The following is a 131,079-nucleotide window of genomic DNA, read 5'->3' on the forward strand; positions in this document are numbered from 1 at the left end:
GAGATCGCGCCACTGCACTCCAGCCTGGAGGGCAGACTCCATCTCAAAAAAAAAAAGAAGAAGAAATACCACTGCTCTATTAGTTCATTTAATCCCCTCAATGACTTTGAGAGGTACACACTTTTTTTCTTTTTTTTTGAGACAGGTTCTCACTCTGTCACCCAAGCTGGAGTGCAGTGTTGCAATCATGGCTCACTGTAGCTTCTACCTCCTGGGCTTAGGTGATCCTCTTATCTCAGCCTCCCCAGTAGTTGGGATTACAAGTGTGTGCCACCACACCTGGCTAATTTTTGTATTTTTTGTAGCCATGGGGATTCGCCATGTTGCACAACCTGGTCTTGAACTCCTGAGTCCAAGCAATCCTCTCACCTCAGCCTCCCAAAGTGCTGGGATTACACATGTGAGCTACCACGCCCGGGAGTATGTACCTTTTTTTTTTTTTGAGATGACGTCTCACTCCGTCACCCAGGCTGGAGTGCAGTGGCGCAATCTCAGTTCACTGCAACCTCCCCCTCCCGGGTTCAAGCGATCCTCCTGCCTCAGCCTCCCGAGTAGCTGGGATTACAGGTGCCTGCCACCACACCCAGCTAATTTTTGTATTTTTAGTAGAGATGGGGTTTCACCGTGTTGGCCAGGCTGGTCTTGAACTCTTGACCTCAGGTGATCTGCCTGCCTCGGCCTCCCAAAACGCTGGGATTACAGGCATGAGCCACTGCACTCAGCCACTCAGCCCTTTTTTTTTTTTTTTTTTTTTGAGACATAGTCTCACTCTGTTGCCCTGGCTGGAGTGCAGTGGCATGATCTCAGCTCACTGCAACCTCTGCCACCTGGGTTCAAGCGATTCTCATGCCTCAGCCTCCTGAGTAGCTGGGATTACAGGCTTGTATTTTTAGTAGAGACAGGGATTCACCATGTCGGCCAAGCTGGTCTCGAACTCCTGACCTCAGGTGATCCGCCCACCTCGGCTTCCCAAAGTGCTGGAATTACAGGTGTGAGCCACCATGCCTGGCCAATATGTACTATTAATATGCCCATTTATGATATGACCATTTGATATGCCCAGATGAAGAGATTAAGGCCCAGAGGGGTTAAGTAATTTGCCAAAGGTCTCACAACTAGTAAATAACAGGGCCAGGATATGATGCAGACAGTTTGGATCCAGCATTCAGCTACCTAGGCTGCAAGGCTCTCTGCTTCTCAGTGTACAGTTAAGCTTAGTTAGAGTAGGATCTGGCATGGGGAGTTGCTCAATAAGCAACTGAAGGCAGGGGCTTTTTATTTATTTTTCTACTTCTTTCAGACATTTAACTCTCCAAATCTTACAGTCCAACCCCCCAAGCCAAGCCAACAACCCTTCCTATACCATCTTGCCAGAGCCCAGGGTCCCTCACTCCATCTTCTCATGCCTTCCTGGCCCATAAAAAGGATTCAATAATTTGTAGTAATTAGCTGGGCATGTTGGCATGTGCCTGTAGTCCCAGCTCCTCAGAAGGCTGAGGCAGGAGGATCGCCGAGGCTAGGAGTTTGAGGCCACAGTGTGCTACGATTGCACCTGTGAATAGCCACTGCACTCCAGCCTGGGCAACACAGCAAGACCCCATCTCTAAAAAAACAAAACACAGGAAACCTGTATTGTAGACCAGCTTATTAAAACAGAAAGAAAATAACCAGGTGTGGTGGCACATGCCTGTAATCCCAGCTACTCGGGAGGCTGAGACAGGAGAATCTCTTGAACCTGTGAGGCAGGGGTTGCAGTGAGCCGAGATCGTGCCATTGCACTCTAGCCTGGGCAACAGAGTAAGACTCTGTCTCAAAAAAAAAAAAAAAGGAAAAAATATGAATAATAAAAAATTGCAGCAATTATCACTAGGGCTTCTCAGTGAGAATCAGTGAGAAACTCCAAAGGTTCTGAGGCTGTAAAGTATATTCCCAACCACCTTTAGGGTCAAAGTTGGGACAAGATGAACTAACTGTAAATAAGGCTTGTTGAGTGAGAGGACTTCTCAACCAGTCCAACCCAGGATCTACCAGACAAGCACTTCCTGAAGGTAATGTGGTTCAGGGGTGATCTCCTGGGTCAGGCAGATCTGGGTCTGAATTCCAGCTTTGGTTACTGGGAGTAACCGAAGCTGGATCCGCCCGCCTTGGCCTCCCAAAGTGCTGGGATTACCGGTGTGAGCCATCAAGCACCCAGCCGGTTTTTTTTTTTTTTTTTGAGATGGAGTCTTGCTGTGTCTCCCAGGCTGGAGTGCAGTGGCGCAATCTCAGTTCACTGCAACCTCTGCCTCCTGGGTTCAAGCGATTCTCCTACCTCAGCCTCCTGAGTAGCTGGGATTATAGGCATGCGCCACCATGCCCAGATAACTTTCGTATTTTTGGTAAAGATGGGGTTTCACCACGTTGGTCAGGCTGGTCTCGAACTCCTGACCTTATGACCCACCCGCCTTGGCCTCCCAAAGTGATTGGATTACAGGTGTGAGCCACCATGCCTGGCCTCGTTTCTTCATCTTTCAAATAGGAAAAACACAGTGTGAGGTGTGATGAAGAACTCAGGCTTGGATTCAGGTCTTGTATCATTCTACTCCTTGCTCAGCCATGGACTAGCTGTGTGAGCTGAGATGAGGAGCTTCACCTCTGTGAGCCTTGGCTGCCTATTCCAATGCGTGTTGGCGTCATTCTGTTTCCTATGGTGGCTGGGGATTCCCTGGGACCATGTGTGTCTGCACTGTGGTCACTGTAGTTGGCAGGATGGAGGCAGTGTATAAAAATGTTTAGGAGCTTAGGCTCTGGAGTCAGACTGCAACAGGCCTAGTTCAAATTCCAGCTCTGACAATTACTCCCAGTGAGATCTTAGGAAAATCAGTTTCTTCTCTGAACCTGTTTTTGTTTTTTTGTTTTGTTTTGTTTGAGACGGAGTCTTGCTCTGTTGCCCAGGCTTGAGTGCAGTGGCGCGATCTCGGCTCACTGCAACCTCTGCCAGGTTCAAGTGATTCTCCTGCCTCAGCCTCCCCAGTAGCTGGGATCACAGGCATGTGCCACCATGCCCAGCTAATTTTTTTTGTATTTTCAGTAGAGACGGGGTTTCACCATGTTGGCCAGGCTGGTCTCGAACTCCTGGCCTCAAAGGATCCACCCGCCTTATCCTCCCAAAGTGCTGGGATTACAGGCATGAGCCACTGTGCCAGGCCAAACCTCAGTTTTTGTATCTGTCAAATGAGAATAATAACAGTAAATATCCGATAGAGTTTACTATGAAGAGTCAATCTGATGATGTAGGTAAAGCACTTAAAACTGGTCTGGGGCCTGGCACAGTGGCTCGTGCCTGTAATCCCAGTACTTTGGGAGTCCAAAGCAGGAGGATCCCTTGAGCCCGGGAGTTTAAGTCCAGCCTGAGCAACATAGTGAGACCATCTCTACAAAATAATAATAATAATAAATTAATTAACTAATTAGTGAGGCATGGTGTTGTGCACCTGTAGTCCCAGCGATTTGGGAGGCTAATGTGGGAGGATCCTTTGACCCCAGGAGGTCAAGGCTGCAGTGAGCCACGATCCTGCCACTGTGCTCTAGCCTGGGCAAGAGAGCAAGACCCTATCTCAAAAAAAAAAAAAAAAGCAAAGATATTATGAGACTGATTTTTTAAATACCTTTCTCTAGGCCGGGTGCAGTAGCTCACGCCTGTAATCCCAGCACTATGTGAGGCCGAGGCAGGAGGATCACTTGAAGTCAGGAGTTCGAGACCAGCCTGGCCAACATGGTGAAACCCCGTCTCTACTAAAAATACAAAAATTAGCCAGGCATGGTGGCAGGTGGCTGTAATCCCAGCTACTCGGGAGGCTGAGGCAGGAGGATGGCTTGAACCCCGGGAGGTGGAGGTTGCAGAGAGCTGAGATCGCACAACTGCACTCCAGCCTGGGCGACAGAGCAAGACTCTGTCTCAAAAATAAATAAATAAATAAATAAATAAATAAATAAATACCTTTTTTTACATGTCAGTCCATTTTCCCAAAACCAGGGCCAATGTGACCAGACCCCATCCCCATCTACAAAATCAATCCTACTTAATCATAGTGTAGCTTGAAGGTTGGGCTCTCACCACAGCAGGGTTCGAGTTCCAGCAATGCCCGTAACTGCTGTGGGACCCTAAATAAACGACTTCACCTCTTTGACCCTCAGAGGTTAACCTGGCATAGTAATCGCCTCCCTCACGGGGTTATTTAGGTTTCAACGAGTTGATGCACAAGCGTGGTACATGGAAAGGGCTCGGTAAACACGAGGTGCTATTACTCCCACCACAGTGCCAGTCCTTCTCCCTTTTTTACTTTATTTTTTATTTTTATTTTTTGAGATGGAGTCTTGCTCTGTCGCCCAGGCTGGAGCGTAGTGGCGCCATCTCCGCTCACTGTAACTTCCGCCTCTCGGGTTCAAGCAATTCACCTGCCTGGGCCTCCCGAGTAGCTGGGGTTACAGGCATCCCCCACCACGCCCGGCTAATTTTTGTATTTTTAGTAGAGACGGGGTTTCACCATATTGGTCAGGCTGGTCTCGAACTCCTGACCTCAGGTGATCTGCCCGCCTTAGCCTCCCAAAGTGCTGGGATTACAGGCGTGAGCCACCACGCCCGGCCCCTTCCCCCATTTTAGCGGTTTCGCTCCCTATCGGGGCCAGGGACGCCTCAGGCTGTCTCGGTCAGGACCTACAGCTCCGGTTGTTGTCCCAGGCTCTTCCGCGAGGTGCTCTCCTGTCTCCTGACCACCCCCATTCCTCCCCACTCCAGCTCCTCAGCGAGCGGCTGCGAAGGACGCGCACAACACTCCGCGCAGCGGGAAGGTACCGAACTCGCATCACAGCCTGAAACTGCTCAACTAAGCTCCCGCCCCGCTGCTCTCTGGTCAATCTAAAGCGAAGACGAGCCTTAGGGCCAATCAGAAGCGACAGCGGTGGAGTCATGCCCGCCTGCTTGAGGCGCCCTGGCGTCTTATTGGCTATGCTTGAGAACGAATCCCAGGCTAAGCCACTTAGAAAGGAGCGGAGCCAGCCAATCAGCGGTGCAACCGCCGCGGGGGCCGGGCCAGAAGCCCCGCAGACAAGCACCTCGGGAGACTGGCGAGGGGCGAGCTCGCAGCTTGTCAGCCCCGAAGCCCTGCCCAGGGGGAAACCCTGCTGGAGGGAGTCTAACCCCCGGGCCAGTTAATGTTGGGGCAGCGCAATCGGCCGTTCCCTCTGCGGTATGGTTGGGGGTGGGAGTGCTGACACGTCCGCGCGCAGTTACTCCTGGCTGAGCATACAGTCGAGGTGGCAGTGGGAATTGGAAGTGCAAGTGTCACGCTGCCAATCACGGGGCAAGGCACTGCCCCCCTCTTGTGTCTTTTCTGTCCCTGTACACTTCCAGGCTTCCAGGCGAGGCAGAGTGAGCTGTGCCAGCAATCGTGGTGGAGTGGGACAAGAGAGAAAAGGGAGCTGTCCACAGGCACCGAAACCTGGCTGGCTCTTTTTTTTTTGAGACGCCGTCTCGCTCTGTCTCCCAGGCTGGAGTGCAGTGGCGCGATATAGGCTCCCTGCAATCTCCGCCTCCCGGGGTTCAAGCGATTCCCCTGCCTCAGCCTGCCGAGTAGCTGGAATTACAGGCGCCCGCCACCACGCTCAGCTAATTTTTGTATTTTTAGTAGAGACGGGGTTTCACCATGTTGGTCATGCTGATCTCGAACTCCTGATCCCAGGTGATCCGCCCTCCTCGGCCTCCCAAAGTGCTGGGTTTTCAGGCGTGAGCCACCGTGCCCTGCCTGGCTGGCTCTTTTATTTTATTTTTATTTATTTATTAGAGACAGGGCCTCACTGTGTCGCCCAGGCTGCAGTGCAGTGGTGTGATCATAGCTCACTGCAGCCTCGACCTCCTGGGCTCAAGCGATCCTACTACCACCTGGACCTCTCAAAGCCCTGGGATTACGGGCATGAGCCACCTTGCCTGGCCTTGGCTTGCTTTTACGGGCCTCCCAGCCAATCAGGTGTGGCGGCAGCCTACACACCCCCTACACACTTCACAGATGGTAAAGGGTTGAGAGAAAGGTGACAGGGTTTGCAAATGGGAGCTACTTAGGGTGGCAAAATAGAAGCAAGAAAGGCAGGTCAGGCACAGTGTCTCACGGCTGTAGTCCCAGAATTTTGGGAGGCCCAGGTGGAAGGATTGCTTGAGCCCAGGAGTTCGAGGCTGCAGTGAGCTATGATTGCACCATTGCCCCCCAGCACCGGCAACAGAGGGAGACCCTGTTCATAAAATAAAAATGAAATAATAATTTTTTAAAAAGCCGGGCGTGGTGGCTCACGCCTGTAATCCCAGCACTTTGGGAGGCCGAGGCGAGTGGATCACGAGGTCAGGAGATCGAGACCATCCTGGCTAACATGGTGAAACCCCATCTCTACTAAATGTACAAAAAATTAGCCGGGCGTGATGGCGGGCGCCTGTAGTCCCAGCTACTTGGGAGGCTAAGGCAGGAGAATGGTGTGAGCCCGGGAGACGGAGCTTGCAGTGAGCAGAGATCGCGCCACTGCACTCCAGCCTGGGCGACAGAGCGAGACTCTGTCTCAAAAAAAAAAAAAAAAAGGACAGTAGTACTCCTGAGCACTTGCTGAGGGAGCCTCCAGGGCTGTTCAGGTGAAGGAGAATCAGGGTCCAGTCTCTTCGTGGAGAGAGTGGGAAAAGGCAGACTCCACAGCAGATCAACGCTGGGGCCCGGCTGGAAATCAATGAAATCTCAGCCTAAGAGGCCTGAAGTCTATGGACCAATGAGACTCAAGGCTCTGCCCCTTCACAGCCAATCAGCTGCGGGTCCGAGGCAGACGCGCGGGAGTGGCGCTGTCCTAGGTGCCTCCCAGGCTGCCCAGCGTGCTCAGCTGGCCTGAGCGGGAGAATGCGGCCCGCGCTGCAGCCAATCAGCGTCCGCCTCAGGATCCAGGGGTGACCACGTGCGGGAGCGTTGCGTCCCTGGCCTCGCTCCATTCCCCACTTTTAACGGTCACTCGGCCTTAAGCCGTCCTGGGTGTATGTGAGGCTGAAAGGGAAGGAGGAACAGGGTCTGGGCCGGTGAGTGCCATAGTTTTTCTTACTTTACTTTCTTGGGCTTGGGCCCGGCCCAGGCAAATCTGGGGTATGGGGGCTTGACTGGACCTCGTTGATGATTGGGAAGTGCGGGTTGAGGGCTTTAGCCCTTGGGGCTTTCCTCTGCCTTTGAGAGGCTGGAAATGCAGCCTCCTGGCCACCTTTAGGCCTAGGTTTGGCAGAGGCTAAGCCAGCTTGCTCTCTGAGTTGGTCCACAGCCCCCGAGGCCAGCCTGAGTGGGAAGGGTGTTGTGGGGAAGTTGGAGGTCCTTAACTCTGCATGAGGTATGGCCTCCGGACAATGAGAGCTTATCAGGGGTCTCTGGACTGAGCCTGGATCCGGTGACTGAAAGGAGAGGCCTGTGGATCTCCAAAGATTATGCAGGGGCTGGGCGCAGTGGCTCACGCCTGTAATCCCAGCACTTTGGGAGGCTGAGGCAGGTGGATCATTTGAGGTCAGGAGTTTGAGACCAGCCTGGCCAACATGGAGAAACCCTGTCTCTACGGGGTTTCTAAAAAAAATTACCTGGGCGTGGTGGCACACATCCGTAATCCCAGCTACTCAGAAAGCTGAGGCAGGAGAATCGCTTGAACTCATTGAACTCAGGAGATGAAGGTTGCAGTGAGCTGAGATCACGCCATTGCACTCCAGCCTAGGCGACAGAATGAGACCCTGTCTCAAGAAAAAAAATGAAAAAAAAAGTTATGTAGGAAGTCACTGGCCAAGAGATGAAACTAGTGTGCACATGAAGGTTTCCTGGGGTCTTTGGAGCCAGCCTGGGCTGGCAGTGAATGTTCTGGACTCCAGGTTGAGATGTTCTTGGCAGATTTCCCAGTATGGAGTCCAGGTTGGATGATGTGGCCAAGAGGTTAGGCCAGTAATCCTCTGGAGATTCTAGGGAGAAGGGTTCTGAATCCCAGCCGAGCTGTTTGCGCTGGATGAAGTATTATTGCCTTGTGGTGGCTCTGTACAGAACTGGGATTGGGTGGCCAGGCGTGGTGGCTCACACCTGTAATCCCAGCACTTTGGGAGGCTGAGGTGGGTGGATCACCAGGTCAGGAGCTCGAGACCAGCCTGACCAACATGGTGAAACCCTGTCTCTACTAAAAATACAAAAATTAGCCAGGTGTGGTGGCAGGTGCCTGTAATCCCAGCTACTCAGGAGTCTGAGGCAGGAGAATCCCTTGAACCCACGAGGCGGAGGTTGCAGTGAGCAGAGATCGCACCACTGCACTCCAGCCTGGGCAACAGAGCAATGCTCTGTCTCAAAAAAAAAAATTAATTAAAAAAAAAAAAAAAGCAGGGCCAGGCGTGGGGGCTCACATCTATAATCCCAGCACTTTGAGAGGCCAAGGCGGGCGGATTACCTGAGATAAGAAGTTTGAGACCAGCATGACCAACATGGAGAAACCCCATCTCTACTAAAAATACAAAATTAGCTGGGCGTGGTGGCACATGCCTGTAATCCCAGCTACTAGGGAGGCTGAGGCAGGAGAATCGCTTGTACCTGGGAGGCGGAGGTTGCGGTGAGCCAAGATCGTGCCATTGCACTCCAGCCTGGGCAACAAGAGCGAAACTCCATCTCAAAAAAAAAAAAAAAAAAAAAAAAAAAACTGGGATTGGGTCATGTCTGGAGCTTTTCATTCTCCCTGTCCCACTCTTTCCCATGCCTGTTCTGATCATTCCTAGAAGATGAAGATATCAGGCTGTAGGTGCGGGGCAGGTGCATGGGGAGGATGAACATCGTAGTGGAGCACAGGAAGAGGTGTGTGAGATATTCTCCTCTTTAGGAAATCACCCAGGTTTTGGCAGGGCGTGGTGGCTCACACCTGTAATCCTAGCACTTTGGGAGGCCGAGGCACGTGGATCACCTGAGGTCAGGAGTTCAAGACCAGCCTGGCCAACGTGGTGAAACCCCATCTCCACTAAAAATGCAAAAAATTAGCCGGGCATGGTAGATGCCTGTAATCCCAGCTACTTAGGAGCCTGAGGTAGGAGAATCACTTGAACCCAGGAGGCAGAGGTTGCAGTGAGCCGAGATCGCGCCACTGCACTCCAGCCTGGGCAACAAGGGCAAAACTCTGTCTCAAAAATAAATAAGTAAATAACATAAAGGAAATCACCCAGGTTGTCTTTACTGATGATCTTTTTATACTCATGGGGCAGGGTGTTGATACCTAGTTTCATTCAGCTGTTTAGTGGTATTTATGCTTTCGGAGTGCCTTCAGTACACCCAGAGTTCTTTAACCAGGGGTGAGGGTGCAAGGAGTGGCTTATGAGTGGACTTCAAGGAAGTCTAACCCCGAAACCAGTTAATATTGGGGCAGCTCAATTGGCCATTCCCTCTATGGTGTGGTGGGGGCCCGGGGTGCTGGCACGTGAAGTGTGCAGTTAATCCCAGCTCGGCAGACAGCCACCAAGCATGATGGCACATGCCTGTAATCCCAGCTACTCAGGAGGCTGAGATGGGGGGATGACTTGAGCCCAGGATGTCAAGACTGCAGTGAGCCATGATTGTGCCACTGCACTCCAGGCTGGGTGACAGAGCAAGACTGTGTCTCTAAAAAAAAAAAAAAAAAAAAAGAACAATTAATGGTATGCGTGTATATTATGAGGAGGGGAGGGTAAAGAATAAGCTAGATGATAGTTAACCTGTCCAGCCATGAGGCTCAGAGTAATCTGTCAATCTCTTGTCATGCATTCATATGCCAAGTGGTATAAGTGTCTACCATTTTCTTTTTTTTTTTTTTTTCGAGACGGAGTCTTGGCTCTGTTACCAGGCTGGAGTGCAGTGGTGTGATCTTGGCTCACTGCAACCTCCGCCTCCCGGGTTTAAGCAATTCTCCTGCCTCAGCCTCCCAAGTAGCTGGGATTACAGGCACGTGCCACCACGCCCAGCTAATTTTTGTATTTTTAGTAGAGACGGCATTTCACCATGTTGGCCAGGACGGTCTCTATCTCTTCACCTTGTGATCTGCCCACCTCGGCCTCCCAAAGTGCTGGGATTACAGGCATGAGCCACCGCACCCGGCCTGTGTCTACCATTTTCTAATGTCAACAATTGGTCCCAGCCTGGGTGGCTCACACTTGTAATCCCTGCACTCTGGGAGGCTGAGGCGGGTGGATCACTTGAGGTCAGAAGTTTGAGACCAGCCTGGCCAACATGGTAAAACCTCATCTCTACTAAAAATACAAAAATTAGCCGGGCGTCGTGGTGCGTGCCTGTAGTCCCAGCTACTCAGGAGGCTGAGGCAGGAGAATCTCTTGAACCTGGGAGGCAGAGGTTGCACTGAGCCAAGATCGTGCCACTGCACTCCAGTCTGGGTGACAGAAGGAGACTCTGTCTCAATAAAAAAGAAGAGTTAGTCCCATGGGTGACATTCTGAACCTGATGGTGACTCCCTAAGAGATTTAGAACCATTGGAATAAAGTAGGTTCCTATATTATTTATGGGGCCTGGGCAAGATGACAGAGACTCCCTCGTTTCTTCCCATGCCTGGTGTTGGCCCATACTTCAAGGTGTCTCACATTCTAGCCTGCACATCCAAGCTCAGTCTACAAATCCCTTACACAAAATCAGGGTCTAGTGTGTGTGTACATCAGTCAGAGTCCACTCTCATGAATACAGGCCTGGGGTTGAGTCCTGTGTAGGGGGCCTCAGAGTCATTTGGTCCAGGAAATCCAGGGTGCTGAGTTCTCAGAGCATGGTCCAGAAGTGAGGTGGGAGCTCACAGTTCCGGGTAGGCACTTTCTAGATGCCTTTTGACTCAGCCTATGCGAAGGGATACAGCCAGAGGAGGTCCAAATGGGACCCTTTGCCCAGGTTTAAGTCAACACTAGTATTCTGTACTGGTCTTGAAACAGCCCCTGTGAGGAAATTGAGGGTCTTGGAAGACTTAGCTCCATATGAGTGCTGAAGAGAAGGGCCATTCACTGTGAATGGATGCAGTGAAACCTGTTTTCCAACTTCTAGTCTAGTTCTTTTTCCAGTTAATCCACAAAGTGTGTGCTATGAAGGGGCTAGATTCAGCTCACCTGGGTATGACTATAGCTGGTTCTTGGATCATATAGAGCACAAATTTAAGGGAAAAAGGGAACTAATTCACTCCTTGTGGTGACTCTTTTCTGGAAGTCTTGGATGTACTTAACCAGAAAGACGGAACATCTTTTTTTTTTTTTTTTTTTTGAGACAGAGTTTCGCTCTTGTTGCTCAGGCTAGAGTGCAATGGCGCGATCTCGGCTCACCGCAACCTCCACCTCCCGGGTTGAAGCGATTCTCCTGCCTCAGCCTCTCGAGTAGCTGGAATTACAGGCATGTGCCACCACGCCCAGCTAATTTTTTTTATTTTTTGTAGAGACAGGGTTTCTCCGTGTTGGTCAGGCTGGTCTTGAACTCCCGACCTCAGGTGATCTGCCTGCCTCCACCTCCCAGAGTGCTGGGATTACAGGTGTCAGCCACTGCGCCTGGCGAAAGAGTAAACATACTTAAAGTTCATGTAAGATTTGGATAATCACTCTTAATCTATATAAAATGCTGTGGGGAATTTAACCACCTTCATTTGTGGAAAGAGATGGGTTCACGGGAAGAGTGGCGAGTTCACAGAATTTTTCTAAATTGAATCTTGTTCAACTTGGCTTGGGAAGAGGGCTTGATATTTAAAATAAGTGAAATAGAGGGAGAACTTTTTCACAAAACAAATGATCATCCCTCCCATTGGTCTATTCTGATGGTTTGATTTTAATTATAATATTTAAGGAGAATTGGTATTTGTGTTGCTGTGTTGACATTGTTACATCAAGCTGGGTTGTGCCTCAAGAAGTTCATGATACAAGGATTTCTGGAAAGCTCTGACTTTGCAGCCAGGGTGTGCCCCGAGCCCCTTGCACATTTTTCCCTTAGTGTCCCATTGGTCAAGTCTATCAGTAAGAATAAGAACTATCAGATTGCAGGCCAGGCGTGGTGCCTCACGCCTGTATCACAGCATTTTGGGATGCCAAGGGGGCAGATCATGAGGTCAGGAGTTCGAGACCAGCCTGGCCAACATGGTGAAACCCTGTCTCTACTAAAAATACAAAAAATTAGCCGGGTTTGGTGATGCACACCTGTGATCCCAGCTATTCGGGAGGCTGAGGCAGGAGAATCACTTGAATCCAGGAGGCGGAGGTTACAGTGAGCCGAGATTGCGCCACTGCACTCCAACCTGGGCAATAGAGCAAGACTCTGTCTCAAAAAAAAAAAATCAGATTTCAAATTTTATTCAGTAATACGAGTATTAGGCCGGGCATGTAGGCTCACGCCTGTAATCCCAGCACTTTGTGAAGCCGAGGTGGGTGGATCACCTGACATCAAGAATTTGAGACCAGCCTGGCCAACATGGTGAAACACCATCTCTAATAAAAATACAAAAAATTAGTCAGGCATGGTAGCAGTTGCCTGTAATCCCAGCTACTTGGGAGGCTGAGGCAGGAGAATTGCTTGAACCGGGAGGCGGAGGTTGCAGTGAGCCGAGATAGCGCCATTGTACTCCAGCCTGGGCAACAAGAGTGAAACTCTGTCTCAAAAAAAAAAAAGAAAGTAATATAAGTATTAAAAAGGACTGAGAGGCTGATATCATATTGCCTTTTATCACATACTCCCCTTCCAATCATGCCCTACCTAATCTCTCTACCTGCTCTACCCTCTGGCAGGACACAGGCTTGTGTCTGCATAACCTGTTGTTTCCTTGCTCTTTCCAGAGAGACAACTGCAGATGATTCCTACCGAGTCAGCCCAGGAAGAGGAAGGGGGGGCAAGGTTTTTGAGTCTAGGGAGGGGGAGTACTTTTAAGAACAGCAACAGACCAGGCATGGTGGCTCACACCTGTAATCCCAGCAGTGGATCACCTGAGGTTAGGAGTTTGAGACCAGCCTGGCTAACATGGTGAAACCCCATCTCTACTAAAAATACAAAAAAATTAGCCGGGTGTGATGGTGCATGCCCGTAACCCCAGATACTTGGAAGGCTGAGGCACAAGAGTCGCTTGAACCCAGAGGCAGAGGTTGCAGTGAGCCGAGATGGCGCCACTGCACTCCAGCTTGGGTGACAGAACAAGACTCTGTCTCAAAATAAAAACAAAACAGCACCAGCAGTGTCCCTACTCTTCCAAGTCAAAGTGCTGTCTGCTTCTGCCATCTGTGCTCAGGGCAGGATGGCTTGGGTTGCACTGTCAAGAATGTAGGAAGAGGCTAGAGAAGTGCTCAGGGTGTCATCAGCATAAGGGTTGCAGTGCAAAGGGCCCTGGAGATAATTCTAGGAGGCGGTCTCTAAGGGGATATCCTTAGGTGGGGTTCCCCATTCTTGGGGGCTTTTGTTCACTGAAAGGGGAGTTCCCTTGCCCCTCCTCCCTTTTAGGTTCCCCGAAAGCCCACTGATGCTCCCTGTCAACTATATTTGGCTTACACAGAATGCTGCCCTTTGAGCAGTCTCCAACTCTCTCGATCATCAATGAGCAAACCAGCGGGGGAGCTGAGTCACAAGCACATGATGTGGGGCTGGAAAGCGAGGGGGCCACACTCAGAGGGGTGACCATGTAATCGTCTGGACCCCTGTACCTTTCCTCATCCCTGGGGCTAGTCCCTCAGGGCTTTCCGCACTCCTTCCTTGTCTTGAGGGACTCTGTATTTCTGTGTTGGAGGAAGGGTGTTTCCCTCTGCGTACATACATATCAGAGGGACTGATGCTTTATGTGTCTTTTATATGGGTGTGGTGGTGTGAGGAATTAGAAAGCTCAGAGATGGAAAATAGTTAACGTTCAGAGTAGCAGATGAACACAGCTCTCACATTTGCATTTTCCCTTTCGTTCTGACTCATCTTCCCCTCTCCCCACCCTGTTGCCCCTCCACCAGCCTCACCCATTGACACACCCTGTCTGATCTAGGAAGGGTTAACATGTGCCCGCACCCATGTGGAGGGAAGGCGTGGTAGGCCTGGAAAGAGAGAGTGGGAGGCTGGTCTGAACATTTGAGGGTCCTGGAGCCAAAGGGAGAAACGGGAGCTTAGGGACAGTATTTGCATCTAGGAGGGGACCAGGACTCTTAGATCCTTCCCCCTTAAGAGAAGCCTATGGGAGGCCAGGCGCAATCCCAGCACTTTGGGAGGCCGAGGTGGGTGGATCACTTGACATCAGGAATTCGAGACCAGCCTGGCCAACATGGCGAAACCCTGTCACTACTAAAAATACAAAAATTAGCCGGGCGTGGTGGCGGGCGCCTGTAATCCCAGCTACTCGGGAGGCTGAGGCAGGAGAATTGCTTGAACCTGGGAGGCAGAGATCGCAGTGAGCTGAGATTGCGCCACTGCACTCCAGTCTGGGAGACAGAGCGAGACTGCATCTCAAAAAAAAAAAAAAAAAAAAAAAAAAGAGAAGCCTATGGGGAAGCCGACTGTGCCTTGTCACCAGAGCAGCTTACCAGTACCTGACTTGTTTATCTTCCAGTCATTTACTGTGTATCTAATATACGCCAGGCACATATCATAAATGCTTTATCAGCTGGGCGCAGTGGCTCACGCCTATAATCCCAGCACTTCGGGAGGCCAAGGCAGGCGGATCATTTGAGCCCAAGAGTTCAAGACCAGCCTGGGTAACATAGTGAGACCCCCGTCTCTACCAAAAATTAAAAATTAGCTAGGCATGGTGGCTCGAACCTGTAGTCCCAGCTACTCAACAGGCTGAGGTGGGAGGATCATGTGAGCCCAGGAAGCTAAGGCTGCAGTGAGCCGTGATCGTACCACTGGGCAACACAGCAAGACCCCATCTCAAAATAAACATGTCATCAAAATTTGTTGGATAAATGAAAATTTTGCTATAGGATCAGGGATAAGAGAATAATAAGAAACAGAAAAAGAAAGTTGAGCCTCTAAGACCCCATCCCTTCCCCAGATTAAAGAGTTCTGAAGTGTGAAAAGAGGGGAAACCTCCGGGGACCTTGACCCCTTGGGCAGGAAGTGAAAGAAACCCAAGTCCTGATTTCAGAGAAATGTCATTTGTCATCAGCCCAAGAAAAGGAGATTTTTCTCTTCGAAGACCACCACACGTCTTTCCTGGGGTTGCCCCTTTCAGAGCTTGATGGGAGGATCTGAGTCACTCACACACCCACCCCCAGGTCATTCCCAGGCAGCAAATGAGGCTTCCCAGTACCAAGTCAGGGAGAGGGAGGAGGCCGGCTTCTGGCTCCTCCACCCTATTCTTGGGATCCAAATGTTTCAATCCTTTTTACTTCTGCAGCTGTGTGCTCTGCCGTCATCTCTAAGAAACAACCATACCACTGAATGCTACTGTGTACTTACAAACCACACTCATATTCGTCACGTCATTTCATCTTCACCCCCACCTCCAAATGAGGTAAGCAGATATTATCCCTATTTCATGAATGAGGTTACTGAGGCCCAGAGAAGTGACTTGCCCAAGATGACTCAAATAGTAAATGGCAGAGATGAAACTCAAAGGCAGGGCTGATTATTCCAAGGTCCTTGCTGCCACAGATACACTTCTTTGACTCTAGGAGTTCACAAACGAAGTGAGGAGACAGGAGGCTAGGGGCAGAATGTGTGCATTCTGGAGGTAGAGGGGGTGGTCTCTCCTGCAGGCAGAAGGCAGAGGCAGGGTTAGAAAACCACACCCCTTCGGGGGGACTGTGGCAGACTGATACTTGGGACATCCAATGGAGGCCTGTGAGGTCAGGGGCGGGGCTAGCTCCAGGGTGGGCCCCAGGAGCCCCAACAGTAGTTCAGAGCATGCGGTGTCCTGGAAGAAGCTACAAGCGGTGAGTGATAGCCTCTCCCCAGCTGAGGCCTTCTTCCCATCACAACTCTGTCTGTCTCCTCCCTGCCAACCTAGAGCCCTCTCCCTGAGGTGTCCAAGTGCAGCCCTCCCTGCCCCAAGGGCCCTTGCTCACAGGGAACCTGCACCTAGGACTCTGCCTGCTGGGTGCTAAGACACTGAGGTTCTGGTTCTCTTCATATCTGGGTTCCCAGCTCTCTTCTTAAAAGCCAATGTGGTGGTTTTGATGTGTGAGAAACTCCTGCCTGGTTGGGTGCTGTCTTTCTATTCTTCACTTTTTGTCTTATGAAAAACAAATTAAACCATCTCCTTACCCGAATCTTGAGAGGAAACAGCCTCCCTGTCTCCAGTCCCCATGTCCTTTCCTCCCATCTCCTCAGGGGTCCATTCTCCAAAAGGTCTCTCCATCATTGGGTCAGGAGCCTCCTCTCCTGTGGCTTCTGCACCTGCTCTCCTCGTTCTCTGGATGGGAATGTCTGGTTCCTTCCCTGAGGATGTGTTCTAGAAGCTTCAGCTTCACAGTGATGACTGCCGGATGCCTTAGCGCCTGCGCTCCTGCAGCCAGGATCCCTATCATGCTGCCCTCTCTGCCTTTCAGGAGCGATGGGCTTTTGGGGGAGGACCCACTAGCTTTCTAAGCTCTCCCGTGAAACTGTGTCATGCTCCATCCCTTAGTGCCGGCGTTGACTGGGTTTTGTGGTGATCCTTGTCTGGAATGAAGAAAGCCTGGCTTGCGCAGAGGTGTTTCCCTGCAGAGGGGCTTGGAGAAGCAGAAGTGGCAGTATCTGCTATCTTTTACGTCAGAGACTGCCAACTGGCAGACTTTCCGCACGCCTGTCTTAAACCCACTACTAGATATTTCTGTTAACTGACTGGCCCTTGCTCTTTAAGTCCTGAATTTGGTCTGATTTCCATTCTCTGGCCACCATGCCTACCTGCTATGATTCTGGATAAGCTCCAATCCTCTCTTGGGTTACTTTATTTGCTCACTCAGGACAGAGGGCTCTGATCTAGGACCAGCAACTCACACCCTCTCCCCTCACATCCACAGGCTTGAAATGAGATGAGATGTTCCTCCCTCCCCTTTCAACCATGGACCTCACACTGTGGACTTCCTCTTAGAGCCTCTGAGTTAGGTACCCAAGCCAAGGCACAATGTCCCTGCCCCCCATAAGACTGCCCAGCCCCTATGGCTCTGATCGGCTGGTACAGCTAGCAGCCAGGCTCCGGCCAGCACTCTGTGATACTCTGATCACCGTAGGGGGCCAGGAGTTCCCCGCCCACAGCCTGGTGCTAGCAGGTGTCAGCCAGCAGCTGGGCCGCAGGGGCCAGTGGGCTCTGGGAGAAGGCATCAGCCCTTCTACCTTTGCCCAGCTCCTGAACTTTGTGTATGGGGAGAGTGTAGAGCTGCAGCCTAGGGAGCTAAGGCCCCTTCAGGAGGCGGCCAGGGCCTTGGGAGTGCAGTCCCTGGAAGAGGCATGCTGGAGGGCTCGAGGGGACAGGGCTAAAAAGCCAGATCCAGGCCTGAAGAAACATCAGGAGGAGCCAGAGAAACCCTCAAGGAATGCTGAGAGAGAACTGGGGGACCCTGGAGAGAAGCAGAAACCAGAGCAGGTTTCTAGAACTGGTGGGAGAGAACAGGAGATGTTGCACAAGCACTCGCCACCAAGAGGCAGCCCCGAGATGGCAGGAGCAACGCAGGAGGCTCAGCAGGAACAGACCAGGTCAAAGGAGAAACACCTCCAAGCCCCTGTTGGCCAAAGGGGAGCAGATGGGAAGCATGGAGTGCTCATGTGGTTGAGGGAAAATCCAGGGGGCTCTGAGGAAAGTCTGCGCAAGCTCCCTGGCCCCCTTCCCCCAGCAGGCTCCCTGCAAACCAGCGTCACCCCTAGGCCCTCGTGGGCTGAGGCCCCTTGGTTGGTGGGGGGCCAGCCTGCCCTGTGGAGCATCCTGCTGATGCCGCCCAGATATGGCATTCCCTTCTACCATAGCACCCCCACCACTGGAGCCTGGCAGGAGGTCTGGCGGGAACACAGGTGAGTGGCGGGGTCTAGTGCTCTGCCTCCAGGCTGGGAGGGCATGGCCCAGGAGGGGCAGCCCTGCTGGGTGGAAGGGCACCGCATCTGTACTGCACAGTTCCTGAGCTGGGGAAGAGACAAGAAGCTGCTGCCACAGGGCACGCCAAAGCCCAGCCCCCGGGGGAGGACTTGGGATACCCCCTCTTCACGAAGGGGCCAGGCTCCCAGGTTTAGCCAAGGCTGTAACTCTTCCCCACCCCATCCCAGGATCCCACTGTCCCTAAATGCCCCCAAAGGGCTCTGGAGCCAGAACCAGTTGGCCTCCTCCAGCCCCACCCCAGGTAAGCCCCTCACTGTCCTGCATACACCTGTAACATGGTGTCTTCTCTGGGGTGGGGCTCGAGGAGTCCAGCCTGAGCAGGGCCCCTACCTCCCACTGTTCCTTCCAGGTTCCCTCCCCCAGGGCCCCGCACAGCTCAGCCCTGGGGAGATGGAAGAGTCTGATCAGGGGCACACAGGTGAGTCGGGCGGGGGCACTCGTGCCTCAGCCCCACTGTAGCCCTTTATTTCTTGCCTGAATGGTACAGTGAGTTGGCGCTGGGATTCCTGGCCCTGCCCTCCTTTGCCTTCTCTGTCCCCACAGGCGCACTGGCAACCTGTGCCGGTCATGAGGACAAGGCAGGCTGCCCACCTCGCCCGCACCCTCCCCCGGCCCCTCCTGCTCGGTCTCGGCCCTATGCGTGCTCTGTCTGTGGAAAGAGGTTTTCACTCAAGCATCAGATGGAGACGCACTACCGAGTCCACACAGGTATGGGCGCCCTGCCCTGTGTGAACTGTCGGCTTTCTTCCCAACTCCGCTCGTGAGTCTCCACCTGCGTGCCCGGTTCCCGCGCAATCCTCTAGCCCCGTGGCCCGATCCACCCCTAACTTGGCCAGCTTTCGCCCCCTTCTTCCTTCCTTCACCGGCCTCCCCTTCCGACTGCTCTAGGAGAGAAGCCCTTCTCCTGTAGCCTTTGTCCTCAGCGCTCCCGGGACTTCTCGGCCATGACCAAGCACCTGCGGACACACGGGGCCGCTCCGTACCGCTGCTCCCTGTGCGGGGCCGGCTGTCCCAGCCTGGCCTCCATGCAGGCGCACATGCGCGGTCACTCGCCCAGCCAACTCCCGCCCGGATGGACCATCCGCTCCACCTTCCTCTACTCCTCCTCGAGGCCGTCTCGGCCCTCGACCTCTCCCTGTTGTCCTTCTTCCTCCACCACCTGACGGGGTGTCGGTAGCGTCTTAGCCAAGAGTCCAATTAAAGAACGAAAAGCGGGCCGGCTCGGCTTCTGACCTGGCACCGCTGCTACGGCGGCCTAGCAAATTCCGCCCCAGAAGCGCCCCAGGAAGGGCGCCGAGTGCCCTCTCCTGGACGATCGCGGGTCGCAGAAGCCCAGGCCAGCGAGCCCTACAGAGTGAGGACACTGAATGTGCAGGAGCGAAGGTTAACAGTAGGGGAGATTGTCGATCTCATCACCATAATAAAGAGTTTCCTGTGGCCTCCCTTCAGGACTAGAAAGCCGAGTTTAGTCTGTGCACACCCCCGCCCACGCCCCTTGTCCTGTAGCGGCCCCTGGTGGCCCTGCGTCCGCCGTCCAGCGGGATGGACACTTCTTCCACCCCCGAGGCGCCCCGTCCTCCCCAGGAGGCAGCCGGCCCCGAGGACTCGGTGTCCGGGCACACCTTGCGGCATGCCGGTCCTGGACTGGTGGGGGCTGTGCGACCGCAAGTCACTCGCCCCTTCCACTGCAATCCACGGCGCGCGGAGTCTGATCTGGGAACGCTCGGCCCGGGAGAGAGAGGAACGCGTGCTCCGACCCTGCTTTCGGCCACCCGCCTCCTCTCCGGGAGCACACGGACCCCGAGACCGCGGCCTCTCCGGCGTCTTCCCTCCACACCGTGCCAAGCCGCCGCCAGGTCGCGCCTGGAACGGAGACTGACTATGCTTTCCACCGCTCCTTCTCCAGCCCACGCCTCCTGCAGCCGCGAACTGCATTTCCCAGGGCCTCGGGGGTCCCGAGGCCCGAGCCCGCGGCACCCTGGGAGTGGTAGTCCACGCGGGCCGCCGGCCTAGCCAAGAACAATGGGAGGAGCCTGGGGCTAGGACCACACCTCCCGGAGACCCGGCAACCCGCTTTCCGGGTCCTGGCCGGGAACCCCGCCGTCCTGGCCCTCGCGCCCTGGCTGCCGGCGGAAGAAGCGAGGGGTCCGGACTACATTTCCCGGAGGCCCCCGCGGCTCGCCCCTCTGCGGCCGCGACGCGGTGTCTGTGCTCCCCAGGTGCGGTCCGAGGGCGCCGGCCGGCCGCGGACTCCCTCTCCCGTGGTGCCCTGCGCGTGGCCGGCCCGACCCCGGCCTCCCGCGGCGGCGCTGGTTGTTGTCGTGCGCCGCGGCCGCCCCGCCCCGCCCCCGCTCTCTCCCCTCCCCCCGGCCCTGCGCACGGGCCGCCCCTCCCCCCGCCTCCCCGGCCCCTCTCACGGTGCCAAGATGGCGGCGGCGGCGGGCGGCGGCAGTTGCCCCGGGCCTGGCTCCGCGCGGGGCCGCTTCCCGGGCCGGCCGCGGGGCGCCGGCGGGGGCGGGGGCCGCGGCGGACGGGGCAACGGGGCCGAAAGAGTGCGGGTAGCTCTGCGGCGCGGCGGTGGCGCGACGGGGCCGGGCGGAGCCGAGCCCGGGGAGGACACGGCCCTGCTCCGTTTGCTGGGGCTCCGCCGGGGCCTGCGCCGGCTCCGCCGCATGTGGGCCGGCCCGCGGGTCCAGCGGGGCCGGGGCCGGGGTCGGGGCCGGGGCTGGGGCCCGAGTCGAGGCTGCGTGCCGGAGGAGGAGAGCAGTGACGGGGAATCCGACGAGGAGGTGAGGCGGTCGGAGGCGTCCCCGGCGCCGGGTGGGGCGGAGGCCGGGGCTTCCAGGGGTCTGGGTTGTCCCGGGGGCGGCGTGGGCAGGCCGGGTCCTCAGGGTTCCTTCGGAGAGACGGGGCACGGAGGGAGGGCGGCTGCATGCAGCTTCCGGGGGAAAGGGCCTCTGGAAGTGGGTAGAGAAGCCCCGGTTGCAGCCGGGCACTCGCGCCCGATGTCGGTCCCGCTGAAGTGTCTTGGGCCGATCCTTTTCGGCAGCTGGCAAAGCTAGGGCGGTGGAGGTTTGGGCGAGGAGGCAGTGGGGACTGCATGTCCAGCCAGTCGTGGTTGACAGCGGCAGCGTGGCCTTGGCAGACAGGTTGGAGCTGTCTGGGCTCTTACCTGTGGGCCGCCCCGCCGGGCCTCGCAACCTCCTGGTTTCTCCAGGGCCCCAGTTTCTCTTGGCATCTCAGGTAGAGTGGTGGAGGGCTTCCTCTTGGGGCTCGGGTTGAACAGGAGTGGGATGAAGGCCGGGACTGGGCACTCTAGCAGGTCAGAGCTCAGCTCAGGATTTCTCCCCCAGCCTTTCAGAACAGGCAGGAAGGTGTGGGTTGCGTTGCCCTGGACGGTTAATAACAACCTGAGGGCTCGCAGTGGAGCCTGTACGAAAGCCCTCCCCGCCCCTCCACTTGCGGGCCCCTGTTCCCAACTTAATTCAGAAATAAATTGTGGCCCGAAAGGGTGTCAGTGGAGGTCCCACTTTGGTCTGAATTGGACTCTGAAGGAATCTGAGTATGGGGCCTGCTGCCTTTCCTGAGGAGACCCTGTCGTCTTCTCTCTTGGGCCAGTGAACCATGGCTTTGGCTGTGCTGGTGTGGTCCGGCACTGGGGATCGGAGTTCGAAATACCTGGCGCCTCCATCCCTAGGGAGAGACCCTCTCTTCCACTACCCGCGACCTTTGAGTCTTTTTCGTTCTTTTTAAATAGGCAGGGGTATGCTAAGTGGGAACTGGGGATATTCCTCGATACCTCAGATGGAACGAGGGCTTTGGCACTGACTGCTGTTTCTCCCCTCCACCCCGGTCCCCTAAATCAGGAGTTTCAGGGTTTTCATTCAGATGAAGATGTGGCCCCCAGTTCCCTGCGCTCTGCGCTCCGATCCCAGCGAGGTGAGTGACGGGGGAACTCCACCTCTTTAGCGTCACAGGAATTTATCCTCGCCCTTCGTGTCAGCTCTTCCCTGTTCAACTAGCCTCTGTCAGTTGCCGAATGTGTTCTGTGTTCAGAGTCCAAGCTAGTCTGGGCAGCGGGGGAAACACACAAGCAAGACTTAGTCCCTGCCCTCCTGGAGCGCCTTCCTCTGTGTGCAGGGCTGGCTTGATCCATCTCCCCACAACTATTCTCCTTTTAGGTCGAGCGCCCCGAGGTCGGGGTCGCAAGCATAAGACGACCCCCCTTCCTCCTCCTCGCCTAGCAGATGTGGCTCCTACCCCCCCAAAGACCCCTGCCCGGAAACGGGGTGAGGAAGGCACAGAACGGATGGTGCAGGCACTGACTGAACTTCTCCGGCGGGCCCAGGCACCCCAAGCACCCCGGAGCCGGGCATGTGAGCCCTCCACCCCCCGGCGGTCTCGGGGACGGCCCCCAGGACGGCCAGCAGGCCCCTGCAGGAGGAAGCAGCAAGCAGTAGTGGTGGCAGAAGCAGCTGTGACAATCCCCAAACCTGAGCCCCCACCTCCTGTGGTTCCAGTGAAACATCAGACTGGCAGCTGGAAATGCAAGGAGGGGCCCGGTCCAGGACCTGGGACCCCCAGGCGTGGAGGACAGTCAAGCCGTGGAGGCCGTGGAGGCAGGGGCCGCGGCCGAGGTGGTGGGCTCCCCTTTGTGATCAAGTTTGTTTCAAGGGCCAAAAAAGTAAAGATGGGACAATTGTCCTTGGGACTCGAATCAGGTCAAGGTCAACATGAGGAAAGTTGGCAGGATGCCCCCCAAAGAAGAGTTGGATCTGGACAGGGAGGGAGCCCTTGCTGGAAAAAGCAGGAACAGAAGCTGGATGACGAGGAAGAAGAGAAGAAAGAAGAAGAAGAAAAAGACAAGGAGGAGGGAGAAGAGAAGGAAGAAAGAGCTGTAGCAGAGGAGATGATGCCAGCTGCGGAAAAGGAAGAGGCAAAGCTGCCACCACCGCCTCTGACTCCTCCAGCCCCTTCACCTCCTCCACCCCTCCCACCCCCTTCGACATCTCCTCCACCCCCACTCTGCCCTCCACCACCACCCCCAGTGTCCCCACCACCTCTACCATCCCCTCCACCGCCTCCTGCCCAAGAGGAGCAGGAAGAATCCCCTCCTCCTGTGGTCCCAGCTACGTGCTCCAGGAAGAGGGGCCGGCCTCCCCTGACTCCCAGCCAGCGGGCGGAGCGGGAAGCTGCTCGGGCAGGGCCAGAGGGCACCTCTCCTCCCACTCCAACCCCCAGCACCGCCACGGGAGGCCCTCCGGAAGACAGTCCCACCATGGCCCCCAAAAGCACCACCTTCCTGAAGAATATCCGGCAGTTTATTATGCCTGTGGTGAGTGCCCGCTCCTCCCGTGTCATCAAGACACCCCGGCGATTTATGGATGAAGACCCCCCCAAACCCCCAAAGGTGGAGGTCTCACCTGTCCTGCGACCTCCCATTACCACCTCCCCACCTGTTCCCCAGGAGCCAGCACCAGTCCCCTCTCCACCACATGCCCCAACTCCTCCATCTACCCCAGTTCCACTCCCTGAGAAGAGACGGTCCATCCTAAGGGAACCCACATTTCGCTGGACCTCACTGACCCGGGAGCTGCCCCCTCCTCCCCCAGCCCCTCCACCTCCCCCGGCCCCCTCCCCACCCCCTGCTCCTGCCACCTCCTCCCGGAGGCCCCTACTCCTTCGGGCCCCTCAGTTTACCCCAAGCGAAGCCCACCTGAAGATCTACGAATCGGTGCTTACTCCTCCTCCTCTTGGGGCTCCTGAAGCCCCTGAGCCAGAGCCTCCTCCTGCCGATGACTCTCCAGCTGAGCCTGAGCCTCGGGCAGTGGGCCGCACCAACCACCTCAGCCTGCCTCGATTCGCCCCTGTGGTCACCACTCCTGTTAAGGCCGAGGTGTCCCCTCACGGGGCTCCAGCTCTGAGCAACGGGCCACAGACACAGGCTCAGCTACTGCAGCCCCTGCAGGCCTTGCAAACCCAGCTCCTGCCCCAGGCACTACCGCCACCACAGCCACAGCTGCAGCCACCGCCGTCACCACAGCAGATGCCTCCCCTGGAAAAAGCCCGGATTGCGGGCGTGGGTTCCTTGCCGCTGTCTGGGGTAGAGGAGAAGATGTTCAGCCTCCTCAAGAGAGCCAAAGTGCAGCTATTCAAGATCGATCAGCAGCAGCAGCAGAAGGTGGCAGCTTCCATGCCGGTGAGCGTGGTCCCTGGGCCCAGTGGCACACCCAGCCATCCAGCCTCCATTCTTTGCAACCCCCTAACCTTCCGCCTCCTTGGACACTTTCCAGCATTGCGGGGAACCCTCAGAACCTGCCTTTCTGTGATCCCCCACCTTCCTTTGTTCCTCCCCAGACCTGGCCCTTCTGTGTGCTAGTTCCCTGTCCCTATCTTCCTTTTTTTTTTTTATTTTTGAGACCGAGTCTCACTTTGTCCAGGCTGGAGTGCAGTGGCGTGATCTCGGCTCACTGCAGCCTTTGCCTCCCGGGTTCAAGAGATTCTCCTGCCTCAGTCTCTCGAGTAGCTGGGACTACAGGTGCCCATCACCACGCCTGGCTAATTTTTGTATTTTTAGTAGAGACAGGGTTTCACCACATTGGCCAGGCTGGTCTTGAACTCCTGACCTCGTGATCTGCCCGTCTCGGCCTCCCAAAGTGCTGGGATTACAGGCATCAGCCACCACACCCAGCTCCCTGTCCCTATCTTTCCTCACTGTCCAGCCCCTGACCCTGTTTATTCCCTGCCAGCTGAGCCCTGGAGGGCAGATGGAGGAGGTGGCCGGGGCTGTCAAGCAGATCTCCGACAGAGGCCCTGTCCGGTCTGAAGATGAGTCGGTGGAAGCTAAGAGAGAGCGGCCCTCAGTATGCATCAGGAGGAGGGCCCTGAAGAAGACTGGCGGGAGGAGCGGGGCTGCGGGAGCGCAAGCTGCCCACACACACTCCAATTTCTCCCCCAGGGTCCCGAGTCCCCTGTGCAAGGTCCCCGCATCAAACATGTCTGCCGTCATGCTGCTGTGGCCCTGGGTCAGGCCCGGGCCATGGTGCCTGAAGATGTCCCTCGCCTCAGTGCCCTCCCTCTCCGGGATCGGCAGGACCTCGCCACAGAGGGTAGGTGGGGAGACTGGACAGCCATGTCAGGTTTGGGGATGACCCCACACTTGGGTGACATGCACCAAGAGCCTAGGTGAGAGGGAGCCAAGTCAGGTGCTCGGGTTAGGTGGCAAGTGGGCTGGAGTGCTAGGTCCTAGAGCAACTTCATTTGGGGGCACCAGGAACCTGGCTCTGTGAGAAAGCGAGAGCCAGGTTGTGGGAAAGCAGGGAAGTGAGGTAGAAGCCTGGTGGCTTTGTGGCTCCATCCCCTCCTCCCTGCCTGCTGCAATAGATACATCATCGGCGTCCGAGACTGAGAGTGTCCCGTCACGGTCCCGGCGGGGAAAGGTGGAGGCAGCAGGCCCTGGGGGAGAATCAGAGCCCACAGGTTCTGGAGGGACCCTGGCCCACACACCCCGGCGCTCACTGCCCTCCCATCACGGCAAGAAGATGCGCATGGCTCGATGTGGACACTGTCGGGGCTGCCTACGTGTGCAGGACTGTGGGTCCTGTGTCAACTGCCTAGACAAGCCCAAGTTTGGGGGCCCTAACACCAAGAAGCAGTGCTGTGTGTGAGTAGCTGGGGCGTGGCCTCATTCCCGTGGTTGTTGGTCCCCTAGGCTTCCTACCTCGCTCCTCTTCTGCCTGGCCAGAGCAGTGGGGTTGGCATTCTTGTGGAGAGCTTCCTCTCTTCCCCCAGACCACCAGTCCCCTACCCTGGTGACGTGCTGCTCCCCTCCCCAGATACCGGAAGTGTGACAAAATAGAGGCTCGGAAGATGGAACGACTGGCTAAAAAAGGTGACGAGCTTTAAGGAGCATTTTTTCTCAAAACTGTGTTAGAGTTTGTGCTGTGGAGGGAGCTGTTTTTCTTTGCTCTCCTCCCTTGCAGCTCACCCTCTCCATCTTCTCCGTTGTGTGCTTTCATAGCTCCTGCGTTCATTCCCTGCCCCGCTTCTTTCTGGCTTCTCTCCCAGTGTCCCGTGTCCCTGGCTGAGCTCAAATCCTACTAAGTCCCCTGTTCCCGCAGGCCGGACGATAGTGAAGACGCTGTTGCCCTGGGATTCCGATGAATCTCCTGAGGCCTCCCCTGGTCCTCCAGGCCCACGCCGGGGGGCGGGAGCTGGGGGGCCCCGGGAGGAGGTGGTGGCCCCCCCAGGGCCCGAGGAGCAGGACTCCCTCCTGCAGCGCAAGTCAGCTCGGCGCTGCGTCAAACAGCGACCCTCCTATGATATCTTCGAGGATTCGGATGACTCGGAGCCCGGGGGCCCCCCTGCTCCTCGGCGTCGGACCCCCCGAGAAAATGGTGCGAACTGCTTAATGCTTTCTCTGTTGATCATTTATTTGGTCTTGTGTCTTTTGTGTAGGAGGGACAAGGCACCCAGACCCAGGGCTCTGTCAGTCTGATAGAGAAGGTGGCTGAGGGTGGAGGAGGAGGCAGTTTTTAGGTGGATGTACAGAACTGGCCTATGAGGTTCTCAGTGAGCCTAATGAGTGAGACTTAAGGGTCATCCTAGGCCTGGTGCAGTGGCTCACACTTGTAATCCCAGCACTTTTGGGAGGCCGAGGTGGGAGGATCACTTGAGCCCAGGAGTTCAAGACCAGCCTGGGCAACATAGTGGGACCCCATCCCTATAAAAGCAAAAGTTAGTTGTATGTGGTGGCACGCATCTGTGGTCTCAGCTGCTCAGGAGGCTGAGGCAGGAGGATCATCTGAGCCTGGGAGTTCAAGGCTGCGGTGGGCTATGGGTCACGCCACTGCATTCCAGTCTGGGCAACAGAGCGAGACCCTGCCTCAAAAAACAAGAAAAAGAATCGTCCTGGCGGGTCTTGGTTAGTTAAAGAAGGCCCTGGGAATCCAGGTAACATTTGGGGTTGTAGAAGAAGAGGGGCGTGGAAGGGGAGTGACCTCACTGCTCATTGTGTCCTGCCTAGAGCTGCCACTGCCAGAACCTGAGGAGCAGAGCCGGCCCCGCAAACCCACCCTGCAGCCTGTGTTGCAGCTCAAGGCCCGAAGGCGCCTGGACAAGGTCAGCACGGCCCGCTCCGAGAGCCCCTTCCCTCCAGGAGCTACCTGGCAAGTCAGAGTGACAGACACACCTGAGTGTCGTGGTGTGTCCACATGAGAGGACAGGCCCTGAGGGATGAGGCGGGCCTTGCCTGTCTGGAAAGCAAAGGGGTCTGGATCAGGGTCTGGGTCCAGTAGGCTGGGGGAAGGGCGGTGAGGAGAGGAGTCTGCATCACGGCCAGGCTGGCAGCTCTGAACTCCCCCACCTTCCCTCCCCAGGATGCTTTGGCCCCTGGCCCCTTTGCTTCTTTTCCCAATGGCTGGACTGGAAAGCAGAAGTCTCCCGATGGTGTGCACCGCGTCCGTGTGGATTTTAAGGTATGGCATTGAGTGGGGCGAGTCACAGAGCCTCTGGTTGGAAGAACCTCGATGACTGTGTCATCGAGAAGCCAGGTGGGTCTGCCTTGTATGCCTGGCGGCCCTCTGATCCTGCATCCTCTCTTCCCCCAGGAGGATTGTGATTTAGAGAACGTGTGGCTGATGGGGGGCCTGAGTGTGCTCACCTCTGTGCCAGGGGGCCCCCCGATGGTGTGCTTGCTGTGTGCCAGCAAAGGACTCCACGAGGTTAGATCTCCGCCTTTCTTCACAGACCCCCAGATCTCTGTCGGTCCTCACGGCCTGATTCCTTGGGCCCTCTCAGCTGGGTCTCATCCCTTGGCCCTCTGGCCTCATGCTATGCCCATCACTCACTCCTTTACCCTGTCCCCAGCTGGTGTTCTGTCAAGTCTGCTGTGACCCATTCCACCCATTCTGCCTGGAGGAGGCTGAGCGGCCCCTGCCCCAGCATCACGACACCTGGTGCTGCCGTCGCTGCAAATTCTGCCACGTCTGTGGACGCAAAGGTCGTGGATCCAAGGTTTGGGCCCAAGGGCTGGCCAGGGTGGGTGGAGGCCTGAAGGTGAGGACATCCCTGTGCCAGCAGGTTTCGCCATCTCTGTCTCCACATCCAACAGCACCTCCTGGAGTGCGAGCGCTGCCGCCATGCATACCACCCGGCCTGTCTGGGGCCCAGCTATCCAACCCGGGCCACGCGCAAACGGCGCCACTGGGTGAGAGATGAGGTTCACCCACTTGCTTTGTCTCTAATGAATATCACCACCACCCCCAAACTTGCTCTAGGCTGGGGCTCTCAGGAGGAGCAGGGGTTGGGGATCCTCTTAGGAATTGATTAGTAATGTTTTCTCTTCAAAAATTTCACATAGGTCAGATTTATATTCAGAATTTGCATGGAGTGGTTTTAGGGGCTTATGAATCTCACATTCCGTGGGCTCAGAATCCCCTGCTATAGCCTGATGTCCTTTCCTGCCCTCCTCATGTTCCTCCTCCGTGTCTGTCCTGCGTGTTTTCTCCTCTTACCCGTCCCTCCTTGCCTGCTTCCTGCATATCCCCAATTCCTCCTCGCCCGTCTCCCGCTCATGTTGCTCCAGTCCAGTGCCTGGTTTTCCCCTAACATCGCCCTGCTCCCCCAGATCTGTTCAGCCTGTGTGCGCTGTAAGAGCTGTGGGGCAACTCCAGGCAAGAACTGGGACGTCGAGTGGTCTGGAGATTACAGCCTCTGCCCCAGGTGCACCCAGCTATATGAGAAAGGTGGGGACCGGGCAGGGGAACTGGATGCTGGGGGCCACGGGGGAATGGCCAGGCTCTTTTACAGGCTTTAGCACAGACCCTCTTTTCTCATGGCTTTCCACCTTGTAGCTATGGGACTATCTCTTCAACTCAGGGAACTCTTCCACAGGAGTCCATCCAGTATGTAAAACAGGGACACATAGCTCCTCTGAGGGTGGTGGGAGTGGAAGGCCTGGGACCCCACTGTCTTGGTGGCTGAGGTACTTCCTGGAACCTCACGTCTCCATTGAGCGGTTTGGAAGCCTTATTCAGGCAGTACATTAGCAAGGCCCTATGTTCTGCAGAGTCTGAAAAGAGGCCTCATCCTAAGGCCAAGCACAGTGGCTCACGCCTGTAATCCTAACACTTCGGAAGGCTGAGGCAGGTGGATCACCTGAGGTGAGGAGTTTGAGATCAGCCTGGCCAACATGGTGAAACCCCATCTGTACTACAAATACAAAAATTAGCCGGGCATGATGGCGGGCACCTGTAATCTCAGCTACTCAGGAGGCTGAGGCAGGAGAATCGCTTGAACCCGGGAGGCGGAGGTTGCAGTGAGCGGAGATCTTGCCACTGCACTCTAGCCTGGGTGACAGAGCAAGACTCTGTCTCAAAAAAAAAAAAAAAAAAGCCTCATCCTCAAGGAGCTTTTAGGGACTAGTAGGGGCCCAAAACAGGGGCATAATGGAGGCAGCTAAGGTACTGCTAATCCTTGAACAGAGACACTCAGGGCTGAGTGGGAACTCCAGCACCTCTGACTCCTTCTCTTCCCTTCCTCTAGGAAACTACTGCCCGATCTGTACACGCTGCTATGAAGACAACGACTATGAGAGCAAGATGATGCAGTGCGCACAGTGCGATCACTGGGTGCATGCCAAGTGCGAGGGGCTCTCAGGTGAGTCAGTGGAGGACCTGGGCTGCAGCCTCAACCCTGTGGGGACCCCTGCCCCCACCACAGGCCCCAAGAGGACTGGTGGGCTAAGGGTCCTTGCTGGCCTAGGGGCTGCTGGGAGCCCTCACATCCTCTGAAACCACTTTTCCCTTTCCCACTTGGCTATCCTAGATGAAGACTACGAGATCCTTTCAGGACTGCCAGACTCGGTGCTGTACACCTGCGGACCGTGTGCTGGGGCAGCGCAGCCCCGCTGGCGAGAGGCCCTGAGCGGGGCCCTCCAGGGGGGCCTGCGCCAGGTGCTCCAGGGCCTGCTGAGCTCCAAGGTGGTGGGCCCACTGCTGCTCTGCACCCAGGTCTGGAGGGCCCTGGAGGCAGGATGGGCCGGGGCCAGGCCCACCCCCAGCCCTGCTAACTTCCCCGCTTTGCAGTGTGGGCCAGATGGGAAGCAACTGCACCCAGGACCCTGCGGCCTGCAAGCTGTGAGTCAGCGCTTCGAGGATGGCCACTACAAGTCTGTGGTGAGTGGTACACCAGGAGGAGCAGGTGGGTGGCAGGAGGAGAGGGCTGGAATTGTGCAGAGGGGACTCAGTCTCTGACAAACCTCCCTTACAGCACAGCTTCATGGAGGACATGGTGGGCATCCTCATGCGGCACTCGGAGGAGGGAGAGACTCCGGAGCGCCGGGCTGGAGGCCAGATGAAGGGGCTCCTGCTGAAGGTGAGCTCTTCCAGGGATGCTTGTGGGGTGGGGGAGTGGGACCTTCAGACCCTGCCCCTGCCAGCTCTCCTGGGGAAGCTGGCTCTTCTCATCCTGTTAACCCACTCCCCAGCTGCTAGAATCTGCGTTCGGCTGGTTCGACGCCCACGACCCCAAGTACTGGCGACGGAGTACCCGGCTGCCAAAGTGAGCAAGGCTGGGTAGCAGAAGGGAAGCCGGGGAGTGAGGGCAAGGCCAGGGCATGCAGGGGCCACGCTGGGCTGAGAAGAGATGAGCAGAGGTAGGGTCTGGAGCAGAGCTGGAGAGGAGGGTGGTGGAACCCGGGTGAGATTCCCTGGTGGTTCTAGACTAGCAAAGCTTTGTTTCTGCTTTGTGCAGGGTAATGCTGGGGACAAAGCAGTGAGCGAATCAGATTGGGCTCTGCTTAAAGAGCTCATTGTGGAGCCGGGCAGGCACTGAAGACCCAGATGGTCAGGGCAGTGATGGAGAATACCAGGGGGCGGTGGGGGCCCGGAGGGGGTACCTGCTGGAGCCGAGGTGTCAGGGAAGGCTTCCTGAAAGAGATGGCATTGGAGCAGAGCTGGGGAGGAAGAGTATTGCAGGCATGAGGAGCAGCATTTCATATGTCCAAGCTGGCACAAGAGGGCCTGGCTTATTTGGTGGACTGAGAGAAATTCCACATAGAGAGGGAGTAGCGGGTGTCATGGCGAGTTCAGGCTGGTTTGTGGATGGGCCCCTGTTCAGCTGCCCTTGTTGGGCACATCAGCTGCTAACCCTGCCTGTCCACAGCGGAGTCCTTCCCAATGCGGTGTTGCCCCCATCCCTGGATCATGTCTATGCGCAGTGGAGACAGCAGGAACCAGAGACCCCAGAATTAGGGCAGCCTCCAGGGGATCCCTCAGCAGGTACTGGGAAGTGGGGGGCCAGAAGCCAGGGCCCTGTGTTGGTAGCCTGGCTCCGGGTCCTGATTCTTAGACCTCCCTTCACATTTCCTCTTCAGCATTCCAGGGCAAGGATCCAGCTGCCTTCTCACACCTGGAGGACCCCCGTCAGTGCGCACTCTGCCTCAAATACGGGGATGCAGACTCCAAGGTGAGGGCTGCTCTGTGACGCACCAGGTTGTGGGGCCTGTTCCCTGGCCCCCCCACATCATGCCTCTCCTCTTCTGCCCCAGGAGGCGGGGCGGCTCTTGTACATCGGGCAGAACGAGTGGACACACGTCAACTGTGCCATCTGGTCGGCGGAAGTCTTTGAGGAGAACGACGGCTCCCTCAAGAATGTGCATGCTGCTGTGGCCCGAGGGAGGCAGATGGTGAGGGCGCGGGTGCAGAGAGGTGGACAGCTCTCTGGCTCTTGGGGAGGCCTCCTCTGGTGCAAACAGCTCTTACTTCACATTCCCTACCTGGCATCCTTTCACTGCCAGGCCGAGGTCTCTTGGTTGCCCTGGGACGTTGGTGCTGATGGCAGCTTTTTCCTATGTGGGCCCTCTGGCTGTAATCTGGGCCTGAAGTGTGGGAGTCTAAAAGTGAGAAGAGTGCCCATTGATTGAACCTGGGCTGCACGCTTTCCATGCTGGGTGGCGTTGAGCTCTCACTACATCCCCGTGAGGTTAGAATTCCCCCACTCCTCAGAGTGGTGCCTGGGCCAGGTACAGAGAGACCTCAAGCACTCTCGGGCATTGAGGTGGTAGAGATTCCCACTGCGGGGGTATCTGTGAGGATGAAAATAACACAACCTCCGCCTGAAAACTGTGTGACAAAGATAATCACACTAATGCTATCAGCAAGTATTAGTTGTCATTCTTGCTTCAAAGAACCAGAGAGAGTTTGGTGTGCACCTGGGCCTGGATGCGGCTGGGGAGAGGCTGCGCCTGGGGAGAGCCTTTGCCGTGCCAGGCTAGACAGGGACCCATGCAGACTCAGTGACAGTGGTGCCTGGCGCCCAGCCCCAGCCCTGGCTTCTCCCCTGAGCTGCCCTCCCCTACGCAGCGCTGCGAGCTCTGCCTGAAGCCTGGCGCCACGGTGGGCTGCTGCCTGTCCTCCTGCCTCAGCAACTTCCACTTCATGTGTGCCCGGGCCAGCTACTGCATCTTCCAGGATGACAAGAAAGTCTTCTGCCAGAAACACACTGATCTCCTGGATGGCAAGGTGGGCCAGAACTGTGGGGTACACAGCTCCTTCCCCACCTCTCTTCCTGTTCACTTAGGGACCCCCGTGGCCCCCAGGCCTGGCCCTACTGCCTCTCAGTGTCTCCTCATCTGTTTTCCCAGAGGCCTTTAGGCCAAGCCCCTGACTGTTCAGACTTCCCTGGCATCCACCTCCCCCACCAATGCAGCCACCTCACTTTGCCACCCCCTCTTCCAGGAAATTGTGAACCCCGATGGTTTTGATGTTCTCCGCCGAGTCTATGTGGACTTCGAGGGCATCAACTTCAAGCGGAAGTTCTTGACGGGGCTTGAACCCGATGCCATCAACGTGCTCATTGGTAAGCTGCCTGCTCTCCGCCCTGTCCTCCTACCCTGTCCTGCCTGCCTCTCCTGACCTCTGCTTTGCACCACAGGTTCCATCCGCATTGACTCTCTGGGTACTCTGTCTGATCTCTCGGACTGCGAGGGACGGCTCTTCCCCATTGGCTACCAGTGAGCGGTCGGGGCGATCCATGGGGCCAGGGGACTCCATAGCTGGATCCCATTTCCCAAGCATCCTAACGGTCTTATCCCACATGCCAGGTGCTCCCGTCTGTACTGGAGCACAGTGGATGCTCGGAGGCGCTGCTGGTATCGGTGCCGAATTCTGGAGTATCGGCCATGGGGGCCGAGGGAAGAGCCAGCTCACCTGGAGGCTGCAGAGGAGAACCAGACCATTGTGCACAGCCCCGCCCCTTCCTCAGGTGTGGCTTTGGTTCTGTCTTCTTCCTGAATACCGCTCTCCCTAAACAAACCTACAGATCTCTGTTCCCCGCTCCCTTTTGGATAGTCCAGGAGGCTTGCTTTTGCTTCAGTTGCTGTAATGTAACGGCAGCTCGCTTACTGCCATGCCTTGTGTGCCAGGGGCTATGCCCGGCTCTTCATGGGAAGTGAGGTGGGGAGAGCGGCACGCTGCCTACTTGAGGTGGGGTACTGGCTTTTGGACGACTGCAGGGAGCAGAGTGCTTACAGCTCCCTAACTTGGGGCACTGTGCTCATGGAGTGCTCTCCAGTGTCGCCATACTACACCTTGAAGGGGACAGTGGCTGAACACAGTAACATGCTGGGGAAGCTGGAATTGGAACTGCATCTGCTCAGCTCCCAAACCGGCCCCCTTACAGCCACACTGGCTGTGGGATGTGGCTGAGAGCTGGATGGCACAGGGCAAAGAATGGGCTTGGAGATGGGGGAGAGGTTATTGTGGGCAGAGCAGGAGGCGGAAGAGATTTGGATGGTAGGAAGGGCTTTATTCCAGGTTGGAGCATGACAAGAAGTGGACAGAGGAGGGGAGGGTACACCCATCCCGTCTGGAAACCAGGGAGTTTTGGGTGGAGGAGGGAGATCAGTTTGCAGAGGTTGGGTGGAGCCAGGTAATGGAGAGCCTCCGGGCCGGGGCGGGCGGGAGCGTCTGATGTGGCTTGGATGCACTAGGCAAGTAAGAAAGTGGTAGGACTGGCCGTGCTGGAGGGAGGGCAGTTCCCCATGGCGTGCAAAGCCTGCAGCAGAGGCAGAGAGGAGATGGCAAGGAGCTAGTGGGGAGAGGCCCTGAAGGCCCCCTGGCCCAGGTGTGTGCAGGTTTTGCCGACTCCACGGTGGGTTTGGCCTGGGTGGTCACTGGAAACTGGGGCCTGTTGTGACTGGGTCAGGGTCGGGGACCTGGGAGGCATAGTGGCTCAGGATGAGAGCATGTGGGCAGGCTTTGACACAGAGCCCCTACCACCCCAATGCCGTTTCTCGCCTCTTCAGAGCCCCCAGGTGGTGAGGACCCCCCACTGGACACAGATGTTCTTGTCCCTGGAGCTCCTGAGCACCACTCGCCCATTCAGAACCTGGACCCTCCACTGCGGCCAGATTCAGGCAGCGCCCCTCCCCCAGCCCCCCGTTCTTTTTCGGGGGCTCGAATCAAAGTGCCCAACTACTCGCCATCCCGGAGGCCCTTGGGGGGTGTCTCCTTTGGCCCCCTGCCCTCCCCTGGTGAGCACCGGGCATGTGGGGGTTGGGGGTGGAGCCGCGGAGGTGGGAGCTGCTGGTAACACCAACCCTCCCCCCACAGGAAGTCCATCTTCACTGACCCACCACATCCCCACAGTGGGAGACCCGGACTTCCCAGCTCCCCCCAGACGTTCCCGTCGTCCCAGCCCTTTGGCTCCCAGGCCGCCTCCATCACGGTGGGCCTCCCCTCCTCTAAAAACCTCCCCTCAGCTCAGGGTGCCCCCTCCTACCTCAGTCATCACAGCCCTCACACCTACCTCAGGGGAGCTGGCTCCCCCTGGCCCGGCCCCATCACCACCACCCTCTGAAGACCTGGGCCCAGACTTCGAGGACATGGAGGTGGTGTCAGGACTGAGTGCTGCTGACCTGGACTTCGCGGCCAGCCTGCTGGGGACTGAGCCCTTCCAGGAAGAGATTGTAGCCGCTGGGGCCATGGGGAGCAGCCACGGGGGCCCGGGGGACAGCTCCGAGGAGGAGTCCAGCCCCACCTCCCGCTACATCCACTTCCCTGTGACTGTGGTGTCCGCCCCTGGTCTGGCCCCCAGCGCTACCCCTGGAGCCCCCCGCATTGAACAGCTGGACGGCGTGGACGACGGCACTGACAGTGAGGCTGAGGCGGTGCAGCAGCCTCGGGGCCAGGGCACTCCTCCTTCGGGGCCAGGAGTAGTCCGGGCAGGGGTCCTTGGGGCTGCAGGGGACAGGGCCCGACCTCCTGAGGACCTGCCATCGGAAATTGTGGATTTTGTGTTGAAGAACCTAGGGGGTCCTGGGGATGGAGGTGCTGGCCCTAGAGAGGAGTCACTCCCCCCGGCGCCTCCCCTGGCTAATGGCAGCCAGCCCTCCCAAGGCCTGACCGCCAGCCCAGCTGACCCCACCCGCACATTTGCCTGGCTCCCAGGGGCCCCAGGGGTCCGGGTGTTAAGCCTTGGCCCTGCCCCTGAGCCCCCCAAACCCGCCACATCCAAAATCATACTTGTCAACAAGCTGGGGCAAGTATTTGTGAAGATGGCTGGGGAGGGTGAACCTGTCCCACCCCCAGTGAAGCAGCCACCTTTGCCCCCCACCATTTCCCCCACGGCTCCCACCTCCTGGACTCTGCCCCCAGGCCCCCTCCTCGGCGTGCTGCCCGTGGTCGGAGTGGTCCGCCCTGCCCCGCCCCCGCCACCCCCTCCCCTGACGCTGGTGCTGAGCAGTGGGCCAGCCAGCCCGCCCCGCCAGGCCATCCGCGTCAAGAGGGTGTCCACTTTCTCCGGCCGGTCCCCGCCAGCACCTCCCCCATACAAAGCCCCCCGGCTGGATGAAGATGGAGAGGCCTCAGAGGATACCCCTCAGGTTCCAGGGCTTGGCAGTGGCGGGTGAGTGCGGTTGCTGAGGCTGGCAGAGCAGGCAAGGGGGCAGATGGGCGGGAGATGCGGCTCATCCTTCTCGGGCTCGCCCTCCCAGGTTTAGCCGTGTGAGGATGAAAACCCCCACAGTGCGTGGGGTCCTTGACCTGGATCGGCCTGGGGAGCCCGCTGGGGAAGAAAGTCCTGGGTGAGTGGCCAGGCCCCTCTCCCTGGAGGGTCTGGGACCTCTGTCCTTCCCCTTCCTGACAGGTCTCTTCTCGCAGGCTCCTCCAGGAACGGTCCCCTTTGCTGCCACTTCCGGAAGGTGGTCCTCCCCAGGTCCCCGATGGTCCCCCAGACCTGCTGCTTGAGTCCCAGTGGCACCACTATTCAGGTAGGGACCGGCCTTGCCCTCTCCCTCCTTGCCTGTGCCTGGCTCAGCTGGGTGACTCACAGATGCAAAATCAGCCCTCTTTGAAAACCAGTATCTACTCCCAGGGGCCAAGCCTGAGGCTCGGTGCTAGAGTTAGAGATGACCTTGGGGAGCCTCTGGCCTTGTGGGAGAAACAGACATGGAAATGACATTTCGCCTCTACGTGGGATCCTTTTAAGGGTCTTTGTCCAGCATGCCCAAGAGCCTAGGGGAGGGCCTCAGAGCCTAGCCTGCCAGGAGCTGAGAGAGAGCTTCCTAGAGTAGCCAAAGGTGAAGTTCTAGAATCATCCAGAGGGAATGCAGCCCAGCTAGCACCGAGATGAGGGTCAGGGACAGTGGGAAGATCAGAAGAGTGGTGTCCCAGAGGCCCAGGGAAGGGAGTCGTCACATCTCAGCTGCCACAGAGACTGCCAGGCCTGTGGAGTCTAGCGTTGGTGTCCAGGGAGAGCAGGTGGCACAGGGTGGGGCGTTGTGTCCGAGTCCAGAATTGAGACCATGGTTGAAGAAGGCAAAACAGCCCAAGCACTTGGCCAGAGTTCAGCTAAGGATCGGGAGCGGGAGGTGGGCGAGCAGCGTGGAGGTGCTTGGTGTGAGGGCCAAGACAGCGGAGCCATGGATGGCGGGGAAGGGCAGGCTGGGATGGAAAAGGCAGTGGGAAGAGGTCTGGTGGCTGGTTTTGAACTGGTGACCTCTGAGGTAAAGGAGAGGAGGGAAAGCAGGTGTTTATGCAGAAACTGTAATACATGGGGTGGAGGCCCCTGGAGGAGGCTTGGCTGATGGACTCCTTGAAGCTGGCGGTGGAGTGGTGGAGTTTTCTGTTGGTCCCTGAGGGCAGTGGCTGGGGGAGTGGCTGCGGCCAGGTAAGCTGGTGGTCGAGCAGCCTGAGGCTGGGATTTTGTGGTGGCCCAATCCTGTCCAGATGTTTGGATTTTCTCATGACACACAGCTCAGTTGCTGAGCGGGGAAGCAGAGTGACGTGGATTGAGAGTGCTTAACTCAGAGGCTGCTTATGTCTCAGAGATGACATGAGAATATGGCAGTGGCCTTAGGAGGTCCCTGTCCTCAGGGATCAGACCACATTTTGGTGCGGGACACAGACATGTTAGCAAGGGCAGGTTAGAGTGGGCACTGAGAAACCGAGCAGTGAGAGCACCTGCCAGGGTCCTGTGGTCAGTCCTGCCATGTTCGGGAAACAGTGGAGGTGAGGGTTGGGGGACACAGGGAAGAAGTTGTCAGAGGTGGACTCTGGGGCACTGAGGCCTGGAGAAGACGGGAGTCACACGGCAGGAGTGTTGCTTTAGAGTCTCCCTTGGGGCAGGGGAGGTGGGGCAGGGTGGCCTGGAGAGGTGACATCGGGAGAGTGTGGCCATGTGGGTTTTGCCTCTCCTAAAGCCTGTTCCACTCAAGCTTTTGTGCCCCCAACCCCCAGTGGTCAGTCCCCAGCCCACACCTGCTTGAGCAGCAGCAGCGTTTGGTGCAGCGGATCCCTCCCGCCTTGAAGCATTGTCTTCCCGGCTTGGGGCTGCTCCTGCTCTCACCTCTGGTCCTGCCTCCTTGCTCACAGCTGTCAGGCTAGATGTGTCCCAGGACCCTGGCCTTGACTTCTGTGTATGCTCACTCCCAGGGGCTCCCTTCCAGCTTGGTGGCTATCCTCCCGTCTGTGTTCTGATTGTCTCCACATTGCTCTCTCCAGCCTAGACCCTGTCCCTGAACTGTGGCCTCCTCCATCCTGTCCTGCTGCCTGCCCACCATCTCCACCAGCAGGTTGCAGGGGGAGGTTTCTAAGAGGCCTCTCAAAGTCAGCCTGTCCCAAACTGAGCCCTCCACCCGCACGCCAAACCCGTTCTTCTTTTGCCTTCGCTGTCTCAGTCCACGGCAGTTTTATCCTTCCAGGTGTTCAAGCCCAGCGTTGTCCCAACCCCCATCCCCCTTCTTCACATCCACATCTACTACGTCAGCATATCCCGTCTGCCCTGTTTAATCTATTAACCCTCGAGAAATCCCCGAAATAGCTCATAACATACAGTGTACTTGGCTCTGTGCATGTGAGCCTATATAATAACATATTTGTAGTTGGGCACAGTGGCTCACGCCTGTAATCCCAGCACTTTGGGAGGCCGAGGCGGGCGGATCACCTGAGGTCAGCCTGGCCAACATGGTGAAACACCATCTGTACTGAAAATACAAAAATTAGCCGGGCGTGGTGGTGGGCGCCTGTAATCTCAGCTACTCGGGAGACTGAGGCAGGAGAATTGCCTGAATCTGAGAGGCACAGGTTGCAGTGAGCCGAGATCACACCATTGCATTCCAGCCTGGGAGACAGAACAAGACTTTGTCTCAAAAAATGATAATTTTGTTTGTAACAGTTACAGAAATTTGCTGCATCTAAAAAAAATAGATGTGCAAAATACAATTCTCCAGTATTTTAAATTTTGTGTGAGAAACAGAATAATGACAGGTAGATGGGATGTATGGTACACTGGGTTTGAGTGAGCCATAGGCGTGTCCTGAAGAGCCAAAAGGCCCCAAGCCTCTGTGGAATGCTCTTGTACCCAAGAAGTCCTGCAGAAGAGGAGCCGCAGGCTCCTTAGGGGAAGAAATGTCCATTCTGCAGGGCTCACTGGGTAACTGGAGCAGAAGGAGGGCCATTAGACCCTAGTATCTGTGTCTGCGCCTAGGGGTGGAGAGAGTGGTGTCTGCTGGGAGCACAGCGGGGCTCAGGGGCTTTTGAGTCCGGGAAGGGTGATCTTCACTCCAACCTGCTTCTTGGGACCAGGTGAGGCTTCGAGCTCTGAGGAAGAGCCTCCATCCCCAGACGATAAAGAGAACCAGGCCCCAAAACGGACTGGCCCACATCTGCGCTTCGAGATCAGCAGTGAGGATGGGTTCAGCGTTGAGGCAGAGAGCTTGGAGGGTGAGTGGGGGGAGTGCAGTGGCAGGAGGGAGAGTGTCCATAAAACAGCATCCTGACTCAGCTCTGGCTCTGCTGTCTCCCCAGGGGCGTGGAGAACTCTGATCGAGAAAGTGCAAGAGGCCCGAGGGCATGCCCGACTCAGACATCTCTCCTTTAGTGGTAAGGAGTGGGCCCCACAGGGGGCAGGGAGCTGGATGTCTCCCCGAGGGCACCGTGGGCCCTCCACATGACAGGTGTGTCCTCAACATCTCCCCTCAGGAATGAGTGGGGCGAGACTCCTGGGCATCCACCATGATGCTGTCATCTTCCTGGCCGAGCAGCTCCCCGGAGCCCAGCGTTGCCAGCACTATAAGTTCCGTTACCACCAGCAGGGAGAGGGCCAGGAGGAGCCGCCCCTGAATCCCCATGGGGCTGCTCGGGCAGAGGTCTATCTCCGGTGAGAGGTCTGGGGTGTGATGCCTGGGTCAGGGCGCCCCTATGAGAGCTCTTGAGGGTGGGAGTTAACTGTAGAGGTTGGAAACTGAGGCCTGGGGAGGAGACACTAGATCACTTGAAGAGTTATTTCTAGAGTTAGCCAGGCTCCGTGGCTCATGCCTGTAATCCCGCCACTTTGGGAGGCCGAGGCAGGAGGATCGCATGAGCCCAGGAGTTCGAGACCAGCGTGGGCAACATGGCAAAACCCCATCTCTAAAATAAAAATTTAAAAAAGTTATTTCTAGAGCTGACATCAGAAAAATGAACCCCACCCATTTCCCTGTTAGCTCTGTCTTCAACAGTATATTCCTCCTTCCCCTGCTGCCACCTGCAGGAAGTGCACCTTTGACATGTTCAACTTCCTGGCCTCCCAGCACCGGGTGCTCCCTGAGGGGGCCACCTGTGATGAGGAAGAGGATGAGGTGCAGCTCAGGTCAACCAGGTATGGAGTGTGAGCTGGGGGGCGGGTGGTGGTCTGGAAGGGTCTTAGAGAGTGAGCAGGGGTGAGAGAGGTCATTCTGAGCACCAGCCTGGGTGACACTGCTGTCCCTCACCAGACGTGCCACCAGCCTGGAGCTGCCCATGGCCATGCGTTTTCGTCACCTTAAGAAGACGTCCAAAGAAGCTGTGGGTGTCTACAGGTGAGTGGGGTTGGGGGGGAGGATGCCCCTTGGGTGGACGGACAGGTGCACTGGGTAGGGGGTACTGTCTGGTTTCTGTCCCCCTCCCCCCTGAGTTCCCTGTTCATCCTGCCCTGCAGATCAGCCATCCACGGGCGAGGCCTGTTCTGTAAGCGCAACATCGACGCGGGGGAGATGGTCATCGAGTACTCTGGCATTGTCATCCGCTCGGTGTTGACTGACAAGCGGGAGAAGTTCTACGATGGGAAGGTGGGCTCCCAGTGGCTGTGGGAAGACAGTGGGTGAAGCGAGCCTGTCCGCGGGGACAGAGCACCTGATCTCCCCACCTCATCCCTGCAGGGCATCGGGTGCTATATGTTCCGCATGGATGACTTTGATGTAGTGGACGCCACGATGCATGGCAATGCCGCCCGCTTCATCAACCACTCCTGTGAGCCCAACTGCTTCTCTCGGGTCATCCACGTGGAGGGCCAGAAACACATTGTTATCTTCGCCCTGCGCCGCATCCTGCGTGGTGAGGAGCTCACCTACGACTACAAGTTCCCCATCGAGGATGCCAGCAACAAGCTGCCCTGCAACTGTGGCGCCAAGCGCTGCCGTCGGTTCCTTAACTGAGGCCGTGGCTGCCCACCACGACCCTTCACACCTCCTGCTGCCGTCGCTGCCATCTTGCCCCTAGCCTGGGGGCTCCCTAGCCCCTCCCAGAGCATCTCACCCCCACCCTCATGTTCAGGGTGGATGTGGGCATGCAGGTGACAAGGGCCCTGCCTCCACCCCTCCAGCCCACCCAGCAATCGCCCCCTTTCTGCCCTGGGGGCCCAGGATGTAGATATTGTACAAAGGTTTCTAAATCCCTTCTTTTCTATGCACTTTTTTATTTAAGAGGTGGGGTCCCAGGTGGGAACCCCCCCACAATAAAGTCTGTCAATGTTTGGAGAGGTGGTCTTCCCATTTGTAGGCTATGGGAGCAGGTAGGAACTCCACTTCTACACACCCCCCCATCATGACCCAAGGAAGTTCATCAGCCTCAACAGGTAGGTGAGGCCATCATTCAGAATTAGAAGTCAGTCATGGGGTCTGTTACGGCTTCAGAACAACACAACACAGCAAGTGTCTGTAGCAGGGTTGTTTCCCAGAGGGGATTCTGGTGGCCCAGAGGCACCTAGGGTCAGCCCTCCCACATGTGGCCCTGTGTGTATGTTGGAATAAGCCCTTCTAGGGCGAAGAGCAGTGAGGCTATCTGTTGGGTCTTTGCCCAATTAGGATTGTACTTCAAGAAGTACTTCAGTGCTAATTGTATACTGGGCTTAGTAGTCAGCAAAGTTCTTTATTGGGTGTTAAGCCCAGCAAACTCCAGATGAGCCAAGCTTGGACAGCACCCGCAATGCATCTGCCCGCCCTAGCTGGGCGAGGTGTGTGCCAAGCTGGCCCAGGGAGGCAGAGGGCTCCCTTGCCACCACCATCTCAATCAGAGCCCGCAGCGGCGAGCGACTGGGCCTCAGCGAATAGGCAAAGGTGGACCAGGCAGCAGGCAGCCCATATCTTGCGGCCAGGTGTCGAGTAGTGCCATGGGCCATACCCCCACCTGGCCCAGGCTCAGGGTCCAGCAGTACAATCAGCTCTTCCAGCACCTCCAGCTCATCCAGGAGGCGAGACAGGGGTTGTGACGCCAGACTGGACAGTTCTGGAAGAAAGGGGAAGGGTAAAGGCGCGGAAGAGCAGGCGTCCAGTCCACCTTCCCTGCCCCGGGGCTCCTCCAGGACTAACCCCTGCTCAGGAGTGGAAGTAGTGAGGCCTCCTTCCATGTGTCCCCTGTCTCCAGGGCGCCTGGGGAGGACAGATGCGAGGAGGAAGGGGTGTGGGTGTTGGGGACTCCGCAGACCAAGCCAGGATAGGGATAGGGGTCGGCTTTCTCCTTGGGCCGGCAGAGATGCCAGAGCAGAATAAACAGGAGGATCGCTATCACCGCCAAGGTCAGGAGCAGGACCAGCACCACGAGCGGAAGGAAATTCGGCCAGGCCTGCTGAGGGACAGGCTCAGGGGTCCTCCAGGCAATGGAACTTGCTGGTGAGCTGCGCTCCTGGGAGCTAGGGGCGCCTGGGTTTCCAGGTGTGAGGGGGCAGTGCCCCTTGGCAGGGACCGGCCTCTGGGGATAAGGGGTTGGAGTAAAGCTGGAGGCCACACTCCACTCCTGCCCGCTCCCAAACCTCCCAACTTTATATCCTTTAATGGGGCCACATCCCATCTGATACGGTATCTGATAAGGTAGTTGGGCCCCGCAAGGCCCAACTACCTTAACCTAGGACCTCCCGACCCCTGCAGGCCAGCCACCTCCTGAAACCACGGCCCCACCCCTTACGTGGGGCTACGCCGGCTCCCTACATCTAGGCCCCCCACCTCCAGCACGCCCTTGCCCGGCCGGGAGTCCCATCTGCACCTCTCTGCAGCGCCACGGGGATCTGCCCCCGCCCGCGGCGGGAGTAGGGGTCACGGCTCCGCCGCCGCAGGGGCTACATAGCTCCGCGCCGTCGGGGTTGCACTGCCCAGAAGAACACTCTCGGAACGGGGGCGTTACGAAATCGCCGTGGTCATTGAGTCCGCAGTTTTCCCGGAACTCATAGTCTAGCGGGAAAGCTGCGCTCCAGTGCGGCCGCCTAGCCCGCCCCTGCGCGGGCAACGCCCACTCCCTTCGCCCTATCCCAGCGTGCCCCGCCCCTCCAGGACGCTTCCAGCCTATTAGCGTGCGCCCCGGTCTTGTCACTTTTCTCCGGGCTCGCCTTTTCACCCCCCTCCAGCCTGTTCTGCACGAAGCTCCGCCCACTCCCGGCTTCTCTACATAAAGCCCACCCTTTCCACGCGGCCCCTATCCCGCCTCTCCAGCCATATCCCTTCGCTGTTGCCCTACGGTAGCCCGCACTGTCTGCACAGGCTCTGCCTGCCATCCCTGTCTGATCTGCATAAGGCCCACCGCTTAGACCCCTAAGCAAGCCTCTCTGGCCCGTAGCCCACAGACCTCACCCCTTCCCCGCTCCCTATCACCTGCAAGCTCCGCCCAAGCAAGGCTCGGTCTCGGATTCTCACCCGGGCAGGGGGGCGGCCCGAAGCGTTGCAGGCAGCTGCTGCAGCACTTGTTGTCTGGGTTCCAGTATTCAAGGCGGCCGCAGTACTGGGAGGCTTCCGGCGGTGGCGCCAGGGCCAGAAGCAACAAGGCCGTCAGGAGGCATCGTCCAGGCCCCATCTGGGGGGCCGTGATAGCGGGACTTCCAAACACAGCGCCTCTGCTACACTTTCCGGGGAAATCGGGCAGAAGAAAGGACGCGGTGATGTAGGGGAACAGAATTCTCACGCCTCTTCGGAAGCCAGGAATCTACCCCCGAGCCCTCATCCCCCAACTGAGCCGGTTATCAGAGAAGCCCACAAGGCCACTAGGGGACTAATAGGGCTGCGGATCTAGATTGCAAGAATTCATATCCCACCTCTGCCGTTTCCTCACCCACCCACCCTCCCTTTTCCATCCCTAAAATAAGACAATAATAGCACCTGTCTCATAGGGTTATTGTGGAGAATTAGAACCGTTATTAGAAGTAAAGCAGGGGCTGGGTGTGGTGGCTCATGCCTGTAATCCCAACACTTTGGGAGGCCAAGACAGGAGGATCACTTGAGCCCAGGAGTTCGAGAGATCAGCCTGGACAACAAAATGCAACCCCATCTTTACAAAAAAAAAAAAAACAGCAAAGCACTTTGCCAAGTGCAGTGGCTCACGTCTGTAGTCCCTGCTACTAGGGAGGCCAAGGTAGGAGGATTGCTTGAGCCATGAATTACAGACCAGCCTGGGCAACACAGCAAGACCTCATCTCTAAAAACAAAAAAAACTGGCCGCCGGGCGCAGTGGCTCATGCCTGTAATCCCAACACTTTGGGAGGCCCAGGTGGGTGGATCACCTGAGGTCAGTAGTTCAAAACCAGCCTGGCCTACATGGTGAAACCCTGTCTCTATTAAAAATACAAAATTAGCCGGGCGTGGTAGCGCATGCCTGTAAATCCCAGCTACTTGGGAGGCTGAGGCAGAATTGCTTGAACCTGGGAAGTGGAGGCTGCAGTGAGCTGAGATTGTGCCATTGCACTCCAGCCTGGGCAACAAGAATGAAACTCCTTAAAAAAAACAAAAACAAACTAAAGTGCTGAAAATAGCACCTCACATACAGTAAACTCAGTGTTTAAGTGTAAGGCATTACTAACTCCCATCACAATTCGGCAGGCACGGAGGAGTCAGCCCCATACTGGCTGGAGACCACCTCCCAGCACCTCACCTCACCTTTGAATCCTAATCTCCTTGGGGCTAGGGCTCCTCCCACCTGCCACAACCAGGTCTCTCTCCCTTGAATAAGCCTCAGATGGAGGTGCTAAGGTTTTCAGCACAAAGGTGTCCCCACCCTACCAGTACCGTTAGGGTCCTGGGTCCCAAGCTGGCCGTGCCAAGTTCCTCAGCTGAAGTTGTGGCCAGGACCCAGTCTTGTTTCCCCTTTTCGTCACATGTGTGGGTGGAGGGAAATGCCAAACCACAGCAAAAGCAAGTTGATGCCGAAGTGAAACACGCAGCTTTATTAAGACAGGGGCGGTAGAAGAAGGTCTCCATGCTGAACAGATTACATTATGGAGCCCGGGAGCCTGGGAAGGATGGGGCAGGAGAGTGAAGGGGGCTTTGAGGAGAGGTCCTGCCAGGAACATCTGTCCCTGTTGGGGGTGAAGGGTAAGGGGTCCAGGGCCTCAGAAGCGGCCATGCCGGTGATCAGGGGAACACTGATGGTTCCTCTCTCGGGGATGGTGGCCAGTATGGAACCTCGGGGGCGACCTGGGAAGAGGAGTGTTGAGAGTTATGTTAGAACCCTGAGGAGTGGTGCAGAGATCCTGCAGGCCTGCCTCTCTGCTCTGGGATGAGGCAGGAGGGTGCTGAAATAACTAGAGTTCTAAGACACGACCTCAGTGGCCAGTATCAGGGGAACTCAGTGGCCAGTATCAGGGGTGGCAATCCAGGCTGGTCGTGGATTAGGGGTTCAGGCTGGTTTGGGGATTGGGACTTAGGTACTGGTCTCCAGATGGAGCTCAGAACTACTCTTAGGGTATAAGAGTCTTGGGAATGACCGGGCGCAGTGGTTTACGCCTGTAATCCCCACACTTTGGGAGGCCGAGATGGGTGGATTACCTGAGGTCCGGAGTTCGAGACCAGGCTGGCCAACGTGGTGAAACCCCATCTCTACTAAAAATAAAAAAATTAGCCAGGCATGGTGGCAGGTGCCTATAATCCCAGCTACTTGGGAGGCTGAGAAAGGAGAATTGCTTGAACCTGGGAGGCAGAGGTTGCACTGAGCCAAGACCGCGCCTTTGCACTCCAGCCTGCAGAAGAAGAGCAAAACTCCGTCTCAAACAAAAACAAAAACAAAAACAAAAAAACAGTCAGCCGGGAGTGGTGGCTCACGCCTGTAATCCCAGCACTTTGGGAGGGTGAGGCAGGTGGATCACGAGGTTAGGAGTTCAGACCAGCCTGGCCAAGATAGTGAAACCCCATCTCTACTAAAAACACAAAAATTAGCCGGGCATGGTGGCAGGTGCCTGTAATCCCAGCTATTTGGGAGGCTGAGGCAGAGAACTGCTTGAACCCGGGAGGCGGAAGTTGCCATGAACCAAGATGGTGCCAATGCACTCCAGCCTGAGCAACAGAGTGAGGCTCCATCTCAAAAAAAAAAAAAAAAAAAAAAAAGATTCTTGGGAACGTTGTTACTGGGGCTTAGGGTTAGGCTCATCTGAGGATATAGGGGCCTTAGGACATGAGGAGACATAGCGGGCTGGTCCTGAGGTACCTGTGCCTGGGTCCCCGCCCATAGAGCTGCCTCTGGAGGTTCTGGGAAATGGGCCGCAGATGCATGAAGTTGCAGAAGCCACCTCGGGTACATTCCCTGCATAGAGGGTAGAGAGATGGAGGAAGCCATTGTCACTGACAGCCCCTACCACGCATTCAAAGTCTGGGATTCCAAGTGCCCATCCCACCCTTGAACTACCATACCCCATCTCATACTGGCGACAGCATGACTCCCGGAAGTCAGTGACAGGAGACAGCTCACCATGCACAGCCTGCCCGTTGAACCAGCGGTTATTGAGTTCAGCCACGGCCCGCTCTCCATCCTCCTCCCTCCGGAACTGCAGGAAATGTCAGTCAGGGTCAGCAGGAGAACTCAGAGATCTTCAGGGGACTCATTAGCCGCTCTGGGGCTGGACTGGATTTAGTGATGAAATTCAAGCTGAGAGCCTACAGTGGCCACCATCAGGCATTGAAACGCCTCCACTTCTGGGCCCTAAGTGGGGGGCAGCAAGCACCTTGACATAGACATTGCCCACGAGGTGGTCCCCAAGGTTGTCGCACACATTCATCTCTTCAATCTCCCCATACTTCTCCTGCAGTTCTGTGAACACCTCCTGTGGAAGACGGGGAGGAACTCAGCTGAGCTCCCACAAGAAACCCCATCTGCCCCTACCAACCCTCACCTCGAAGAAGCTATCATAGTGCTCCTGCACCTCCACGTCGCTCACATGACGGGGGGGGGGGGGCGGGCAGGGTGGAATCAGAGTGTAGCCTACTGGGGGCTGTTCACCTTGCCCCCAGGCCTGGTCCCTTACTCACAGTGTGATCCGTCTGCAGTTTGGGCTGTGTTCTGTGGATTCCGGTACAGGTTGAGCAGCACTATGGTCTGCACAGAATTTAAAAGGGGCGGGGCCTGAGCTCAGAGGGCAGGGCTGCATGAACAGAGAGTGAGGCATGAAGGTTGGGGGTGGAAACTTACACCCCAGCCTAAGCATCATGAGTGCATCGGCGATCCTTTGCCCCTAAGAAACCAGAAAAGGGATGGAGGGGACTGGCAAGGATGAACAGCGGGATGGAAGGGACTGGCAAAGATGAACAGCCGCCGTGTGTAGCCTGTACGCATGGGGGCGCGACCAAGTTCCCGGGAAAACGGCACGAAGACCGGTGGGAGGAGCCTGCAGAAAGGTCCAATAAGAAAAAAAGCCGGGCGGTGGGGAGGGCCTCAGGAACCCGGAATAGGCGGGACATGGTGACGACGGCCCCAGAAGGGGAAGGGCCAGGGAGCCGTTAACCCCCGAGGCTCCGTGCCGGGTCTCACCTGGCTGAATGTCGGCTTGTTGTGAAGCCGGGAGCACCGGTCCCCGTGCCGGCAGACCCCGATCTTAAAGTAAAAAGAGCAGTTAACCCTGGAAGAGGTGCAAAGACAAAGGTGAACCGAGGGCCGGGGAAGCTGGGCACCCCAGAAACACCGCCCCACCACCCAGGACCCCAGTACCCCGGCCCCAACCCCCCGAGAGTCCACTCCCAGCGCCCGTTCTCACTTGTCCTTCTCAGTCCCGAATATCGAAGCTAAATATTCAGCCATTTTTACCCAAGCCCTCCAGGTCTGGCTGCTCTTACGTCACTTCCGTTGCTTAGGAGCACTGGGAAGTGTAGTTCGTTGCCCATTCCAGGCGCTTACCAAGCGCTCGGAAACGCCCCAGGGCGCTTGCGCGTGGGAGGCGCGCGCCCTCCCCATAGACTCCCCGGTAGGAGTTCTTTTAACAGCGCATGCGTGCAGTGTTGCCTCGCCCAAAGAAGACTACAATCTCCAGGGAAACCTGGGGCATCTCGCGCAAACGTCCATAACTGAAAGTAGCTAAGGCACCCCAGCCGGAGGAAGTGAGCTCTCCTGGTGAGTTGGGGGTCGTTTCGCCCACCCTAGTAAATATAAAGAGCTCTTTAATCCAGCCAGCTTACTAGTGGGGGTGGGGATGCCCTGCTTTCAGCAAACCGACCTTTACATTTATCTCTGATTTGTTCTAATAGGGGCGTGGTTGTTCGTGATCCTTGCATCTGTTACTTAGGGTCAAGGCTTGGGTCTTGCCCCGCAGACCCTTGGGACGACCCGGCCCCAGCGCAGCTATGAACCTGGAGCGAGTGTCCAATGAGGAGAAATTGAACCTGTGCCGGAAGTACTACCTGGGTAAGGCAGATCGCTAGGGTCCCAGGAGAAGAGAGGGGACTGGACTAGAGCACCCGAGGGAAGAGGGCCTCGGGGCCTGGATTCTTAAGTCTAAGAGATGAAGGACCTGCGAACGCCGACTCCTGGATTTGAGTGGGGAGGGCCTGGGTCCTGAGGAATGAGGAAGCTGGGGCCTCAATTTCTGGATCCCAAGAGAGGAGGGGGATTGAGGGCCTGGACTCTTGGGTCCTGCGAAAGAGATGGTTGAGGAATCAGATTCCTGGATCCCAAAGAAGAGCCAGATTCCTGAGTCCCTGACAACAGAAATCTCCATTTGAACTTGGGTGTGGGAGAGTTTCTTCCAAATAGATCTGGGTGGGAGTTGGAGAAGATCTTCTTTGCCTTATGAGGTTTTGGGGTTTGTTTGTTTGTTTTTCTTTCTCCCTAGGGGGGTTTGCTTTCCTGCCTTTTCTCTGGTTGGTCAACATCTTCTGGTTCTTCCGAGAGGCCTTCCTTGTCCCAGCCTACACAGAACAGAGCCAAATCAAAGGCTGTGAGTCTAGAGCACAGAGGAGGGAGGCCAGTGGCAGGGGAGAGGGGGAAGCGGGGAATCTTGGTGGGAAGGGACAATGGAGGATCCAAAATGCTGGGGCTCTGGGTGAGACGGGAAGGCTGGTCTAGGGAAGTCTGGAGAGCAGCCGGAGGCCAACCCTTCCAGCTTCTGTTTCCCATGACAGATGTCTGGCGCTCAGCTGTGGGCTTCCTCTTCTGGGTGATAGTGCTCACCTCCTGGATCACCATCTTCCAGATCTACCGGCCCCGCTGGGGTGCCCTTGGGGACTACCTCTCCTTCACCATACCCCTGGGCACCCCCTGACAACTTCTGCACATACTGGGGCCCTGCTCATTCTCCCAGGACAGGCTCCTTAGAGCAGAGGAGCCTGTCCTGGGAGCCCTTTCTCAAACTCCTAAGACTGGTTTTCATGTCCCACGTTCTCTGCTGACATCCCCCAATAAAGGACCCAAACTTTCGATACTGACTTCCTGGGATCTCTTAGAGGTTGAGGCATAAATGATTATTAATATTTAAAAACATCTGTTGAGAGCTTTGTACGAGGCTTAGTATTTAGACATGATGTACATTTTTTACAGTGAATACTACTCATAATCTTCTGAACTAGGAACTTTCCTGCTCAGGAAACTATTAGATGAGAAACTAAGAAAGGAATAGTGCTTCCATTTCTTTTTCTTTTTTCTTTTCTTTTTTTTTTTTTTTTGAGACAGAGTCTTGCTCTGTCACCCAGGCTGGAGTGCAGTGGAAGGATCGGCCTAGTGCTTCCATTTCTAGGGGCTGTTATCCTGTACTGGTAGTCGTGAATTCAAAAATATAACTTTCCTACTGTGGGCTGCAGTATTCTCATCAGAAGTGTAGATCACGATGCTATTTCCTGGGATTTATCTGGACCAAGACGTGTGACAAATGGAAGTTTCCCGTTTTCTGAAGGAAGTGTTGTCTGCAAAAATAAAAATAGTCAAGAGCTTTCTCAGAGAATCCTTCCTTGACCATCCACCTTATTTAAAATTCAATCACCACCTTGATATTCCTATGTCCCTTTCAGGCTACACTTTTTTTGTGGGTTTTTTTTTGGGGGGGGAGAGGGGTTTGTTGTTGTTGTCTGTTTGTTTTTCTAGATGGAGTCTTGCTCTGTCACCCAGGCTGGAGTGCAGAGGTCCGATCTCGGCTCACTGCAACCTCCGCCTCCCGGGTTCAAGCGATTCTCCTGCCTCATCCTCTCGAGTAGCTGGGATTACAGGCGCATGCCACCATGCCCGGCTAATTTTTGTATTTTTAGTAAAGACGGGGTTTCACCATGTTGGCCAGGCTGGTCTCGAACTCCTGGTCGCAGGTGATCTGCCTGCCTAGGCCTCCCAAAGAGCTGGGATTTACAGGCGTGAGCCACCATGCCCCGCCCAGATCATATTCTTTCTCCTATTACATTTCACTTAAAATTTACTTGTTTACTGTTTATCTTCCCTCCTTTAAAAGATAAGCTCCATTAGCGCAGGGATTTTTGTCTATTCTGTTCCTCGAGGTGTCTCCAATGCCTAGAAGAGTGCCCGACACACTAATAAATATTTGCAAAATGAATGAAGTTGTACCTGCAAAGAGATTAACAGGTACCTGGCACCTAGCGAGTGCTCAGTGAGAGGGAACCCAACGTTATTTTACATTAGTCTTCCTCTTAGGGATGAAGGGACCCCAACGGTTGGTTAAATCCGGTAAAGAGCTAACTTGGTGTTGCTCAACCCTTCTCACACTACAAGTCCCGGGAAGCCTCGCGATGCCCTAATCCTTTGTTTCCCACCGTGCCCCGCGCGGCGCAGGCGCTGTTACTCAGGGTGAGTCTGGGAAGCTGGAACTACACCTCCCAGGAAGCTAGGGGGTAGATGGTTTGTTTCCGGAAGCAAAGTCCCAGGTGGGTGGGACCTAAAGCTGGGAGACTACGGAGGCAGCTCTCAATTGGTCAGGATGCGAGATTGACGGCTGCAATAACTAATAGGAACAAGCCACTGCCGAAGGGGCCCGCCCACAGAAGGGTGGTGGCCACGGTCCAGGCTGGACACAACCAAAGGCGGAGGACCCGTGGCCCACGAAGCTCATCTTTGAACTGTCCCCGCCTTCTCCCGCCTTGACTTGTGACCCTAGGCCCTTTGGGGCGCCTCTGACCCAGCTAGCCAGATCCCGGACCCAAACCATGTTCCCTGTGAAAGTGAAAGTGGAGAAATCAGGTGAGGACCCTGACGTCGGGGGCCTGTCGGGACCATCGGGTTGACAGGGTGTGGAGTCCCGGTGGAAGGGAGTATCGCGGAAAGGGGACTGCACGACTTTTCCCTGCAGCCTACCTGACAATCGCTGTATCAGGCAGCGAGCGTTGCCTGCCACCTTCACACCCTCCCGGTCTGCGCTTGAAGTCGCTTTGAGATTGAATGGGGTGGCTCAGGCAATGACGTGAGTGGTAAGACATGGGGAATCCTGAGCCGGTAACTCTGAGAAGGGCCCTTTTCTTCCCTCTTTTTTTTAATTTAAATTTTTAAAATATTTAAATAGAGACGGAGTATCGCTATATTGCCCAGGCTGGTCTCGAACTCCTGGTCTCAAGCGATCCTCCCGCCTTAGCCTCCCAAAGTGCTGAGATTACAGGCGTGAGTCCCCGCGCCCAGCCGAGAAGTTCTCTTTTCTTGGCTTCCCCTCAGTTTCCCCATTTCCAGCAGTGATGAGAGTCACACATCTTGCTGTGAGCCTGAAGTACAGGCACTCTTAATCCTCACAGTCACTATATTCCAGTAATCCTAGAAAATAGGAATTGTGGTCAATGGGGAAACTGAAGCTTAGAAAGAGGAGAGAATTTTGGGTTGGGGCGGAGCTGACCGGATCCCAGGCCTGGCATGGTAAGGGCAGTGGGAGGGGTGCAGAATTTAGACAGAAAGATAATAGTAAAATGATGTAGGATGTCCCATGGCAAAAGTGTTATTAAAACAAAGTGGGAGGCTGGGTGCGGTGGCTCACACCTGTAATCCCAACACTTTGGGAGGCCGAGGCTGGCAGATCACTTGAGGTCAGGAGTTTGAGACCAGCCTGGGCAACATGGCGAAACGCTGTCTCTATAAAAAATACAAAAAAAAAAAAAAAATTAGCCAGGTATGGTGGCACAAGCCTGTAGTCCCAGCTACTCAGGAGGCTGAGGCAGGAGGATCGCTGGATCCGGGGAGGCGGAGGTTACAGTGAGCTGAGATCACACCACTGCACTCCAGCCTGGGTGATAGATTGAGACCCTGTCTCAAAAAAAAAAAAGAAAAGAAAAGAAAGAAAGAAAAGAAAAGAGAAGTGGGTGTGACCACAAATGATGGTGAGGGAAGGTGTACACCTGTGAGTACCAGGCTGAGGAGTGCAGACTCCACCCCTGGGTGCTGTGGAGTCATGGAAGTTTCCAAGCAAGGGAAGATCAGGGTCAGGTTTGTTATTTTTCAGGAAGATTCCCCTGGCTGCCTTGTGGAGGGTGTATCAGAAGGGGGACACTGAGGCAGGGAGCCCAGGGGGAGCAAAGGACAGGACCAGGATGGGTAGAGTAGGGAGGAGGTGGGTGGGAGAGACACTCGGGAGGCCTAGTGGACAGGCCATGGGGTTGGTGGGCTGGGTAGGGGAGGGAGAGGGGTATCCATGGTGAGGTACAGGGAGGGACTTGGGGACAGTGAGGCGACCCTTGAGAGGGAGGCTTCAGGCCCAAGTCGGGGGTTCAGGAGAGAAGCTGGGCCTGAGGAGAGTTGTGGATGTGATCCGTACCCTCTGCATCTGCCCAAGGCTTTGCTGCAATCTCAGCTACTCCCTTCCCCACCCTCACTCTGTCTCTCCTCTGAGCTATGTTTGAATCCCTGTGTCTCCTGGGCTTCTCAGGAAGTCCCTGGACTGGTCAGGCAAGTTCCCAGGTGTCCCCTCCAGGCTCTGAGCACTAGAGCCAGAGCTCCCACCAGTCAGAAAGGCAGAGCAAACACCTCTCAAAGGTAGGAGGACAGCGTAACATCATCACTTCCTCAAGTTCTGTGATGACAGGAGGCAGCCACAGGCTAACTGGGCAGGAAGGTGGGCCTAGATCTCATTTCCTGAGGGGGGAAAAAAAAGCCCAAACAGGATGTTTTAGGTGAAATCTCCCAATTTTGGCTTGGTGCGGTGGCTTCTGCCTGTAATCCCAGCACTTTGGGAGGCTGAGGCAGTTGGATCATGAGGTCAGGAGTTTGAGATCAGCCTGGTCAATATGGTGAAACCCTGTCTGTACTAAAAATAGAAAAAATCAGTTGACCATGGTGGCACGTGCCTGTAGTCCCAGTTCTTTGGGAGGCTGAGGCAGGAGGATCACTTGTACTCAGGAGGCAGAGGTTGCAGTGAGCCGAGATCACGCCACTGCACTCCAGCCTGGGAGACAGAGCAAGACTCCGTCTCAAAAAAAAGAAAAGAAAGAAATCTCCCAATTTTTAAATGTCAGCTCATTCAGATTGAATTCAGATTTAAAATTATACCACTGTTGGCCGGGCATTGTGGCTCACGCCTGTAAGCACTTTGGGAGCCTGAGGCCAGCGTATCACTGAGGTCAGGAGTTTGAGACCAGCCTGGTCAACGTGGTAAGACCCCACCTCTACTAAAAATACAAAAATTAGCCAGGCGTGGTGGCGGGCGCCTGTAATCCCAGCTATTTGGGAGGCTGAGGCAGGAGAATCACTTGAACCTGGGAGGTGGAGGTTGCAGTGAGCCAAGATTATGCCACTGCATTCCAGCCTGGGTGACAGAGCAAGACTCCGTCTCACAAAACAGAAGTACATTAATTAATTAAAATAAAATTATACCACTGCCTCAACCAGATTCTGCACTCAGGTTGAGCCTCTGTCTCATAACTTCAGCTTTGGAACCAGACAGCCTGGGTTCAAATCATCAGCTCTGCAATTTCTTTGCTGTGTGCCTTTGAGCACGTGGCCTAACATCTCTGTGCCTCAGTTTCATCATCTTTAAAATAGGAATAAAAATCATATCTATCTGAGCTGGGCTCTATGGCATGTGCCTATAGCCCCAGCTACTTGGGAGGCTGAGACAGCAGGACCACTTGAGCCCAGGAGTTCAAAACCGGACAACATCGTGATATCCTTTTTCAAGAAAAAAAAAAAATCACATCTACCTCTAAGGGTTATTGTGATAATTCAGTGGGTTATTATTTGTAATATATAGCATATTTAAACCTTGCCACTGGGACAGGCACAGTGGCTCACACCTGTAATCCCAGCACTTTGGGAAGCCGAGATGGCTCACCTGAATCTAGGAGTTCAAGACCAGCTTGGTCAATATCATTAAGACTCCATCTCTATACAATTTTTTTGTAATAAATTTATATTATATTAAAACACATTTTTTTAAAACCCAAAAGGCTCATAAGGTAAGGTGATTGGCCTTACCTCCTGTCACAGAGCGATCAGGTGGGACAGCTCTGGAACTCAGAGCTCTGGGCATCACTCCAGCCATCTCTGCCTGTTGCACCCTTTCAGGCTGCCTGGGCCTGGCTCTGAGATTGGCCGGGGCAGAGGACACGCATGCCCTTCCCTGGCCCAGTCAGCTGCCCACCTAGCTGGGGCCTGGGAGCTGACTCCTGCTGGGTCCTCTCTTGCCCCAGAGCTGGAGATGGCCAAAGCCCGGAACCAACTGGATGCTGTCTTGCAGTGTCTGCTGGAGAAGAGTCACATGGACAGGTAGGCCAGCGTGGGGTCACAGGGCCGGGCACCCTGGCAGGTTGGGCCCTCTGATCCTGGGTGGATTGGGTGGGACCCCACAGGCTGACTTGGGGAGGAAGGTGCTTAATGGGGAGGCTGCTCGGTGCCTTCCTTCTCTGGGGCCCTGGAACCCTGAGCTGAGAGATCTCTTCTGCCTCTAGGGAGCGTCTGGATGAGGAAGCTGGGAAAACACCCTCAGACACCCACAATAAGTGAGTTTTTCTGATTGGATTTGGAGTTGAGAGTTCGTGGTTGGTAACTTCTTTCCTTATCCAAGCCCTGACCGCTCAGCCCAGCGCTACCTCCATCGTGGCCCTGACCACTCCACCTGTACAAAGACCCTGTGGCAGGAGAAGCTTAGGTCCCCTCGTGGTTGCCACCTAGACCCCCACGGGTATGGGTGGGACAAAAGGCCCAAGAGGCAAGTGGGGTTCATGTGAGCATCTCAGGTTTGATACCAGTATCCCCAGGGTGCCCTCTGCAGGGTTTTGCACAGGCGTTTGTCTGAGGGTCAACTGTCTTTCCCCACAGGGACTGCTCCATCGCAGCCACTGGCAAAAGGTAAGGTGGCAGGGTCCCAGCCAGCTGACTAGAGGCTCCCAGCTCCTACCCCAGTCCTGACACTCCCTCTCCCTACGCAGGCCATCTGCCCGCTTCCCCCACCAGCGGAGGAAGAAGAGGAGGGAGATGGATGATGGGCTGGCTGAGGGAGGGCCGCAGCGATCCAGTGAGTAGGCAGTGGCCCTAGAGGGTCGGTAAGGAGCCAAGGGGCTATGCAAGGATGCTCACACACCTCCCATCCCCACCTTCCCAGACACATATGTGATCAAGCTGTTCGACCGGAGCGTGGACTTGGCCCAGTTCAGCGAGAACACGCCACTGTACCCAATCTGCCGCGCCTGGATGCGCAACAGCCCCTCTGTGCGCGAGCGTGAATGCTCTCCCAGCTCACCCCTGCCCCCGCTGCCTGAGGATGAGGAGGTGGGATGGGTAGTGGGCCCCAGCCCAGCAGCCTGGTGCCAGGGCAGTGGGTGGATAGGCTCAAAGGATCCTGCCCCTAAGCTAGTGGGATAGACAGACACAGGTCCCTCACGTGAATCCTGGATCAGGCTAGGCACACAGATGTGCACTCTTAGGTTGGGGTGTGGATCAGAGTCCCTAGGGAAGACATACATAACCACCTGGCCTGGGAGACAGGGAACAGGGTTACCCTGGACAGTTAGATGTGGACCTCCAAGATCAGGGGTTCCCAAGAGCCGAGGGGCTAGACAAGGGTCCTTAGTACAGACAGAAGTGGCCACCAGGCCTTGAGGAGCAGATGGGCTGGGCAGGAATGGATGGGAGTCTATAAGCCATCTGACCCAGTGGGGTAGACAAGGGTCCCCAGGACAGACATATAGGACCCTTCAGACATATAGGACTGTCAGAAATGGACAGAGCTTCCTAGGTAGCACAGACGTGACCCCCTAGACAGGATTCCCTGACGCAGGCAGACGCGACTCCCTGGGCTGACAGGTGTAGATGGAGTCTCTGGGCTGGATAGGAGAAGACAGGGGTCCCTGGGGCAGGCAGACTTGACCCCCTGGCTGGTTGAGGTGTCTGCCCTTCATACATGCCTCCTGTCTGAGTCCCTTAGCGAGCCCCTCATGCCATTTGTTGCTGGGAAAGGCAGGAGGGATGAATGTGGATTCCCAGCCCCTCTGCTTTGACTCTCTTGGGCCTGGCATGGGGCCCTTGTGTCCCCAGGGCTCAGAGGTAACCAACAGCAAGAGTCATGATGTGTACAAGCTGCCGCCACCCACACCCCCGGGGCCACCCGGAGATGCCTGCAGATCCCGCATCCCATCTCCACTGCAACCTGAGATGCAGGGCACCCCTGACGATGAGGTGAGTATGCCAGGCTGGCCCAGGGTTATGGGGCACATGCGGTGGGGCTCAGGAATGGCCACTCAACCTGGCCTGTCTGTCCACGCAGCCCTCTGAGCCCGAGCCCTCACCCTCCACACTCATCTATCGCAACATGCAGCGCTGGAAACGCATCCGCCAGAGGTGAGCGTCCCCCAGCCTGCTCGCCCCTCGTAGGGCCCTTTGCAACTGCTGAGTCTCCCCTCTGCCTCCCCAGGTGGAAGGAGGCCTCTCATCGGAACCAGCTTCGTTACTCAGAAAGCATGAAGATCCTACGAGAGATGTACGAACGACAGTGATGTTCCCAGGTCCCCCCACACCAGTAAACATCCCCCAACTCCACACTGGTGTCTGCTCCGGTCCCTCCTTCCTGGCCCAGGCACAAAGCAGTTGGCAGAGCTCTAGCACATTTATTGGGAGAGTAAGCCTGGGAAAGACTAAGGGAGTGGTGGCAGGGAGAAAGGCTGTGGGGAATCAGAGCGGGTGCTCAGTTGGGTCTTGAAGGAGAAGAGGAGGAGGGTGGGAGGTGGGTTGCCGAGGATATCTGGTTGAAGACTTGGGGGTCAAGACAAAGGGACTTAGGGGGATGGGGTCTGGTTAGAGTTGGGGAGGGGGCCTAGGACATCCGTGCAGAGTCTGGGGAGGTTGGGGTGGGAGAGTCTGTACAGTTTGGTGTTGGGTGTTCTAGTTGGCCTGGTGTCCAAGAGTTGGGGCCGTCGGAAAAGGGTTCCAGAGTCTGGTGTGGCTGGCTGGGGTTTCACGGCAGAAAATGGGCTGGAGGGGGCAGTTGTAGACTGTCTGGTTGCAGGGGAAGGATCGGGTCTTGGGAACCAGGCCTGGATGGTCTGGAGTGGGAGGTCTGTGCAGTCCAGGACTTTTGGGGGGTGGGGGGATTGTGCCTGACTGGCCTGGGGTTGGGGGAGGGCTGTCTACACCATAATTTGGTGTCAAAATAGGGAAGGGATGGAAATGTAGTACCCGGATGTCTTTGTAGAGGACTCAGAAGGAAGTAGAGGAGGGGTCTTAAGTGGGGCTATATGCCAAGAAAGTGGGTCGGTGGGGCTGAGACTGTCGGCTGAGGGTTAGGGTAGTGCTGGTAGGGTCTGGAAGCCGGGGAGTTGTCGGTGTGGGGTCGGAAAGCTGGAGGGGGTGTGAGAGCGAGGGTGTCAGTGGAAGGGTCTAGGTTATCAAGGCAGTGTCCAGGATGGAGGTCAGGGCAGAATCCAGGAGTGGGTGAGAGGACAGTCCTTGGCGCACTCGGGACATCTGGCTGGGCGGAGTCAGATCGGCTTTAATAGAGGGAGCCTGAGGAGGCTCCCGGGGTGCGGGCGCGGCCCAGCCCCCTACTTGGCTGCGGCTGGCGGTGGGGCCTGGGCCGACGCTGGTGCGGCCTGGATGGACAGGACGCCCTCGGGGGACAGCGCGGACGTCACGGCAGCCGGATCCACGCCAGGCGGCAGGCGGTAGCGACGGTGGAACTCGCGCGCGACGAATCCGTGCTCATCCTGGAGGGGAGGGAGGCTTGAGCGGCCCCGCCCCTCCGGCCCGGCGGCGAGCGTACCCGCTCCAGCCCCGCCCCCCGCCGCGGCTCACCGGGCGCTCCTCGTGGCGCGCGTGCACCTCCACGTGTTCGCCCACCACCTTGACAGCAATTTCCTCCGGCGAGAAGTGCTTCACGTCTAGCAGCACCGAGAAGTGGCCGGGGTCCGTCGGCACCTGAGCGTAGCGGGCGCGGACGGGACTGTCATTGGGCTGGGCCAGGCTCCAGGACCCACCCAGGGAGACCCCACCCCCGTCGGTTCCGTGCCGCGGCTCACTCTGGCCTCCGGAGTTGAGCAGTCAGCTCTCCTACTGGGAGTCACCCAGGACCTCTTCACCCTGAACAACAGGGATACGCCCTCCCCCTGTAATATCTGGGATTGCCCTCTCCCCCGCAGTGATGAGGCTCCCTTCCCCTGCAAGGTCAGGAACCGCTGCCCTCCCCCGGTGTCAGCGAATCCGAAGTCATCGTGCCCCCCAGGGCACTGATTCCCCAGCTCCCTCTTCAGAGCCCCGGGCCCCTTCTCCGCCAGCCCCGCCAAACTCGCCAAGATGCCCCTTCCCCCGTCTCCAGGGTCCTCTGCCTACTCTCCCACTCGAGTCACGGGACCTCGGCAGCTACTGGTAGCCTTCCCCCACTTCAGAGTGGCCGGGAACCCTTCCTCAAGTCGCAGGGCCCTCTCCCCTCCTCTTCTGGAGATATCGGGCCACCGCACACAGTCTCTCAACTCTTCCCCGAGACTAAGAACATTCCTTCCCCTCAGGAGTCACTGCCCGCCTCCTTTTCCCCAGATTTCCCGGATCACCAGCCTCTTTCAGAGTAAGCAAGACTCCCCTTAGAGCGACCCAGGCCTTCCGTTCTCTGGAGAGCTGAGAGCCCCCCACCCCGCCCCCTACCTAAGAGCGACGGGGACCTCCCACCCGCTGCAGTGAGCGGGCCTCAGATTCCCATTGACTCCGGAAGCCCTTCGGAGCTGCGGACTCTCTACCCCGCCCAAGGCCAACGAACATTCTCTCACATGTTCCCACCCCAGGCTGCCCCAGACCCCTGGCAATGGAAGTGGTCGAGTTCACCCCTCCCCAGGCCTGCACCTGGGCGACCGGCAGCGCCACGCTGGGTGCGCGCAGGTAGTAGGGGGCGAGCGTGGTGGGGCAGAGCGCAGCCAGCTCGGCCTCCAGCAGCCCCTCGCCGAAGCGCTGGTCAAAGAGGCGTCCGGGCGCCGAAAGTCCGGGCAACGGGGCCGAGGCGCGGCGCAGCCAAGACGGCTGCACAGGCACAGGGATCTCCATCCTGCTCCTCCGCGTTGCAGTGCCCCTGCGTGCGCAGCCGCTCATTTATAGTGCGCCCTGTGCCGGCCCCTCGGAGGGCTGCCCAGGGACACTGGGACCGTGGCCAGACCCGGCCATTAGGAGAGCCTTATTTAGAAACCCAAACAATGACTTGGCCATTTATTAAGCGCCTGCTGGATGCCTGGCAAATGCTGTCAAGAAGGTGACATGAAGATTCCCCAATTTCCAGAAGAGGAAACTAAGGCTGAGGAGGGGGAGCCTTGCGGGTGTGGGGAGCACAGCGCGGTGATTGGGGCCCAGGACCCAAGAGGCCCACGGAAGAGTTTCCAGTCCCTTTAATCCACTGCCTCCCCCCTGGCAGCTCTGAGGATGACGCAGATGGAGGTCTTTAGGAGCAGATTCCTGGAGAATGCGGTAGCCCGGCCAGGATGTCAGGAGGACATAGAACAGGCCCTCCCTACCCTTATCCTCAGCCAGGCCTTGGGCCCAGTCCCCCGGCAGGCCGGGCCTAATTCTGTGCCTCTGACTCAGCCTCTGGTGCGCAGCGGCCAGGGGGCGCGAGCATGAACAGTTCAGGCTGGCCCCCCGGGGGCCGCGCGCTGGGGCTCGAAATAGCTCATTTTGATCCCGCTACCTCGGCCAGGAGCCCAGACCTGGCAACTGATGCAACCAGCTGCTCCTGCAGCAAGAAAGAAGTTAGATGACCGTTGGGACGGACTGATTGGCCCAACTGATGGAGGAATAGCGGTTAGAGAGGGGGCAGAGCGCGCCCCCCCAACCCGCCCCACTGCCCCTGCAACAGAAAGAATGGTAGTTAGACCGGGGTCGGGACAGGACTTCTGCAGCAAGAAGGCGCTTAAAAAGCGGGACTTTTAAGCGAGGGTACTTTAGATCACCTCCTAACCGCAAGCCCAGCCTCAGATCCTTCCCATTGGTGCATGGTCTTGCCAATTACTGCTACACGCGGCAGGTTCTCCAATCAAACACGCTCTATTGGGCAGGCAGTCGTCCCAGCCAATCCTGAAACACCTCCCTCCGGGTACTTCTGTTTCCTCTCTTTCATTGGTCGCCTTGGAGGCCGCTCGCCTCCGGCGCGGGCACATAGAGGGGCGGGGCTGATAGGGCGTTGCTAAGCGACGGAGATGCGCGCGGGGCCTGTTGGGTGAAGGAGCAGAGCGGCCGGAAGCGCGGAGGGAGCCGCGGGATGGACCGCAGGTGAGGCCGATCGCTCTTCCAGGGACTACAGGAGGCTGGGGAGGACCAACGGCGAGAGCAGCACAGCCTAGGGACGGGCTGGATAGGGTCTGGAGTCGCTAGGGCTCCACCGCACTGGAACTACAGTTCCCAACATGCTCCACAGCCGTTGGCCTCTCCAGCCGTAGCCGTTAGCATCCCGGGGGTCCCCTAAGAGTCTTATGTTCCTCTCTGAGTGGGCCCCAAGGAATTATTTCCTCTAAAGGTGTCCAAGAAAGGCTTGAGATCTGAATTTCTTCATTTTGAAATGGCCCCCAGACACGCCTGGGCGTTGTCTTTGAACTTTCTCGCGGAGGCGGAGCCCAGTGGATCCTGGGGCTTGTAGTCCATCTACCCTTTGCCTTCGTGTCCCCCAAGAATGTATGGGAAATGCTCGGTGATATAATCCAGCCGCGGTTCTTTCTTTCTTTCTTTTTTTTTTTTTTAAGACAGAGTCTCTCGCTCTGTTGGCCCAGACTGGAGTGCAGTGGCACAATCTTGGCTACTGCAACCTCTGCCCCCTGGGTTAAAGCAATTCTCATGCCTCAGCCTCCCAGGTAGCTGGGACTACAGGCACCTGCCACCGCGCCTGGCTAATTTTTTATATTTTTAGTAGAGACGGGGTTTCGCCATGTTAGTAAGGCTGGTCTCGAACTCCTGACCTCAAGTGATCCACCCGCCTCGGTGTAATCCCAAAGTGCTGGGATTACAGGCGTGAGCCACCACGCCCGGCGAGCCGCGGTTCTTAACCTGAACTCCACTTCGCAATCACCTGGGAGGCTGCGGAAAAGACACGGAGGCCCAGCCCCACTAATAGATATTCTGATTCTGTTGGTCTGGAATGGGAACCGCGCGCCTGTAACGTTGAAAAGCCCCTCCTAGACTGGATCCAGGGTTGAGAACCACCGGCTGTCAGTTCCTGAGTTGCTCCCTGTTAAGACTGCTCCAAGGGCGGGCTCCCAGGACTCACCCTTCCACTGTCACTATCCTGAATGTGCAACGGTGCTTCATGGAAATAACAGTCCCTCTCCTCCAGGAATCTATGGGAATTGTCTGGTTCTGCCCTCCTCTAATGTCCCCCTCCCCAGGGCTGCGGCGAAACCACGTGCTGCCTGAACGCCACTTTCCTCTTGCAGCCTGCCAGTTTTCTCCATTCAAGATAGTCCCTTAGGAGATGCGCCCCTGGGTCGAAGCCACTACTGGCCATCCCAGAGCCAGACCTGGTGTTCCAAGGTGAGGACAACCCTCAAAGAGTGCTGAGTGCCAGCCCAGTAGCAAGAGAATGACCTTTAGAGGGTAGGAAGACATGTGATGAGAGATAGGGATGAGAGATTTAAGAGACAGCCCCTTCTCCCCTCCCCACGGCCCTGCCCTTGTCCCCCTCTCTACCACCTGGATTCCCCATCTGAGCCCCCATCACACTAGGTTGTTATCATTACAGGATGTGTTTCCTCCCCTCTGGACTGAGACTTTGTGTGTGTCTTGGTTCCCCTGCAGGGATGACCCATGAGACCTCACACTTTTTCTTCTTGTGCTCTTCCCTGATCTTAGACCCTGAGCCCATCCAGGTCTCAGAGATCCAGGCTCCCACAAGCTCCCAAGGCTCTAGCCACAGGTCCCAACTCCCCTGAGCTGTTTGAGGAGTCCTGGCCATCCAGTTCAGGGACCCCTTCCCTGCCCAGCACCACTGAGGGACAGATGGGGGCCTCCCCAGCACCCACCCTGATTGACAGCGGGGATTCCGTGGTGGCCAAGTAAGTACCAGCAGCCCTGGGGGAAAAAGAGGCTTTGGGTTAGAGGGAGGGAGAAGGCATGCAGTAATAATCATCATGGCCAGAGCTGTTTCTGCAGCACTCTTTTAGGACCAGGCAGTTTATGTGTGTTAAGAACTCTGGTGCTAGACTGCCTGAGTTCAAATCCCAGCTCTGTCATTTAACGCTCTGTATGATCTTGGCCTCAGTTTCTTTATCTCTTTTTATTTATTTATTTATTTGTTTAGAGACAGGGTCTCGCTCTGTTACTCAGGCTGGAGGTCAGTGGTACAATCACAGCTCACTATAACCTCAAACTCCTGGGCTCAAGCCGTCCTCCCACCTCAGCCTCCTGAGTTGCTGGGATTACGATGCATGCCACCACACCCAGCAAACCTCCCACCTTGGCCTCCAAAAAGTGCTGTGATTACAGGCCAGACGTACCATGCCCAGCCTCAGTTTATTTATCTCTAAATTGGGTGTTTTGTTTTGTTTTGTTTTTGTTTTTGTTTTTTTGATGGAGTTTCACTCTTGTTGCCCAAGTTGGAATGCAGTGGCATGATCTCGGCTTACTGCAACCTCTCCCTTCTGGGTTCAAGTGATTCTCCTGCCTCAGCCTCCCAAGTAGCTGGGATTACAGGTGCCCACCACCACACCTGGTTAATTTTGTGTATTTTTAGTAGAGATGGGGTTTCACCATGTTGGCCAGGCTGGTCTCAAACTCCTGACCTCAGGTGATCCACCTGCCTCAGCCTCCCAAAGTGCTGGGATTACAGGTGTGAGCCACTGCCAGGCCTAAATTGGGCATATTAATAGTACACATCCCCTAGGGCTGTTTTGAGCTTTCAGTGAGTTACTATATATAATGATCTCTAGCAGTGCTTCTCACATAGTCACCACTTAGATTTGTAGAATACAGGTTCAGCTGCTGTAACAGAGTCCCAAATTAATTATGGCTGAAACAAGATAGAATTTATTCCTCCCTCACCTGCAGTCCAGGCAGAAGCCACCAGGGATGACGTGGCAACCCGTAGTTGAGGTGTCAGGGACACAGGTTACTTCTGTCTTGTTGCTGTCCAAACTCTAGGCCGTTGCCCTTTCCTTCATGGTGCAAAATGGCTTTCAACCACATCAGCTTTCCAAAATCACATTTCATACCCTGTTTGTCAAGAACTTAGTCACGTGGTCACAAGGCTACAAGGGTACCTGGTAAATATAGTCCATAGGAGACTGGCTGTGTGCCCAGCTAAAAGTTACATTCCTGGCTGGGCACAGTGACTCATTCCTGTAATCCCAGCACTTTGGGAAGCCAAAGTGGGAGGATCCCTTAAGCCCAGGAGTTCCTGACCAGCCTGGGCAACATGGCAAGACCCCGTTTCTACTAAAAATACAAAAATTGGCAGGGCTGCAGTGGCTCACGCCTGTAATTCCAGCACTTTGGGAGGCCAAAGTGGGTGGATCACCTGAGATCAGGAGTTTGAGACCAGCCTGACCAACATGGTGAAACTCCGTCTCTACTAAATTAGCCAGGCGTGGTGGTGCACGCCTGTAATCCCAGTGACTTGGGAGGCTGAGGCAGAAGAATCACTTGAACCAGGAGGCGGAGGTTGCAGTGAGCCAAGATCACGCCATTGCACTCTAGCCTGGGCAACAAGAGCAAAACTCCGGCTCAAAAAATAAACTAATTAATTACAAATAAATAAATAAATAAATAAAAATACAAAAAGTAGCTGAGTGTGGTGGCATGCACCTGTGTCCCAGCTACCCAGGAGGCTGAGGAGAGAGGATTTCTTGAGCCCAGGAGTTGGGGGCTGCAGTGAGCTATGATTGCACCACTGCCCTCCAGCCTGGGTGACAGAGCGAGACCCTGTCTCAAAAACAGTTATGTGACTATATAAGAAAGAAAAGCAGATATTGAGGGATAGCTACCAGGCTCTGCCATGGTGCTTGGTAAACGTTGGCTGCTATGATTATTCTTATTATTATTTGGCTCTCCTCACTCCACTCACCTCCTATCCCCTGATGTTCACAGGTATATAAACAGGTTCCGCCAGGCTCAGCCCACCAGTCGAGAGGAGCGCCAGCCTGCAGGCCCAACCCCAGCTGACTTTTGGTGGCTGCGGTCTGACTCTCCAGACCCCAGCAGTCAAAGTGCAGCAGGTACCTCTTTCAGTGCCATCCACTACTCCCACCCCTAAACCTTTGCTGATCAATGCCCCCAGGAGCCACTCCTCCTGGCCCTCATACCTCAACTGGGGCTTCTCAGCAGGAGCCAACAAACCAGAAGGAAGACCCCATACAGCTGTCCCTACTGCGGTCAACGTGACCAGTGCATCCCATGCTGTGGCTCCCCTTCAGGAAATAAAGCAGGTGACATCCCCATGCACTCCCTCCCTTGGGTGCCTGAACTGACAACACCAGCCCTAGGATAGAATTAGAAGATCAGGAGCAGTGGCTCACACCTGTAATCCCAGCACTTTGGGAGGCCAAGGTGAGAGGACTGCTTGAGGCCAGGAGTTCAAGACCAGCTTGGGTGACATGGTGAGATTCTGCCTCTACTAAAAAAAAAAAGAGAGAGAGAGAGAACCAGGTGTGGTGGTATGTACCTGTAATCCCAGCTACTTGAGAGCCTGAGGCTGGAGGATGGCTTGAGCCTAGGAGTTCAAGGCTGCTGTGAGCTATGATCATGCCACTGCACTCCAGCCTGGGCAGTAGAGCAAGACCCTGTCTCTATTTAAAAAAAAAAACAAAAAAGTCTGGGCACCGTGGCTCATGCCTATAATCCCAGCACTTTGGGAGGCTGAGGCAGGCAGATCACGAGGTCAGGAGTTCAGGACCAGCCTGACCAACATGGTGAAACCCCGTCTCTACTAAAAATACAAAAATTAGCCGGGCGTGGTGGTGCACACCTGTAATCCCAGCTACTCAGGAGCCTGAGGCAGGAGAATTGCTTGAACCCGGGAGGCGGAGGTTGCAGTGAGCCAAGATAGCGCCAGCGCACTCCAGCCTGGCGACAGCAAGACTCCATCTCAAAAAAAAAAAAAAAAGAATTGGAGCTGATCCCCATTTCAAGGAAGCTAAAACAGAAAAGGAGGATTTGCTGGCTAATGTAATTGGGAAATCCAAAAGTAGATGTTTCCAGATATGCCTGGATCCAGGTGTTTGAATAATGTTGGGAGAGACCCAACTCTCTCTGGGCTCCATGCCCCCCCCTTTTTTTTTTTTTTGATACAGAGTCTTGCTCTGTCACCCAGGCTGGGGTACAGTGGCGCCATCTCAGCTCACTGCAACCTCCGCCTCTCGGGGTCAAGCAATTCTTCTGCCTCAGCCTCCTGAGTAGCTGGGACTACAGGTGCATGCCACCACACCCAGCTAATTTTTTTGTATTTTTTTAGTAGAGATGGGATTTCACCGTGTTGCCCAGGCTTGTCTCGAACTCCTGAGCTCAGGCAATCCGCCCACCTCAGCCTCCCAAAGTGCTAGGATTACAGGCGTGAACCACCAAGCCCGGCCTTTTTTTTTTTTTTTTTTTTGAGACGGAGTCTTGTGCTGTCATCCAGGCTGGAGTGCAGTGGCGCAATCTCGGCTCACTGCAAACCCCGCCTCCCAGGTTCACACCATTCTCCTGCCTCAGCCTCCCGAGTAGCTGGGACTACAGGTGCCCGCCACCACGCCCGGCTAATTTTTTTTTGTATTTTTAGTAGAGATGGGGTTTCACCGTGTTAGCCAGGATGGTCTCCATCTCCTGACCTTGTGATCCACCCACCTCGGCCTCCCAAAGTGCTAGGATTACAGGCATGAGCCACCGCGCCCGGCCTTTTTTTTTTTTTTTTTTTAATTAGATAGGGTCTTACTCTTAGGCTGGAGTGCAGTGGCACAATCATGGCTCACTGCAGCCTTGAACTCTTTGCAACCTTCGCCTCCTGAGTACCTGGGACTACAGGCATGCGCCACCATGCCCAGCTAATTTTTTGGTTTTTTTGTAGAGATGGGATCTTACTTTGTTGTCGAGGCTGGTCTCGAAGTCCTGGGCTCAAGCAATCTTCCTGCCTCGGCCTCCTAAAGTGCTGGGATTGCAGGCGTGAGCCACCACACCCACCTCTGTGCTTCTCTTTTTTGGGCTCAGTCCCAGGCGGGCTTTCCCCTCACAATAGCCAGGATGGTCCTCGGGGTCTCTAGGCTCCCATGGTCCTGGCTCAGTGACTCCAGTGGGAAGTGGGGGCTTTTCGAATTGCTCCATCAGAAGCCCCAGGGCTCACTGTGATTCACTCATCCTTGAGCCAACCACTGTGAACCAGAGGATAGAATGCTCTGATGAAGCAGCTCTGATCTGGGAGGTGGGATCCATCCTCCTCCAACCATGATTTGTCCATGAAAGGTGCTAATCCACCGGGCGCGGTGGCTCACGCCTGTAATCCCAGCACTTTAGGAGACTGAGGTGGGCGGATCACCTGAGGTCGCGAGTTTGAGACCAGCCTGACCAACATGGAGAAGCCCCGTCTCTACTAAAAATACAAAATTAGCCGAGCGTGGTGGCGCATGCCTGTAATCCCAGGTACTTGGGAGGCTGAGGCAGGAGAATTGTTTGAACCCAGGAGATGGAGGTTGCTGTGAGCCGAGATCGTGCCATTGCACTCCAGCCTGGGCAACGAGTGAAATTCAATCTCAAAAAAAAAAGAAAAAAAAAAAGGTGCTAATCCAAAGGGGAAAACTGGGTCTCTCCTCCCTGAGGAGGAGGAGCAGATCCTAAGCTGGCATGTGAGGTTACCAAGGGCAGTACAACCTGCATTCCAGGCCCTCTGTTTAGAACCCCTTTCCCAGCAGCCTTTGGGTTGGGGCTGGCGTCTGACCCTGTCACCCTGCAGAACCTCCACACATGGAACTCATCCCTGCTGGACCTGGAGACGCTGAGCCTACAGAGCAGAGCTGCCAGGCTGCTCAAACGCAGGTGCCTGCACCCCTGCCCCCATCACCCTTCCTACTGCGGCTCCACGTGGCCCAGGTCTCGAGACCTCCATTGCCTCACTCCTGCCTTCTCCCTGCAGCAAAGCCTCCATCTCCTCCTCCTCCTCCCTCAGCCCCAGCGATGCCAGCACTTCCTCATTCCCCACCAGCTCTGATGGCCTCTCGCCCTTCTCGGAGACCTTCATCCCTGACTCCAGCAAGGGCCTTGGCCCCAGGGCACCCGGTAAGGGCTGAGAGGCAAGGACTGAGGGCAGCCTGGGTGCAAATCCCAACTCTGCCACTGACCAGCTATGGGACTTTGGGCCTCTCTGGGCCTTGTTTCTCCAGCTGTAAAACAGGGATAAGGCCAGATGAGGTGGGTCAGGCATGGAGGCCAAGGCAGGCAGATTGCCTGAGCTCAGGAGTTTGAGACCAGCCTGGCCAATGTGGCGAAACCCGGTATCTACTGAAAATACAAAAATTAGCCACACATGGTACATAATGGTGCATAGTGGTGCATGCCTGTAGTCTTAGCTACTCAGTAGGCTGAGGCAGGAGAATCACTTGAACCTGGGAGGCGGAGGTTGCAGTGAGCCAAGATTGCGCCATTGCACTCCAGCTTGGGCGACAGAGAGAGACTCCATCTCAAAAATAAATAAATAAATGGTGCCATCATAGTCCAATTGCTGGGCTCAAGCAATCCTATAACCTCAGCCTCCTGAGTAGCTGGGACTACAGGCATGCACCACTATGCCCAGAATTGTTTTTATTTTTTTATTTGTTGAGATGAGGGTCTCACTATGTTGCTCAGGCTGATCTCAAACTCCTGGTCTCAAGCAATCCCCCGACTGCCTTCGCTTCCCAAAGCACTAGGGTTATAAGAATGAGCCATTCGTTATGCCCAGCTGGTTGTTGCAGTTTTGAATAGGGAAGCCAGGGAAGGTGACCAAGATCTGATGGATGTGAGAGAATGCACCGTGCGATACATGAAGGAAGAGCATTCCAGGCAGAGGGAACCACAGGTGTAAAAGGCAAAGCCTTCACCTTTTACCGGGAGAGAGGTGCAGCCAAGGGAGGGTTCTTAAGTACGAGAGGCCTGGTCTGACTCAGGTATTCACAGGCTCCCTCTGGCTGAGAGTAGGGAACAGATTTGGAGGAGAGTAGAGAGACCAGGGAGGCTATTTAAGAGTCCCGGTTGGGTGAGTGGGGCTGGAGCAGGGTGAGGGCTATAGCGGGTGGGGGAGTGGGTGGATTCTGGGGAATATGTCTTCTGGTCACTGCTGTAACTCCAATGTCCAGAACAGCTCAATAAATATTTGTTGAATGAAACCAGGCACTGTGACTCACGCCTATAATCCCAGCACTTTGGGAGGCCCAGGTGGGATGATGATGGCTTGAGCCCAGGAGTTTGAGACCAGCTTGGGCAACAAAGCAAGACCCCGTCTCTACAAAAAAATAAAAATTACCCCCGTGTGGCGGCGCACGCCTTTTGTCCCAGCTACTCAGGAGGTTAAGGCAGGAAGATCGCCTGAGCCCAGGAGGTCGAGACTGCAGTGATCGCACCACTGCCCTCCAGCCTGGGTGACAGAACAAGACTATATATATATAATGAACAAAGACTTGAATGATGACAGATGGAGAAGACCAGGAGTGCTCGCTCCCCTGACTTTGACCCCTTCCCCTCTTCCCACCCCAGAGAGGAGCTGGGACAGTATCTGGAGAGCCTGTCTGAGTAACCCCCTGCACAGTTGGAGGGCGTGTGTGCAGGCTGTCCTGGGGTTGCTGATCTCCCTGGCCCCTGCCTCACACTCTCCTCTCTACCTCCCCCTACAGCATCCCCGGCACCAGCCCAGGCCCAGACCCCCACCCCTGCTCCAGCCCCAGCCTCCTCCCAAGCACCCCTTCAGCCAGAGGATGACATTCTGTACCAGTGGCGGCAGCGGCGGAAGCTTGAACAGGCTCAGGGAAGCAAGGGTGACAGAGCTTGGGTGCCGCCTCTGACCCCTGCCCTCCGCACGTTGGTGAGTCGAGGGAGGGAGGAGCCTGGGGGGGAGCTGGAGGAGGGGCTGGGTCTGAGGGGGACTGAGGACCCTCCACCCTCTCTCTCTGTCTCAGATCTCTCTTATCTGTCTACAGACCTCTCCTGCTCCAGTGGAGACCCTCAGTTCTCTGGGGACCCAGCCTAACCATGTCCCACTGTGGAGCAGTGTGGCCCAGCCTGGTCCACCAGAGGCCTTCTATATGGAGAGGCCTCCTTTTCCCTCAGTGTCCTCTCCACACATCTTTTGGGCCCCCAGCTCCCACGGGTTCTTCTGGGCCCCACAGTCTGGGCCTTGGATATCCCTTGGGGCTGTTCCTCCCACGCAGCAGGCCTCCACCCTAGCACATCTGGGCTCTACCCTCGCGCCCCCGGCTTCCCTGGCCTCCACCCTCGAACCCCCGGCCTCCACCCCAGCTCCCCTGGCCTCCACCCTTGCACCCCCAGCCTCCACCCCGGCTCCCCTGGCCTGTACCCCTGCACCTCCAGCCTCCACCCTCGCATCCCCAGCTGTCCCCCAGGGCCTGCCCATCCCTGACCCAAGCAGCTGTGCCCAGCCTAAGAGCCTGGGGCCCAAGTCTCGGAGGAGCAGAGCCCCTCGCCCAGAGGCTGCCGAGCAAGTCCCTGCAGCTGGCCAGGGACCTGGCCCTCAGCTCAGGGGTGTCCTGGGCCAGGTAGTGGCAGCTCGGCTGTTCCCTGACAGCCTGGAGGACACGCCTCCTCACTTCGAGGGCCCCCCTCCACCCAAGGCTGGATCTCCGAAAGTCCAGGCCACACAACCCCAAACCAAGGTCACTCCCCCTCCATCTGAATCCCAGTGTTGGGCCAAGGCCGAGTCTCTGAAAGCCAAGGCCTTGCCGCCCGCAGCGGGGTCAGTGATACGGAAGAGCGAAGCCACTCCTTCCCCTGGAGCCTGCCTGCAGCCCGAGTTCCCACTCTCTCCAGCTGAGCAGGCATCCACAGTCAAGGCCTCCCCGCCAGCTTTCCAGGTGGGGTCTCCGGAGGCCCTGGCCCCGCCCCCGCCCGCTGCTGACCACGCCCCCTCGGAGGCCCTGCTCGCCCAGGCCGCCCTGCTGCTGCAGGCTGCAGAAGGTGATGCCCGCGCCCTCCTGGATGTTGGAGGCAGGCCAGCCCCCTAAGAGGCCGGCCCCTTGGAGCTCATTCTTTCCTCCCCGGCCCAGACTCCGACGGCAGCGAGTTCCAGGACGATCCCGTGCTGCAGGTGCTAAGAGCCCATAGGGCAGAGCTGAGTCGGCAGAAAAGGTGACCGACCCTCCATCCCCAGAATCTATGACACTGGGCCCCCGAGACCTCTGAGACCCGGTTAGGCACCCAGCCCTCCTCATCCCGTGTCCCAGCAGTCCGTCCACAGCCCCAGATTCTAAGCCTGAGCACATACCCCAGCCTCTGCTCTCCCGGCCTTTCTCCAGGGAAGCGGACGCCCGATTATCGTTCCTGTTGGACCAGGCTGAAGACCTGGGATCTTGGTCCCCTCCAGCCGGGTCGCCCCCTAGGTCCCCAAGGAGGCTGCTAAGAAGGGAAGGAGATTCCCTGGAGGCCAGAAGACTTTGAATTGTACAGATTCTATTTTACCCAGTGAGGCTCTTTTTTTTTTTAATACAGTTACTGGTTATCTGTGAGAAAGGGGTTGTTTGGAAAGGCCAAGGGGTCATGCCAATTTGAGGAAATGCCCCCCATCCTCCGCTGCCCCGTGGCTCTGCCCTGCCCCCCACCCCTTCCTGACCACGGAAACAAGATCTCCTTTCTGGTTATATCTTCCTTGGGGCAGAGGGAGTTTCAGACAAGACTTCTGGCAAGACTGGGACCCACCTTATCTGGCTTCACTCAGGAGCCCTGGCTCAAATGGACCAAAGGACTGCCCTCCAGGGAAGAAGCTACTAGGGTCATCAGAGTGTTGGATGATGGTCAGGCCATAGCCCACACATGCTTGAGCAGCAGCAGCATCTGGTGCAGCTGACCCCTCCCTCCTTGAAGCACTTTCTCTCCCTGCTTCCAGCCCTTCTCTCTGCACCTCTCTGGTCAGGCCTAGTCACTAGCCCAGCATGTCAACTTTGGCATGACCCAGGGCCATGGCGTTGACATCTGTATCTGCACCCACCCATAGGTGCTCTTGTCTAGCTTAATGACTCTAAACCCCGTCTCTATTCTGATAATCCTCAAATTTCTGTCTGTAACCTAGACCTGGCCACGAAACCTTGGGCTCCTACCTCATCACCATTTCTACCCAAGGGTTTAAAAGACATCTCAAATTCCATAGGTCCTAAATGGAGTTTCCAATCTTTCCCCCTAAGCGTGCCTCTCCCCAGCTTGCTTTCTTTCTTTTTTTGGATGGATTCTAGCTCTGTCACCCAGGCTGGAGTGCCATAGTGTGATCTCGGTTCACTGCAAGCTTCGCCTCCCGGGTTCACGCCATTCTCCTGCCTCAGCCTCCCGAGTAGCTGGGACTACAGGTGCCCGCCACCACGGTCAGCTAATTTTTTTTGTATTTTTAGTAGAGACGGGGTTTCACTGTGTTAGCCAGGATGGTCTTGGTCTCCTGACCTCGTGATCCACCCGCCTCGGCCTCCCAAAGTGCTAGGATTGCAGGCGTGAGCCACCGTGCTGGGCACCCCCTCCCCAACTTTCTTCAGCTCTGTCCTTTGCCGCTCAGACCAAAAACCTTAGAGTTGTCTTTGACTTCTGTCTTTCCCTTCCACCCACAGTTAACCAGGAAATCCTGCCATCTCCGCCTTTATTTTATTTTATTTTTTGAGATGGGAGTTTCACTCTTGTTGCCCAGGCTGTAGTGCAATGGCATGATCTCGGTTCACGGCAACCTCCACCTCCCGGATTCAAGTGATTCTCCTGCCTCAGCCTTCTGAGTAGCTGGGATTACAGGCACCTGCCACCATGCCCAGCTAATTTTCTTTGTTTGTTTGTTTGTTTGTTTTGAGACAGAGTCTTGCTCTGTCCCCCAGGCTGGAGGGCAGTGGCACAATCTCGGCTCACTGCAACCTCTGCCTTGCAGGTTCAAGCTATTCTTCTGCCTCAGCCTCCCTAGTAGCTGGGACTACAGGCGTGTGCCACCACGCCTGGCTAATTTTTGTATTTTTAGTAGAGACGGGGTTTCACCATATTGGCCAGGCTGGTCTCAAACTCATGACCTCGTGATCCTCCTGCCTCAGCCTCCCAAAGCGCTGGGATTACAGGCATGAGCCATCATGCCTGGCAATTTTTTGTATTTTTAGTAGAGACGAGGTTTCACCATGTTGGCCAGGCTGGTCTCGAACTCCTAACCTCAGGTGTCCCACCCACCTCAGCCTCCCAAAGTGCTAGGATTACAGATGTGAGCCACCGCACCTGGCCTCCACCTTTAAAATCTATCCAGAATTCAACTGCTTCTCCCCTTCTACTGCTCACACCTCAATCTAGGCTGTCATCACCTCCTCTCTGGACTGTTGGAAAACTTACGGTTTTTATAAACCTGATATTCTTTGATAGACTTGCCATCAAGAGGCAGAGTCTATGTCCCTTCATCTTGAAACTGGGCCCCTCAACAAATAAAATGCAGAGGAAGTGATGCAGCTTAACTTCCTAAAGTTCAGTTAGAAAAGATGATTTCTCAGCTGGGCATGGTGGCTCACGCCTCTAATCCCAGCACTTTGGGAGGCTCAGGTGGGCAGATTACTTGAGGTCAGGGGTTCAAGACCAGCCTGGCCAACATGGTGAAATGTCTCTACTAAAAATACAAAAATTGGCCAGGCATTGGTGGTGGGTGCCTGTAATCCCAGCTACTCAGGAGGCTGAGGCAGGAGAATTGCTTGAACTCAGAAGGCAGAGGTTGCAGTGAAAAAAAAAAAAAAAAGATAATTTCTCTCTCTTTCTCTCTCTCTCTGACACTTGCTTTAGAGGCTGCATTAAAAAAAAAAAAACTAGTTGCCATGCTGGGGAGGGGTTTGGGTTACACAGGTGTATGCACTTATGAAACTTAGTGAAGTGTGTGAATTTCATTGTATGTAAAGTTTACCTCAAAAGAAAATATTGAACGCCAGTTAAAGATACGCCTGTAATCTGACTTCTTTGGGAGGCCAAGGCGGGAGGATCACTTGAGGCCAGGAGTTTGAGACTACCCTGGGCAACACAGCAAGACCTGTCTCTACAAAAATAAATAAGTAAATAAATAGCCAGATATGGTGGCACACGATTTGCAGTCCCATTACTAGGGGCGGGGAGGGGCGCTGAGACGGGAGGTTTACTTGAGCCCAGGAGTTCAAGGCTGTATTGTAGTGAACTAAGATCATGCCACTGCACTCCAGCCTGGGCTACAGAGCTAGACCCTGTCTTTAAAAAAAAGAAAAGAAAAAAAAAAGTATGTACACTGAAATATTTAGGGAACAATAAACCAATGTCGACAATTTATTTTGAAATGCATCCAGAGATGAGTTGGGTTGATGGATAAATAGGGTAATAGGTAGATGTGAGATAAAGCAAATACAGCAAAGTGTTCATGGTAGGATCTCAGTGGCGGATATGCGGGTGTCCACTGTAAAATTTTTCAACTTTGCTGTAATTTAGAAACTTTTCATGGCCAGGCGCGGTGACTCATGCCTGTAATCCCAGCACTTTGGGAGGCCAAGGCGGGCAGATCACGAGGTCAGGAGATCGAGACCATCCTGGCTAACACGGTGAAACCCCGTCTCTACTAAAAATACAAAAAATTAGCCGGGCGTGGTGGCGGGCGCCTGTAGCCCCAGCTACTCGGAAGGCTGAGGCAGGAGAATGGCGTGAACCTGGGAGGCAGAGCTTGCAGTGAGCCGAGATTGCGCCACTGCACTCCAGCCTGGGTGACAGAGCGAGACTCCGTCTCAAAAAAGAAAAGAAAAGAAACTTTTCATAATAAAATGATGGAGAATATATGATTGGGGTTGTTTTGATATCTGCATTTACAAAATGGAGGGATAAAATGGATTTCTAGTAACTTCTGTATGTCACATGGTAAATATTTGTTTCCAACCTTTCTTTCTTTTCTTTTTTTCTTTTTTTTGAGATGGAGTCTTGCTCTGTCACCCAGGCTGGAGTATAGTGGTGCAACCTCGGCTCACTGTAACCTCTGCCTCCCAGGTTCAAGTGATTCTCCTTCCTCAGCTTCCCGAGTAGTTGAGATTACAGGTGCATGCCACCTCACCTGGCTAATTTGTGTGTGTGTGTGTGTGTGTGTGTGTGTGTTTAGTAGAGACAGGGTTTCACCATGTTGGTCTGGCTGGTCTCGAACTCCTGACCTCATGATCCACCTGCCCCAGCCTCCCAAAGTGCTGGGATTACAGGTGTGAGCCACCACACCCAGCCTGTTTCTAACCTTTCTAAGCAAACCATACATTTAAATGATATCAGAGTGGGCACAGTGGCACAGGCCTGTAATCTCAGCACTTTGGGAGGCCAAGGCGAGCAGATCACTTGAGGTCACGAGTTAGAGACCAGCCTGGGCAATTTAGTGAAACTCTGTCTCTACTAAAAATTAGCTGGGCTTGGTGGCGGGTGCCTGTAGTCCCAGGTGCTCAGGAGGCTGAGGCAGGAGAATTGCTTGAACATGGGAGGCAGAGGCTGCAGTGAGTTGAGATGGTGCCACTGCACTTCAGCCTGGGCAACAGAGTGAGACTCCATCTCAAAAACAAACAAACAAAAAAAAATGTAATTGACAAAAATAGCTGTTTAGATATAAGGAGAAATAAAAGATGCTATAGTAGCAGAACCTGATCTAGCTGGGTCACGGGTGGGGTCTAGAAGCATTCCTGAGGAAGCCACTCTTAAGCTGAGACAGGTAGAAATTATCTAGTTAACAAAGGGCTGTCCTAATTACTCTAGTTGGATAACCGCTCCCAAAACTTAGTGGCATAAAACAATTATTTTATTATGTTCATGGATTCTGAGAGTCAGAAGTTTGGACAGGGCTCAGTTGGGGACAATTTTTGTCTCCTCCATGATGTCTGGGGATTCACCTGGAAAGACTCAAAGGTGACTTGATAGACTTGATGGCTGTGGAGTGGAATCCTCCAGAACTTCTTCCGTGGTCTTCTCCCAGTCTACTGGGACTATTGACTAATGCCTATACATAGCTTCATTGGCCTGGGCTTCATCAAAGCATGTCTGCTTCAGCATAGTCACACTTCGCATATGATGCACCATGGTTCTACAGCTCATTCCAGTGGACAAGAACATTGGTCAAGAAGCTGCATTGCCTTTCATCACATAGCCTTAGAAATCACCGTGTCACTTCCATTGTTTTCTATTGGTTGAAGCTATCCTAGTCCCACCCAGATTCATAGAAAGCAATCATAGACTCCGCGTCTTGATAAGAAGAGTGTCAGAGAATTTGCAGCTGTTTTAAAATCACTGCAGGACCCCATTCTCCATGATGTGATTATTACACATTGCATGCCTGTATCAAAACATCTCATGTGCCCCCTCAATATATATACCTAAATATACCTGTTATGTACCCAGAAAAATTAAAAAATAAAAAAAAATCACTGCAGGGGTTGATGGGGAAACACTAGACAGAAGGAATATCGTGTGGGAAATCCCTGTGATGAGAGTGAGTTCAGCAAATTTAGTACATAAGTAACTGCACATTCACCCCTCCCTCAGCACTCCCTTTCACCAGCCCTTGCTTAATTATTCTCCATAGAATGAATCACCTTCTAATATATTTTTTTTTCAGACAGAGTCTTGCTCTGTCTCCCAGGCTGGAGTGCAGTGGCAAAATCTCGGCTGACTGCAACCTCTGCCTCCTGGGTTCAAGCAATTCTCCTGTCTCAGGCTCCTGAGTAGCTGGGATCACAGGCACACGCCAGCACGCCTGGCTAATTTTAATTTTTGTATTTTTAGTAGAGACGGGGTTTCAGCATATTGGCCAGGCTGGTCTCGAACTCCTGACCTTGTGATCCTCCCGCCTCGGCCTCCCAAAGTGCTGGGGTTACAGGCGTGAGCCACTGCCCCCAGCTTTTTTTTTTTTTTTTTTTTTTTTTTTTTTTTTGAGACAGAGTCTCACTTCAACACCCAAGCTGGAGTGCAGTGGCGCGATCTCGGCTCACAGCAAACTCTGCCACCTGGGTTCAACCCATTCTCTTGCCTCAGCCTCCCAGGTAGCTGGGATTACAGGCACCCCCGCCGCCACACCTGGCTAATTTTTGTATTTTTAGTAGAGACGGGGTTTCTCCATGCTGGCCATGCTGGTGTCGAACTCCTGACCTCAAGTGATCTGCCCGCCTCGGCCTCCCAAAGTGTTGGGATTACAGGCGTGAGCCACCATGCCTGGCCTAATATTCTATATTTTGTTTAATGTTAATTTTGTTCATTGTCTTCTCCCAGTAGCTTTTGAACTCCAATGTGGGCAGGGTATATTTTCTCCTGGTTTGGTTATTGATGTATGTACAAATTGATTAGAGTTTGAGTGAATGAATGAATGAATGAATGAACAGACCAAGACCCTCTGAGGTGAGAATTTGTTGAGGGCATGACTAAGGAGAGACCCTCTTGTGAAGGGCGTTATTACAGTGTTATCTGGGCATGCTCAGTATTAGCAGGCTCCATTGGGAATGGCTTTATGGGGGGCATAAGCATGATCTGGCATTTCCCCCTAAACATTTTCCTAGAAAAAAAAAAATCAAGGCTGGCCCGTAATAAGCAGTAGAAGGGGAAACAAGAAAATGTCCAGTGGGCAGGGGAGGCCAAATCGCAGAAAGCCTCGGGTTATGTCCTAGGCAAGGTATATGAGGCAATGAGAAACGTCCATGGGCGGAGCGTCCTCGGCATTATGTGAGCGGGGTCGGGATCAGGACTGAAAAGGTGAGACTTGGGACTGGGACTTTGAAAAGCTGCTTAAGGAACTGGGCACTGCTCTGAGGCCGTGGGAGAATCCAATTAAGACTATCAGGGGCTGGCGTGGTGGCTCACGCCTGTCATCCCAGCGCTTTGAAAGGAGGCTGAGGAGGGAGTATCTCTTGAGCCCCAGAGATCAAGACCATCCTGGGTAACATAGTGAGACCCCCATGTCTAAAAAAAATTAGCCAGGCGTGATGGCGCACGCCTGTAGTCCCAGCTACTTGGGAGGTATCGCTTGAGCCCAGGAGGTTGAGGCTGCAGTAAGCCACGATTGCAGGACTGCGCTCCAGCCTGGGCGACAGAGTGAGACCCTGTCTCTTAAAAAAATAAAAATAAAAAAGTCAGAAGAATGGACACTGGGAGTGGACGAAAGGGAGGGTCCATTGCTTGGTGTTGGAAGTGTCGGAAGCAAAGCATAAAGAACCTGGGGGCGTGTCTCAGGAGGGCGATGACAGCCAATGAAAAGCAGTCATGGGCGTGGCGCTGTCAAACTTCGAGGGGCGGGACCGAGGACACAGAGCCGGGGCGGAGCCCAAGGTGAAACCAATGAGAAGCCTCCGGGTGGGCGGGGCATCGGCCTAAGGCCAAGGGTGGAGCCAATGAGAAGCAGCGCCGCGTTCCCGCTGCCCCCCCCCGCCCCCGTGGGGCGCGCGCCGGAGCCACGGGCAGCCGTTAGGGGCGGGGTCTGCAGCCGCCCGCGCGCGGCTCGCGCCCTCCCCTTTGTGTCGCCATGGCGGCGGCAGCGGCGACGAGAACGGCGAGCGAGGGGTCGAGCGCGGCCGGGGCCTGAGGAGGCTACGCGACCATGGTGGTGAGGGTCCCACGCGGCCGTCAGCCTGTCCGTCCGGATGTCAGTCTGTCCGTGCGCAGCCCCGCCCCGCGCGCCCCGCCCCCGGCCCCGCCCGATCCCGCGGCCTGTGCTTCAGCCGTGGTCCCTCCCGTCCTGCGGCCCCATCCCGGGTCCCAGCCCGTACCTCGACCCCGCCCCCTAAGCGCGCATCCCCGTCTTCCACGCCCTGGATGGGGTGACAGAGACCTAGGGCCCGGGCTGGGAGGAGGCGGGGCTGGTCCAGGAAGGGACCCGCGCCACCCAAGTGGCCCCTGCAGGGGCCTCCTGAGGCTCCTGGGTCTTTCCCCAGCCCCCATCCCAGCACCTTCCTCGGCATCCTTCTGCCAGCCCTCAGCCCTCCCCGGCGGAGCCCCCTCCTCCTCCCCACAGCCCCTTTCTCATTCCCGAGCCCCACCCCCCACCCGCTCCATCCCCAGCCTGACCCTTTTCTTCTCCTTCTCCCTCATTTTCACCCTATCCCAGTTCCTCTCAATCCCCCCCGCCCAGCATCAGTCTGAGCCTTTGCCTCGTCTCTCCAGCCACTCCTTCCTTACTCCACCCCAACAGGCCAGCACTGTACCTCCCTTGATCCTCGGGTCTGCTCCATCTCCTTGTCCTCATCCCCCTCCCCCACCATTTCCCTCTCCCACCATGCTGCTCCCGCTCATTCGTCCATTCATTCCCTCACTTAGCAGACATTCACTGAGACCGCCTCTGTGCAGGCCCCACGCTCCAGGCACAGAGAGAGTCAGCTCCCATCCTGCCTTGGGGAACCTTATGGGCTGGAGGGGGACAGACCCTGAGGGTGAGACCCTGAGGGTGACTGGGGGTTGCAGGGACATGGAGCAGGGAGATGCTACAGCCCAGTGAATCTGTCTGGCAGCTGGTTAATTTATTCATCAGATTTTACCCAGTCCCTGCTGCGCGACTGGGCTGGCACTGGGGACCCAGAAAAGAATCAGGAACAATCATGTCTGAACACCAACTCAATGCCCAGCTCTATGCTGGGGAGCTTAGTCTGGGGCCCTCCTTCTGGGAGGCCGGTCATAGTCCAATGAGAGAGATGAACTTGTCACCACCAGTGCCATCTCAGAGTGATCAGAGCTGTGAAGGGAGAAGCTCTGGTCAAGGCATGGAACCTGGGATGGGGAAACCTCAGGGGATGGAGAGAGTCCAGAGGAGATGCCAGGCGCAGCCTGAAGGGTCAGGGAGAACTTCCTGGAGGAGGGCACATGTGAGTTGGGACCTGAGGGGTGGGAATGAGGATGAATGTACCCAGGGAAAGGTGGGGCGAGTGTTCCAGGCTGAGGGAACAGCCTTTGCAAAGGCCTAGAAGGAAATGAGAAGAGGGTGCTTTTTTTGGACTCCTAGAAGTTCAAGAGCTCTGAGAGTGGGGGCAATGGGAAGAGATGGGACTGAAGAGGTAAACAGAAATCAGCTCAGGGAAGTCTCGATTATCAGACCAGAGAATTCAGACTTCATCTTGAAGACAACAGGGAGTCATTGAAGGCCCAGGATCTATGGAGAAATAGAGCCAGATTTGTGTTTTCTGAAAACGATCCAGGCTATTGCGGAAAAGCTGGCAGGAGGGGAGAGGCTGGAAGCAGGAAGGCTGATGAGATGGGAGCTGTGATTGTCTAGACAGTGGTAGGAGATCACTGTACTCTGCAGGGGCTACGGAAGGGTTTTCAGCAGGGGGAGAGATGGGACCAGCATGCTCTCCATCCTGTTGCCCCGCCTCACATCTGGCCCCTGCTTCTCCAGTCCCCCACCCCAGACCACACACGAAGAAGCAGTCCTGTCCTCAGCCCAGCCCTCACTTCCCCCGACCTGCCCTCCTGCTTCATGCTCAGGGCGGTGTGTGGAGCGCCCGGGGCTCTGGGCCCGCGCTGCCAGATAACAATGCTCTCCTTGTCTCTTTGCTCCCATCTCTGGGGGCCTCTGATTCTTTCTGCTCTACAGGCACGCAGCACTGACAGCCTGGATGGCCCAGGGGAGGGCTCGGTGCAGCCTCTACCCACTGCTGGGGGGCCCAGTGTGAAGGGGAAGCCTGGGAAGAGGTGAGGGTGAGGGAGGAAAGGGCTCAGCTAGGAGCTGGGGAGACTCAAGGAGCTGCTGGTGACGCATCCCCTGTCTCCCAGGCTCTCAGCTCCTCGAGGCCCCTTCCCACGGCTGGCTGACTGCGCCCATTTCCACTACGAGAACGTTGACTTTGGCCACATTCAGGTATGGGGGCTTTGCATTTGCACCCAGGAGGGAAGACAATATCCTACCCAACCTTGCAACGATATCAGGTGCTTTGCTTCTGAAACCTATCCCTGTGACTGGCTGCTGCACGCGTCTGAGCAGTCAGTAGCAAAAGTTGCAGGAGCCACAGCAGATGGGGAGAGCTGCTCATTCATTCATCCATTTGTTCTTTTATTCATTCAACAACAACTTTTGTTAGGTATCTGCTCTATGTCAGGGACCAGCACATCACCAGGCCCTGTCCTCGGGGAGGTCCAGAAGGGAGACACAAACCCGTCCCTAGATAGTGCCATCCCCAGGAGGTCAGGACTGGGACAAAAGTCCACCTGGGCCTTGCTTTCCCTCTGCAGCTCCTGCTGTCTCCAGACCGTGAAGGGCCCAGCCTCTCTGGAGAGAATGAGCTGGTGTTCGGGGTGCAGGTGACCTGTCAGGTGAGGCCATCCCGCCTCTCATCTAGCCTGAGAGAATGGCCACTGTAGTCCTCAGCTCGGTGTCATGGGGCCCCTGCTCCCTTCTGTCCCTCTGCTCCCACAGGGCCGTTCCTGGCCGGTTCTCCGGAGTTACGATGACTTTCGTTCCCTGGATGCCCACCTCCACCGATGCATATTTGACCGGAGGTTCTCCTGCCTTCCGGAGCTTCCCCCGCCCCCCGAGGGTGCCAGGGCTGCCCAGGTAACCTGCTTGTTGTCTCAGCCCCTGCCTCATGAGTGTGTCCTCATCCACAGTGTGAAATCATCAAGGCAGCGGGATAGAGAAATATTTAAATACTGGTATGGCCCAAGTCCCAACCAATCTGAATGAATGGAGAAGCCTTAGAAACGTAGTAGGCTTCTGCTACATTTAGCTTTGCTAAGTTTTAGGATCATGGGGAGTTCCAGGGGGTCCCATGGGAGGGTCACCATGGTCATACCAACCAGGGTACTCAAGAGCTTGGCCCAGCCTGTTTATTCATTCATATGCCCATATCTCAGTACCTAACAGCTGAGCAGCACCCATGTGTTCGGGATGAACTTCAGCCCAGAGACGAGCTAGGGCAGTGTGGGAGGGCAGTGGGCTCTCTCACGTCCACTCACAGAGGCCCACCCTGACAACCTGCCCCCAGATGCTGGTGCCACTGCTGCTGCAGTACCTGGAGACACTGTCAGGACTGGTGGACAGTAACCTCAACTGCGGGCCTGTGCTCACCTGGATGGAGGTGGGCCTGGGCAGGGGGCTTGGAGGTTCAGAGTGGGTGAGGGGGTGTCTGAGGGGCGAGAAGCAGCCTCGGTGTGTGTGTGGGCATAGAAAAGAAAGGAGCCAGAGTGGAGGAGGCGTTGATATTTTAGTGTCTGTGTGGGCGCATGCCTGTGAGAGAATGTGTGTGAGCATGTGTGTGTGTTAGCAGGTGTTCGGCTTTAAGGATACAAGGGTTTAAATGTATATCAGTTAGAAATGGGTTGGGCTGTAACTCGCAGAACACCTGGCTATGAGTGGCTTAAACCAGAGGGGTTTTTTTTCTTTTTTTGAGATAGAGTTTCACTCCTGTTGCCCAGGCTGGAGTGCAGTGGCACGATCTCGCCCACCGCAACCCCTGCCTCACCGCAACCCCTGCCTCCCAGGTTCAAGTGATTCTTTTGCCTCCGCCTCCTGAGTAGCTGGGATTACAGGCATGTGCCACCACGCCCAGCTAATTTTATATTTTTAGTAGAGACTGGGTTTCTCCATGTTGGTCAGACTGGTCTCAAACTCCTGATCTCAGGTGATCCGCCCACCTCAGCCTCCTAAAGTGTTGGGATTATAGGCATGAGCCACTGTGCCTGGCCTCTGGCTAATTAAAAAAATATGTTTTGTAGAGACAGAGTTTTGCTATGTTGACCAGGCTGGTCTTGAACTCCTGGGGTCAAGTAATTCTCCAGGCTCACCCTCCCAAAGTGCTAGGATTACAGGCGTGTGCCACCACGCCCAGCACAGAGAGATTTTAGATGGCAACCGTGTGGCATCTGCTGCGGAGGATGAAGGTGCAGAGGTGGATGGGGAAGCCTTCAGGTGGGAGAGTCCTGGGACATGTGAGGGGAAATAAAGGGGTTTGTCTTAGAGGTTTCCCCACCCGCAGAGGGTGCCAGGGCTGCATCCCTACAAACAGGAATCTAGGTGTTTGACCAATAGCTCTGAGTGACAGGGGCTCTTGACGGGGGCAGGCAGTGGCCTCACCCAGTGCGGAGGAGCTTGGTATGCCTGTACTAACACCGTCTTCTGACCTGTCCTTGCCACATTCCACCTCTATTTCAGCTGGACAATCATGGCCGGCGACTGCTCCTCAGTGAGGAGGCGTCACTCAATATCCCTGCAGTGGCGGCCGCCCATGTGATCAAACGGTATACAGCCCAGGCGCCAGATGAGCTGTCCTTTGAGGTGAGGCTGTGGGGAAGCAGATTCCAGCTGGGCTCCCCACACCCCCTGCTCCTTCTGACCCTTCTCTTCCCACCCGCCCACTCCCAGGTGGGAGACATTGTCTCGGTGATCGACATGCCACCCACAGAGGATCGGAGCTGGTGGCGGGGCAAGCGAGGCTTCCAGGTGAGTCCAGCTGGGCGCGGACAGGTGGGGCTGGGGTACCTGCCAACTGGGGTGGCCCAGCTACTGACCCTGACCTTCCTCAGGTCGGGTTCTTCCCCAGTGAGTGTGTGGAACTCTTCACAGAGCGGCCAGGTCCGGGCCTGAAGGCGGGTAAGTGCCATGGATGGATGGGAGGTGTGGGGAGGGGTGGGAAGGGGTGGGGCCTCCTGCGTCTTTTGCCTCCCACTCATCCCTTCCACCCCATTTTTCGCCTAGCAGATGCTGATGGCCCCCCATGTGGCATCCCGGCTCCCCAGGGTATCTCGTCTCTGACCTCAGGTAATAGAAATAGGCGGTCAGGTCCCAGCCCCTACCCCGCCAGGCCCCTGGCCATGCTGACCCCACAAGACCTGCCTTTGCCCTTTGCCCCTTGCCCCCACAGCTGTGCCACGGCCTCGTGGGAAGCTGGCCGGCCTGCTCCGCACCTTCATGCGCTCCCGCCCTTCTCGGCAGCGGCTGCGGCAGCGGGGAATCCTGCGACAGAGGGTGTTTGGCTGCGATCTTGGCGAGCACCTCAGCAACTCAGGCCAGGATGGTGAGGCCGGGGCCCACCCACCCCACCCGTCACACCAGGGCTGCGGCCCACCCAGCCCTGACCTTGCTTTCTCCCAGTGCCCCAGGTGCTGCGCTGCTGCTCCGAGTTCATTGAGGCCCACGGGGTGGTGGATGGGATCTACCGGCTCTCAGGCGTGTCTTCCAACATCCAGAGGCTTCGGTGAGGGCCCTTAGCCAACCCTGTCCTTCCACAGGCACTCACCCAGCACCTCCACTCCAGCCCCGTGCTGCGTGCTGGGGACACAGTTACCAGGAGTCAGGAGTGGCAGGATCAAGGCTGGGGTCAGGGACAGCTCTCTTGAGAGTAGAGTTAGCAGTCTAAGCGAGGACTGTCTTCACCGAGCACCTGCCACGTGCCAGGCACTGTTCTAGGCACTGGGGACGCAGCAGTGAGTGAGACAGCCAGAAACCCCTGCCCTCATAGGGCCCATGGGCTAGAGGAAGAGACAAACAGGGGAGGGATAGAGTTCACCAGAAGATGACAGGTACTATGGAGGAAAACAGATTGGGGTAAGGAGGATGGCGACGAAGAGCCAGGAGGGAGGCCTGCAGTTTTGGATGGCAAGGGCAGAGCCACCTCATGCGAGGGCCTGGAGGAGGGGAGGGGCAGGCCATGCAGAGGGAGCAGCAGGGCAAAGGGAACAGCAACAGGAGGCCATGGCCAAGGAGTCCCCGTGCCAGCGCAGGCAAGGCCTTCATGTTAGGGTTTTGGCTTTTACTATAAGTGAAGGGGGAACCGCAGGAGGGCTCTGAGCCAGGGCGGGGTCTAGAGGCGGGGAGGAGCCAGGTGAGATCTCGGCCTGCAGGAGGCTGAGAGGGGAGTGCTTGAAGCCTGCAGGGGGGTGGCCAAGAGGGAGGCAGGAGGTGGCAATGGGTGGGAGATTTTACCACAGGCAGTGGGGCCCCACCAGAGAATTGGGAGTAGCAGGGTGCTGGGATTTTGTCCACATTTTCCAGTGCCCTCTTACAGCCAGGAGAATGGCAGCTGCATGGTAGGAGCCGCTCATGCTCTGGAGTCAGACAGTCTTGGGTAGCTGCAGGCAGAGGCACCTCTGTCTGAGCCTCAGCATCCTCCTCTGTAAATGCGGCACCCTTCTCTTTGCCACACAGGCTTGCTGGGGAGTTCAGTAAGGTTCTGCCTCTGAAGAGCCCAGTGTAGGACCTGGGGAAGAGGGTTCCATCCACCTGCGGGTACTTGGGGGTAGGGGCAAGGGGAGCATGGCCACGTGAGCGAGCCCCTCTGACCTGGATCTTCCTCCTCCTTGACACGGTGGTCTCAGGCACGAGTTTGACAGTGAGAGGATCCCGGAGCTGTCTGGCCCTGCCTTCCTGCAGGACATCCACAGCGTGTCCTCCCTCTGCAAGCTCTACTTCCGAGAGCTTCCGAACCCTCTGCTCACCTACCAGCTCTATGGGAAGTTCAGTGTGAGTAAGGGAGCTGGCGGGACGGAGGGGGCCGGGACGCCTCTGGCCCAGACCTCATCACACCTGCCCACCATCTCAGGAGGCCATGTCAGTGCCTGGGGAGGAGGAGCGTCTGGTGCGGGTGCACGATGTCATCCAGCAGCTGCCCCCGCCACATTACAGGTAAACCAGGAGGGGCAGGGCGGGACTTGGTGGGATTCCAAGGGGGTTGAGGCTCAGGTGTCCCCCTCTGCTCCCACCCCCAGGACCCTGGAGTACCTGCTGAGGCACCTGGCCCGCATGGCGAGACACAGTGCCAACACCAGCATGCATGCCCGCAACCTGGCCATTGTCTGGGCACCCAACCTGCTACGGTGAGCTGCTTGCTCGCCTGCCTGCCCCTCAGGTCTTTCCCCAAAACCACCCCAGGAACCCGCCCAGCTTTTCTTTTGTTTATTCATCGAATACATGTCTATCAAATACCTCCCATGGACCTGGCCCCGTCCCCAGCACTGGGGACCCAGCACTGAGCATGGCCCTGTCCTCCTGGGACTCATGTTCTCATGGAGGAGATGGACCATGAACATCAACAGGAAAAATACAGAATAAAGTCTGATGGTGTTGAGTGCTGAGGAGGAGAGAGGAGGAGGGAAGGGCAGTGTGCAGGGTCAGGGCAGTGTGAAGTTTTTAGCGAGAGTGGCAAGGGAGGCTTTGGCAGGTCTTCTGTGGCCAGCAGCAGAATAAGCCTGGAGGATTTGATGGTGAACGAGACAGGCATGATCTCTCCCCTGCCGGAGTTCACACTCTTCTGGGGGCACAGATACATAAACAAGTAAAACAGGTGGTATGTCAGAGGACGGGCGTAAGATGTACGGAGAAAAATAAACGAGAAAGGCCAGGGGTACAGAGAAGGGAGTGTACAGTTTTGAATAAAGTGGGTGAGGAAGACTGCACTAAGAAGGCAATATTTGAGTCAAGACCTGCAGAGGATGAGGGAGGGCCCCAGGTGCACACATGGGGAGTGACAGGCTGAGGGAACGGCAGGTGCAGACATCTGGGCCTGGGCCGGTGCCTGGTGTGTTGGAGGAGCCCCAGGGAGGCTGGTGTGGCTGGAGCTGAGTGAGTGAGGGGCTGAGGGAGAGGAGATGATGAGGTCAGAGAGGTGACAGGGACCAGACAGAGGGGTGACTCACAGGTCATGGGTCACAGTGAGGACTTTGCTCTTGCCTGGAGCGAGGTGCAGCCAGGGCAGGGCTCTGAGCCAGGCGGGCCCTGATGGAACTCAGGTGGTCTCAGGCTCCCTCTGGCTGCAGGTGGGAGCATACTTTGGGGTGGGGACCGGAAGGAGGCTCTGGGATGTCCAGGCTGGGGGAGATGGAGGCTGGGCCAGATGGGTGGCAGTGGAGGGGGTGACAGATTGATTGTGGGAGTTAAAGAGGGGGGCCCAGGGCAACCCCAAGGTGTTTGGCCAGAGCCACAGGAAGAACCACACTGAGATGGGGAAGGCAGGAGGGGCGGGTCTGGGGGAAGGTTGAGAGCCCAGCGAGGCGTGATCAGTTTGAGGTCAGAGGTGTTGAATAGACAGTCACTGCCCCCCATGGCTCCCCTCATTGCCCTGCCAGAACCTGCTGGCTGGGCTCAAGGCACCCGGCCTCCCTCCCGCTCCTCCCACCCAGGTCCATGGAGCTGGAGTCAGTGGGAATGGGTGGCGCGGCGGCGTTCCGGGAAGTTCGGGTGCAGTCGGTGGTGGTGGAGTTTCTGCTCACCCATGTGGACGTCCTGTTCAGCGACACCTTCACCTCCGCCGGCCTCGACCCTGCAGGTATGCCCTCCCACCCCCTGAGGTCCTGGCTACTGCCCACCACTATCAGGGCTGCAGGGGGAGGGCAGGTGGGCTCCCAGTCCCATCCCCACCCCACTGAAGCTGGGCCTCCCTCCGGCTCCTTGAGGATCCCGCCCCGGCCTCTCCCTCCCCGCGCCCCCCTCCTTCTCATTTCAGCTCCTCCGCTCAGGATTCCCACCTCTTGGCCCGGACGCCGCTCTTCCTTCACCCCTTGTAGCTCCTGGGGGCGCTTGGGGCCATGGGTCCACCTGGGAGGAGGTGGGAGGTCCCCAGACTTGACCCCGCCCCGGCCCCGCCCAGACTCCCCGCCCTGCCCCGGACCCCAGCCCAGTCAGGACTCAGCACGTCGGAGGGCCCTCTGGCCCGAGGTAACTGAAGCCAGAGCCGCTGCCCTCGCTGGCCGCCGGGAGCTGCCTCCTCATCAGCTCGTCCCGCCCCGCCCTCCTCCCACCTGCCTGCTGCCCGCCTGCTCCCGCCTGATCCGCCCCGGCCCCCTGCCTTGCCAGCCCGGGTGGGCATGCTGCGGGGCCGGGGCTTGGGCTGTGGCGCTTGGCTTTGCCTGTGGCCTTGGGCGGCCCCAGAGCTGACAGCTGCCCCCTTTCCACACTCCCCAGGCCGCTGCCTGCTCCCCAGGCCCAAGTCCCTTGCGGGCAGCTGCCCCTCCACCCGCCTGCTGACGCTGGAGGAAGCCCAGGCACGCACCCAGGGCCGGCTGGGGACGCCCACGGAGCCCACAACTCCCAAGGCCCCGGCCTCACCTGCGGAAAGGTGAGTGGGATGCTGGGGGCGGCGAGGGGCAGGTGGAGGCCTGGTTCCTCAGACGGCCTCCTGTTTCTCCCCCAAACCGCAGGAGGAAAGGGGAGAGAGGGGAGAAGCAGCGGAAGCCAGGGGGCAGCAGCTGGAAGACGTTCTTTGCACTGGGCCGGGGCCCCAGTGTCCCTCGAAAGAAGCCCCTGCCCTGGCTGGGGGGCACCCGTGCCCCACCGCAGCCTTCAGGTGAGAGGCTGGGCCATGGGCTGGTGGGTAGCGATGGTCGCTGGAGTGCCCTCCTACCTCTCCCTCTCCTGCAGGCAGCAGACCCGACACCGTCACACTGAGATCTGCCAAGAGCGAGGAGTCTCTGTCATCGCAGGCCAGCGGGGCTGGTGAGCAAGGGGGGCAAGTGGGGGGCGCTACCTGTGCCCATGTGGAGCCGGGAGGAATTGGGGCCCTGGTTTGGCCTCCAAATTTTATACTTCACGTTTGGGGGCCCTGGGGCTTTTGAAAAATTTAACCTGGCCTTTATGTACAATGAGTTGGATACAGTATCACCTTTGGTTCATCACACACTGAACTTAACTTACCCATTGGTCCATGACGGGCCCTTTAAAAGTCTTTATTATTCCTGTTGAACATTTTAAAATAATATCATGGACACCCATGAACCCAGCAGCCAGAACTAGAGCAGCCCCATTCCTTCTCCCCTTCGAGTTCCTCCCCACTGGTGGCATCCTCTCAAATTGCAGACTTCCCTGCCCTTGCTTTCCGGGTTTGATCATACACAGGTGTGTGTGTAAGGATCGTACTGCTCAGTTCTAGCCATTTTGGAAACTTGATTTAAAGGGCGTTGTAAGAAAGGGATGCCGCACTGTATGGGGAGCTTGGCTTTTTCCCCATCGCTACCTCACAGCCCGCCACACTGCTGGGTGCTGCTCTCCGACCTCTGCGGGGGGCTGCTTATCCACCCCACCCAGCCGTGCCTCTGGGGGCTCTTCTGAGCCACCGCGCCATCCTCACACTCCTGGGGTACTGCCCTCCTACATACCCAGGAGCCCAGGTGCTGTCCTGCTGGCTCAGCAGCTGTATGTGAATCTGTTGGTCTCGTGCTCACAGCCTGTGGGGCAGCCACAGGGCCTTCATACTTTGGGCCCGAAGTGTCTTCTTCATGGTCTCCACTGTCAATCTGAACAGCTCTTCCTGGCTTCACAGCTACTGTGGCCCTCTCCAGGAGGCGCCTCTTCATGTCCTTTCCCCAGCTTTCTGTGGGGCTGTGCGCCCTGTTCTCAGGGATGGTCTCACTGACCCCACCCCTCCAGGCCTCCAGAGGCTGCACAGGCTGCGGCGACCCCACTCCAGCAGCGACGCTTTCCCTGTGGGCCCAGCACCTGCTGGCTCCTGCGAGAGCCTGTCCTCGTCCTCCTCCTCCGAGTCCTCCTCCTCTGAGTCCTCCTCTTCATCCTCTGAGTCCTCAGCAGCTGGGCTGGGGGCACTCTCTGGGTCTCCCTCACACCGTACCTCAGCCTGGCTAGATGATGGTGATGAGCTGGACTTCAGCCCACCCCGCTGCCTGGAGGGACTCCGGGGGCTGGACTTTGATCCCTTAACCTTCCGCTGCAGCAGCCCCACCCCAGGGGATCCCGCACCTCCCGCCAGCCCAGCACCCCCCGCCCCTGCCTCTGCCTTCCCACCCAGGGTGACCCCCCAGGCCATCTCGCCCCGGGGGCCCACCAGCCCCGCCTCGCCTGCTGCCCTAGACATCTCAGAGCCCCTGGCTGTATCAGTGCCACCCGCTGTCCTAGAACTGCTGGGGGCTGGGGGAGCACCTGCCTCAGCCACCCCAACACCAGCTCTCAGCCCCGGCCGGAGCCTGCGCCCCCATCTCATACCCCTGCTGCTGCGTGGAGCCGAGGCCCCGCTGACTGACGCCTGCCAGCAGGAGATGTGCAGCAAGCTCCGGGGAGCCCAGGGCCCACTCGGTGAGTCCTCGGCCTACCCCACCCCTGTCCCCGCCAGCTGTCACTGATTCTGAGGGCCTGGCCCCAGCTGAACCCCTCTCCATTCATTTATATAGGTCCTGATATGGAGTCACCACTGCCACCCCCTCCCCTGTCTCTCCTGCGCCCTGGGGGTGCCCCACCCCCGCCCCCTAAGAACCCAGCACGCCTCATGGCCCTGGCCCTGGCTGAGCGGGCTCAGCAGGTGGCCGAGCAACAGAGCCAGCAGGAGTGTGGGGGCACCCCACCTGCTCCCCAATCCCCCTTCCACCGCTCGCTGTCTCTGGAGGTGGGCGAGGAGCCCCTGGGGACCTCAGGGAGTGGGCCACCTCCCAACTCCCTAGCCCACCCGGGTGCCTGGGTCCCGGGACCCCCACCCTACTTACCAAGGCAACAAAGTGATGGAAGCCTGCTGAGGAGCCAGCGGCCCATGGGGACCTCAAGGAGGGGACTCCGAGGCCCTGCCCAGGTCAGTGCCCAGCTCAGGGCAGGTGGCGGGGGCAGGGATGCGCCAGAGGCAGCAGCCCAGTCCCCATGTTCTGTCCCCTCACAGGTTCCTACCCCCGGCTTCTTCTCCCCAGCCCCCAGGGAGTGCCTGCCACCCTTCCTCGGGGTCCCCAAGCCAGGCTTGTACCCCCTGGGCCCCCCATCCTTCCAGCCCAGTTCCCCAGCCCCAGTCTGGAGGAGCTCCCTGGGCCCCCCTGCACCACTCGACAGGGGAGAGAACCTGTACTATGAGATCGGGGCAAGTGAGGGGTCCCCCTATTCTGGCCCCACCCGCTCCTGGAGTCCCTTTCGCTCCATGCCCCCCGACAGGCTCAATGCCTCCTACGGCATGCTTGGCCAATCACCCCCACTCCACAGGTCCCCCGACTTCCTGCTCAGCTACCCACCAGCCCCCTCCTGCTTTCCCCCTGACCACCTTGGCTACTCAGCCCCCCAGCACCCTGCTCGGCGCCCCACACCGCCTGAGCCCCTCTACGTCAACCTAGCTCTAGGGCCCAGGGGTCCCTCACCTGCCTCTTCCTCCTCCTCTTCCCCTCCTGCCCACCCCCGAAGCCGTTCCGATCCAGGTCCCCCAGTCCCCCGCCTTCCCCAGAAACAACGGGCACCCTGGGGGCCCTGTACCCCTCATAGGGTGCCGGGTCCCTGGGGCCCTCCTGAGCCTCTCCTGCTCTACAGGGCAGCCCCGCCAGCCTACGGAAGGGGGGGCGAGCTCCACCGAGGGTCCTTGTACAGAAATGGAGGGCAAAGAGGGGAGGGGGCTGGTCCCCCACCCCCTTACCCCACTCCCAGCTGGTCCCTCCACTCTGAGGGCCAGACCCGAAGCTACTGCTGAGCACCAGCTGGGAGGGGCCGTCCTTCCTTCCCTTCACCCTCACTGGATCTTGGCCCAACCAAATCCCTTGTTTTGTATTTTCTTGAACCCCGACCACTACCCCAGGTTTCTAACTTTGTAACTTGCTTCTGATGTGGGTCCCTAACCTATAATCTCAGCTTCCCTACCCTGGACTGAAGGGTCTGCCCATCCCCCCACCACCCTCCATCCTGGGGGCCCTCGCACAAATCTGGGGTGGGAGGGGCTAGGCTGACCCCATCCTCCTCTCCCTCCAGGAGCCCCCAGCATGTCCTGACCTGTGCACGGGGATGGGGGGACAACTCCTACCCTTCTTTCCCCACATGCCCCACTAAACCATCTGACAACATTAATGAATAAAATGGTGAAAATGTGGCTGCTGAAGTCGTTCTGGGGCCAAACTCAGTGAGTGAAGACAGACAGAGGGGGCACTTTATCATTCTATTTCCTTTTGGGGAGGCACCAAGGCAGGAGTTACTCCTGGGAGCCTCTGAGAGGTGGTATCTGCAGAGAGGGAACCATGGGCACCCTGGGAGTCTAGGTCAGGAGCGGGGCTCAGGCTGGGCTTTTCTCCAAGCTGACATCCTTTTTGTAGCTCTGCTATGATCTCCTCCAGCAGGTCCATCCTGGGGAGCAGTGAGGCACAGGTAGACCTAGGGTTACCTCAGGGATAAAGACCTAGGATTACCTGGGGTCCTCCCATCCAAGGCCTCGGGTCTCACTTCTGCAGGCTGGAGAAGAGACCTCCTCTAGTGAGCTCAGTACCGGGTGCCTGCAGGAGAGAAGGCTGGAGCTGCCACCTGGTAGCCATGGCGCTCCAGCGGGCCTGGGAGGGCAGATGGGGCACAGGCTGAGCTCGGGGTCCTCTGCTTAGCCTGCCCTCGTGGCCTTCCCTGCCAGCAGCCTCCCAGTGTGTGGAAAGCCTCCCTGTGGGTCAGCAGACTGGGGATGGGCTCACAGGGCTGGGGCTTCAGCAGAATAACCCTGTGTGTGCGCTGCAGCAGCCCCTGCAGGGCTGGAATCTTGGCTGAGAGCTTCCTCAAACTGTTCCGCAGAGCTCTGGGTCCCCAGCAGGGAGGCTGAGTCCTAGAGGCTGGAGTTGGAGTGCAGGGAAGGGCCCTGGGGGAAGCAGGGTTGGTTAAGGGTCATAGGTGAGTGAGGGGACAGTTGGGCGACCCTAAAGTTCCCTGGTCAAAGGAGAGGCAGCCAGGGAACTTGGGGTTGGTGACTCCTGGAGGGCGGGCGGAGGGGGTCACAGGTTAGCAGTGGGACAGTTGTGCAGGGCTCTGGGGGTATCTGTACTGTTGAGCTGGGCTCCAGGCAGCAGTGCAGGCTGACCCTGGCTGTGGGGCTGTGGCCAGACCCAGGGCTGCTGCCTAGAGTCAAGCTGCTGCCCAAGCTCCAGGCTGCACCCCTTGGGATCCTGCTGTGGTCTCTGACCTCAGGAGTCTCAGGCCTGCAGAGAAGGATGGCAGAGAGCTGGCATGGGTTGCCCAGGTGTCCCACAGCTCCCTTGGTCCCCCACAGCCCCGTCCTGGCTCCTACCTGGCATGGGATGGGGCCTGGGGACATCACAGGGGCCACAGGCCTGGGTGTGGTCTTGGCTCTGTGAGCCACTTGATGTACAGTTTCTCTGTGGGGACAGACCAGTTGGTCAGCACCTGCCAGCATCCCCTCCTTGCCCTCTAACTTGGTGGGGAACCCTGGGGTGCAGGGGATAGCGTGGTCCACTCCATTGGGGAGCTCACCTCAGGAGCCACGTCCTGTGGACTGGAGGCGGGGTGTGGGGACACAGGCTTGCCTGGGGTCCCATGGCCACCACCCACCCCCTGCTGACCTGCCCTGTACCTGGGCCGTGGCCTCCCGCAGTAGGTATCGGGTACTCTGCAGGCTGCCCCAGCGGTCAGCCGGTGCTAGGCCTAGCCCAGCTCGAATCAGGGCCTGGTAGGGTGCTGGCACCCGGGGCTCCAGGGCCGGACTCTCCCCTGCCTCCAGCTTGGCCTTCACCTCAGGTCCCCCTCTCCCAGCCCAGGGCAGCTCTCCTGCCAGGAAGCACAGTTAGGGACCCAAGCGGGAGGGTGCCTTCATGGGGTGGGGCGCAGCCACTCACTCACCAGTGAAGACCTCCTGGGTCAGGATGCAGAAGCTGTAGAGGTCTGAGGTGGTGGTGGGCATGTCACCGCAGATCAGCTGAAGTGGCAGCCATGGGTATAGTTCAGGGGGCGGGGGAAGCCCTGGGCCTGGGCCTCCCCAGGGGTAGCCCTTCTGCTGCCTGTGGAGCCCAAGGGGCCTGGTGAGCCGACGGCTGCTGGACAGGGACCTGCACCCGCCACCAGACAGGAAAACTGAGACCCCAGGTCACACAGCCCAGCAGTGGTAGGGCCAGCACCTAGCTCCTATGCCACTCACAGTGCCCCTCTCCACCCCCACCTCCTCCCTGGGGTCTACAAGACACCATTGCCCATGGCCACGGAGGCTGGAGAACAGGGAGGAGGGGAGCGTGCAGGCCCGAGTCAAGGGGCAGCAGGCAGGGCAGGCACTCACCTGGGCCGCAGCCAGCACTGGCGTAGGAGGCGCCTGTGCTCCAGGTGGCCCACTTTAGCCAGGCCTGGCTGCACCAGCTACACAGTGTGAGAGCTGAAGCCACTGTGAGCTCGCCAGTGGGCCTGCAGGAACAGCAGGGCCTTTAGCACCTGCTGCAGCAGGGGGCCGGGCGGCAGGCCCAGCACAGTCCCGGGTGCCTCCTCACTTGGTCTCGGTGGGTGCAGCACCCCCTGCAGGGAGCCCAGCCACACAGGCTCAAAGAGAAGGCACAGCCCCGACAGATCTGCAGAGGGACTCAGTGCCATCAGCAGCAACAGGCCAGGGTGGTGCAGCGTGCTGGGCAGGAGGACAGCAGGCCACTCACGAGCAGGCCCCAGCCACACAGGGTGGGAGATGCTCCTGGGCCCAGACTGCCCACCACGTGCCAGGGCAGGCAATCTGCACCTGCCATCAGACAGAGGAAAGACTGATCCCAGGTCACGCAGCCCAGCAGTGGGAGGGCCAGCACCCACCGCCTACCTCATCCTGGTGCCCTCCCCACCCCCACCTCCTCTCAGGCCTACAGGGCATTGCACACACAACTGGTACCCACCCACTTTCCAGTGGGGGGATCGCCCCAGCAGGAGGGCTCCATGCCGGGTGCTGGCCCAGAAGTGAAGATTCTGGCCATGACTACGGCCACACACCCTTGTCTTCCGTGGGAGGGCCAACAGGAGGCCGGGCTGGGGGCTGGCACAGGTACCTGCAGTGCTGAAGGTCAGCCAGTAGCACATCTGTCTGGGTTCCAGGGGCCTTCGGCTGCTGCACAGTCATTTTGTGACCCATCCACAGGAGGCTGGAGAATAGGGGCGGGGCAGTACAGGCCTGAGACGAGGGGGCTTTCCCTGGGAGGGGAGCAGGAGAGCTGGCAAGGGCACAGCGGGGCTCTCCCTTGGCCATGAGGGTGGGGAGCTGCTCTCATAGGTGCAGTCAGGCTCTCCCTGGGCTGCCAGTAGCTCCTTGGGGTCCACAAGGGGGATGCCCGTTACCAGCCCCGGTGGCCACAGGCTACTCAGCTAGGGACAGGCAGGATCATGAGGCACGAAGAAGACAGGGGTGGTTCCCACTCCTACAGCCACTCCTGCTTACCTGACCAAACCCCAAGGCCGGGACTTGGGAGGCTCTCCTGATCTGTGCTAGCCTCAGCGTCCTGGGGTGGGGGCAGGCCGAGGGTAAGTCTGGGGTGGCTGGGAATGGTTGGGCGGGTGGGCTTCAGAATGTGGACGGTTACCTGTCTGCCTGCATCAGCCTCAGGGAGGACAGGGAGCCAGGCGGGCTGTTCCCAAATCTGGCCTGCAACCGGTCCAGAGATGCCATGGGTGGCAACTCACCGTCATGCACGAACGCTGATATGTGGGCCCGGCAGAGCTGCAACAACTCCAGCAACTGGAGGAGGGCACGTAGGGTGAGGCCTGATGGGTGCCGGCCCTGATGCCTCACTCCCACCAGGGCTACTGCTCACCTCCCAGTTCTGCTTGGCCCCACCCTGCTCAGCCCAGTCTTGTGGTGTGCGACCCCGCTGGTCATGCAGTTGCAAGTCACCCCCTGCCTGCAGCAGGGGCACCATCACTAGAGAAGGCGCCTGCAGGCACGGGGGTGCTGCTATCCAGGCAGCGGCTAGAGCAGAACAACGCGGTGGGAGTCGATTAGGGAAGGGACTGAACAGGGACAAAAAGGGGCAGGATGGGGGCCCTGGGGGATGGGAGGAGTCACCATGTCATGGGAGGTGAATATGAGGATGGGAGGGGTCACATGAGGGCAGGATGGGGTCTTTAGGGAATGAGGATCACTACGAGCATGGAGGCACTGGGAGAATGGGAACAGTCACTGGGGAATGAGAAGGGGTTAATTGAGAGAATAAGGAGGGTTACTGGGAGGACAGGATGGTCACCAGGGAATGGAAGAGGCATCGTGAGGGAGAGATGCCTCAGGGGAAGAGAGCCCTAGCTCTCAGGCTTTCTGGGGCTCAAACTTGGGCCCCTGGGGATGGGGGGCATCACTGGCTGGCCAGCCACTGGTTGGGCTTGGCACCAAAGGCCAGCAGGAGCTGCATGGCAGAGCCGTGGCCCAGCAGCGCCGAGAGGAAGAGCGCTGTCTGCCCCTCAGGGTTCTCCCCGTCCACCTGGACACCTAAGGGGCGGGCAGGCTTAGGACGCCCCAGGCCCATACTCCTGGGTTGGAGGCCTGAGGGCCGCTAGGCAAACACCCTTGCCAATTCCCATCCTCCACAGCCCCTCCATGACTGGATGACTATGGACCCCAGGTTCCATCTCTGTGTCCTGGAACCCCTGCCCTCCAGCTGCTGAGGACCATGCCTCGCAATCCACCTCAACACAGTGCTCCCCAAATCATTAAGTCCACAGAGTTGAAACAAGGGGTGACATCTGCCTGCCGTGCAAACATCTATCCCCCAACCCAGGAGGATCAAAATCACACAAAGGTCCCCATGGGCCAGGAGGAAGTGGACTTCAGGGGACTTTGACTTCCAGGAGCCTTGCGCACTGGCCGGGACAGGCGGACTCCACCCAGCTGTGACTCAGTGTGGTACACACAGGTCCCATGAGGCCAGCACTCAGCTCTTCAAGTAAAGCAAACTCTGGATTTTATCAGATCTCTCAAATTTTATTTATTTTAATTTTTAATTTTTTGTAGAGATGGGGTCTCATTATATTGCCCAGGCTGGTCTTGGACTCCTGGGCTCAAGCAGTTCTCCTGCCTTGGTTTCCCAAAGTACTGAGATTACAGGCATGAGCCACCATGCATGGTCTCAATTTTATTTTTGAAGCCTGCATCTAAGGGCTCAATCCAGTTGGCAGCCCCCTCCATGTCCTTACCTCCAGGCCTCCGCCAATCCCCTCCCCAACCAGCTTCCTGCTCAGCTCCCCCTCCCAACCACTCACTCCTGCCCCAAGCCCTGGGTCTCCAAACCCGTCATTCCCCAGTTCCTCTTCCTCCAGCCCCTACCCCAGGTAGAGCAAATGCATGGTATCCTTGTCCTTGCACTCCTGTGTCCTTGGCAGACACGGCTAATTATTCATGCACTGGGCCCAACCCAGCGTGGTCTCTGCCACAAAACCCCTCCAAATGTGGACCTTCAGGAATCTCTGAATACCAGATTTGCGGCATTGCATTTGACTCATTAGCTCACTATCTTTTACAACAGCATCTTAACTGCCTTTCTGCACTCATCCTGCCCCACAGAGGCCTTTTTTTTTTTTTTTTTTTTTTTTGAGACAGAGTCTCAATCTGTTGCCCAGGCTGGAGTGCAATGGCGCAATCTCGGCTCGCTGCAACCTCTGCCTCCCAGGTTCAAGTGATTCTCCTGCCTCAGCCTCCCAAGTAGCTGGGATTACAGGCGTGTGCCACTATGCCAGGCTAATTTTTTTTTTATTTTAGTAGATTAGGGGTTTTGCCATGTTGGCCAGGCTGGTCTTGAACTCCTGACCTCAGGTGATCTGCCCACCTCGGCCTCCCAAAGTGTTGGGATTACAGGCATGAGCCACTGTACCCGGCCTTTTTTTTTTTTTTTTTTTTAAAGACAGAGTGTTGCCAGGCACGGTGGCTCACGTCTGTAATCCCAGCACTTTGGGAGGCCGAGGTGGGCAGATCACCTGAGGTTGGGAGTTCAAGACCAGCCTGATCAACATGGAGAAACCTTGTCTCTACTAAAACTACAAAAACTAGCCAGGTCTGGTGGCACATGCCTATAATCCCAGCTACTTGGGAGGCTGAAGCAGGAGAATCACTTGAACCCAGGGGGCGGAGGTTGCGGTGAGCAGAGATCATGCCACTGTACTCTAGCGTGGGCAACAAGAGTGAAACTCCGTCTCAAAAAAATAAATAAATAAATAAAATAAAATAAAGACGGAGTCTCACTGTGTCACCCAGGCTGGAGTATAGTTGTGCGATCACAGCTCACTGCAGCCTTGACCTCCTGGGCTAAAGTGATCCTCCCACCTCAGCCTCCTGAGCGGCTAGGACTACAGCACACTCCACAGCACCCGGCCCGAGGTCTCTTCTTAAAACACAAATCACTTTTAAGGACTAGATAATCTTATATGAGTTGTTCCAAAGAAAAGAAAAATAGAAAAAGAAGGCAAGGCTCATTTTATGAGGCTAGCAGGACCTTAATTCCAAAACTAGATGAAAGTTTCCAGAAACAGAAAGTAAGATTATATATCAATTGCATATATATGCAAAAACTTTAAATAAAATAGAATAGATTTATCCCCATAAAGCAAGGATGATTCAACATAAGAAAATCTATCAGCTGGGTGTGGTGGCTCATGCCTGTAATCCCAACACTTTGGGAGGCTGAGGCAGGTGGATCACCTGAGGTCAAGAGTTCGAAACCCCTTCTCTACTGAAAATTCAAAAAACTAGCCAGGTGTAGTGGTATGCGCCTGTAATCCCAGCTACTCAGGAGGCTGGGACAGGCGAATCGCTTGAATCCGGGAGGTAGAGGTTGCAGTGAGCAGAGATTGCACCATTGCACTCCAGCCTGGGTAACAAGAGTGAAACTCTGTCTCAAAACAAAAAAACAATTAAAACTAGTAAGCAAGTTCAGAAAGTGGCCTGAAACACAATCAACTTTACAAAAATCAAAACAGAAATTGTACATTGTTAATTCAATGGGTTTTTGTTTTGAGACAGGGTCTCACTCTGTTGCCCAGGCTGGAGTGCAGTGGCCTGATCAAGGCTCAGTGCAGCCTCGACCTTTTGGGCTCAAGCAATCCTCCCTGCTCAGCCTCCCAAGTAGCTGGGACTACAGGCATATGATGCCACCACTCCCAGGTAATTTTTTTAAAATAGAGATAGGGTCTTGCTATGTTGCCCAGGCTGGTCTCAAACTCCTGGACTCAAGCAATCCTCCTGTCTCGGCCTCCCAAAGTGCTGGGATTATAGGTGTGAGCCATGTGGAACAGGTTGCCCAGCCTAATTTAATGTTAATTATGTTAATTTCCTGCTTACAATGCCAACAGTTTCCTATCACACACACAAAATCCAACAAAACTCACACTCCTTTAGAGGCCCTTAACTGTGTGGACTTGTGGCCACTTCAGCCTCACGTCTCTCCAAGTCCTGCTGCTACTCATGCATGAGCAGTTCATTTTGACTTCAGAGCATTTGCACAGCCTCTTCCATCACTCCCCACTTCTTTTTTTTTTTCTTTTGAGACGGGGTCTCGCTCTGTTGCCCAGGCTGGAGTGCAATGGCACAATCTCAGCTCACTGCAACCTCTGTCTTCCGGGTTCAAATGATTCTCCTGCCTCAGCCTCCCAAGTAGTTGGGATTACAGGCACATGCCACCATGCCTGGCTGATTTTTGTAGTTTTAGTAGAGACGAGGTTTCACCATGATGGCTAGGCTGGTCTCAAACTCCTGACCTCAAGTGATCTGCCTGCCTCGGCCTCCCAAACTGCTGGGATTACAGGCATGAGCCATTGCACCCCACCATCTCTCCCCACTTCATTTCACCTTTTTTGCGTGGCTGACTCTTATACTGTAAGACTCAAGCATCCTCCACCTGAAAGGCCATACTGTCTAGGGTCTCATCCTCATCCCACTGCATTTCATTCCCAATGGTCCAAGGGTCATGTTCACCCTTAAAGCCCCATCAGGGACCACAGAGCTCGGGACACAGTCGGTGTTCGGTACCACTGCTGACTGGCCAGCTGAAGCCACACCCTCCATACAGCTCCTTGATCCTGCAGCCACAGATGTACCTGCAGCCAGGCCCTCACCTCTCCGCAGGAGCCTGGCCGGGCCCCATCCTGGGCTCCCAGCCACAGCCAGGTGGTGCAGACGGCCCACCTGGGTGTCTAGATCCCTCTTGGAGCCCAGCTCCACTGGGAAGCGCGAAAGGGCTGCGAGGGCATCTGTGGGCTGCGGCTCAGTCGGCTCCTGGGCAGGGATCCGCTAGGGGGTCTCATCAGGGAAGGGGGATGTGAAGGACTGGAACTTTGGGCACAACAAAACAATGAAGACAGAGCTGGCTGGGGGTCCTGGGGGCGCAGTCTAGACGGGAACGGGATTTAGGAGGGGTCTGATGGGAAGGGAGGTGGCTGAATGAGAAAAGGGGGTGGCTCTGGGAGGGCGACACGCCAGAAGGTCTGGGGTCGCAGGGAGGCTGAGAGCTGAGGGGGATCTAAGGCAATCGGGAGTCTGGGAGGGGGCTTAGGGCTGGGGTCGGGCGTGCCAGGGTGGCAGAAGGGCTGCAAGGATAGGATCCGAGCTTGGGAAAGGAGTCGGAGGGCTCAGGAGGAGGCTCTGACGGCTGCGGTGGGAGGATGAGGCGCCTGTGGTTTAGGATCTGAGAGGCGGTGAGAGGGGTCATGGGGAGGCTCTGGGGACAGCGTCTGTGGGGTCCGTGGGGTGGATGGGGTCTGAGGGCGGCGGGCGCGCTCTGAAGGAGGAGAGGGCGCTGATGGCAGGATCTGCCGACTGTGCGAGGTTCCGCGGGTGGGACGCGTGGACTAAGGACTAGGGAAGTGTCTGTGTGTTGGGGGTGGGGGCTACAGGCTGGGAAAGGGGGCTCTGAGGACAGTGTCTGGGGCTGGGGAAGGGGTCAGTGGAATGGGGACAGGGTTTGCTAAAGGGGCGGGCAGGGGTGTGGTCTGAGGGCCACGGAAGAGTAGGACAGGGTGGGAGGGGCCTGAGGGCTGGGGGAAGGGTCTGAGTGTGATCTGAGGGCCCAGAAAGCTCTGGGAAAGTTCTGGGCCCACACCCCAGTCCAGGTGGCTTTGCACTCACCGTTTGGCTAGATAGTGGTCGCCACCTGACTGCCACATGATCCGGCCGGCTGTATGAGCGGGAATCCGAGGTGCTTGAGCACCAGTGGCCTCCCGCAGCGCCTGCGCAGTAGCATCCCCTTCCCCAACACAGCCCCAGCCACTCAGCCTGGGCCCCACAGCCCTGACCAGTCGGGGCTGTCACTGTCTGAGGACGGGGCTGTCTACCCACACCGGACTAAGCCCTGTAAGGCAGGGCCTTGGGTCGTTCTTGTCACTGTTGTGTTCACAGCGTTTTCACCCCAGAACCTAGCTCAAAAGAGGCCTCATTCAGTGCTTTTATTCTCACTCTGTCGCCCAGGCTGGGGTGCAGTGGCGCGATCTCGGCTCACTGCAACCTGCATCTCTCAGGTTCAAGCAATTCTCCTTCCTCAGCCTTCCGAGTAGCTGGGATTACAGGCGCACGCCACCATGCCCGGCTCATTTTTGTATTTTTAGTAGACACGGGGTTTCACCATGTTGGCCAGGCTGGTCTCAATCTCCTGACTTCTGCCCGCCTTGGCCTCCCAAAGTGCTGGGATTACAGGCATGAGCCACTGCACCTGGCGTTTTTCTCAGACAGGATCTCACTCTGTTGCCTGGGCTGGTGTGCAGTGGCGAGATCATAGCTCACTCCAGCCTCCACCTCCAGGGCTCAAGCCAACCTCCTGCCTCAGCCTCCCAAGTAGCTGGGACTACAAGCACAGGCCACCCACCACACCTAGCTAATTTTTTTAAGATGGAGTCCTGCTCTGTCGCCAGGCTAGAGTGCAGTGGCACGATCTTGGCTCACTGCAACCTCCATCTCCCAGGTTCAAGTGATTCTCCTGCCTCAGCCTCCCAAGTAGCTGGGATTACAGGCGAGTGCCACCACGCCCGGCTAATTTTTGTATTTTCAGTAAAGACAGGGTTTCACCATGTTGGGCAGGATGGTTTCGATCTCTTGACCTCGTGATCCGCCGGCCTCAGCCTCCCAAAGTGCTGGGATTACAGGTGTGAGCCACAGCGCCTGGCTAGCTAATTTCTTTCTTTCTTTCTTTCTTTCTTTCTTTCTTTCTTTCTTTTTTTTTTTTGAGAGATAATGGGGTTTCACTATGTTGCCCAGGCTGGTCTCAAACTCCTGACCTCAAGTAATCCACCTGCCTTGGTCTCCCAAAGTGCTGGGATTACAGGCATGAGTCACTGCGCCTAGTTTCATTCAATGCTTATTAACTGAGAGAATGGCTTGGCTCTTTCTTCTGTCCCTCCCTCGCCATGTGGCCTGGGCCAAGCCCCTTGACTTCAGTGCCTTGGTGTCTGCTCTCCATGTGTGCCCTTCCTTTAGGCATCCCCTGGGATGAAGAAAGTTCTGCATCAGTCACTGGCCAGACCCAACCCAGGACGGTCTGCCTCAGAGGTGAGGGAGGCTTCCTTAGTCCTCCGTCAATGCCCTGGCTATGCTCAATGGGTGTCTAACGATCTTTTTCTTTCTTTTCTTTTCTTTTTTTTTTTGAGACTGGGTCTCAGTCTGTTGCCCAGGCTGGAGTGCAGTGGCATGATCTCAGCTCACTGCAAGCTCTGCCTCCTGGATTCACCCCATTCTCTTGCCTCAGCCTCCCAAGTAGCTGGGACTACAGGCGCCTGCCACCACGCCCGGCTATTTTTTGTATTTTTAGCAGAGACGGGGTTTCACCATGTTAGCTAGGATGGTCTCGATCTCCTGACCTCGTGATCCACACGCCTCGGCCTCCCAAACTGCTGGGATTACAGGCGTGAGCCACCGTGCCCGGCCTCTTTTTCTTTTCTTTTTTTTTTTTTTTTGAAACACAGTCTCTTTCTGTCACCCAGACTGGAGAGCAGTGGTGCAGTCATAGTTCACTGCAGCCTCAAACCCCTGAGCTCAAGTGATCCTCCTGCCTCAGCCTCCCGAGCTGGGACCACAGGCACGCACCACCATGCCCTACTGATTTAATTTTTTGTAGAGAAAGAATATTGCTATGTTGCCCAGGCTGGTCTTGAACTCCTAGACTGAAGCACGCCTCCCACCTCGGCCTCCCAAAGCGCTGGGAGTATAGGCGAGAGCCACCACTCCCAGCCTAACGATCTCTCTTGAACTGCAAAACCCCTAGCTTGGGCTGGCTGAGGTCAAGATGAGCCCTTCCCCAAGGAGGCGGCGTCAGTGCAGGACAGCAGCTTAGGCAGCACCTAAGGACTTTTATTGACCACATGACCCCCTCAGGGGTGCTAGTGGGGTATCCTTCGGCATCCTGGCAGCAGCCGCCGCCACAGTTCTTGGCTGAGCAGCTCCTGTTCCCTGCGGGCACCCTGAAGCACGCTCCGGTTTTCCTGGGCCCTCCGGATCAGGTAGGGGATTACCTCCTCCAAGGAGCCATAGGGGATGGACTTATACACTACATAGCCGGCCTGCCCTGCAGGGAGAGTGGGTTTTGTTTTTTCGTTTTTGGTGTTTTTCTGAGACAGAGTCTCGCTCTGTTGCCCAGGCTGGAGTGCAGTGGTGCAATCTCGGCTCACTGCAAGCTCTGCCTCCAGGTTCAAGCGATTCTCATGCCTCAGCCTCCAGAATGGCTGGGATTATAGGCGCTTGCCACGACGCCCGGCTCATTTTTGTATTTTTAGTAGAGGTGGGGTTTCACCATGTTGGCCAGGCTGGTCTCGAACTCCTGACCTCAAGTTATCCTCCTGCTTTGGCCTCCCAAAGTGCTGGGATTACAGGCGTGAGCCACCATGCCCAGCCTGGAGTGTTGACAGGGTATGGGCTTGGGCTGGGGGGACACTCCCCAGTCCCCACCTGGAACAGAGACTTCTGTTTCTGAGAACATGGCAGATTAAGTGAGTTGGATAAAATTTCTAACTGAAAAAGCTAAAAGTCCTGGAGCAAACTTTTTTTTTTCTCTCTTAGACAGGGTCTTGCCCTGTGGCCCAGGCTGGAGTGCAGTGGTGTGATCACGACTCACTGCTGCTTTGACCTCCCAGGCTCAAACAATCCTCCCACCTCAGCCTCCTGAATAGCTGGGACCACAGGCATGCACCTCCACGCCCAGCTGTTTTTATTTTATCTCAATTGATTAATTAATTTATTTATTTATTTTGAGACAGAGTCTTGGTCTGTCGCCCTGGCTGGAGGGCAGTGGCACAATCTCAGCACACTGACCAACCTGGCCAACATGGTGAAACCCCGTCTCTACTAAAAATACAAAAATTGGCTGGGCATGGTGGTGCGTGCCTATAATCCCGGCTACTGGGGAGGCGGAGGCAGGAGAATCACTTGAACCCAGGAGGCAGAGGTTGAAGTGAGCTGAGATCGTGCCACTGCACTCCAGTCTGGGCGACAGAGCCAGACTCTGTCTCAAAACCAAAATAAATAAGCTGGGCGTCGTGGCTCACGCCTGTAATCCCAGCACTCTGGGAGGCCAAGGCAGGCAGATCACCTGAGGTCAGGAGTTTGAGACCAGCCTGGCAAACATGGTAAGACCCCATCTCTACTAAAAACACAAAAATTAGCTGGGCGTGGTGGCAGCCGCCTGTAATCCCAGCTACTTGGGAGGCTGAGGCAGGAGAATCGCTTGAACCTGGGAGGCAAAGGTTGCAGTGAGCCAAGATGGCACCACTGGACTCCTGCCTGGGTAACAGAGCAAGACTCTGTCTCAAAATAAATAAATAAATAAATAAATAAATAAATAAAATAAAATAAAAGAGAAAATGAGAACCCAGAGAGAGAAGAGACACAGTAAGCCACTTCTGCCCCAAAAGCAAAACTGAGGTGCTATCTGATGAATTCAGAGAGTTGCGGGGGGACATTGAGTCAGTCTTCAAGCCTGAGGTGAGAGTTATAAGGGAGAACTTCCCCAAGTTAAGCTGGAACCCAAAAATCTACACCCTCAGAGTAAGAGTTAATAAAAAGTCAACCCTGCAACCTTCCCCCAGTCCCAGGAAATGGTCTTGGCCATAAACAGATCAAGGAAGAAAACAGAAAAATCCACCTCTGCGAAGTTGGGGCTATGGGTTAACCCCCTTATGTATTTGCAGCTCAAATTTGTGCCAGTGGGGTGTTTCAAGAAACCTCAAGCTATGAATTTAGGATAAAGTGATTTCGTTCTGCTTAGCACCTGGCAGAAGGAAACGTTAATTATCTGGTGTCAGGCCCTGAGGAGCAGCACAGTAAAGATAACAAAACACACAAGAAATAATACACCATGATCAAGAACCAGCAGAAATGACAGACGGCAGACACAGAGACACAGCCTTGGAAGGCCCGCAGACACCGGAATGACAGATCTCTCTGGAAGGATCTGGAGGCTGGGCCTTGGTTGGGAATAGGAGAAGGGCTCTGGCTGGGAGGGAGTGAGGCCTGGGGCTTGATGGGGGTGGGGGAGCCATTCACATACCCAGTGCTAGAGAGACGTGGTCACACATGCCCAGAAGTTGTCCGAAACAGACAGTCCCATCCAGAGGAATGCCCAGCTCCCACATGCTACAGAAAAGGCCACATCATCAGTCCAGACCATGGCTGCATCTACAGCTTAAAGTCAGCCACTATGCACCCATATGGCAGCTCCAGTAATTCAAATATTGAAGTATTTCCAAACTCAATGATACATAATAACCAGTCCTTTGCATTCCTTGAAGGTCCCCCAGTGACTCCCAGCCAGTTCCCTGGAGCCCTCAGACCTCCTCATGCCCCAGCAAATAAGGGGCAACGTCTTGTTCATCTGGGACCTATAAGGACTTACAGGTATAGCAGGGGTTAATGTGTTTGTTTGTTTGTTTGTTTTAAGAGGTAGGGACTTGCTTTGTTACCCAGGCTGGAGTGCAGTGGCTCAAGCACTGCTCACTGCAGTCTCAACCTCTTGGGCTCAAGTGATCCTTCCACCTCCCGAATAGCTGGGACTACAGGTGTGCGCCACCACACCCAGCTGTTTTTTTTTTTTAATTTGTTGTAGAAATGGGGTCTTGCTGTGTTGCCCAGGCTGGTCTCAAACAATCCTCCACCTTCGCCTCCCAAAGTGCTGGGATTATAGGCATGTGCCAACCATGCCTGGCTATAAATATTTTTAAAATTCTCCCCAGAACACCTCTGTCCATCTCTGGCATTTGAGCAAAGGAGAGGAAGGGAGGGCCCTTTTGTGGGCACCTATTTCCCGCCCATCCCTCCACCTCATACCGCTTGGTTGCCTGGCGAACAGATTCCTCATTGTGGGAAGCCACCATGAGGTGGCACGTGGGGCCATGGCGGGCCACGTGCGTCAGCATCAGTTCCAGGCAGCGGCTGTAACTGAAGGGAGATGCTCTGTTCAGCTCACCTGGTGAGCGAGGGTCAGGCCCCAGCGACTGGGGTGGGTGGGGTGCTCCTAAGCGAGGGGTCTCTGGAACCAGTACTCTGTTCCATCTGCACCAGTTGTAAGGGACATCACTTCTCCGAGCCACTTTCATCTTCTGGGGTTTTTTGGGGGTTTTGTTTGTTTGTTTTTGAGATGGAGTCTCACTCTGTTGCCCAGGCTGGAATGCAGTGGCATGATCTCAGCTCACCGCAACCTCCACCTCCCAGGTTCAAGTGATTCTCCTGCCTCAGCCTCCCGAGCAGCTGGGATTACAGGCATGCACCATCACACCCGGCTAATTTTTGTATCTTTAGTAGAGACGGAGTTTCGCCATGTTGCCCAGGCTGGACTCGAACTCCTGACCTCAGGTGATCTGCCCGCCTCAGCCTCCCAGAGTGCTGGGATTACAGGTGTGAGCCACCGCACCCGGCCCCATGTTAATCTCTTGTTACTGTGAGTTTCCAAGCAACACTGTTGTGAGGATGGAGTCAGATAAGGGGGATATGAAGTCTTTGGGACAGTGGCAGCAGTCTCACAGGAGAGGGTCGCATCACGTGCACAAGATGACATTTCCCCAAGGTTATCACTGCTGCATTGTCAACAGAACATCACTAGCAACAGCCCAAATGTCCATAAATGGGGAACTGGCTAAGGAAATTGTGGTACAGAGAAGATAGTGCTCTATCGCGCAACTGTGAAAAGGAAGGAAGACACTGTCTGGGTACTGATACGGAAGAGGAAATAGATTGGCAAACACCTTGCAAGCATGCTGCAGGCCACGGGCCACGCTATGTATTTCACATCCTCTGTGGGTCTTCCCTATCGCCCCCCAGAACTGTTTTCTAACCTTCTCTGCCCCTCAGGAAGCTGACACTTTTGCCCCACATCCCCCATGGAGTCATATGCAGGAAGGAGTGTGGCCCCTCCCTGCTCACCCTGACTGTGTTCTCTGTGTGGCCACAGCTCCCTAAGGTGGCCCCTCTCCTTCAACTACAGCATAGGGGTCAAAATAGCTTCCTAATAGCTTCCCTGACTTTGCCCACACTTCCTTTTCGTTTTGTGTTTTTTAGAGACTGGGTCTCACTCTGTTGCCCAGGTTGGAGTGCAGTGGCGTGATCTCGGCTCACTGAATCCTCCAACTCCTGGGCTCAAGCGATCCTCCCACCTTGGGCTCCCAAAATGCTGGGATTACAGGTGTGAGGCCCTGCACCTGGCCCCTGACACTTCTATAAACAGCCTCTTCACCACATTTCCTTTAGTTAAAACCCTTTGTGCAGAATTCTGTTTCCTTTGGGAAAAGCTAATCACTCATCTAATTCTCACATCAACTCTGGGAGGCAGATGTTCTTATTCCCTTTTTACAGAGTGGGGAGACTGAAGCTGAGAGGGGTTCTATCTCTTGTCCCCAGGTCACACAGCTAGAGGTGGCCAGGCTGGGATTTGAACTCAGGCTGTCTGATGCTCCAGAGCCCAGGCTCCTTATTGGTAGGCTATTCTGCCTTTAAAATGCACAGTTGAGGCTGGACATGCTGGCTTACGCCTATAATCCCAGCACTTGGGGAGGCCAAGGCAGGAGGGCTGCTTGAGCCTAGGAGTTCAAGACTAGCCTGGGCAACATAGGGAGACCCCGTGTCTACAAAAATAAAAAAATGTGTTGGGCATGGTGGTGTGCACCGGTGGTCTTAGCTACTGGGGAGACTGAGGTGGGAGGATGGCTTGGGCCTGGGGAGTCAAGGCTGCAGTGAGCCAAGATCGCACCACTGCACTCCAGCCTGGGCGACAGAGTGAGACCCTGTCTCAAAAATAACTTAAAAAACAAATGAAAAAAGCCAAATATACAAATATTGTATGATTCCATTTATATGATTGTCTAGAATAGGCAAATCCACAGAGACAAAAAGTAGGTTAGTGGTTTCCAGGGGCTGAGGGGAGGAGGGAACAGAAGGCAACTGACTGCTCATTGGTATGAGGTTACTTTTTGGGGTGATGAAAATATTGTGGAATCAAAGAGTGGTGATGGTTGCACAATTTTGGGAATATACTAAACTCCACTGAATTGTACATGTTAAAATTGTGACTTCTATGATACGTGAATTATATTTCAATATTTAAAATAATAGTGCAAATTATTATTATTATTTTGAGATGGAGTCTCACTCTGTCGCCCAGGCTGGAGTGTAGTGGCGCAATCTTGGCTCACTACAACCTTTGCCTCCTGGGTTCAAGTGATTCTCCTTCCTCAGCCTCCCAAGTAGCTGGGATTACCAGTGCAAGCCACCACACCCGGCTAATTTTTGTATTTTTAGTAGAGACAGGGTTTCACCATGTTTGTCAGGCTGGTCTCAAACTCCTGGCCTCAGGTGATCTGCCTGCCTCAGCCTCCCAAAGTGCCGGGATTACAAGCGTGAGCCACCATGCCCGGCCATAATTTTTTATGTTTAATGTTTTTACAGATGGGGTCTTGCTATGTTGTGCAGATTGGGCTCAAACCCCTGGGCTCAAGCAATCTTTCTGCCTCAGCCTCCCAAGTAGTTGGGATGACAGGTGCACACCACTGTGCCTGGCTTGGTGCCAGTTAAGCTGATGGTACACAAACGTGCCCTGGAGCCCCTGCAGATCTTGGACATGAGCCTGGATTCCAAGCGTGGCTAGGCTACCTGCTCTGTAGCCTGGCTGAGTCCCTGTGGCCCCCAGAGAAGGTACCAAGAAGTAAAGATCTAAGGAGGTGAGGGATGGGGCCATGCCGCTGTCTGCAGTGGGAATGTCCCAGGCAGTGGAAACAGGATGTGCCAAGCCCCTGGGTAACATGGAGGAGGCCTGTGTGGCTGTAGTGGAGTGAGGGAGAGGAAGAGAGGGAGGGAAAGTTAGGGAAGTGACAGGGAGCATGTGGGGCTTAGAGGCCACTGTAAGGATTTCTTTTTGTTTTTTTTGTTTGTTTGTTTGTTTGTTTGTTTTGAGACAGATTCTCGCTCTGCTGCCCAGGCTGAAGTGCAGTGGTGCAGTCATGGCTCACTGCAGCCTTGAACTCCTGGCCTCAAGTGATCCTCCCACCTCAGCCTCCTAAGTGGCTGGAACTACAGGCATGTGCTACCACACCTGACTATTTTTAAAATTTTTTTAGAGATGGGGTCTCCCTGTGTTGCCCAGGCTGGTCTCCAACTCCTGCTCTCAAGTGAATCTCTAGCCTCAGCCTCCCAAAGCACTGGGATTACAGGTATGAGCCACTGCACCCAACCACTAGGTGTTATTATTTCCTGCAGAGGCCGGCTGGCCCAGGCCTACCTCTGACTGGTGGCCTCATAGTCAGGCTGAGTGGGGTCTTCCATCCCATGGAGCTGGGCCACCGCTCTCTCCTTGTCCAGATATGCACCTCGTACCAGCTTCACTCCGAAGGCCAGGCCGGCCCTGTGCGCAGCCTCTGCATCCCTCCCCAGCCGCTCGAATGTGTCCTATAGGGCACGCAGGCAGGTTCTGGTAGGTCAGGGTGTGGGGACCCCAGCCTGCACCTCCTGGAACACACTGCACACCTTTAGACAGGCCTGGTAGGTGTTCCACACCCAGGGCCCGCCTTCACCCGGGCTGTTCCAGCGCACAGCCAGGGCAGCCACCAGCAGCGAGAGCGCAGGGTTCAGTGAGGTGTACTCTGCATCCACCAGGAGCCGCACGTGCTGGGCCCGGGCATACTGATGGTGACAGAGACGACGGTCAGGGCCCCGGGTGTCCAGCAGGGGCAGTGGAGCCAGATCCCAGCAGGAGGGGTTACCTGTGCCACCCGATGCAGGCGGCTGAGGGAGGCCCGGAGGTGCTGGTTCCAGCAGGAGGGGTTACCTGTGCCACCCGATGCAAGCAGCTGAGGGAGGCCCGGAGGTGCTGGTTCCAGCAGGAGGGGTTACCTGTGCCACCCGATGCAAGCGGCTGAGGGAGGCCCGGAGGTGCTGGTTCTGCTCAGCATTGAGGCAGGAGACCTGGAGGCTCTAGGGGGCAGCAGGGGAAGTGGGGAAAAGCTTATAAGTTGCTAGAAATCTAAAAATGAGCAATATCAGTTAGGTACTATTTATTGAGGGGGTTATGAGCCTAGAATCAGGGCTTGAATCCAGGCTTCACCACCTACTGTGTGACCTTGGGCAAGTTATGTAACCTTTCTGGGCCTCAGTTTTTGTTTGTTTGTTTGTTTGTTTGTTTTTTGAGACAGTCTGGCTCTGTTGCTCAGGCTGGAGTGCAGTGGCATGATCTCAGTTCACTGCAACCTCTGCCTCCTGGGTTCAAGCGATTCTCCTGCTTCAGCCTCCCGAGTAGCTGGGATTATAGGCGCCCGCCATCATGCCCGGCTAATATTTGTACTTTTAGTAGAGACAGGGTTTAACCATGTTGGCCAGGCTGGTCTCGAACTCCTGACCTCAAGTGATCTGCCCACCTCAGCCTCCCAAAGTGCTGGGATTACAGGCGTGAGCCACCGTGCTCAGCCCTCCCTGCTACTCTTTGAACACGAGGGCACCTTCCCACCTCCAGCCCTTTACCTGCTCCCATGTTTCCTTCAAGTATTTGCTCTAATGTCACTTTCTCAACATGGTTTTCCCAGCTATACTTTGGCAACTTCTTTTCCTCTTCCTCAGCCTTATTTTCCCTTACTTGTTACGTACTGACTTTTGTTTTGCTGAGACAGGGTCTTGCTGTGTTGCCCAGGCTGGAATGCAGTGGCACGATCATGCTCACTGCAGCCTCCACCTCCCCAGCTCAAGCAATCCTCCTGCTTCAGCCTTCCAAGTACCTAGTACCACAGGCACCCACCACCATGCCGGGCTAATTCTTTACTATTTGTAGAGTCAAGGTCTTCCTATGTTGCCCAGGCTGGTCTCAGACTCCTGGACTCAAGCGATCCTCCCACCTCAGCCTTCCAAAGTGCTGGGGTTCTGACTTTGGTTTTAATTATTGTCTCTTGCCCCTGACTTGCAAGTAAGTGCCTCGAGGTCAGGGATTTTGCCTTCATGCTTCCTCGGCCCCTAGCACCATGTCTGGAACAAGATAGATGTTCAGCAAACACTTCGGGAGTGGATATGCTTGTAACATGGAAATAAGAACCATTTCTAACTCACAGTCTTATGCAGATTCATCTGGCTGAATGTGAGCTGCTGGTGACTCCAGGGAGTCTGGCTGGGTTCAAAGAAGTTGGGAAATGGAAGAAAGAGGAACAGGTGGGGCTGAAAGCTTTATTATATCCAACAGGGTCGATACAGATGACATAGGCCTAGGCTTGCTCATGGAATCCCACCTGGAGGCAGGTTGGGCTGGAAGCTGCAAACTTCCGCATGGTGGGGAGAATGCTGCCTCCTGGAGAAGGGAAAAGCTGGAGGCAGCAGCCTGGTTTCCTCCTCCCGCGTCAGAGGATTGTCTCCTGCTTGACTTGGGGCATAGTCTTAGGCCCTCAGGGAGCTATTTCAGGCACCCACCAAATATTTAACTCATTTGATATTTACCACTCTCTAATGTACCAACTGTTGTTATCCCCCATTTTCTAGATGGGGAAACTGAGGCACAGAGCAGGGAAGTCACTTGTCAAAAGTCACACAGCTAACTCAGGGCAGACCTGAGCTTTAAACCTCAGCCTTTCCAGAGGCTGGGTCTTTCTCTCTTTTCTCCCTCCCTCCCTCCCTCCTTCCCTCCCTCCCTCCCTTCCTTCCTTCCTTCTTTTCTTTTTTTTTGAGATAGATCTCACTGTGTCTCCCAGGCAAGAGTGCAGTGGTGCAAGTTCAAGTGATTCCCCTGCCTCAGCCTCCTGAGTAACTGGGACTACAGGCACTTGCCACCACTTCTGGATAAGTTTTATATTTTTAGTAGAGATGGGGTTTCACCATGTTGCCCAGGCTGGTCTCAAACTCCTGACCTCAAGTGATCCAGCCCCACTTAGCCTCCCAAAGTGCTGGGATTACAGGTGTGAGCTACGGCACCTGGCCCTCTTTTCTTCTCTCTTTCTTTCTTTCTTTCTTTCTTTCTTTCTTTCTTTCTTTCTTTCCTTCCTCCCTCCCTCCCTCCCTCTCTTTCTTTCTTTCTTCGCTCTCAAACTTGCCAGCTCAAGCAATCGTCCCACCTTAGCCTCCCAAGTAGCCAGGATTACAGGTGCCTGCCACCACACCCAGCTAATTTAAAGAAATTTTTTGTAGAGATGAGGGCTTACTATATTACTCAGGTTGGTATTGACCTCCTGGGCTCAAGTGACCCTCCTGCCTTAGCCTCCACACCAGGTGTGCACCAGCACACAGGCTGATTTTTTAATTTTTTTGTAGAGATGAGATCTCACTATGTTGCCCAGGCAGGTCTCAAACTCCTGGGCTCAAGTGAGCCTCCAATTTCAGCCTCCCAAAATGCAGATTACAGGCATGAGGCACCGCACCCAGCCTGTTTTAATCCTTAAAACCACTGAGAAGTTGCTGTCACTCTCCCTACAGGAATAAACTAAAGCTCATGAAGAGGTGAACTCCTTACTCTCCAAAGCTGATTTTCTGACCATGAAATCTTGTTTCTACGTGTTCTCTGACACACTTTAAAAATTACAAATAAGGCCAGGTACAGTGGCTCCTGCCTGTAATCCCAGCACTTTGGGAGGCCGAGGCACGTGGATCACGAGGTCAGGAGTTAAAGACCAGCCTGGCCAACACAGTGAAACCCCATCTCTACTAAAAATACAAAACTTAGCTGGGTGTGGTGGCATGCGCCTGTAGCTCCAGCTACTCAGGAGGCTGGGGCAGGAGAATCGTTTGAACCCGGGAGGCAGAGGTTGCAGTGAGCCGAGATCACACCACTGCACTCCAGCCTGGGCAACAGAGCCAGATGCCGTTTCAAAAAAAAAAAAAAAAAAGCTGGGCTTGGTGGCTCACGCCTGTAATCCCAGCACTTTGGGAGGCTGAGGCGGGCATTTCACCTGAGGTCAGGAGTTCAAGACCAGCCTGGCCAACATGGTGAAGCCTCATCCCTACTAAAACTACAAAAATTAGCCGGGTGTGATGGCAGGCGCTTGTAATCCCAGCTACTTGGGAGGCTGAAGCAGGAGAACCTGGGAGGCGGAGGTCGCAGTGAGCCAAGATTGCGCCACTGCATTCCAGCCTGGGCAACAGAGCAAGACTCTGTCTTAAAATAATAATAATAATAATAAATAAATAGATAAATAAAAATTACAAATAAAAAAAGGTTAGAAAAAGAAACATCAGCGTGTCCACTATAGCATTGTTTGGGAGGGTGGAGACACAGAGGCCACCCAGGGGTTCACCCCAGGAGAGGTAAATCATGCAGCAGCTAGAATCAACTATTGGAAACAGTGGGGGCCGGGCATGGTGGCTCAGCCCGTAATCCCAACAATTTGGGAGGGTGAGGCAAGAAGTTTTTTTTTTTTTTTTTTTGAGATGGAGTCTTACTCTGTCGCCAGGCTGGAGTGCAGTGGCACGATCTCGGCTTACTGCAACCTCCACCTCCCAGTTCAAGCGATTCTCCTGCCTCAGCCTCCCAAGTAACTGGGACTACAGGTGCGTGCCACCACGTCCAGATAATTTTTGTATTTCTAGTAGAGATGAGGTTTTACCATGTTGGCCAGGCTGGTCTTGAACTCCTGACCTCCAGTAATCCATCCGCCTCAGCCTCCCAAAGTGCTGGGATTACAGGCGTGAGCCACTGCCCCTGGCCATGTTCTAAATCTTGATAGGGATTTGGATTGCTCAAGTGTGTGTATTGGTTAAGGTTCATCAAAGGGCACATTTACAATGTGTGTAGTTCATTGTTTTACCTTGAAAGAAAAAAAGTACTGCGAATAATTATTGGGCTCTAATTAATGAGCCCATTATTCATATCCTGAAGCATTTAGGGGGAAAACGTGTCTGCAATTTACTTTGAAATGCACCAAAAAATAAGATGGATTGATGGATGGATAGAGGAATAGAGGGATAGATATGATTTAAAGTGAGTATAGTTAAAGGTGGCAGGTACATGGATGTTCATGTACAATTCTTTTTACTTTTCTGTATATTTGAAAATTTTTATAATAGAATATTGGGGAAAATATGCCCCCCACAAATGGTATACACCTGGCAAAACAAAATCATAGAAACAAAAAGATATGCATTATACAAGACGGCAGGCTGGGTGTGGTGGCTCACACCTATAATCCCAGAACTTTGGGAGGCTGAGGCTGGGGGATTGCTTGAGGCCATGAGTTAGAGACCACCCTGTGCAATACAGTAAGACAAAGAGAAAGAGAGAGAGAGAGAGAGAGAGGAGGGAGGAGAGAGAAGGAAGGAAGGAATAAAGGAAGGAAGGGAGGGAGGGAGGGGAGAGAAGGAAAAAGAAAAGAAGGAAGGAAGGAGAGAGCAAAAGAGGAAGAGGAAGGAAGGAGAGAGAAAGGAAGAAAAAAAGATGGAGTAGGGTTGAAATAGAATATGGAGATAAAAAGGAATTAATGATTGAATGAACAAACTAAGACCCCATTGGCCTAATCAGAACTTACACCCAGCCAGCTCACACCCATGCAGCTGTGTTGACTGAGGACACACTGATGTACCTCCTTCTAGTTGATAAACAGCTTCTATCCCAATCCCTCCTCTGAGAGCCTCCAGCCTCCAGGCTCCTCCCTGAGAACCCAGATGACCCTGATTCCATCCATTTCAACCATGCCTGGGAGCTACAGCTGCACTTCTGCTGGCTGTTCCAAGCCTGGAGGTGGCTGTAGCATTTTGAACATCTGGCGTGCGGTGTGGCCGCATCTAAGTCCAAGGCACTCTGTCCCCGACAGTTCCGCTTGAGATCCTTACCTGCCCAGAGTCCATAGCTTCAGCCAGCCTCTCGGGGCTCAGCTCCAAGGAGGCTCCTGGCCTTCTGACCCACGAGGCTAGCTCCTTCTGAAACGGGGTGGTAGGCGGGGTGGTGAGGGGAGCCCGGTGGGCAGCCGCGCCCTCCCCGCACCCCCGTCTTTGCACTCCTTACACAGAGCCGAGTGCTGGTCAGCGCCGTCACCTTCAGCTGCATGAGGCTGGCCTCAGCCAGGCTGGGGGGCTCCAGGAGGCCCCGTGACAGGTCCACACACCGCAGCATAGCACCGAGGTTCCCCTCATACCACGCCTCACTGCCCAGCCAGCAGGTGTCAGGGCCCGACCCGCAAAGCCCCTTCCTGAGTCCTCCCAGCCTCCCTGGGCCCTGGCTCCCTACTCACCCACTCTTGGCAGCAGAGTCCGGCTCCTCCTCAGTGGGCACTGCCAGCAGTGGTCGGAGGCTGAGGGTCCGCAGCTGCTGCACGCAGCCCCTCACCTCCTCTGCTGTCTCACCAGCCACAAACTGCCCATAGACGGATGCTCGGAGAAACGCGCCTGAGAGCCGGGAGCCCAGGAGTCGCCGAGACCAGGCCTGGAGCTGGGTGACAGGAAGCGAGGGCTCAGGGCCAGGCTATGAGGAGCCTCCAGGCTGGTCCTCAGGATCACTGCTCACCAACAGCCCGTGAGTGACGAGTGGGGGCCAGGCACACAGCCGGAGAACCAGCAAGGCCCGTGTCAGCTCTCCTGTGCCCTTAAGGTGGAAGGCCCCGCCATCAAAGCTCAGGGACTGCCAGCCCCTGGAGAGGGGACCAGCTTGGGAACAGAGCACGTAACAGGTCCGGAGCATCCTGGGTCCCTGGCTGCCTCCACACCAGGGAAGGTTCTCTGGAGGCAGCAGGTTCACCAACTGCCCCTTGCCCAGACCGGGGGCAGTGACTGATTAACTGGGCAAAGCCTCAGGATCACAGGCTCCTTGGGGGCAATTAATTATTAACAAATGGGGACAGAGTTCAGAGTAACGGTAACGGGAGGTGAACCCCAATAACAGCCCCCAAGAATGCTCAGCACAACAGCCTGCACTTATTAGGTAACCACCATGTGCTGGGGAAAGCAGGGGCTCCGGAGCAAGGATCCCTGGGCTCAGGACACTGGGCTTTGTGATCCAGGACAGGCTACTTAACCGCTTTTGTGGCAATTGCTTCCTCTTCAAATTGGAAACGCTGTAGTGTTATTGAATACATTTGAAAATACGGTTCTCACGTTTGTAATCCCAACACTTTGGGAGGCCAAGACCGAGGAGTTTGAGACTACCCTGGGCGACATAGTGAGACCCCGTCTCTACAAAAAATACAAAAATTAACTGCGTGTGGTGGCACACACCTGCGGTCCTAGCTAATCAGGAGGCCGAGGAAGGTGGATCTCTTGAGCCTGGGAGGTCAAGGGAGCCGTGAGCTGTGATTGTGCCACCGCGCTCCACCCTGGGTGACAAAGTGAGACTCTGTCGCCAAAAACAGAAAAAAGAAAAGACAAATAACCTATATAACCCAGCTGTTCCATGCTAAGCACGTATCCTAGAGACCTTAAATATGGGCAGCAGGAAACATGTACAGGAAAGAATGTCCAGAGGAGCAGTGTCTGAACTACCCAAATGTCCATCAAAAGGAGAATGGATACATACATGGTGGTGTAGTTATGCAGTGGAATACTATACAGTAATGAAAAAGAATGGATACTGATACACACAGCTGTGTGGCTGAATCTCACAATGTCAAGTGAAAGAAGCCAGACACAAAACAGGGCAAGCTGTATTCTTCTTTTTTTTTTTTTTGAGACACAGTTTCACTCTTGTTGCCCAGGCTGGAGTGCAATGGCACGATCTCGGCTCACTGCAACCTTCACCCCCCGGGTTCAAGCGATTCTCTTGCCTCAGCTTCCAGAGTAGCTGGGATTACAGGCATGTGCCACCACACCCCACTAATTTTGTATTTTTAGTAGAGACAGGGTTTCTCCATGTTGGTCAGACTGGTCTTGAACTCCCGACCTCAGGTGATCTGCCTGCCTCAGCCTTCCAAAGTGCTGGGATTACAGGCATGAGCCACTGTGGCTGGTCTATACTTTTCAATAAATATAAAAGCAAGGAAAGTGAAACTGCAGTAAAATGTTGGGAATACATGCATGGGTGGTCAAACTATGAGGACAAGAAAAGTAAGGACATGATTATCACAGAAGTCAGAGAGGTGGTTGATTGTGGGGGATGGGAGGAATTGTAATGGGGTAGAGGGATATGGGGACTTCTATATCCTATTTTCTTTTTTTAAAATGGAAACCATATGTCTTAATTTTTTTGTTTTGTTTTGTTAGACGTATCCTTGCTCTGTCACCCAGGCTGGAGTGCAGTGGTGCGATCTCGGCTCACTGCAAGCCCCATCTCCCAGGTTCAAGTGATTCTTCTGCTTTAGCCTCCTGAGTAGCTGGGACTACAGGCACCCACCACCACACCTGGCTAATTTTTGTATTTTTGTAGATATGGGGTTTCACCATGTTGGCCAGGCTGGTCTTGAGCTCCTGACCTCAAGTGATCCACCCTACTTGTCCTCCCAACATGCTGGGATTACAGGCGTGAAGTCCTAGGTCTTTTTTTTTTTTTTTTTTTTTTTTGAGACAGAGTCTTACTCTGTTGCCCAGGCTGGAGTGCAGTGGCACAACCTCGGCTCACTACAGCCTCTGCCCCCGGGTTCAAGCAATTCTCCTGCCTCAGCCTCCCGAGTAGCTAGGATTACAGGCGCCTGCCACCGCGCCTGGCTAACTTTTGTGTTTTTAGTAGAGTCAGGGTTTCACCATCTTGGCCAGGCTGGTCTTGAACTCCTGACTTCATGATCCACCTGCCTTGGACTCCCAAAGTGCTGGGATTACAGGTGTGAGCCACTGTGCCTGGCAGTGGCTTCTAGGTCCTAGGAGTCCTAGGTCTTAACATGGATAATGATTCATAGTTGTTCACATTGTAAGGTTTTTTTTGTTTTGTTTTTGAGACAGAGTCTTGCTCTGTCTTCCAGGCTGGAGTGCAGTGGGGTGATCACTGCTCACTGCAGCCTCAAACTTCTGGGCTCAAGCAATCCCCCCACCCACCACCTCCACCTCCCAAGTAGCTGGGATTACAGGTGCGTGTGATCACACCGAGGGTAATTTTTAATTGTTTTTTTGGTAGAGACAGAGTCTCACTATGCTGCCTAGGCTGGTCTTAAACCCCGGGACTCAAGCAGTGCTCTCACCTTGGGCCTCCCAAAGTGTTGGGATTTCAGGCATGAGCCACGGCACCTGGCCCTCACATTGTAAGTTTTTTTTTTTTTTTTTTTTTTGAGACGGAGTCTTGCTCTGTCCCCCAGGCTGGAGTGCAGTGGCACAATCTTGGCTCACTGCAAGCTCCGCCTCCTGAGTTCATGCCATTCTCCTGCCTCAGCCTCCCGAGTAGCTGGGACTACAGGCACCCACCACCACGCCCGGCTAATTTTTTGTATTTTTAGTAGAGACGGGGTTTTACCATGTTAGCTAGGATGGTCTCAATCTCCTGACCTCGTGATCCGCCCGCCTCGGCTTCCCAAAGTGCTGGGATTACAGGCGTGAGCCACACTGTGCCCGGCCTTGAAATTTTTATTTATTTTCTTATGTATGTATGTATGTATGTATGTATGTATGATGTATTTATTTATTTATTCATTTTTGAGACAGGGTCTCACTCTGTTGCCCAGGCTGGAGTGCAGTGGCACAATTTCGGCTCACTGCAGCCTCAACCTCCCAGGCTCAGGTGATCCTCCCACCTCTGCCTCCCAAGTAGCTGGGACTATAGGCACATGCCACTATGCCCAGCTAAATTAAAAAAAATTTTTTTTTCCTTTCTTTTTTGAGATGGGGGATCTCACTCTGTCACCCAGGCTGGAATGCTCCAGCATGATCATGGCTCACTACAGCCTCAAACTCCTAGGCTCAAACAATCCTACCTTGGCCTCCCAAACGCTGAGCTTATAGGCATGAGCCTCTGTACTCGGCCTGCCTTTTTTTTTTTTTTTTTTTTTTTTTTTTTGGCTCCATCTTGCTCCGTTGCCTAGGCTGCAGATCTCTGCTCACTGCAACCTCCACCTCCCAGGTTCAAGTGATTCTCCTGCCTCAGCCTCCCAAGTAGCTGGGATTACAGGTGCCCGCTACCATGCCCGGCTAATTTTTGTACTTTTAGGAGAGGCGGGATTTCACCATATTAACCAGGCTGGTCTCAAACTCCTGGCCTCAGATGATCCGCCTACCTTGGCCTCCCAACGTGCTGGGATTACAGGCACTAGCCACTGCACCCGGCCTTTTTTTTTTTTTTTTTTTTTTTAACAATTATTTTGAAGGATCATTGACATCTCAGCACATATAGCTCTGTCTTAAATTTGAAAGATTTTATGTTATTTCTTCCTTTTGTCTTTGATAATTTACCAGTGAAGCCATCTGGACCTGGAATTTTCTTTGTGGGAAGGTTTTTAATAATGAGTTCGATTTCTTTAATAAATATAGAGCTCTTCGAATTTTCTGTTTCATCTGTGTTAACATTCGTATGTTGTGTTTTTCAAGGAAATGTCATTTGTCAAATCTGTTGATGTTAAGTTGTTCATAGTATCCTCTATATTCTTTTAATGATTCCAGAATTTGTAGTGATAACCTCTCATCCTTAATACTGGTAATCCCTGTTCTCTTTTTTACTCTAACAGGAAATTTTATCAACCTTACTGATCTTTTCAAAAAACCAATATTGCTTGTTTGGTTTTCGGTTTTTGTTTTTCTTTTTTCTTTTTTTTGAGACAGAGTCTTCCTCTGTCATCCAGGCTGGAGTGCAATGGCACGATCTCTGCTCACTGCAGCCTCCACTTCCCAGGTTCAAGTGATTCTCCTTCCTCAGCCTCCCGAGTAGCTGGGACTACAGGTGCCTGCCACCACACCAGCTAACTTTTTGTATTTTTAGTAGAGGCGGGGTTTCACCATGTTGGCCAGGCTGGTCTTGAACTCCTGACCTCAGGTGATCTGCCTGCCTCGGCCTCCCAAAGTGCTGGGATTATAGGTGTGAGCCACAGCCCCTTGCTCAATACTGGCTTTTATTAAAGAGCCCAGGCCAGTCGTCTTGTAGAATGCCTCCTATATAAGATTTGTCTGATTATATCCTTATGATGTCATTTAATGTATTCCTTTATCTTGTATTTCCTGTAAACTAGAGTTTTGGTCTAGAGCATAATTTATTAGACCACCTACTGGTGACCACTGTGTTGTCTCCAGAGTGTCCAGTCCCTAACCACCATGGTACTAGGCCTGCCAGGCTCATGAGTGGCTTCAACAGGATAGCAGCAGACAGGGTGAGAAGCTGGGTTCTAAGTCCCCACACACTCACCATTGGGAGACCACAAGCAGCTAGAGTTGAGGGAGATATGTATTGGGAGAGGAGAGAGGCCTGAGGCAAAACAGTCTTTTGGCAAAACTAGCTTGTGAGGGACCTTGATTATTCTTTAGGAAGGGCTGCTGTCGGCCCGGCATGATGGCTCACACCTGTAATCCCAGCACTTTGGGAGGCCGAGGCGGGTGGATCACCTGAGGTCAGGAGTTTGAGAGCAGCCTGGCCAACATGGTGAAACCCCGTCTCTACTAAAAATACAAAAATTAGCTGGGCGCGGTGGCGGGCGTCTGTAGTCCCAGCTACTTGGGAGGCTGAGGCAGGAGAATCACTTGAACTCAGGAGGTGGAGGTTGCAGTGAGTCAATATGGTGCCATTGCACTCCAACCTGGGCGACAGAGCAAGACTCCGTCTCAAGAAAAAAAAAAAGGGCTGCTGTTACCTCACGGGCAGTAAGGAGCCATGGAGGCTTCTAGGCAGGGAAGGGAGAATCTCAGATTTGGGCTTAGGGAGATCCTCTTGGCTCCCAGGTGGAGAGTACATCAGATTGAGGTGGGGCCTGATTGCTGAGGGAGTAGCTGTGGCAGAGACACAGTGGGCAAGGATGGGGTGGACTAGTTGGGGCTGGAGTTGTTGCAGACAGGCCGGGGGCATGTGGATGGGTGGTGGGGAGAGCCTCCGAAATGACTTCCAGAACCCCCAAGTCCCATAGATGACAGGCATGGAGACTTTGGTCTGGAGTGGCATCTAAGGGACAGTGTATCCTCACCCTGATGCGCCCCCCTGCCTCCAGAACTTTCCCACGCGGACCCCAGTTTCCAAGAACCATTTACAAAGACTCTGGCCAAATGTGGGGATCAGAGACCTCTGCTTCTGAGCCCCTTCCTGAATTTCTCCTGGCAGTCTCTAAATTACTCCTTCCTCCTGTCTGATGTCTGATGTTTTGTTTTGCTTTGTTTCCTGATAGGCTGCAGACCCCAGATACAGGCAGATCACATTAGGTGCAGAATAACTATTTGCCGGATGAATGAAAGAAACGAGGCTGGCACTGCCTGTAATCCCAGCACTTTGGGAGGCTGAGGCAGGCAGATCACCTGAGGTCAGGAGCTCGAGACCAGCCTGCCCAACATGGTGAAACCCCGTCTCTACTAAAAATACAAAAAAGTAGCCGGGCGTGGTGGCGGGTGCCTGTAATCCCAGCTACTCGGGAGGCTGAGGCAGGAGAATTGCTTGAACCTGGGAGGTGGAGGTTGCAGTGAGCCGAGATCACACCACAGCACTCCAGCCTGGGCGACAAGAGCGAAACTCTGTCTCAAAAAAAAAAAAAAAAAAAAAAAAGAAAAGAAAAAAAGAAAGTAAAGGAATAGGCCAGGTGCGGTGGCTCACGCCTGTAATCCCAACACTTTGGGAGGCTGAGGTGGGTGGATCACGAGGTCAGGAGTTCGAGACCAGCCTGGCTAACATGGGGAACCCGTCTCTACTAAAAATACAAAAATTAGCAGGGTGTGGTGGCGGGCGCCTGTAATCCCAGCTACTTGGGAGGCTGAGGCAGGAGAATTGCCTGAACCTGGGAGGCAGAGGTTGCAGTGAGCCGAGATCACACCACTGCCCTCCAGCCTAGGTGACAGAGCGAGACTCTGTCTCAAAAAAAGAAAAAAAAAAAAAAAAGAAAGTAAAGGAATAAAAGAATGGCTACTCCATAGACAGAGCAGCCCTCAAGGGCTGCTGTTTGCCCATTTTTATGGTTATTTCTTGATGATATGCTAAACAAGGGGTGGATTATTCATGCCTCCCCTTTCTAGACCATATAGGGTAACTTCCTGACGTTGCCATGGCATTTGTAAACGGTCATGGCACTGATGTGTAGCAGTGAGGATGACCAGAGGTCACTCTCATGGCCATCTTGGTTTTGGTGGGTTTTAGCCGGCTTCTTTACTGCGACCTGTTTTATCAGCAAAGTCTTTATGATCTGTATCTTGTGCCTACCTCCCATCTCATCCTGTAACTTAGAATGCCTTAACCATCTGGGAATGCAGCCCAGTAGGTCTCAGCCTCATTTTATCCAGCCCCTGTTCAATATGGAGTGGCTCTGGTTCAAACGCCTCTGACAGGCTCACCACCACCTGAGACACAGACATGGCTTCTGTTTGTAAGTCCCCATTAAATATTTCTTCCTGAGAAACGGAATTTGTCAGCCTCTTTCTCAGGCCCCTCAGCTTCCTCAGACTTTTAGGGGAAGGCTTGCATAGACCTGCCCACTGCAGAACACAGCATGTAATCGTCGAGACCCTCAGCACAATGTCTCTGAGATTTGTAAGTTGTCGCAGGTATCAATATCATGTTTGTTCCTGTTTTTTTTTTGTTTTTTTTTTTGAGACGGAGTCTCGCTCTGTTGCCCAGGCTGGAGTGCAGTGGAGCGATCTCGGCTCACTGCAAGCTCCACCTCCCAGGTTCACGCCATTCTCCTGCCTCAGCCTTCAAGTAGCTGGGACTACAGGCGCCCGCCACCACGCCCGGCTAATTTTTTGTGTTTTTAGTAGAGACAGGGTTTCACCGTGTTAGCCAGATGGTCTCGATCTCCTGACCTCATAATCCGCCCGCCTGGGCCTCCCAAATTGCTGGGATTACAGACGTGAGCCACCACGCCCAGCCTAGGCCCTCATCCCCAGAAATGTGATTACTGGGTAGGCATTGGGGTGTTGAAAGCTCCCCTGGTGGTTCAAATGTTCACCCAGGTGAAGAGGCACGGCCCCTACAATCGGACACCTTAGCCTCTCTAACTGGGGTCCTCCCTCCCTCTTTGTCTTTTCACTGTCCCTGGAACACACCCAGCTTCCTGCTGTTGCATTTCCACTGTTCCTTTTCCCTGAAAACTCCACCCTTCCTTCTTTCCCTAATTAACTCCCACCTGCCCTCAGGTGTCAGGGTTTAAGACACCCCCTCAAGGAGGTCTGCCTTGAGCAGCCCCTCCCAGATGAGGGGGAGTTTTACCCTTTCACATTTTAACACCAGCCTTGTAGCTCTTGTCATGTTTATTCGTCTGTGAGTGAAGACTCAGTTTCTCTCCCCACGCCCCTGCTAGACTGTGAACACCATGAGGTCGGGGAGTCACATTTGGTTTTGTCATTAATTTCTCCCTACTGCTTAACACAGGACTTATTTTTGTTGAATGGACTTATTTTTGTTGAATGGGTAACTAATTTAATAGATTTCTTTGGTATTTGCTGGACAAGGGACTTGTAGATTGCATCACATCAATTCAAGCGGATTCTGGAGAAGAACCACCTTTTTTTTTTTTTTTTTTTTTTTGAGACAGGGTCTCACTCTGTCGCCCAGGCTGGAGTGCACAGTGTCGGCTCACTGCAACCTCCACCTCCCGCATTCAAGCATGCTCCTGCCTCAGGCTCCCAAGTAGCTGTGATTATAGTTGCAGGCCATGAGGCACACGCCACCACGCCCGGCCAATTTTGTGTGTGTGTGTGTGTGTGTGTGTGTGTGTGTGTGTGTTTTAGTAGAGACAGGTATTTCACATTGTTGGCCAGGCTGGTCTCAAACTCCTGACCTTGTGATCCGCCCGCCTCGGCCTCCCAAAGTTCTGGGATTACAGGTGTGAGCCACCGCGCCCGGCCTCGAAGTTTTTTTGTTTTTGTTTTTTTAATGAGACATAGTCTTGCTCTGTCACCAGCTGGAATGCACGGCGCGATCTCGGCTTACTGCAACCTCTGCCTCCCGGGTTCAAGCGATTCTCCACCTCTGCCTCCCAAGTAGCTGGGACTACAGGCGCACACCGCCACGCCCAGCTAATTTTTTGTATTCTTTTAGTACAGATGGGGTTTCACCATGTTGGCCAGGCTGGTCTCGAACTCCTGAGCTCAGGCAATCCGCCTGCCTCGACCTCCCAAACATGGCCTTGGGAATCGCCATGTTTGGGTGGACCCAGTTGGGTGGCCTTCATTTGCATATTAAAGGTTGCCGGCCTGGTTCTAAGAGCTGCTTTAAAAACAAAAACCTCCAGGCCACGCCTGTAATCCCAGCACTTTGGGAGGCCGAGGTGGGCGGATCACCTGAGGTCAGCAGTTTGAGACCAGCCTGGCCAACATGGTGAAACTCCGCCTCTACTAAAAATACAAAAATTAGCCGGGCGTGATGGCGCGTGCCTGTAATCCCAACTACTCCGGAGGCTGAGGCAGGATAATCGCTTGAACCAGGGAGGTGGAGGTTACAGTGAGCCGAGATGGCGCTATTGCACTCCAGCCTGGGCAACAGAGTGAGACTCCGTCTCAAGAAAAAAAAAAAAAAAAAAAAAGGTAGAAATTAGAGAGTATAGAAGAGAGGCAAACTTGGAAGAAATAATGGCTGAGAATTTTCCAGAACTGATGAAAAATACATATTCACAAAGAAGCAAAGATATCTTAAGCTAGATAAAACAAAAGAGGCCGGGTGTGGTGGCTCGTACCTGTAATCCCAACACTTTGGGAGGCTGAGGCGGGCAGATCACGAGGTCAGGAGTTCGAGACCAGCCAGGCCAATATGGTGAAAACCTGCCTCTACTAAAAATACAAAAATTAGTTGGGCGTGGTGGCACGTGCTGGTAATCCCAGCTACTCGGGAGGCTGAGGCAGAAGAATCCCCCGAACCCGGGAGGCGGAGGTTGCAGTGAGCTGAGATCGCCCATTGCACTCCAGCCTTGGTGACAGAGCGAGACTCCATCTCAAAACAAACAAACAAGCAAACAAACAAACAAACACTAAAGAAATCCATGCCTAAACACATCATACTGAAATGGCAGAGCATTGAAGATACTGAGGTCTATTATTTATCTTTGCATCCTCCAGAGTGTAGCCTGGACTAGATGCTACACCAATTCAATTACATCAAGAGGGTGGGTATCCCAAGTTGAGACCACAGACAAATTAAAGGCAAGGAGGTAGAAACAAATATGGCTATAAGAAGGAAAAGCATTTTTCTCACCTATCTGAAGCACACAACCTGGATTGGGGGAAAATGAAGTTGAAAATGAGAGTGTGGGAGAGGGAGAGACTAGGTGGAGAGAATTTTTGTTTTGTTTTGTTTTAGAGACAGGGTCCTGTTCTGTTACCCAGGCTGGAGTACAGTGGTGTGATCGATCATAGCTCTCATAGCTCACTGCAGCTTTGAACTACTGGGCTCAAGGGATCCTCCTGCCTCAGTCTCCCGAGTTGCTGGGACTACAGGAGTGTGGCACCATAGCTGGGTAATTTTTGTGTTTTTTGTAGAGATGGGGTCTCTCTGTGCTGCCTGGGCTGGTCTGGAACTCCTGGTCTCAAGTGGTCCTCCCGTCTCAGCCTCCCAAAGTGCTTGGATTACAGACATGAGCCACCCACACCTGGTCACTGGGGAATCCTGAGTGCCCTGCAAAACAGAACACAATGGGCTGCTCAACAGTAGCCATGGAAGTTTCTGGAATAAAGTTCCCAGCCGGTCCTTCTGTGGGTGATTGTCCATTTTGTGGTAAGAGGCAAAGGGGCTCTAACACCAGCACAGAGGCAGAGCCATAGGTGGGAGAGTCCCTCTTATTCTCTCTGGTTGGGTCACCAGGTGACCCCATACCAATCACTGGGATTGAAGAATAAGGTATTCCGGCCAGCTCCAGTGCTGTGCCTGTTTCTGGAGCTTCAAGAGTGCTCAACCAATGCACAAAACCTACCTGGGGCGTGGTGGCTCATGCCTGCAGTACCAGCACTTTGGGAGGCCGTGGCGGGTGGATCACCTGAGGTCAGGAGTTTGAGACCAGCCTGGCCAACATGGCGAAACCTCTTCTCTACTAAAAATACAAAAACTAGCTGGGGGTGGTGGCAGGCGCCTGTAATCCCAGCTACTCGGGAGGCTGAGGCATAAGAATCGCTTGAACCCGGGAGGTGGAGTTTGCAGTGAGCCGAGATCGCATAACTGCACTCTAGCAGCAACACAGGTGCACTCTCTCTCTAAATAAATAAATGATTAAAAACAAAATGAAACAAAAAACTGGACTCATGCGTGACTCTGATGGTTCCAGGAGGTGATACATATACAGAACATAGAATGTGAGCTGGCATGTGTTAGGAGCTCATAAATGCTGTCTGTCACTGCTGCTGCAGCGACTCAGTGGCTTCCTGTTACCCACAGGATAAAGCACAAACCCATAAGATGAGCTTTATGGTTTATCTTTGGCCATCTCACTAGCCTTAATTCCTACCACTCCCTGACTTGGGGGTTATTCTCCAGCAACAATTTTAGGGAAATCCCTTCCCACACTGTGCTCCTGGAGTCTTCTTTGTCTCCAGCCCCTGCACAGCTACTTATCCCTTAATACTGGAGTTTGGTGACAGCTTAGGAGCAGAGGACAGTCCAGCCAGTTTTAATCTCCAGCACAGACCTCTCCCCTGAGCTCTGGAACCCAATGTACACACACACACACACACACACACACACACACACACACACACGCTCATTCAGAATCCCCTCTTGGATTGGTTCTTCTCAAACGGGACACTACCGCACCCTGGTGGGAGCTTGGGAAATTTGCATAATTGTTTTTGGCTGCAGCATTGATTGGAGGGCGTTACAGGCGTCTAGAGGCAGGACCAGGAATGCTGGACGCTGAAATCTGCATCCAGAACAGTTTGTAAATGTCTTTGCAGGTGCTTCTGTGCGTAAAAAAAGTTTATAGTTATCTGAAATTATTAATATAACACATACACCATACACACAAAATTTTGGTATGGTTTAAAATATATTGACATTTTCTGAAATGAAACTATGATGTAAATTTATTTTTATTTATTTATTTTTTTTGGAGACAGAATCTCGCTCTGTTGCTCAGGCTGGAGTGCAGTGGTGCCATCTCAACTCACTAGAACCTCTGCCTCCCGGGTTCAAGTGATTCTCCTGCCTCAGCCTCCCAAGTAGCTGGGTTTACAGGCCTGTGCCACCACGCCCAGCTAATTTTTTGTATTTTTAATAGAGAGGGGGTTTCACCATGTTGGCCAGGCTGGTCTCAAATTCCTGACCTCAAGTGATCCTCATGCCTTGGCCTCCCAAAGTACTGGGATTACAGGCGTGAGCCACTGTGCCCGGCTTCTAATGTAAAGAAAGTGAAGATTGTGTACTTTTTTGTTCAGAATGGTACCAATGGTTATACATCATATCGGAAAAATCACAATTCCATCCACAATGCCACCTACGAGATGTAATGTAAAATTCTGAATGAAGTATAGCACACATAAAGAAATGTGCCCATATCATGTGTTCAGTATGAATTTTCAGGAAGTGACCAGAAAGTAAATTTGACGCAAGTGACACTTGAATAACTAACACCCAAGTCAAGAAAACAACTTCGTAATCCCAGCACTTTGGGAGGCCAAGGCAGGAGGATCACTTGGGCCCAACCTGGACAACATAGTGAAACTCTGTCTCTACAAAGATAAAAAATTAGCCATGTGTGGTGGTGCACACTTGTAGTCCCAGCTACACAGGAGGCTGAGGTGGGAGGATCAGTTGAGCCCAAGAGTTGGAGGCTGCAGTGAGCCATCATCACACCACTGCACTCCAGCCTGGGAGACAGAGCAAGACACCATATCAAAAAAAAAAAAGAAAGAAAGAAAAGCAAACAACATTATGAGCATTCTCACCCCAAGCCTTCCTGGTGCCAGTTTCAATCACCATCCCCCTCTCTCCCAAAGGTAACCAGACTCTTTGTTTGTTTGTTGAGACAGGGTCTGGCTTTGTTGCCCAAGCTGGAGTGCAGTGGTGTGATGATGGCTCACTGCAGCCTTGAATTCCTGGGCTCAAGCAATCCTCCCACCTCAGCCTCCTGAGTACTTGAGGCTACAGTTGCACACCACCATGTCCAGCTAATTTTTGTATTATTTTGTAGAAACAGGGTTTCACCATTTTACCCAGGCTGGTCTCAAACTCCTGGTCTCAAGCAATCTACACATCTTGGCCTCCCAAAGTGCTGGGATTACAGGCATAAGCCCCGGCTCAGGTTATGCACTTTTATAGTCAGTAGTATTAGTAACATGTGGTTGTATCCTTCTCAGTAATTTTTTTTTTTTTTGAGACAGAGTCTCACTCCATCGCCCAGGCTGGAGTGCAGTGGCATGGTGTCGGCTCACTGCAGCCTCCGCCTCCTGGGTTCAAGCCTCCTGAGTAGCTGGGATTACAGGCACGTGCCACCACGCTCAGCTAATTTTTGTATTTTTAGTAGAGACAGCGTTTCGCATGTTGGTCAGGCTGGTCTTGAACTCCTGACCTGAGGTGATCTGCCCACCTCTGCCTCCCAAGGTGCTGGGATTACAGGTATGAGCCACCACGCCTGGCCCCTTCTCAGTATTTTATATCAGGGGGCTCCTTGTGTCAGTTTGTCCCATGACTGGTAGCATTAACTTTGATCATCTGGTGAAGGTGACATCTGTCAGGTTTATCCACTGTGAAATTACTATTTTTCCCTAAGTAACTAATGCAATACATGCTTTTTAGGCTCTACTAATTTGAGTTTCTACCCCTTGCAAATTATTTATTTCCTCCTCAGTTAACTAAAGACCTCATTCAAACTGGTTTAAGAGTGAAGGACATTTAGGCCGGGCGCGGTGGCTCACGCCTGTAATCCCAGCACTTTGGGAGGCCAAGGAGGGCGGATCACAAGGTCAGGAGATCGAGACCATCCTGGCTAACACGGTGAAACCCCGTCTCTACTAAAAATACAAAAAATTAGCCGGGCGAGGTGGCGGGTGCCTGTAGTCCCAGCTACGTGGGAGGCTGAGGCAGGAGAATGGTATGAACCCTGGGGGGCGGAGCCTGCAGTGAGCCGAGATCGCACCACTGCACTCCAGCCTGGGTGACAGGGAGACTCCGTCTCAAAAAAAAAAAAAAAAAAAAAAAAGAGTGAAGGACATTTATGGTTGCAACTAACTGAAAATGACATTCAGACTGACCTAAGTGGGGAGGGAAATTGGTAGTCTAGAAGTAGCCCTGACTTCAGGTGTGGCTGGATCCAGTGGCTTGGTACAACTAGGCATTTGTCTTGTTCATCAATATCTGTATAGATTAAGGGGGACTAGATCCGGGGAATGCAGAAGCAATAGATGTCCGCTACACTGAATCAGAAAAAGGAGAGGAGGAAGTAGGAACTGCATGAAGAGACCCAGCCACAGCCTGGGGTTACTTTGGAGAGCTTCTTCCAAGTGGTTCATGGTGCTGAGCAACCCAGGACCTGGCTTAGCAGCATATTCCTTGGCCACAGTGATTGGTTCCAGGCCAGGCATAAGACCCAGCCTGGGCTGATGAAAGACAGCCCCAGAGCTTTCCAGAACTATTGGCATAAAGAGGCACTCTGGCTGCTGAGCTCATGGGATACCAGCCTAGAACTACAAGTGGTCTTCTCTGTTTCCCAAATAAAGAGTCTACCCGAGAATGAAGCTAGACCTTGCATGGCTATGTTTCAATACTAGGTCTGGCAGTGTCTGAAGCCAACGCTACCCCCTGCAATTGTCAGCTGCAAGAGCCAACAAATTTCCTTTCCTGCTTAAGCCAATGTAGAATAGAATGTTCTAGGTTTTGCAGGGAATGGTGGCTCACGCCTGTAATCCCAGCACTTTGTGAGACTGAGGCGGGCAGATCACTTGAGGTCAGGGGTTCAAGACCAGCCTGGCCAACATGGCAAAACCCCATCTCTACTAAAAATACAAAAATTAATTGGGCGTGGTGGTGCACACCTGTAATCCCAGCTATTCGGGAGGCTGAGGCAAGAGAATCTCTTCAACCAGGAGGCAGAGGATGTAGTGAGCCGAAATAACACCACTGCACTCCAACCTGGACTACAGAGTGAGACTCTGTCTCAAAAAAATAAAATAAAAAAGAATAAAAATACAAAAATTATCTGGGTGTGGTGGTGTACACCTGTAGTCCCATCTACTTGGGAGGCTGAGGTTCAAAAATTGCTTGAACCCAGGAGGCAGGGGTTGCAGTGAGCCAAGATCGTGCCACTGAACTCCAGCCTAGGTGACAGAGATAAACTGTGTCTCAAAAAAAAAAAAAAAAAAAAAAAGGCTGGGCACAGTGGCTCACACCTGTGATCCCAGCACTTTGGGAGGCCGAGGCAGGCGGATCACAAGGTCAGGAGTTTGAGACCAGCCTGACCAACATGGTGAAACCCCGTCTCTACTAAAAATACAAAAAGTTAGCCAGGCGTGGTGGTGGGCGCCTGTAGTCCCAGCTACTCGGGAGGCTGGGGCAGGAGAATCACTTGAAACAAGGAGGCAGAGGATGCAATAAGCCGAGATCGTGCCACTGTATTCGCAGCCTGGGTGACAAAGTGAGACTCTGTCTCAAAAAAATAAAAATAGGCCAGGCGCAGTGGCTCATGCCTGTAATCCCAGCACTTTGGGAGGCCGAGGCGGGCGGACCACTTGAGGTCAGGAGTTCGAAACCAGCCTGGCCAACATGGTGAAACCCCATCTCTACTAAAATATACAAAAATTAGCCAGGCGTGATGGCAGGCGACTTAATCCCAGCTACTTGGGAGGCAGAGGCAAGAGAACCGTTTCAACCTGGGAGGCAGAGGTTGCAGTGAGCAGAGTCCGAGCCATTGCACTCAAACCTGGGGGATAAGAGCAAGACTTCTCTCAAAATAATAATAATAATAATAATAATAATAATAATAATAAATAAAAACAAAAATAAAAAATAAAAATTAAAAAAGAATGTTGTAGGTTTTTTCTTTGACAAGGAAAAATATACAATTACATGTTGTTGGCCGTGGATTTATTTGAAACAAAAAGAAAAAATATACAATTAGAAAAATTCTACTGTTAGAAATGAAGTCACCTTTTAATTACAGGGAAATCATTTAGATCTTAATGTGTTTATGTATTCCAGTGCTGTGGTGTAAAAACTTATTTTAGTCTGTGCTGATAAAAAATAACATTGTCATACAACAATTGGGGTGTATTTGTAAAAAAGAAAACAAAAGAAAAATAAATATATTGACAAACACGTGAACTAGAAAGTTTTGATAATACGGTTAATCAAGTAGAAGTGGTGGTCTGAAGAAAGTCTGTTCTTCATGGAAACAGGTGGGCTTCTCAGCTATCCTGCTATTCAATAGAAAGATGGAGCCAGGCGTGGTGGCTCACGCCTGTAATCTCAGCACTTTGGGAGGCTGAGGCGGGTGGATCACTTGAGGCCAGGAGTTTGAGACCAGCCTGGCTAACATGGTTGAAACCCCATCTCTACTAAAAATACAAAAAATTAGCCGAGCCTGGTGGCGGGCGCCTGCAATCCCAGCTACTAGGGAGGCTGAGGCAAGAGAATTACTTGAACC

At 54.9% G+C, this 131,079-nt stretch overlaps 11 protein-coding genes and 1 long non-coding RNA gene across 107 annotated transcripts; 6 read left to right on the forward strand and 6 right to left on the reverse strand.

Moving 5' to 3' along the window:
- The first annotated feature begins 6,775 nt into the window (after positions 1-6,775).
- ZBTB32 (zinc finger and BTB domain containing 32) lies at positions 6,776-19,491 on the forward strand. Of its 12 annotated transcripts, none has more exons than XM_009435376.4 (7): positions 6,776-7,081; positions 15,361-15,477; positions 16,967-17,951; positions 18,201-18,274; positions 18,383-18,451; positions 18,577-18,741; positions 18,922-19,491. In XM_009435376.4, exons 3-7 carry the CDS (start codon positions 17,071-17,073, stop codon positions 19,194-19,196), a joined length of 1,464 nt encoding a protein of 487 aa, XP_009433651.1. In that variant the 5' UTR covers positions 6,776-7,081; positions 15,361-15,477; positions 16,967-17,070; the 3' UTR covers positions 19,197-19,491. The 12 variants fall into 12 exon arrangements, with proteins under 12 accessions (XP_009433651.1, XP_009433650.1, XP_016789664.1 ...); XM_009435375.4 differs by having other exon boundaries at positions 6,962-7,081; positions 16,591-17,951; XM_016934175.4 differs by having other exon boundaries at positions 6,962-7,081; positions 17,780-17,951.
- A 951-nt stretch (positions 19,492-20,442) lies between these two features.
- KMT2B (lysine methyltransferase 2B) lies at positions 20,443-41,308 on the forward strand. Of its 5 annotated transcripts, none has more exons than XM_016935704.4 (37): positions 20,443-20,822; positions 21,900-21,972; positions 22,215-24,232; positions 24,783-24,896; positions 24,992-25,142; positions 25,417-25,696; positions 25,869-25,924; positions 26,154-26,429; positions 27,059-27,153; positions 27,411-27,509; positions 27,642-27,755; positions 27,901-28,047; positions 28,145-28,240; positions 28,661-28,778; positions 29,578-29,691; positions 29,860-30,044; positions 30,120-30,209; positions 30,304-30,408; positions 30,521-30,594; positions 31,198-31,313; positions 31,409-31,500; positions 31,583-31,720; positions 32,397-32,555; positions 32,772-32,892; positions 32,968-33,046; positions 33,137-33,297; positions 34,340-34,567; positions 34,647-35,940; positions 36,029-36,118; positions 36,195-36,304; positions 39,120-39,257; positions 39,342-39,416; positions 39,516-39,693; positions 40,066-40,173; positions 40,289-40,372; positions 40,492-40,621; positions 40,712-41,308. In XM_016935704.4, exons 1-37 carry the CDS (start codon positions 20,460-20,462, stop codon positions 40,985-40,987), a joined length of 8,145 nt encoding a protein of 2,714 aa, XP_016791193.2. In that variant the 5' UTR covers positions 20,443-20,459; the 3' UTR covers positions 40,988-41,308. The 5 variants fall into 5 exon arrangements, with proteins under 5 accessions (XP_016791193.2, XP_063657567.1, XP_063657566.1 ...); XM_063801497.1 differs by having other exon boundaries at positions 20,445-20,822; positions 40,019-40,173; XM_063801496.1 differs by having other exon boundaries at positions 20,445-20,822; positions 22,281-24,232.
- A 371-nt stretch (positions 41,309-41,679) lies between these two features.
- Positions 41,680-45,007, reverse strand: IGFLR1 (IGF like family receptor 1). 9 transcript variants are annotated; one of them, XM_024351224.3, is made up of 5 exons: positions 44,816-45,007; positions 43,454-43,658; positions 42,810-42,994; positions 42,140-42,199; positions 41,680-42,056 (listed from the first exon to the last, which is right to left on the reverse strand). In XM_024351224.3, exons 1-4 carry the CDS (start codon positions 45,005-45,007, stop codon positions 42,146-42,148), a joined length of 636 nt encoding a protein of 211 aa, XP_024206992.1. In that variant the 3' UTR covers positions 41,680-42,056; positions 42,140-42,145. The 9 variants fall into 9 exon arrangements, with proteins under 9 accessions (XP_024206992.1, XP_016791199.2, XP_063657576.1 ...); XM_016935710.3 differs by having other exon boundaries at positions 42,140-42,518; XM_063801506.1 differs by having other exon boundaries at positions 43,454-43,653; positions 44,816-44,900.
- On the reverse strand, positions 44,947-47,867 carry U2AF1L4 (U2 small nuclear RNA auxiliary factor 1 like 4). 7 transcript variants are annotated; one of them, XR_008540994.2, is made up of 8 exons: positions 47,770-47,867; positions 47,547-47,634; positions 46,744-46,842; positions 46,491-46,566; positions 46,230-46,325; positions 45,716-45,765; positions 45,575-45,628; positions 44,947-45,223 (listed from the first exon to the last, which is right to left on the reverse strand). XR_008540994.2 is itself a non-coding variant. In XM_054673318.2 (8 exons), exons 1-8 carry the CDS (start codon positions 47,811-47,813, stop codon positions 45,161-45,163), a joined length of 567 nt encoding a protein of 188 aa, XP_054529293.1. In that variant the 5' UTR covers positions 47,814-47,867; the 3' UTR covers positions 44,947-45,160. The 7 variants fall into 7 exon arrangements, 6 of the variants coding, with proteins under 6 accessions (XP_054529293.1, XP_054529292.1, XP_054529291.1 ...); XM_054673318.2 differs by having other exon boundaries at positions 45,575-45,625; XM_054673317.2 differs by having other exon boundaries at positions 45,575-45,625; positions 46,433-46,566.
- On the forward strand, positions 47,572-49,424 carry PSENEN (presenilin enhancer, gamma-secretase subunit). Of its 4 annotated transcripts, XM_054673322.2 has the most exons (5): positions 47,985-48,122; positions 48,257-48,413; positions 48,841-48,945; positions 49,130-49,292; positions 49,334-49,424. In XM_054673322.2, exons 2-4 carry the CDS (start codon positions 48,353-48,355, stop codon positions 49,267-49,269), a joined length of 306 nt encoding a protein of 101 aa, XP_054529297.1. In that variant the 5' UTR covers positions 47,985-48,122; positions 48,257-48,352; the 3' UTR covers positions 49,270-49,292; positions 49,334-49,424. The 4 variants fall into 4 exon arrangements, with proteins under 4 accessions (XP_054529295.1, XP_512600.1, XP_001161441.1 ...); XM_054673320.1 differs by lacking the exon at positions 47,985-48,122 and adding an exon at positions 47,572-47,657 and having other exon boundaries at positions 48,295-48,413; positions 49,130-49,424; XM_512600.7 differs by having other exon boundaries at positions 47,905-48,122; positions 49,130-49,424.
- Positions 49,425-50,963: 1,539 nt separating this feature from the next.
- Positions 50,964-56,948, forward strand: LIN37 (lin-37 DREAM MuvB core complex component). 2 transcript variants are annotated; one of them, XM_001159251.6, is made up of 9 exons: positions 50,964-51,182; positions 54,605-54,680; positions 54,863-54,913; positions 55,233-55,262; positions 55,343-55,428; positions 55,516-55,682; positions 56,448-56,588; positions 56,677-56,750; positions 56,824-56,948. In XM_001159251.6, exons 1-9 carry the CDS (start codon positions 51,149-51,151, stop codon positions 56,903-56,905), a joined length of 741 nt encoding a protein of 246 aa, XP_001159251.2. In that variant the 5' UTR covers positions 50,964-51,148; the 3' UTR covers positions 56,906-56,948. The 2 variants fall into 2 exon arrangements, with proteins under 2 accessions (XP_001159251.2, XP_009433659.1); XM_009435384.5 differs by lacking the exon at positions 50,964-51,182 and adding an exon at positions 51,187-51,409.
- Positions 56,949-56,996: 48 nt separating this feature from the next.
- HSPB6 (heat shock protein family B (small) member 6) lies at positions 56,997-59,475 on the reverse strand. The gene is made up of 3 exons (XM_009435383.5): positions 59,238-59,475; positions 58,200-58,322; positions 56,997-58,111 (listed from the first exon to the last, which is right to left on the reverse strand). The coding sequence occupies exons 1-3, from the start codon at positions 59,433-59,435 to the stop codon at positions 57,950-57,952; spliced, it is 483 nt and encodes a 160-aa protein (XP_009433658.3). The 5' UTR covers positions 59,436-59,475; the 3' UTR covers positions 56,997-57,949.
- A 1,082-nt stretch (positions 59,476-60,557) lies between these two features.
- Positions 60,558-73,602, forward strand: PROSER3 (proline and serine rich 3). Of its 43 annotated transcripts, none has more exons than XR_010153474.1 (13): positions 60,558-60,650; positions 61,805-61,901; positions 62,220-62,422; positions 64,452-64,579; positions 64,686-64,789; positions 67,285-67,367; positions 67,465-67,607; positions 69,197-69,384; positions 69,479-70,493; positions 70,583-70,664; positions 70,832-70,997; positions 71,191-72,429; positions 73,214-73,602. XR_010153474.1 is itself a non-coding variant. In XM_063800219.1 (12 exons), exons 1-11 carry the CDS (start codon positions 60,640-60,642, stop codon positions 70,971-70,973), a joined length of 2,175 nt encoding a protein of 724 aa, XP_063656289.1. In that variant the 5' UTR covers positions 60,558-60,639; the 3' UTR covers positions 70,974-70,997; positions 71,191-73,602.
- A 4,330-nt stretch (positions 73,603-77,932) lies between these two features.
- Positions 77,933-91,240, forward strand: ARHGAP33 (Rho GTPase activating protein 33). 19 transcript variants are annotated; one of them, XR_010153816.1, is made up of 23 exons: positions 77,950-78,093; positions 80,074-80,171; positions 80,253-80,337; positions 80,709-80,789; positions 80,893-81,030; positions 81,461-81,553; positions 82,627-82,749; positions 82,837-82,914; positions 82,998-83,064; positions 83,173-83,232; positions 83,336-83,488; positions 83,566-83,668; positions 84,789-84,933; positions 85,013-85,095; positions 85,179-85,286; positions 86,589-86,734; positions 86,912-87,266; positions 87,370-87,523; positions 87,606-87,751; positions 87,826-87,900; positions 88,831-89,490; positions 89,586-89,977; positions 90,062-91,240. XR_010153816.1 is itself a non-coding variant. In XM_054673326.2 (22 exons), exons 1-22 carry the CDS (start codon positions 78,088-78,090, stop codon positions 90,845-90,847), a joined length of 3,783 nt encoding a protein of 1,260 aa, XP_054529301.1. In that variant the 5' UTR covers positions 77,933-78,087; the 3' UTR covers positions 90,848-91,240. The 19 variants fall into 19 exon arrangements, 15 of the variants coding, with proteins under 15 accessions (XP_054529301.1, XP_063657570.1, XP_054529302.1 ...); XR_010153817.1 differs by having other exon boundaries at positions 91,123-91,240; XR_010153814.1 differs by lacking the exon at positions 77,950-78,093 and adding an exon at positions 78,952-79,345 and having other exon boundaries at positions 83,170-83,232.
- A 53-nt stretch (positions 91,241-91,293) lies between these two features.
- LOC104003359 (uncharacterized) lies at positions 91,294-93,210 on the reverse strand. The gene is made up of 5 exons (XR_008540995.2): positions 92,980-93,210; positions 92,411-92,498; positions 91,824-92,321; positions 91,588-91,637; positions 91,294-91,491 (listed from the first exon to the last, which is right to left on the reverse strand). It is a non-coding gene; the product is annotated as an uncharacterized LOC104003359 (long non-coding RNA).
- Positions 93,211-94,071: 861 nt separating this feature from the next.
- Positions 94,072-95,063, reverse strand: LOC134809103 (inactive serine/threonine-protein kinase TEX14-like). The gene is made up of 4 exons (XM_063801507.1): positions 94,911-95,063; positions 94,680-94,834; positions 94,538-94,598; positions 94,072-94,244 (listed from the first exon to the last, which is right to left on the reverse strand). The coding sequence occupies exons 1-4, from the start codon at positions 95,013-95,015 to the stop codon at positions 94,167-94,169; spliced, it is 399 nt and encodes a 132-aa protein (XP_063657577.1). The 5' UTR covers positions 95,016-95,063; the 3' UTR covers positions 94,072-94,166.
- Positions 95,064-102,391: 7,328 nt separating this feature from the next.
- Positions 102,392-115,252, reverse strand: PRODH2 (proline dehydrogenase 2). 3 transcript variants are annotated; one of them, XM_016935725.2, is made up of 10 exons: positions 114,999-115,252; positions 114,727-114,923; positions 114,501-114,639; positions 114,329-114,415; positions 109,430-109,510; positions 109,064-109,219; positions 108,819-108,985; positions 105,380-105,490; positions 104,604-104,689; positions 102,392-102,626 (listed from the first exon to the last, which is right to left on the reverse strand). In XM_016935725.2, the coding sequence occupies exons 1-10, from the start codon at positions 115,170-115,172 to the stop codon at positions 102,442-102,444; spliced, it is 1,383 nt and encodes a 460-aa protein (XP_016791214.1). In that variant the 5' UTR covers positions 115,173-115,252; the 3' UTR covers positions 102,392-102,441. The 3 variants fall into 3 exon arrangements, with proteins under 3 accessions (XP_016791214.1, XP_054529308.1, XP_054529307.1); XM_054673333.1 differs by lacking the exon at positions 109,064-109,219; XM_054673332.1 differs by lacking the exon at positions 105,380-105,490.
- Positions 115,253-131,079: the final 15,827 nt, after the last annotated feature.

This window comes from Pan troglodytes, chromosome 20 (genome assembly GCF_028858775.2).
Source record: "Pan troglodytes isolate AG18354 chromosome 20, NHGRI_mPanTro3-v2.0_pri, whole genome shotgun sequence".
Classification (NCBI taxonomy): Eukaryota; Metazoa; Chordata; class Mammalia; order Primates; family Hominidae; genus Pan; species Pan troglodytes.

What these genes read in the sequence shown, in the direction of transcription:
- ZBTB32 (XM_009435376.4), top strand. Translation starts at nt 17,071, where the DNA reads ATGTCCCTGCCCCCCATAAGACTGCCCAGCCCCTATGGCTCTGATCGG. An exon ending in GTCTGATCAGGGGCACACAG is followed by an intron (nt 18,452 to 18,576) that starts GTGAGTCGGGCG and finishes CTGTCCCCACAG; the next exon opens with GCGCACTGGCAACCTGTGCC. An exon ending in GCACTACCGAGTCCACACAG is followed by an intron (nt 18,742 to 18,921) that starts GTATGGGCGCCC and finishes CGACTGCTCTAG; the next exon opens with GAGAGAAGCCCTTCTCCTGT.
- KMT2B (XM_016935704.4), top strand. Translation starts at nt 20,460, where the DNA reads ATGGCGGCGGCGGCGGGCGGCGGCAGTTGCCCCGGGCCTGGCTCCGCG. An exon ending in CACTGCTGCTCTGCACCCAG is followed by an intron (nt 30,045 to 30,119) that starts GTCTGGAGGGCC and finishes CCCGCTTTGCAG; the next exon opens with TGTGGGCCAGATGGGAAGCA. An exon ending in GTGCAGCTCAGGTCAACCAG is followed by an intron (nt 40,174 to 40,288) that starts GTATGGAGTGTG and finishes GTCCCTCACCAG; the next exon opens with ACGTGCCACCAGCCTGGAGC.
- IGFLR1 (XM_016935710.3), bottom strand. Translation starts at nt 45,007, where the DNA reads ATGGAGACCTTCTTCTACCGCCCCTGTCTTAATAAAGCTGCGTGTTTC. An exon ending in CCCCGTGGCGCTGCAGAGAG is followed by an intron (nt 42,519 to 42,809) that starts GTGCAGATGGGA and finishes CCTTATCCCCAG; the next exon opens with AGGCCGGTCCCTGCCAAGGG. An exon ending in ACTTCCACTCCTGAGCAGGG is followed by an intron (nt 42,057 to 42,139) that starts GTTAGTCCTGGA and finishes CCTTTCTTCCAG; the next exon opens with AACTGTCCAGTCTGGCGTCA.
- U2AF1L4 (XM_054673315.2), bottom strand. Translation starts at nt 47,813, where the DNA reads ATGGCTGAATATTTAGCTTCGATATTCGGGACTGAGAAGGACAA. An exon ending in TTCGGGACTGAGAAGGACAA is followed by an intron (nt 47,635 to 47,769) that starts GTGAGAACGGGC and finishes CACCTCTTCCAG; the next exon opens with GGTTAACTGCTCTTTTTACT. An exon ending in ACAAGCCGACATTCAGCCAG is followed by an intron (nt 46,843 to 47,546) that starts GTGAGACCCGGC and finishes CGTCTTCCACAG; the next exon opens with GAGGTGTTCACAGAACTGCA.
- PSENEN (XM_054673320.1), top strand. Translation starts at nt 48,353, where the DNA reads ATGAACCTGGAGCGAGTGTCCAATGAGGAGAAATTGAACCTGTGCCGG. An exon ending in GTGCCGGAAGTACTACCTGG is followed by an intron (nt 48,414 to 48,840) that starts GTAAGGCAGATC and finishes CTTTCTCCCTAG; the next exon opens with GGGGGTTTGCTTTCCTGCCT. An exon ending in ACAGAGCCAAATCAAAGGCT is followed by an intron (nt 48,946 to 49,129) that starts GTGAGTCTAGAG and finishes TTCCCATGACAG; the next exon opens with ATGTCTGGCGCTCAGCTGTG.
- LIN37 (XM_001159251.6), top strand. Translation starts at nt 51,149, where the DNA reads ATGTTCCCTGTGAAAGTGAAAGTGGAGAAATCAG. An exon ending in AGTGAAAGTGGAGAAATCAG is followed by an intron (nt 51,183 to 54,604) that starts GTGAGGACCCTG and finishes CTCTTGCCCCAG; the next exon opens with AGCTGGAGATGGCCAAAGCC. An exon ending in TGGAAACGCATCCGCCAGAG is followed by an intron (nt 56,751 to 56,823) that starts GTGAGCGTCCCC and finishes CTGCCTCCCCAG; the next exon opens with GTGGAAGGAGGCCTCTCATC.
- HSPB6 (XM_009435383.5), bottom strand. Translation starts at nt 59,435, where the DNA reads ATGGAGATCCCTGTGCCTGTGCAGCCGTCTTGGCTGCGCCGCGCCTCG. An exon ending in TGGCGCTGCCGGTCGCCCAG is followed by an intron (nt 58,323 to 59,237) that starts GTGCAGGCCTGG and finishes CGCTACGCTCAG; the next exon opens with GTGCCGACGGACCCCGGCCA. An exon ending in CGCGCCACGAGGAGCGCCCG is followed by an intron (nt 58,112 to 58,199) that starts GTGAGCCGCGGC and finishes CCTCCCCTCCAG; the next exon opens with GATGAGCACGGATTCGTCGC.
- PROSER3 (XM_016934041.4), top strand. An exon ending in CCCTTCAGGAAATAAAGCAG is followed by an intron (nt 64,790 to 67,284) that starts GTGACATCCCCA and finishes GTCACCCTGCAG; the next exon opens with AACCTCCACACATGGAACTC. An exon ending in GCTGCTGCAGGCTGCAGAAG is followed by an intron (nt 70,494 to 70,582) that starts GTGATGCCCGCG and finishes TCCCCGGCCCAG; the next exon opens with ACTCCGACGGCAGCGAGTTC.
- ARHGAP33 (XM_016935715.4), top strand. Translation starts at nt 78,965, where the DNA reads ATGCTACAGCCCAGTGAATCTGTCTGGCAGCTGGTTAATTTATTCATC. An exon ending in TGGGCACCCAACCTGCTACG is followed by an intron (nt 85,287 to 86,588) that starts GTGAGCTGCTTG and finishes CCTCCCACCCAG; the next exon opens with GTCCATGGAGCTGGAGTCAG. An exon ending in TGCCCCACCGCAGCCTTCAG is followed by an intron (nt 87,752 to 87,825) that starts GTGAGAGGCTGG and finishes CCTCTCCTGCAG; the next exon opens with GCAGCAGACCCGACACCGTC.
- LOC134809103 (XM_063801507.1), bottom strand. Translation starts at nt 95,015, where the DNA reads ATGGTGCCCCTGCTGCAGGCAGGGGGTGACTTGCAACTGCATGACCAG. An exon ending in GGGCCAAGCAGAACTGGGAG is followed by an intron (nt 94,835 to 94,910) that starts GTGAGCAGTAGC and finishes GCCCTCCTCCAG; the next exon opens with TTGCTGGAGTTGTTGCAGCT. An exon ending in CGGCCTTGGGGTTTGGTCAG is followed by an intron (nt 94,245 to 94,537) that starts GTAAGCAGGAGT and finishes CCTATTCTCCAG; the next exon opens with CCTCCTGTGGATGGGTCACA.
- PRODH2 (XM_016935725.2), bottom strand. Translation starts at nt 115,172, where the DNA reads ATGCTCCGGACCTGTTACGTGCTCTGTTCCCAAGCTGGTCCCCTCTCC. An exon ending in TGACCAGCACTCGGCTCTGT is followed by an intron (nt 114,416 to 114,500) that starts GTAAGGAGTGCA and finishes ACCCCGTTTCAG; the next exon opens with AAGGAGCTAGCCTCGTGGGT. An exon ending in CCTACCAGGCCTGTCTAAAG is followed by an intron (nt 108,986 to 109,063) that starts GTGTGCAGTGTG and finishes CGTGCCCTATAG; the next exon opens with GACACATTCGAGCGGCTGGG.